The following is a 144,179-nucleotide window of genomic DNA, read 5'->3' on the forward strand; positions in this document are numbered from 1 at the left end:
TTGGAAGACCGGCCGCCATAGCCGCCGCTGCCGAACCACCGCCGGAGCCGCCGCCGCCAGGAAGATCTGCCTAAGGTAAGTCCCATCCCGGGGGGGACAGGGGGCCATTCTGCCACCGATTTTGGGGGGCCGAATGCGCTGGCATTCGGCTTTCCCAAGATCCATGGCGGAACTTTCGTACATCCCTAGCTGTGGCCGCAAATGGCGCCCAGTGTAGGGGTCGCCATTTGCGTCCCTGCCCTTTGCCGTGATTGGCTACATAAAGATTTACATAACCAATCACGGCAAAGGGCAGGGATGCAAATGGTGTCTGCTAGACCGGATGCCATTTGCAACTGCAGCCCGGTAGCGGCTGGCTGCGGAATGATGAGGACAAACCTGGACTGGCTGGCGCCAGGTAAGGTCCATCCCAACCGGGCTTCGCGGGGTGACGGGGGGAGCAGTCCATTCTGCCACGGACTCCGGGGGGGGCAGATTCTTTAGAATCCAGCCTCACTGGAGTCCGTGGCAGATTTCTCCGCCATCCCTAAGACTTCCAATTATCATGTTTTGTAAAAACATGGCGATTTTGGCAGAGGTGGAGAGACCAGTGAGCAGAGTAGGGGCTGGGCAGGCAGGTGTCCAGAGAACCTGAACAGACAGGGGTGGATTCTCACATCCCTAAGTAGCACCACCAGAATGATCTGTGTCTCTGAAATACAGCGTTTTTCTCCAGTTAGTCACTCCTCCCCCCTCCTCCACCACTGCCACTGACTGGAGACTGCTGGGTTATGTTCAGCCCTGACTTGGCAACTAGAGTTTCCATTCGCCAAAGCTCCTGCCCTCCCTCCCTCCTCCTCAACTCCCCATTGAACTTTCTGAAGTTGATATTTTTGGTACCAGGCTGTCTGGGCTGCTCAGAACAAATCACCGAGTCAGATGAGGCACTTCGTATACAAGCTGGTTTGTTTCATTGCCTCGTTGCTGTTCTGCTTTGCCTAGTATCAAGTGGAGGCACCTCTGAAGCAGCCCTCTTCGACTCGTTATTCAGGCTTCAGACCGAAGTGGTGCACAGCCCTAACAACAGTGCTTAAAAGGACAGAAAATAACAAACTAAGGGGAATTTGACACACTACACATTGTGTCTCAGTTTAACTAATATATAATGGGAACATATACCTAGAATGAATATATAGTGCGTACACACCCATGTGATTCAACTCAAGGACACAAAGTCTCTATTTAACAATGGACCAAATACTTCTGAAGAATACAGTGGGGTGTGGTACCAACCATACACAAAGTCTGTTAAAGGTGGTTAAACTGGGACACAATGTGTACAGTGTGTCACAACACCCCTTGGTTTGATATTTGTGTGCATAATTTGGTTCCTTTGTATAATATGCCACTTCTCAGGTCCATTGATTTGTTTGGTTTGTGTCCTAAACTGAGCGACCTCTTCCTCTGGCTTTTTTCAGTGATCAGTTGCCTAGACTTAGGAAGTGCAGTAGATCCTAGAACATTATTGCACACACTAGCATAATATTCACTCTTCATGGCCACCTGATTCCTGGGACCAGGAGAATTCTGGTCTGTGAGGTCAGTATCCAGCTTCAACTGCCTGCAGTCCCCCCCTAAAAGCAGGAGTCCAAGTGGTCTAGAAAAGGAAGCAGTGATGCCTGACCCATAGGACAGCACCAAAGAGTGCTACCCCTCCTCTTCTGGACTGAATCCAAAGGGTTGGGGTTTAGTTAATGTAGTGGATTTAAGTCATGTTCTTTAGGAACCTATATATGGATGACACCAACAAGGATCACAGTGTGATGAGGGTCACTGTGATTCACTCAGCAACTCCAGACCAGGTGTGAAAGGATTGTCTGTGTGAACAGCTGTGCTTGGCATTGCACTGGCTCCTTCCTTGTCAGAAGCCCACCTTGATCAGTTGCTCCTCCATACATTTACCTATGATGTTGTGCTGGAGACGGGCTTTCTAAGGAGCCCTACAGAACTCTTGCACTGGTATGACAGCTTTAAGATATACATTAGATAATTATGAGTAGGTACATATAGAATAGTTTAAGTGCTGTGCTCAGGTAGGTTATTCTTGCTAGGATAGTTGACTAATTTCAGTGTCACATGCCCACCTTTGAAAAATGTGCTCCAGAATTTGCAGATCACCATCACCATCATTTTAAAGAAACATGGACTTAGTTTTAAGGGTTGGTTACTGTTGCAATTAAGGCAGGACACCACGTCGGGCTTGCCTGGATGCAGGGAGGAGGGGGGCATTGCAGATGGCGAGGGAGAGGAGAGATGTGGGTGACCACCACTGGCAGTTTCTGGTGGTGCCACTGGGTGTGAGAGCAGCCTGAAAGGCACTTTTGGCTCTCCAGGCCCCTCCTCAATGCCACTTTGCAGTGTGGCTGGCTCCCTCCCACCCTTCCTGCATGCAGTGTGGGTTCCGCTGGCTGCCCTTTCGGGGGCAGAGTAGGAATTTTTGATTCACAGTCTGATTGGCTGGGGATGTGTGTCTTTTTGCCTACTTCACACTGTAGGTGGGGTGGGTGTGTCCTTCAGATGAATTTGGCTTTGTTTGACGTGTAGGTCTATTTGGTCACAGTTTTTCCAGGTCAGCTGCTAGGGATGGGGAATGCTGATGAGAACAGGGATGTGGAGTGTTCAAAGGCACTGTGTTGGTGACAGGTGATGCCTGAGGCCTCCCACTCTGGGTTTTGCGGACCATCGGGGGGATAAGGGTTACCTGTCAGGACAACTCACCTCACCCACCCAGTGTTTTGTGGCCCGGGAGGGGATGGCAGGGGAATGCCTACCTCCCCCAAAAGGGGTAGCCCTGGAGGGTGGCGAGCTGCGAAGCCACTCTGCAGGCTTTGAGCATTTTTGCCCATTACAGTGCCTACCTAGTGGCTGGCACAGATTAGTTCCCCGTCCAGGTCTTTCCCCTTTGGAGATCGATCAATAAAATGTGGCCACATTTAATACCAATCACTCGTGTCTGTCTCTTTATTTCCCCCTTTCCGACCACAGTTATATGCCAGGTTGCTGTCTCATAAAGCAGAATTAGATGTCATCATGACCTGCCAATGTTTTATAGCAGCTGGACAACTTATTCTGAAATGCATGTTTTGCATGTCATCCAAACTAGCCTTCTTAGGGACACAGTATTCTTGTCTCCTGAACTATTGTATAAAGCAGATTATATAATGTCCCCCTTCCACCATACCAGCACCTGTGAGCCTATGCACCATAATCTTAATTATACAAAATGCAATGTTGTAATATATGCAGAGATAGATATCGCTTTGTGTCTGCACTATATGTTTTTTTGTTTTACACAATTCCACAGGGGCAGCAGATTGATGCCATATGGGGAAAAATACACTTAGACTTTATTGTGGGCCACTTCTCGTGTTACGCTGGTGGTGTGGGTGCCACTGCAGTGGAGCTCCTTTCCACACTACTCAGGTGACGGGAAGGACCTGTGCTGCAGATCCTTTCCACATTAGCATCATTCCTCTTGAAGCCTCCTCTTATGTTACATTTGCAGCTTCCCCTTGAGCCACTTTTGGCCCAGTTGGTGTGGGCAGGAGATGCAGCATGGACTCCTCACATAGTCTGGGACAGGGGTGAGCATCCTATGGCCCTCCAGATGATTTGGCCCACAACTTCCATCATCCCTCACCACTGGCTATGCTGGCTAGGACTGGTGGGAGTTGTGGGCCAGGTAGCTTACCTAGGGCAAGGTCACCTGGTGCCCTCCAGATGTTTGGCAGGCCAACTCCCAATGGGCAGGGATTATGGGGCTTGTAGTAAAAAGCATCTGGAGGGCACCAGCTTGCTTACCTCTGGTCAAGTGCTTCTAATCTTACCCACCAGAAAGAGAAGGAGCAGAGCTGCAATACTCCAGACATAAGGTCAGAAGGGGCCATGGTTGTTTCCTCCTCCTTCCTCCAAGCCAGTATTTTCTGGTATCCAGTGAGATTAGTTTCAATGACTGGGCACTGCAGCCATACGTGGATAGCAGCATTACTCCATGAAGCCTCATGCAACACAGTCTCTTGTCCACCCCAGCTCTTTATAGTGATGGAAAGAACAGAAAAGACTTACTGTCAGGACACTACTGCCCTATCCTACAGCTTCGTATCACATGGATCCTGGGAGAAGGGAATGAGGAGAGACTCTTGATAGCTTTGGAGGAGAGGAACTGTAAACCTTGAAAACTTCCACATGTCTGCTATCACCTTAAATTATGGAACTCTACTATCGAAATTAATCTGCAAGGGGAGCTTCCAGTAGTAATGACTTTTTTGTTGCTGTGTCAAGTGGATCCTTCTTTCTCACTGCTGTGATGAGGTGGAGCCACACCAGCAGTCCACTCTGTCTACACCAGCCTTCCCCAGCCTGCTGCCCTCCAGATGTTTTGGTCTACACAACTCCAAGAACTTTTGATCATTAGCCATCCTGGCTGGGGCTGATGGGAGCTGAAGTCCAAAACATCTGGAGGGCACCTGGTTGGGGAAGGCTCTTCTAAATGTTTAGAGTAAGACTAGAAGAAATTTCAGGTGTTGGATATTTCAAAGTCTTCCCAGCTGAAGTGAGTGTAATGGCATCATCCATTTGAGGTGTAATCTCATATTTGGGCAAGTTGCCTAGAGAAATTTGGCATCTCCTTGGATGGAACACTTTCAAATTAGGCTTGGTAAGCATCCATCAAGGAAATTTATCCACAGAATCCTGCCTGTCTTATTTTCTGCCCTGTCTTCTGAATGATATCTATTAATCTGTCTGTGTTTCTTGTATGCTCTCTGAACTTTGATGCTTGCACATTTTAGTCCATTACCACTATATGTTTCACTGTTTTGTCAACATTAGTACCAAGTTTCCTTCATCATTCAAAATTCAACAATTTGAAGAATCCCCCCCCCCCCCCGCACTGGCAGCCTAGTGTTTTGTGTTGTATTCATGCCGTTATTTGCATTTATTTTACATTCCTTCTGTAAACATGCATTTGCTTGCTCTTGGAGCAACTTGTTCTTTGCACTCCTACTGTGCCCTCATCCTCTTATGCTTGCCCAATTTAATTTCAGCTAGATTTTGCTTCCATGTTTTCTCTATATCCTCCTGAGACATGTCGTTTTGTCATCTTCCTTCCCGACTCTTGGCGTTTTGTCCACAAGTTTTAATCAGTTTCATTTACACATTGCCATTTGCCTCCTCTTGTTCTGTCACCTTAATCTGCAAACGCCTGACATCTATTTGCTAACATGCATCTAGTATCTTGTTGTTTTGACAGCTGCTTTAGCTCAGTGATATTATAACGTCAACTCAACAAACCTCATTGCATTGCATTCTCAGTGAGAAGAGGCTGAGCAGCAATTAGCCTATCAGAGTCTGTTCTAGCATCTGCCCTGTTTTCTTTTGTAGGATTTCTACATGTTCACTGTAATAGGAATTTGTTTCTGTGTTTGTTACCTGACCTCCAGAAGTCTGAATGGTGATGAGAATCAAATTATTGGTTCTGGAAAAAAAAAAGATAATGCACACACTCTTAACTATTGCAATTCTCCAATGCGAATAACTCCACTACAGCAAGCACATAAGATCATAGAATAGTAGGGTTGGAAGGGGCCTACAAGGCCATCGAGTCCAGCCCCCAAGATCATTAATGGTTCAGACCCAAGGCCTATCTAAGTCCAGCATCCGGAGCCTCTGGGAAACCCACAAGCAGGACACGGGCACAATAACCCTTCCCTAATGATGTTCTCCAATAACTTGTATTCAGAGGCATATTGTCTCTCATAGTGGAGGTAGCATATAGGCATGATGAAAAGTTATAAGTTTGCTTCCAGACTTCCATTAGGAGAGGTTGTGGACTACCATCCTTTGACTTTGGCTTGTTGTTGTTGTTCAGTCGTTCAGTCGTGTCCGACTCTTCGTGACCCCATGGACCATAGCACGCCAGGCCTTCCTGTCCTGCGCTCTTTCCCGGAGTGTGCTCAAGTTCATATTCAGTTCCATGGGGTTTTCTTGGCAAGAATACTGGAGTGGGTTGCCATTTCCTTCTCCAGTGGACCACATTTTGTCAGAACTCTCTGCCATGACCTGTCCGTCTTGGGTGGCCCTGCACGGCATAGCTTATGGCTTCACTGAGTTACGCAAGCCCCTTCGCCACAACAAGGCAGTGTATATCTAATAAACGCTTGGCTCTTAGAGCCGTTGGAGAATGTAACATTATCTTATGATAATGTTAATTCTTCTCAGGTAGAACAGTGTGGTAGAGGATATTATAGCACACACAAATATACGATGTACTGTGCAATCAATATAAAAGCTAGTTTCCAGAGTTCCATAGAGCTCTTTTCTGTCACACTGCGGATGGTGTGATGGAGCTAAACACGTAGGCTTGCTCACTTTCCATGCGGCTTCCGTCGAGTTCTGTAGGACAGACTACCTGAGCCGCAGTTTGGAACATAGCTGAAAGGGTGCAAAATCTGACTTTCTCCCCAAAGGAGGGATTGGGCTCTCTAAAATAGGGGATAGGTTTAACTCTATACCTATAGTATGCCTGTGCGTACCCCTAAACTTCGTACTCTATAGGTGAGTTACTGTAATTTGCTCATGTGGAGAAGTAAAAAGCATGGCACTTGAAGAACGTGTTGCAGTGGAAACAAACACCCTTGAGAGTGGCCCAGCTTTGACTAACGGATGGGCCCCTTTGTGTGGAACAATGCGCAATATAAAGAACCTCCCTTCCCATATCTCTTCTGACATAATGATGGGAATCTCTCTAGCAATAAAATTAACATGAAATAAAATACACTAATCACTGCCCTAAAGAGTGTATAGGATAAAAGACATGAAGCAAAGGGGTGGAGGGTTGGGAGAAGGACCATCACTTTGATTCCTTATATTCAGCAATATAAGATATAACCTAATCTGGCCTGATGTCATCTGGAATTTACAAATTGTTCTGTAATTTTGGATTAATCATTAATGTTATAAAAAAAGTAGAGATTTTCTCCAGTCTGTAAAATTCTTAGGAAGACTTGATTATTTGAAGGGGAGGTTTTAATTTTATCCTATTAAAATGTTTTGTATTTAATACTTGGCTTTTAAAAATGGTTTTGAACGAACATTCCATCACAAATTCTAGCAAGCGAGGTAAGGAAGGAGAAACGCTGAAGGGTGCAGTTCTATACACACTTACCTGAATGTAAGTCCCACTGAACTCAAAGGGGCTTACTTCTAAGTAAACATGTATAGGATTGCTCTGTGAGTAGACAGTAGCAGTGGGAGGTTTGAATGAAGAAAATATCATGGGTATAATGTAAGTGATACATTTTCACAAGATTTTGTGAAAGATCTCACAATTCTCACAAGATCTCACAAGATCTCAAGATTGTGAAAGATTTCATAAGATGAAACAAAATTTTCAAAGGGAGTGTTTGTCCTGTGTAAATAAGGGGTAGATCAGAAAAAGACGATAGCCCTATTCAGACATTCAGCCTGCCTGAATACATGAAGGTACAATTAAGTGTGTAGGGGATGGGATGGGATGCGGGTGCAGCAGCCCTCCCCACAAGTCTACACATGCTGACTCCACCCCCTCTATTCCATCTCCCACGTGATTCTAAACCCTGATAATGCCTCAATTGCAAGGAGGCTTCTAAGAACTTTGTGCCCTTATGTGTACAGGCTGAATGCCTGAACAGAACTATTAATGAATGAAAATGTGTGAATCCTAATTTCTCAGACAATACCCTCTTGGGCATCTGGCACTTACTTCAAGTCTACTTTCTGACCGTAGCCAGAGTTACTATTTTGCCTGTGTAAATGAACAGATGTTCTTGAGAAAGGTTTTTTGTGTCCATAAATATATAAATTTAGTTAATTGTGTTCTTTGTTTACTGCAGTTGCACTGCAGGGAGTGCCTCATGTAGCTGTCTGAATAATTTCTCACTGGCTGTCGCATTCTAACACCCGTTCTATCTGCCTCTGAGGAATTCTGTTGTCATTTTAATATGAATCAGAATGAAAATGAAAAGCGTTCATCTCCAATTATTTGGTATCATTAAGGGTGCCATGTCATTTTTTCCCTCCAGTAAACCCTTCCAAATGAAACTTTATTCTAATTAATGGTACGTGATGTCTGTCTCCGACATTTTAGAGGAGAGCTATGTTGAAAGAAATGCTCTTTGTTCAAGGGTGTGTTTCTATCCTTCATGGGATGACAAAAGCCATTTGCCCAGAAATAGCTGGATGTTCAGAGAAACGGAAGTTTCTCACTGCCATTCCACAAAAGTCCCCCTAAGAAAAGGTGGCAACGTTATTATTACCTATGCAAAGTAGTTCTTGTATCAGTTGTCGGATGTAAGGATAAGACTTAGCTCTGTTAAGCAACTGTGAGGTGTGCCTTCATAATCAAGAGATGCTCAATTCCACCAAAGCAGTGACTTGTATATATTATCCAGGTTTGCTTATGCAGCTGTGGTAAGGTAATTCTTCATATTGTTTTAATATTTAGTTTAAATGATCACATGAAAAAGTGGGTATGAGAGACTGAAATAGCTGAGGGAAAAACTAGAACAAAGAAAATATATGAAGTAGTGGGCAAAAGGGAATCCATATTTGGCACAAAAATTAAAACACACACACACACACACACGCTCACTCTCACACACACACAGTATCCAGGGCTTTAGATGCATAGGTAAGACTGGGGTCTCCAATGTGGTGCCGTGCCATGGGCACTAAGGTGCCCAACTGCCCATGAACTCCTCTCTTGGAACACATCAGGCTCCCTGCTCCTCCTGATTTCTATTTTATTTCTTAAGATTTCTTTCTTGTTTTAAAAAACTGGGAGCTTAGCATACTGTGAAGTTAGGCGCTGCCCTCCAGTGCCATCTTTATTTGGGTTCAAAAGAGTGGTTTTGTGTTTTGGAGCTCAGCCCCCACCTCTGCCTTGAACTTAGGTTCAAGTTACTTTTTTGTTTTTAAGTCTCACCAGTTTGCCATCTGGGAAATAATAATAATAATAATAATATCCCAGTACTGGGACTCAAGGCAGCTTTGCAACATTAAAAACTTGTACGGTTAAAACATATAAATAGACATATACAAACATTAAAATATAATTAAATCATCAATAATATTATAATTGTATACAATTTTAGAATTTTAAAAAGCCAGCAACAATACAAAAACAGTATTATCAATCCATCATATTCACACATATGGCAGCCATTTTATGAATGTGCAACCCCTTCATGGCAGCCATTTTGTGAGAGCACCCACACCACTCTCTCAAAATTCCAAATGTGCCCACTGACCCAAAAAGGATGGGGATCCAGGGTAAGGGGAATTGTCATATATATACTTACATAAAGTGGTAAGTGAATAAGTACTATCAAAGATCTTTTAAAAAATATGAGCAAGTCTTGTTTGGAGTTTTGGAAAGATGGTGTGAGAGATAAAGAAAAATCACAGGTCATTTTTCTCCTACTGAAGGAATAAGGTTAGTGAAAGATCTCATAGTGATTCTTGCAACAAAGGAAGTATGCAGCTTTTGAGGGAAATGGTGCACTCTTAACCTTCCCCCTTGCTAAGAATATTGTGACATTGGATAGAAAAATTTCTCATAGAAGAGATAATGCATTCCACTGCAGGGATGAAATAACAGATGCTCTAAACCTCAACAAGTGCCGGAAAAGTGACCACATTCACAGCTGGGCAGACTGACCCTTGATGTTATTGCAGGCAATACACTTCTGGAAAGTCTGAAAGTTCTGAAATAGCATTTATTCATGGAAAAAACCCAGCTTCTGCATGCATTCACCATCACCATAAAATCTCTCATATTCTGTTTCGTGAGTTGAAGGCATTTTAAAAGGAGAGTTCCTAGTCAAACAGAGAATCAAATAATGTTGTTTTGCAGAGTAATGGAGGTGGTGATTGTAAGGATGCTTAAATGAACCCTCTCACCAACTAAACTCGACATGTGGAGGGGGCAGCAGGATCATGCCTACCAACCCACCCTCATTCTCCAAGCACCTCCCAGTCCCACCCTTGATATTTGTATGTTCAGCATGACTTCTGAAAGGGGAGTCTATGCGTATATAGGTATATTCACACAAGCTGTCTATAAAATCAGGACCCCTGCATGATTGGGTTCCTTACTGCACGGACACTGGACAGCCTATGCACATACAATTGTATGAGCATAGGTGCCCCCTTTTACACACCACACCAAATGTGTAACTATTGGGCTTGGGGACTGTGGGCAGTCCTGCTGCCCCCTCCACACATGTGGAGAGGTATGCATGCGAAGGAAGTGTGTTTGGACATCTGTTGTGGCTACGGTGGTCTTCCCCTGCTGTCATTGTCCATTCAAGAATGAAATGAAAGCAAAATTGGGAAATAGGGGAGTAATTAAATATGGAGCCAATGTTATGGGAGCAGCATGCATCTAAAAAGCCCATCACAATTTAAAAGTATTTCCAGCTCCCTAATAAGCTAATTATTGGTCCTTGTGCAATACTGGAGATGCCTCCTAGAAAGGGAAAAACTATTACACACCCCGTGTGTGCCAGCTTTGTTATTACTGCCCATTGCTGAAGAAATTTGTACCTTCTTGCCACTTATTTAAGATGCAATTTGAATTATTGCTTCAACATCTAGTAACAAGATGAAGCAGTTGTTTCCCCACACTGCAGTACAGTCTTCTGTCAGGCTCAGCTGTGCTGAATTTGTGGGCGTCTCTCCACTTCCTGCTTCTCAAATCAGCTATCCTAATCATCATCACTTATGTTGGTCAGACTGAGCTGTGAGGTTGATTATAGATGCATGTGTTGGATGATGCTGATCTGTTTATGCATGTATGAATACTTCTACGTTATGCAAACAGGAGACTTATTAATTCTCATGAATGTAAACAGGGATCATAAGTCTGAGCCCAGCTTCTAAAAGCTTTCTAGTGCTCATTGAGAGAGCCTCCTATCTTTGCCCCCTCCCAGAAGGAAATGAATTTATTTGACAAATGATTGCGATCAACGTGTAAGATGGGGGAAAAAAACTGCTTTTGAATAGCATAATAACAAACTGTACATGAGTGCTAACTGAATTTTACGCTTGCAGTATGTCACTTCTCAAGACACTGTGTATTTCACATTTCCAGCAGGGAGGTTTTTCAGATTTACTAGCATCAAAGAACAAGAAGCATTGAGAATGCTGTTCAGTATGCCAACTCCACCAGACTTGTGCTGCTGCGTCATAGCAGAATAGTGACAAACGCTCACTCTAAGCCATGTCAAAAGGAGGAAGCAACAGGATCCGTCGTTATCCATTTGTAAGTGGGTTGATTATTTCAGGAGTGTTCTAAAGATTCTCGAATAAAAGAACTCCAGAAGTGTAATTACTTGTGTTAATTAATCTGTTGTAGCAAAAAACATGACGACTCCTATGTGATAGAGACTGCATCTGATGACACGCACAATAGCTCATGAAAACATACATCACAGATAGTTGGCTGGTGTTTCAGGCATCACTGGGTTCTTCTGTTGTTTTGTGCAGCACCAGCCAGATCTAATTTAGCATCACTTTATTTTTATTTTTTTTGCCTCTGTTGACAAAATGAAGCCAAGACATAAGCTGGCATATTTTACTTTATTATATAAAAAGTAGGTATTCCTGAAAACATGAGACCACTATTTTTAGTATTTTATAAACAACAGCAGTGGAACAGTGGCAGCACATTTGAATTTCCTTTCAATGTACTTGAGAATGAAGGGCAGCAGAACTTACTCATGTATGTTGTTGCATGTAGTCATCTTGCATGTAATCTTGATGGTAGTGTGACTAGTGGACCTCCCCCCTTGCCCAATGATACTGAGGCAGACAGGATACAGTATAGCTTAATCCTTCTCTGCAAAAAGCCATCAGTATGATCAGAAACACTAGGTCTCATGTTTTTTAATCCCTGGCAGGCATCTCCAGATAGGGCTGAGAAAAGACCCCCTAAAGCCTGAAGAGAATTGCTGTTAGTCATGGTAGATAACTGAGCTTCTGAATTAGTCTAAGGCAGCTCAGCTCCTATGGCCTGTGCCAGCTCAAGCAGCACATCCAGCCCCCAGCCCCAGATTAGAGCTATGTGTAATGTACCTTTCTGTGTACCACTGCTGCTAAGCACTTCTGAGATGTAATTGATTGGGTAGTGTCTAACTGCACAGCCTTACTGAATAATCATGAATTCTTCTTCACAGCCACCAAGAATGCTAAAACGGCTCCCTCCAAAAGGCTGCCTACATTATGTAGGGTTTCACTACACCAGGCTTTTTATCTTGCAGTTTAGCGGGGCTTCTGCTTCTGGATTCTTTGCAGGATTGAGATCGGCTCCTTACACAAGCTGACATGGGCTGTCTTTCTCAGCAAGGTCTCAGCCTCTTTGCCACCTCCTCAGAATTTGCTGCCTCTCTCTGCTTGGTCTAGGAACTGGATGGAGTGGGGCGGGAGGGGGAGAGAGAGAGAGAGAGAGAATGCTGACAGTGGGGATGCTTTGTAGAATTTGCTATGCTTTTTCTTTTTCTCCTCATCCTGCTGTCTCCACTGAGGTAGCAGAGAGGGCACCCCAATTTATCCAGAGAGGACACCAAGAATATGTAACATCAACTCCATATTACATATTAATCCTGCCATTTTTCCAAAGAGCTCAGAGCAGCATACATGTCTCCTTCCTTCATGGAAAAAACCTGCAAGGTAGCTTAGACAAAGGAGACGGGGAGGGGAGACTAGCCCAGAGTATCTTCCCTACTTCCATAATGGAGTAGCTTATCATATGGAGCCACCCTATATTTACCTCATGGTGCTGTGGTTATAGTGGAACTGCACAATTTCGCAAGGCCATTAAAGCGGATTTACATTTAAATACTGCATTATTGCTAATCTTTTTAAAAAGCGGGATTAAGGTAAAAAACCGTGGGAGATGCCCTGGAGGTTGACGACATCATGTAAAGGACCTGAATGACCAATCACGAGCACGCAATAAAAGCCTTGTGTAGAAATGCTCGAAGTGTCCATGACTGTTTCTCAGGAAGTTAAAAAAATATCCTTCACAGGGGCCACCCTAGACTGGCTGCCAGAAACTGGCGTCCTAGGTGAACTATGCAATCGGTGCACTCACCCCCAAACCCCAAAGGCAGATCCAGGCTGAGGTTTTTGGTAAACTATGAAACATTTTGCCCCGATTTTCTGTTAAATGAAGAGGAAACACCCTACCCTCCATCTTCAGAAGCAGAAATATTATCATTTACAATAAAACATGCTCAATTTCCTTTTAACTAAGTGCCATATCAGCAGAGAAGGTCTGATAAAAACAAGAAAGGAGATGAGCACAGCTGTCTGCTCTACGAAGGAACAGAAGTCACATCCAGAATGCCCAAGGGAGGTCCCTGGAAGAAGGCTCCCAGTCGCATACTCGGGGCAGCACGGCAGACTAGGCGCTACCAGCCCCTAGGCTCAGCCCTTCAAGGGCAAAGGAAGTGGCTGCTCTCGGGGAAGCCTCCCACTCCCTGCCTCCAACTGGGAGCAGCAGCGGAGCAGGAGGATATCCCGCATCACCTGGGGGAGGAGCGGCTTCCCAAAGGCGGGCGGGTGGGCGACCCGACTTAGCCCCATCATCCCCAGTTGGTTCCTCGCTCACTTCCTCAGTCATATTCCCTCTGTATGCACACGGGAATTGAAACAATGGCATATTCATTACTGTATTTGCATTTTTTAACATTTGTACTTCCCCCCCTCAAATTTGGTGACCCCCTTAACTTGGCACCCTAGGCGACCATTTAGTTTGCCTATATCAGGGCTACCCCTGATCCTTAAGGATTAATCAAAGCCCCTTTCACTATTGTGGCTATTCTCTGCTATGATGAATGGGAGCTGTGATTTGTAACTTTTTTGGTGGATTCCATGAGCTGAACCAGCATTGACTGTTTCTCACCCACAAGAGTGAGAAAACATGAAATTTCCTTCCCAAGCCAGTTTGGGCTACCTACCATTACCACTGAGCCAGATATCATTATAGGTCGCCCAAGGTCAGAGTGCCAATTTCCTCACATATCTTGCTGGTCAGTAATACGTTAAAAAAAAATAAAAATTCTCTAGATTCACACAAATCAAATGGAATTGAAAGGAAAGTCAGATTTTGCCACAGGTTACACAGCCAACTCAATGCATCCACAACACGCTGCTGTACAATGTCACATTTGTCCTGTAACTTTTAGTTTTGGCATAGTCACCTAACAAAGAAGTGTACGTTTGCAAAACAATTGTTCTGGGAACCTCCTAGCAAGACAAATCTTAAAAACATTAAAATCCACTGAAAGAACAGAAGCAATCACTAGGGATCTCGTGATCATTATGGCACTGTTTAGAGGTAACATACTGGAAGAACAAGAGATGCCCTAAACAAACAGAGCAGCTGTGTTTCTTTCACTGGAGTGGAGAGTCAAAGGTGGTGGTTACAGCATATACTTGAAATGCCTCCCAAAGCAATGCTTTTCAGTTACAGAACTGATGTATGGATACCTTTAAAGATCCAGCCCGGGAATGATGGCCTAGGGAGCAATTTACAGTGAAAAATTAAACATCTGAAATCCAGATAACAAGTAGTGATGGATGAACTGCCTTCATCTCAAATCATAAATAGCTTGACAGTTGCGAGCAGCATCTGCAGATGCTCAAGCAAAAAGCATTTTTAGAGCTCTAAATTAGCTTTCACCCCCCTGAACAGTAACACACAAAAAATAAAAATAATAAAATCCCACTGCCACGATGGAAGAAAATTGCATTGCATATCTGGACAGAGATAGCCTTGCTACAGTTATCCATGCTCTGATAACTTCTCGTCTGGATTACTGCAATGCATTATACGTGGGGCTGCCTTTGAAAATGGTCCGGAAACTTCAGCTGGTCCAAAATAGGGCAGCAAGATTGTTAACAGGGACTGGCCTGCGAGCTCTTATTACGCCAGTACTTTTCCAGCTGCACTGGCTGCCAGTCCATTTCCGGGCCCGATTCAAAGTGCTGGTGTTAACATTCAAAGCCCTTAACGGCTTGGGGCCAGGTTACCTGAAGGATCGCCTCCTCCCATATGTGCCTGCCCGGACCTTAAGATCATCATCAGCGGCCCTTCTCCGTGAGCCCCTGCCAAAGGAAGTGAGGCGGGTGGCTACTAGGAGGAGGGCTTTTTCTGCTGTGGCACCCCGGCTCTGGAATGAGCTCCCTAGTGAGGTTCGCCTGGCTCCTACATTGTATTCCTTTTGGCGCCAGGTGAAGACCTTTTTATTTTCCGAGGCATTTTAGCATTTTAGCTTTCTAAATTTTTATCTTTGCTGTTTGAAATCTGTATTTTAAACTCCTGCACTGCTGCGAGGTTTTATTGTGGTTGTATTGTTATATTGTGGTTTTAATGTTCTGTATATTTTAAATTGTTTTATTGTGTGTTGCTTGGATTTAATTTTTGTGAACCGCCCAGAGAGCTTCGGCTATTGGGTGGTATAGAAATGAAATTAAATAAATAAATAAATAAATAAATAAATTTTTATGCTTTTTAAAACTATCTTCACCAGGGGTGGGGAACCTCAGGCCAGGGCACCAAATCCAGCCTCTGGGACCAATCTGGAACCCAGGGCCACTTCTCCTTTCCCTGGCCCTCAACCACTGATTGTTTTATGGTTTCCCAGCTTTTGTGCAGCTTTCCCCCCAATCTAAATGGCTGAAATGCCTCTCCTAGGGCTTAGTTACTGCCACTGGCAGTAAGAGCTTTAAACTGCGATGTGCTGGTATGTTTTGCATTCCTTTTTGTATTTTCGGTGCCCACTCCCTTTGCCCTACCTCTTACCTTTGGCCTGGTCTGTGACTGGAAGTTGGCCCTGAAGAGCTTCTCCAAAACTGAATTCCGCCCTCAGGCTGAAAAAGATCCCCCACCCATGATCTACACCAGTGCATGAGCAGAATGGATTTTTAAAATGCTTTTACAGGGACAAGAGTGCTTGTGTTTCACCAGGCAGGTAGATATGTATATTAAGCCTGTTATTTTTGGACTTTGATTCTATCACTGTTAAGAAGATATTTGCCTGTCTTTCATTCTTATCTAATCTTTCAACCTTGCTATCTTCTGTTATTCCTTCTATAGTGTCCCACAGGCCTTCTTCTGATTCTTTTTCTCCAATTTCCTTGCCAGATCTGTTGTCCTCTTCCTGATTTATTACTCTTTCCTGGGATCCAGTTCCCTCTTCTTTTTGAAATCTTCTGCCCCAATCAGTCCTTCCTCCTCTATTTAATATTGCACCATATGATAGTAAAGTGGGTGTTTCATGAATGGACTGGGTGGACATCCAAATGGAGTTCCTGCAAACTGGGGGAGAGGGGCTCAACCCCCATGCAAGCTGCACATTTATTTATTTATTTATTTTATTTTATTTTATTTTATTTTATTTAAGCAGATATATATCCCAGCCTTCTATTGCAGTCACAATGCTCAGGGCCGCCAACAACACATTTAAAAACAGCAACTAATTATGGATTTGTGAACAAATTATGTTTGTGAACAAACAAATAAAGGATCATAACCGCCTCCACAGAAATCTGAAACCACCTGGAGACTGAAGCTTGTGCTTTGAAATTTTTGTTTTGTTTTTCAGTCAGAAATCTGATCACAGATCTCCTGTCTGCCTGGCCCTGAGAATGCTCTCATTTGTATTTTCGATTATCTTCCTGCAGAAATATCGAAGAGAAGAGCCTCTTCTTAATATTCCTTCTTGATCTTCTCAATACTTCTTCTTGATCTTTCTTAGCCTTTAGTGTAGCTGACCATACAGATCTCCTTTCATCTCCTACTTCTCTTGGCTTCTTGTGTGTATGTTTTTAATCTTGGGTGTTTTATCTTTATCTTCTTGGGGCTGTTATGCAGCCCAATCAGATGTTTTTTTTCCATGCATTCAAAGACTGCATAGAAGGGCCATGCATGATAGATTCTCCCCAACACTGCTGTCCCTTGCTGGTCTCCCAGTCTCCTGAGCCAGATCTACACTTTGTGTCATGTCAATACGATCCCATCATGGTGATTCTATATCCCCCTTGTGCATTTATACCTTGCGCAGCACACGCAATGATATCTGTTGTGGTATTTTGGATAATACAGAATAAAAAGTGGGAAATAATGCTAAAAAAAGCAGAATATGGAAAATGTAGTATGCTCCAACAGTTATCAGTGCACTTCAATACCGATAAAAAGCACTTGTGTATATTTAGCCCAGTCTTCGAAGGGAAGATCTGAAGAGGTACACATGTACATGTGAACAGCATAAGCTCCTGATCCAGCATGGCTGTTCTTATGCTCTTATCGGAACCCCAACTGTGCAGGGCTCCCAATCACGTGAAGCAGCCTCTGCATGTTCGGTTGAGCATACGTAGGCTGTTCCTTTAGCTGTTAAAAGCACTGGAACCATGTTTGGGGGAAAAATTGGCAACCCTGCTCTGGATTATAGGGATCAGAAATGTTGAAATGTTATTCTCAGTCTCCAGAGGAAACCATCTAGCCATCCTCTTATAATTACTGGAACCAGAACAGGAGAGAATCTATTCATCCTAATAAATACACATATAAATAGGGCTAAAAAGTGAGGAATGCAGTTGAGAGTCCTCCTCTGACTGGGAGAAGCATCTGCAGTGTGTTTGCGGAAATATGAATAAACCCTTAGCATACATAACAATGGCGTAGAATCTTTCATTTTCTCTTTTGAGTTATTAGGTCTCCACGGATATGGAAAGCAGCAATAAATATACCCCAGCATTTGTATCTCTGCACAAATAAGGGAGATATGTAATGCAGGTCTTTCAGCATCTCTCCCATTTGGATTCATCAGTTTATGCAAATTGGACTCTATTGTTTTTTGTTACTCAGCCAATGCTGGCAACTATGACTCTTTCCTATGTTCCAAGAGCTGTTAAGATGACTTAAGAATATAAACCAAACCATTGTTAATGACTTCAATGAAATTAAAATAATCCATTTTAATTATTGCTAAAAATAATCCCCGTACCCAACAGACAAATATGAGCAGCTGAACAGAAGAAGGCTGGGGGGGGGGGCGTGGAGGGGGGCGGACAGAGAATGCCTGCTTTGCTGCAGTCTTCACAATAAAAGCAAATTGCAAGCTGAACCTTAAGATGAACAAGGACAGGATGGGGGTGGAGGGGAGGAAAGGAGCAGGACGGGTATAAAAATATAATATTGAATAATATTGAGTTAATTTTAAGCGAAAATCAATTAGGGCCAGATGGAATGTGCCCTTGAGAGCTAGCAGTACTGATGCTCTAGCAATTAGCCTTGATAATTGGTGGATAATCACATATTGAGAGGGCCACAACAACGGAGGAGCACTTCACATCCCTGTGAGGACTGATTCACATGACGATTTTGTTGCACAGGCTGACCAAATATAAATTAGGCCATATCTCCTGTACCTGGAATAGTCATGTAAAAGCAGGACTTTCAGAAGGTACAGCTTGTTGTGTCAGGGCAAGAGAAGTTACAATTGTCCAATTGTTCCCTCTTTCTCAAGCCTTTTCAAGGCATAGGAACCCTGCCTTCCATTGTGCCCACTCTCACTCTCTCTATTGATTTCTTGTCTTGCAGGTGTTGAAGCCACAGTGCATTATCTGGTTGTTAGTTTGATATCTTCTCGAGGGCCTGCCCAAAACATTTTGCTGCCTGAGGGAGAAAATCTCAGAAGTCCCTGCCATTAAAAATACAACAATCATAAATTAAATAACCAACAATTTGCTTCCCTTTCATGATGCCAAAAATCAGCTGCCTGAAGTGGCTGCTTTACTCTGCTTCCAATGGTAGGGCAGGCCCTGATCTGTTCTTTCTAGAATGTGTTGTGAGATATCAAGATTGCAGTGAGGATCCCCCGGTGGTCTTGACTCTGGAGAAGCATTTTGTTTTAAAGCTGTACCTTTGGGTACAGCATACAACAGAAAAACTGCTTCTTGTTTGCCTCTCTCTCCACATGAACATCACCAATGGTCAAGAAGAGCACTCAAGTCTCAGAGCATGGCCCTGCCAGGAAGTGAACATTCTGTAACCTTAGATTTATATTGCTAATAACACATAGATAAGTCCTTAAGACTAATGGAACATGACTGTGAATCATATTAAATGCAAGTCCCAAGACTTGATTGCATGGTGGCTAGTCTAGTTACAGTAAAATGGTCTCTCCATATTGTTTGTTTGTTTGTTTTCATTTTCTGAAACTGCTGTTGTGGCACCTCCCACAATTTACTTTGGGAGGATGGGTTGTAAGTTAACCTCATTCCATCTGATAAATCCAGCCATTTATAGGATCCTCTCTAACCCAGTGGCACTTTCCATGTCTTTGGTCATGGAGCCTGATGACGCATTTTCTATTCCGTGTCAGATGTCTGTTAGATAGATGGGAATGGATAGAAGAAACTTCCTTGCTCTTTCACTTTATGTAATCACTGAGGTGTATCCCAATTTATACTCTGTACCCAAGGGTAGACAATGACATTTACTGAGCCATTACCACCATTGGAGTGTGAAGCCACTCAAACGGGAGCCCCTGTGGAGCTTTAGGCTGCATTTAAGCAGCCTACCTGTGTGCAGGACTTCCACCTTAAGAGTTTAGAACATTCTAAGGGCCTAAAAATCTTGAATACTTACTTCAAGGTGTAGTTTCTGTAGTGACATTGGCTTTTCTTCATTCTTTGATGAATACAACTTGTTAAGATGTCGGCCAGATTTATAACACAGGCAAAATATTACGCTGCATTTCAGTCCTGAAAAATACTATTCATCCCTCTCTTTCCCTTGAAACTCAATCTCACACAAAATACACAAAAGAACCCCTTGGGCCCGTGAATGCATCTGTGAATGCTTGTTTACCCTCCAGCTCCAGGTATCTCACAGTAGTACACGACTACTTAGTGTCCAGATCACAGGAGTACCGTGTCCAGTTCTGGGCACCATATTTCAAGAAGGAGATTTACAAAGTGGAGCATATCCAGAGGAGGCTGACCAGGATAGTGAAGGATCTGGAAAGCAAGGCCTATGAGGAACAGTTGAAAGAGCTGGAGATGTTTCGTCTGGAGAAGATTAAGTGGAGACATGATAGCTGTCTTCAAATATCTGAAAGGATGTCATGCAGAATATAGAGCAGACTTGTTCTCTGTTGCTTCGGAGGGCAGGGCTAGAACCAATGGGTGGCAACTGCAGGGAAGCCAATTTCAGTCTAAATGTTAGGAGAAACGTCCTAACAGTAAAAGTTTGACAGTGGAACAGACCTCCTCAGGTGGCGGTGGGTTCTCCTTCACTGGAGGTATTTAAGTAGGGACTGTACAGCCATCTGTCAGAAATGCTGTAGTTGTATTGTGCATTGCAAATGCTGAATTGAGCAGGGAATTGGACTTGATGAACTCCATGGATCCTCCCAACTCTGATTTTAAAGCCAAGTTAAATAAGCAATGCACATGTTGGGGGTGTCTGTGCTTCTATAACCCATTATTGGCAACTGGTTCAGGGTTTTTTGTTTTTTTTAGGGCCATCTTGATTTAAAAAAAACCACACATCCTTAAACTCTGCGTAAACAAAATCATTTTCGGTTCTGCTTTCTTCATCTGATGTGATTTAACCTGTCAAATGGATAAGGTACACATCTTAGGCTTTGTAACAGCCATTATGCTCCTCACCTTGGTACTATGGCAAAAGGTAGAAAGCTGTCAGGAAGCAAAAATAGCCTGCCAAATGACCACTGTGTCAACAAATCGGTGCAGATCTGCTCAGTGACCTGAATTACCACCTGGTGATTTGGCACTTCTTATCTGAGTGCTTTTAAAGCACAAATACATAGGATGGTAGGAGATGCAGCCAGATAATCTGGAAAACACAGCCCTCTGTTTTTCTTTTGCGCCGTAGTCACTCCAGCTAGCAGGAAATTGTCTCTTACCAGCTAGTCTTATTGGCCTTGAATTGAAGCAGGAAATAAAATGAGCTCTTAACCTTATTTGTGGGTGGCTGGGTCCCCCCCCCCCCGACTTCCATATGTAATTTTGATGTAACATTCTCTTAGTCTCGTTGATTGAGTGTTGAGAACAAAAATCCAACGGATTTTCACCTGTCAGTCATTTTACAGATTTGTATGAGAGTTCAAACAAGTGTTGAGATGAAGGCGTGTGTGTGTGTGTGAAATTCTGACTTAATTGAACACAGAATTCTGACTTAATTGAAGAAGTCCCTATTTTTATTGAGTTAGACACGTGTCACCTTGAACAAGTGATTTAAGATCTACTCTTTAAGTATGTTTCATGCGCAATGGAAATAATCCTCCATTAGGTACAAAGACATGAGAATATACTTAGAAATAAATGAGTGAGTGTAACTCTGACTGTTTGTAATGGCTAGCTCCAGGCCCATGAATTAGTCAAAATTGGCCCTTTACTTCAGTCTGACTTATTATTTTAGTGCCTGCTAGCCATGACAACTTGAAGATGGTTAAATAAGGTAGACCTGCATGACTCACTCTTTCCCTTTTCCAGTTACAATGCGATGAGAGCCGCATGTGAAAGGCCAACGTGTACACCCATATATATAGACTTATATGGACCTATACCACTCTGTTCTGATGGTGAGGAGGAAAACTCCCCCTTGTAAGCTAAGCTTTAATAATCGTCATTATCATTCTTTGTGGATTGATTTCTTAAGGGTGCAATCCTATGCAGGTTTAGACAGAAAAAAGTCCTACAACTCCCACCTTTCCCCAGCCAGCATAGCTCCTGTTTTTTCATGCGCATCTTAGCATTTTTATTTTTCACTTTGAAAGTCATGAAAAAAGAGACATTTTAACTTTATCTGAGGATTATATGGGAGTATGGGACAGCTTTCAAGGTCTGGAGAGAGGTTTTCCTTTGGGACCATGCAGTAATAGTAATAGATGGTTTTATGACCTTTTAAACAGCCACTCTGTCTTCCAAAATTACCCTGTCTGTTGCTTTCTAGGCTTCTGTTGCTGTTCTCAGTGAAGAGGTGTGGCAGGATCATGCCCTGAAATTGTAAATGTGTCCTTTTAAAATACTTTCAGTTTGGATGTTTTAATTTTATTGCCATAAATGTTTTTGTGGAAATAAGCATTTTTAAATAATTCTTGTTTTTCAGGGCCAAATTATTGGAAGGATCCAGTGATGTAAATAGCTAGTGGTATTTATGCTGTGGTGGTGAAAACCAACACATGCACAACAGCAGTAGTGCTTGCTAGCACAACAGGTTTCTTGGGAAACCCACCATGTAGTACTATTGATGTTGCACAAGCATTGTTTTTTGCTATCACAACATAAATAGCCCTAGTGGCCAGACATTGTTGGACCCTTCCATGGTTGGAAACTTGTCAGTAGAGATGTTGGAAGTGTCCATGTAGGGTGTGGAGTCTGATGGACTCCCACCTGCTCAGCCCCCCGGGCTCAGCTCGCCAAGCCCCCACCCCCGCCTGCCATGCTGCACGAGCTGCTGGGACGTGCCAGTCCCACCCGCGAGCTCCCTCAGCCAAGTCGCAAATGGCAACTTGCTATTTGCCTCAAATTAAATCTTGTGCACAATGGCTGGCGCTTTCCGCCCAGCCATTGTGCATGAGATTTTTTTTTTTTTTTAAGCAGTTGCTGCGGGCGCACAGCTCGGTGTGTGTGTGATCCTTTCTCTCCCTCCAGTATCAGCTATGGCAAAGACATCGCCTTGAGGGAAGGAGGAAGATGAGGGGAAAGCCCCTCTTGCCACCCCCCTCTAATCAAGCTGCTGCCCCCAGGTATTTGGCCCAGGATGGGAGGGGGAGAAAGGATCAATCTTTCCTCCCCCCCTCATCCCAGCTACTGTGAAGGCAGCAGCTTGACGGGAGGAGGGAGATGAGAGGGAAGCCCCTTACACCATCCTCCCATCAAGCCGCTGCCCCCACATAGCTGACCCAGGATGGGAGGGGGAGACAGGAATGATCCTTTCTTCCCCTCCCATCCCAGCTACCCAGTACAAATATAGAACCCCTTTAATGCAAGATGGGGCTCTTTATTTATTTATTTATTTATTTATTTATTTATTTATTTATTTATTACATTTATATCCCGCCTTTTTTCCTCTTTAAAGAACTCAAGGCGGTGTACATAATCCTCCTCCTCTCCATTTTAGCCTCACAACAGCAACCCTGTGAGGTAGGTTGGGCTGAGAGTCTGTGACTGACCCAAAGTCACCCAGTGAGCTTCCATGGCTGAGTGGGGACTAGAACCCGGATCTCCCGACTCCTAGTCCAACACTCTAGCCACTACATCACACTGGCTCTATATTTTCATAGATTTATTGTTATGCACAATGGTGGACAGAAAGGGCCAGTTTGACAACATTAGAGGCCTCTAATGTGGTGGAAATGGCCCTTTCCAGACACCATTTTGCACAACTATAAATGTACAAAAAACCAGAGTCTCATCTTGCATAAAAGATGGCAGCTCGCATAGAGAAGCGGGCAGGTATGGTGCACTCCTGGACAGCTCAGCGGGCCCTCCAGGGGCCCGCGCAGCCTGGCTCATGCAGGCGGGTGGCAGCAGTGGCTGCTCGAGCACTGCTGAGCACTCTAATGAGTTCGTCCATCCCTTCTTGTCAGAGCAGCAGAACCATATGAATCAGTAATTCCTTGTCTGAATCAGAGTGAAAACCATTCTAACTTAACCCATGTGTGGAATAGAGGAGTTAACTGAATTGTGTCCTCAATGCCATCAGTGATATAGCTTCAGGACCTTTCTTTTTATGCTCCTTCATTTCATAAGAACATAAGAATAGTATGCTGGATCAAACCAAGGGTCCATCAAATACAGCATTCTGTTCACACAGTGACCAAACAGCTGTCAACTGGGAACCCACAAGCAGGACATGAGCGCAACAGCACCCTCCCACTCATGTTCCCCAGCAACTGGTGTACATATAGGCTTATTGCCTCTGAAACTGGAGGTAGCACATAGCCATCAGGACTAGTAGCCAGTGATAGCCTTCTCCTCCAATAATTTATCTAACCCCCTTTTAAAGCTGTCCAAATTGGTGGCCATCACTACATCCCGTGAAAGCGAATTCCGTAGTTTAACTCTGCTCTGTGTGAAGAAGTACTTCCTTTTATCTGTCCTGAATGTCCTACCAATCAGCTTCATGGGATGACCCCGGGTTCTTATGAGAGACGGATAAGAATATCATAGTAAACTATCTGTGATATACATTGGGTTATTATGAAATCAAGCAGGGACGCCAGAAGAGAGGATGCAGATGCCCCCCCCCCGATGAGCACACGCACCCCCCCCCCACTATTGTACTCAGGGCTGACTGAGAAAGTGCAGCCCGTTTTACAGGACCCAGCAACCAACTGTACCGTCTTTTTTGCTGTGCCTTGGGAGCAGAGCTTTGATGTGGAGGAAGAAATAGAGTTGAACTAAGAGCTGATGAGTGGAAGGAAAGAGAGGGGCTGCGGGGAGAGAATTGAGAGTGAAGAGGTCAAATCCTCAATAGTAAACTTCTAGTTCTTCTACCATTCTATAATATCCATGAACCCTTGAATTTAATTTTTAATTTAACACTTTGAGGGGCCCTGATATCAAAAGAAATTCTAATAGCTAATTTAAGTTGAAGGGGCAAGCAAGGTTCCGACTCTTTGGCTTATTGTTTCTAGAGTACTGCAGCCAAGTGATAAATGTTCATGTTCCTCAGCCCATCTGTTTTTGTTTGAACAATAAGCTCATGCTCATAGATGGTTACAGAAAAATCAGTTTTACCGTGATATGCATAGAGGGCTTTAATGTTCACAGATATCTCTGTGTGTCAACGATGCAGTGCATTAGCGACATAAAATACGAGTTCAATGATCCATAAACTGTGATTGGCAAAATCCATGAGATTCAGAATCTTTACGTGTCTAGATAAATGTACAGCTCTGCTTCCATGGCAAGCACTGTTTTGCTATTGCTGTCAGTGTGAGAAGACAGAGGGGGCTGTATGGAGATTCCCAAATGGTGGATTGAAGAACAACATGGGAAGATCACCAAGCCACCTGTAGCAGACAGTGTGCAGTACAAATGGCTTAGCAGGTATGATTTGTCAGTCAGGAGTTGGACCAAAATGGTAGCTACCCTTTGTAAAAAGGCTGGATATTATTAGACTTCTGCCATGTTCTCTGCAGCAGTTTCCCAGCATCTGTCCACTGAGAAGAACCACGTGATCTCATCCAAATTAGACATAACTAATCTAATTATCTAACTGTTGACATGTATCCAGCAATAATTTGCATCCTTGCAATGGACAGACCTGCCAGCTATATCCTACAATCAGCACATTCTGAGCTCCTGCCACATAAACTTGTGCTATGCCCTGATGTATCAAGGATTGATGGGCTCTGTTCCAGGCAGTAGTTTATTGATACTGTTATTTGCCTCTTGCTTAAGAAGATTATATTTGCTGTGCACTTAGCTTGGAGATGGTAAGATAAGATGAAGAGGTTTCAGTAGCAGTTTAACATCCTTGTAGGAAAGAAGAAGGAAAGTCTGGGATGTTTCCAACAACAAATAAAAGAGCTTGTTGTATTGTTGTGGCTCTCAGTGAAGGAAATGTAGTAGGGATGTCAGAGAATTCTGCCATAGATCTCAGTGAGGCCAAATGCCAGTGCATTTGGCCCTCTGAAATCCATTGCGGAACGAAGCCCCCGCCCCCCCACGAAAGGCGTGCGAAACGGAGCACTTACCTGGTGCCGTTTGCGCCGCTTTGCGAAAGGCGGCCGCGTGTGCGGCCGCCATTCACTTCCTCATTATACCTGTGATAGGCTGCGTAAATACTTATGTAGCCTATCATGGCTAATGCAGGGACGTCATTTGCTTCCCTGCAGAGGCCGTGATAGGCTATGTAAGTATTTACATAGCCTATCATGGCAAAAAAGAGAAGAAAAAAACAGCAGATGCAAATGGCGGTGGCTACGGTGGCCACCATTTGTGTTCCCTTTTTTTTTTTGCTGCGATAGGCTACGTAAATATTTATGTAGCCTATCATGGCAAAATGGCTGCTGCCATTTGCGTCCCTGCAGGCTGCCCAGCGACCGGATGTCCAGCTGCGGGCGGCCCCGGCCGGCGGCTCTGCGGAATCTCCGCAGAGCGGAGCCGGGCGGAGAGAATTCCGGGAGGAGGGACAGAGCGCCTCCCCCCACCGCAAATCTCACCCTTCGAAAAGGTAAGTGACTTTCGTACATCCCTACAAATGTTCATTTAACAATTTAAACGACACTTCATTACCAAATGCTGATGAATACAGCAATGAGGAGGCAATCATACCCTAAATGTTCATGATCTCTACCATCATCTTTAATCCAAAGAATATGGTAATACATGCAGACCGACTGACACACGCCCCCTGCCCCCCCCGGATGTGGACACATTGCACATTTCGTTGCAGGCCCCACTCTCTTCCCAACTGAATTTCATTTCAACATTGTATGATTTTGTTTAACACATGTGACATAGCTTACTGATCTATCATGCTCTCTGCCATGAGTTTCAAACCTTTTTAAGCTGGGACAAAAATTCCAATTTGGGAAGGTCTCAGGGTCAGGGGCCACATTCCAGCAGTGGGTAGGGCTTTGGGCACAGGGTGGGGCCAAGAAAAGAGAAAGCCAAGTGGGCAGGGTCAGAATGCTTACCAATTATGACATTGCCCTACCATACATACAAAACACAGTTCAGTTCTATGTTCATCCATTCAGGGGTAAGCCGCAGTGCAACAACTCTCATGCCTGCAGTATATGCACAGCTTAGTTCTTTGTAGGGATATACGAAACTCACTTACCTGTTCGCAGAATCTTTCGCAGTGGGGGGGAGGTGCTCCGCCCCTCCCCCCGGAATCCTCAACGGGCGGGGAGGCGATCCGGTCCTTCCCCCTGGGAATTATGTATACCACCTTGAGTTCCTTGGAGGAAAAAAGGTGGGATATAAATGTAATAAATAAATAAATCCTTGACGGCCGGCAGTTCCGGCGGCAGCTCCGCCATTGCCATCCTGGCTTGCAGCCATGGCCCGTGATAATCTACATAAGAATTTACGTAGCCTATCACGGCTGGCTTAACCCCCCCCCCAAAACCAGCGTATGCAAATGGCGGCTACGGCAGCCGCCATTTGCGTGCCCTATTTTTTGGCCGATTTATCTTATGTAAATATTTACGTAAGATAAAACGGCGAAAAAAAGGGGAATGCAAATAGCGCCTGCTACGCTTCTTTAGAATCTGCCCCCCCAGAGTCCATGGCGGAATGGACTACCCCCCCGCTACCCCCCGAAATCCACCCCGGAATGGACCTACCTGGCGGCAGTGGTGGCTCCGGCGGCAGCAGCAGCTCCAGGTTGTCTTCTGGCCGCTGCTGGGCTGCGGCCACAAATGCGTCTGCTATACCATTTGCATCCCTGTCTTTTGCCATGATAGGCTACATAGATACTTACGTAGCCTATTACAATAAAGAACAGGGGCGCAAATGGCGGCCGCTACGCCATTTGTGTCCCTGCCTTTTGCCGCGATAGGCTATGTAGATACTTACGTAGCCTATCACGGCTTAGCAGGGATGCAAATGGCGGCTGGCATAGCAGCCGCCATTTGCAGCCACAGCCCAGCAGTGGCCAGAAGTCCAGCTGTGGCTGGCTGGGGAGGATTCCGGGGGAGAGGCACGGATTGCCTCCCCCTCACCGTGGACTGCTAACTGGAATGGGGTAAGTGTTTCGCACACCCCTATTCTTTTTTAAATTGAAATTTTCTGTCTCTGTTTACTTTCAGCCCAAACACTTCCTTTTCCTAGGGGCTTCCCAAAAGAAGGCTGTCTTAGGTGTGCCTGAGCGATAAACTATTGGTTTAAAACAATGCTGTTTTAAAGAAAGAAAAAACCTTTTAAAATGACCATGCCAGTCCTGGAGCCGGTCCATTTACGGCTGCATTTAGGCTAATCTACCAGCTTTATGGCCGCAAATGGCGCTCACTACGCCATTTGTGTCCAGAGACTCACTTCCCCTACCCCAGCAATACGGCATGACAATGGCAGCCAGCTGTATCGCCAACGGAGTGGAGCTGGCAGCTGGCTCCGCAGGATTGCCATGGAGCGGAGCCGACCCGCACGGATTCCAGGGGGGAGGGACGGATCGCCTGCCCCCCTGTGGACCCCCCCACTGGAACCAGAGGTAAGGGATTCGTACATCCCTAGAAACAAGGCTTTGGGCTACACTACTTTATTAGTCAAGGACCAGCTTTACAAATGCAGATTGTAGGAAACTCTCAGACTGCAATGAAACACCTAATTCACACATCTACAAATATCAAGGAGATGAAATGGAAGTTAGAGAAGCTGCCAGCAGTCTGGGCATGAACATCTCAGCCAGACTTGCTTTGCAGGGATGCCCCTCCCTTAGGGTGGCTCCCTCCTACGTTGGCTTCCAGGAGTGGCCAACCTGGCAGACGGCATGAGCCCTGCCTCTAACTTTTCCTATTTCGCTCTGTGATGGACCCTAGCATCCCTCAAGTCACACCCTTCGCTCTCCTCCTCCCCCTCCTCTGAAACCTGGGTTCTCATGGTGGAGGAATGGGGGAGCCATACAGGCTTGGCCAGCTGTGTGTCAAGGGCTTGGGAAGAAAGTCTCGCCGTATGTGGGCTCACTAGAGAGGGTGCCTCCCCCTGTTCTGGCTGTTCCCATTCAGATTCTGATCTGAGCTGCCAGACATCTCTACATGCTCAGATTCATTCCTGACACCACGTATATAGTTCCACCTAAGAACATAAGGGCCCTGCTGGATCAGGCTGGACTCCATTTAGATCAGCATCTTGTTTCTAGCCAATGGCCAACCAAAAATGTCTCAGGAGCCCACAGCAATTCATGAAGGCAGTGGCCCTCCCATCACCACCTCTGAGCCTGGAGGTGGGCCACCATTTGGCCATCCATAGTCCAGTGGACAGACTGTTGAACTTGGACTGGGACAGGTTAGCACATTTCTAGACCACGTTTGAAAAAGGAAACAGCAAACCCCCTTGCTACTTCAATATTTCTACCCCCCCACACACACACACACACATAGCTAATAGTTGCCCACAGGCCCAGAAGAATAAGTTGAGTTCCAGGAGGAGTAATGTAAAAGGAACTCTTTTCTTTAAAGACATATTTTATAAAAGATGCAAAAGCTTAGTCCAAGAACTCACACAAAAAGTACTTAATACCCTTTGGAGTCCACCTGAACACTAGGTTGCAAACATATCTTAACAGCAACGGAGGTAAATTATGGACCGCCTTGAGTCCCAGCACTGGGAAAAAGGCGGGATATAAATAAATATAATTATTGTTATTATTGTTATTATCATCATCATTATCATCATCTAGCTGGAGAATGTATGTCGAAATTAAGAAAGAATTTAAAATAACAGCCATCCATGTATACCTCACTACTTACACAAACTGATTGAAAGGTGCCAGTCATTAAATACACCTCATATACTTCAAAATACTGAGTACATAAAACTGTACAAAACCCAAAGTTGTTGTTGTTGTTGTTGTTCAGTCGTGTCCGACTCTTCGTGACCCCATGGACCATAGCACGCCAGGCCTTCCTGTCCTGAGCACTCTCCCGGAGTGTGCTCAGGTTCATATTCATTTCATCGGTGATGCTATCTAGCCATCTCATCCTCTGCCGTCCCCTTCTCCTTTTGCCTTCAGTCTTTCCCAGCATCAGCGTCTTTTCCAGAGCGTTTTCTCTTCGCATTAGGTGGCCAAAATATTAGAGCTTCAGCTTCAGGGTCTGTCCTTCCAATGAGCACTCAGGGTTGATTTCCTTTAGGATTGACTGATTTGACCTCCTTGCAGTCCAGGGGACTCGTAAGAGTCTTCTCCAGCACCACAGTTCGAAAGCATCAATTCTTCGGCGCTCAGCCTTCTTTATAGTCCAGCTCTCACAGCCATACATTACTACTGGGAAAACCATAGCTTTGATTAGACGGACCTTTGTTGGCAAGGTGATGTCTCTGCTTCTTACTATGCTGTCTAGGTTTGCCATAGCTTTCCTCCCAAGGAGCAAGCGTCTTTTAATTTCATGGCTACAGTCACCGTCTGTGGTGATCTTGGAGCCCAAGAAAGTAAAATCTGTCACTGCTTCCATTTCTTCCCCTTCCATATGCCAGGAAGTGATGGGGCCAGATGCCATGATCTTCGTTTTTTTAATGTTGAGTTTCAAACCAGCTTTTGCACTCTCCTCTTTCACCCTCAACAAGAGGCTCTTGAGATCCTCTTCACTTTCTGCCATTAGGGTGGTATCGTCTGCATATCGGAGGTTGTTGATAATTCTCCCAGCAATCTTAATTCCGACCTCTGATTCATCCAACCCGGCGTTTCTCATGATGTACTCTGCATATAAGTTAAATAAGCAGGGTGACAATATGCAGCCTTGTCGTACTCTTTTCCCAATTTTGAACCACGCGGTTGTTCCATGTCCGGTTCTTACTGTTGCTTCTTGACCCTCGTACAGGTTTCTCAGGAGACAGGTAAGGTGGTCTGGTACTCCCATCACTTTAAGAATTTGCCACAGTTTGTTGTGATCCACACAATCAAAGGCTTTAGCGTAGTCAATGAAACAGAAATAGACATTTTTCTGGAATTCTCTTGCTTTCTCCATGATGCAGCGAATGTTGGCGATTTGATCTCTAGTTCCTCTGCCTCTTCGAAACCCAGCTTGTACTTCCGGTAGTTCTCGGTTCGCATACTGCTGAAGCCTAGCTTGTAGGATTTTGAGCATAACCTTGCTGGCATGTGAAATGAGCGCAATTGTGCGGTAGTTTGAACAGTCTTTGGCATTGCCCTTCTTTGGAATTGGAATGTAAACTGACCTTTTCCAGTCTTGCGGCCATTGCTGAGTGTTCCAAATTTGTTGGCATATTGAATGCAGCACTTTAACAGCATCATCTTTTAGGATTTTAAATAGCTCAGCTGGAATACTGTCATCTCCGCTAGCTTTGTTGTTACTAATGCTTCCTAAGGCCCACTTGACTTCACTCTCTAGGATGTCCGGCTCAAGTTCAGTGACCGCACTATCATGGCTATCAAGGACATTACTATCATGGCTATCAAGGACATTAAGATCTTTCCTGTATAGTTCTTCTGTGTATTCTTTCCACCTCTTCTTAATCTCATCTGCTTCTGTGAGGTCCCTGCCTTCTTTGTCCTTTATCATGCCCATCTTTGCACAAAACGTTCCCTTGAGATCTCCAATTTTCTTGAAGAGATCTCTAGTCTTTCCCATTCTGTTGTTTTCTTCGATTTCCTTGCATTGTTCATTTAAGAAGGCCTTCTTGTCTCTCCTTGCTATTCTCTGGAACTCTGCATTCAGTTGGGTATATCTTCCCCTTTCTCCCTTGCTTTTCGCTTCCCTTCTTTCCTCAGCTACTTGTAAAGCCTCATCAGACAGCCACTTGGCTTTCTTGCATTTCTTTTTCTTTGGGATGGATTGAGTTGCTGCCTCCTGAACAATGTTACGGACCTCCGTCCATAGTTCCTCAGGCACTCTGTCTATCAGGTCTAATCCCTGAAATCTATTCCTCACCTCCACTGTATATTCATCAGGGATATGATTTAGGTCATACCTGACTGGTTTAGTGGTTTTCCCTACGTTCTTCAATTTAAGCTGAAATTTTGCAAGAAGCAGCTCATGATCTGAGCCACAGTCAGCTCCAGGTCTTGTTTTGACTGACTGTATGGAGCTTCTCCATCTTTGGCTGCAAAGGACATAATCAATCTGATTTCGATATTAACCATCTGGTGATGTCCATGTGTAGAGTCGTCTCTTGTGCTGTTGGAAAAGAGTGTTTGCTATGATCAGCGTGTTCTCTTGGCAAAACTCTATTAGCTTTTGTCCTGCTTCATTTTGTACCCCAAGGCCATGCCTGCCTGTTATCCCGGTGATTTCTTGACTTCCTACTTTAGCATTCCAGTCCCCTATGATGAAGAGGACATTTTTTTTGGTGTTAGTTCTAGAAGGTGTTGGAGGTCTTCATAGAACCGATCAACCTCAGCTTCTTCGGCATCAGTGGTTGGGGCATAGACTTGAATTACTGTGATGTTGAATGGTTTGCCTTGGATTCGTACTGAGATCATTCTATCGTTTTTAAGATTGTACCCCAGTACTGCTTTTCCCACCCTTTTGTTGACTATGAGTGCTACTCCATTTCTTCTAAGGGATTCTTGCCCACAATAGTAGATATGATGGTCACCTGAATTAAATTCGCCCATGCCTGTCCATTTTAGTTCGCTGATTCCCAAGATGTCGATGTTCAATCTTGCCATCTCATGTTTGACCACCTCCAGCTTACCTTGATTCATTGATCTGACATTCCAGGTTCCTAAACAATATTGTTCTTTACAGCATCGGATTTTCTTTTCACCACCAGACACATCCACAGCTGAGTGTCCTTTCGGCTTTGGCCCAGCCGCTTCACTCTTTCTGGCGCTACTTGGAAATACCCTCTGCTCTTCCCCAGTAGTATATTGGACACCTTCCGACCTGAGGGGCTCATCTTCTGGCGTCATATCTTTTAGCCTTGTGATACGTTCCATGGGGTTTTCTTGGCAAGAATCCTGGAGTGGGTTGCCATTTCCTTCTCCAGTGGACCACATTTTGTCAGAACTCTCTGCCATGACCTGTCCGTCTTGGGTGGCCCTGCACGGCATAGCTTATGGCTTCACTGAGTTACGCAAGCCCCTTCGCCACAACAAGGCAGTGATCCATGAAGGGGAAACCCAAAGTAGGGCACAGCTTAACCTTACATCCTTTATTTGTGTTCAGGCAGTAAAATGGCACATCTTTCTAATACACAGAAGACAGATTCATCAGTTTCAGTGTATGTGAGGTGTTCCAATTTCTGAACAAATTTAAAGCTGAACTCTTTTCGGAGAGCATGTCCCTCCATTCTCGAACCAAATTCTTTAGGTCTCAGTGCAAGTCTAAGTTCAAATTGGTGCATGTTCACTTAAAAATGACAGATATAACTCAGAGAACCACAGAGACAGACTACTTTTGTCCACTGTAAAAGGGCATTTCTGCAAGGCCATGAAATATAATCGCAGATGCTGCTTGATTGAAAGGATGTGTGATCAACAAACTGACTCCTGTTCTGACTTGGTTACTTAATTACTTTTGACTTTCCTCTACCCTTTCTCCATTTTTCATTCTTATTGTACAATGGGCAACCTCTCTGTCATTGTCATGTTGGGCAGTCGTCAAAATAACAACACAGAATGTCATCTGCTTTAGGCGTAACAAATAGTTCAAGTAAAGAGTGGGATTTAATTTAAATAGTGATCCATGGTAGAAGCAGCACTGCAAATGTGGATAGTAAAGGGAATGGATTAACTGATGTCTAGATAGATACTGATGATTTTTCCAGGGGAGAAGGAATAATGCACTGCTGCCAAGGGAATTCCATGTTATACAGTGTGCACTTATTTTTGCACAACTTGAGTGAACTGCAATTTGCAATGTTAAGGGCACATGCCATTTATGTATCTGGCACGTGAGAGAAGAGAATAAGATATGGGCCATGGCCATGGTGTAATGTCCTAGTTGCTGTGGCTTTCTGCTGAGAACACTTGCTTTCCCTGAGTCCTTTGCCTGAGAACAGTTTGAGTGAATGTTATTTCCTGCCTTTTTAGTGAGACCATTAATCAGCAGGAATGAGCTTTCTGCTCAACTACAACTTTGACAGTTGGTTCACTATTATTTCCCATTCAGCAACTTCTCATTCATTCATTCATTCATTCACTGACAATTGGTACTCCACCCGAGTCCCCAGGCATCCCTTGAGACCTTCGCCATGCCTACAGAATGGTAGTTTGTTTGGCATACGCTGGAAGAGGTGCATGCACTGATGCTTTCTCTGTAGACCTACCCAGGCTTCTGGTTGGAGCCATCAGGGGATGAGAGGAAGAATTAGCGTGTGTGTTTGTGTGGCTGCGCTCCAGTAAATATTTTGATGCATCTGCTGCCAGCTCTGGTCTGAGGGAATCTACCTAGCATTTAAATTTTGACGGGGAGCTGTTTTGAATAATAAGAGTGCTGCCGGCTGTGAGTCAGTGCATGTGTGTTGACTGAAAGGCAGGCAGGCAGGCAGGCAGGCAGGCAGGCAGGCGGGGGGGGGGGGGGCTCTCAAAGCTTAACGCTTGCTGAACGTTGAGCTGCAGTGCTTTGCTTTTGCCTCCTCCTCTTCTTCCTAGTAGAAGATATTTCAAACAGATTGGGGGGGGGGATTGTTGTTCACGGGGGGAGAGGGGAAGGAAGGAATTCAATATAAATATATAGAGAGCCTCTCACCCAAGTAGCAGTTGCAATGGGTGCTGTAATGGGCACGTTCTCTTCTCTGCAAACCAAACAAAGGAGACCCTCGAGAGGTAAGGATAATTCCCCCCCCCCGCTCCGTTTTTTCTCATGTGTATATTTGCGAGTGCTGAATTTTACTCTGGTCATGTAGAAGCAAGAAAGGGCGGAAAAGCCCAGCATGTGCCACTTGGAACTAACACAGCTACCCTGCTTGTTAGAGGCAGAAAACGACAGGGCGTGTGTGCGCGCGTGTGTTAAGAGACCGCGGAAGAGGTGGTTGTGTGTGTTTTGCTTCGGGGGTGGTTGTGTGTGTTTTGGCGTCGGGGGTGGTTGTGTGTGTTTTGGAGGGGCAAGATGCTTCCGAAATGTTGTAAATCCTTCGCACAGACATGTGTAAGGAGGCAGGGAGGCAGCCTGCTGGGCGGTCGGTGTACCCACTTGCGGAAGAGACCTGTTCACTCGCAGTCCCATGCCGCGTTCTCCATTCGCTGGGGAGCAGCATCAGCATCCGCCAAAACAACATCTTACGGCTGCCTTTGGGGACTGCTTTAAACAATAATAATAAATTAGAGACGTGTGTTAATTCCCGCAATGTGTAGGAACCGCTGCCCGTGTGCATGTCAAACGATCGGCATTCGGGGCGGGAGAGAATAAGGATAATAAAAGAGGCAGGGATATATTCTTTCCCCAAGGAGCGGAAGGGAGAGAGCCTGCAAGAGGAAAGAAAGCGAGCGGCGTTTTCGAGGATCTCCCCCACCCCCTTAGATCGGCAAGTCTTGCATCGAGCATGCTAATGTTCCAGGAAGACTCCAACGCCGAGAATTGGCTGGCTGGCTGGCTGGCGGTCTCGTGTGTGTGTGTGTGTGTGTGTGTGTGTAATTTGCTCTCTTTTTCGAGCGGGGTTAACTCAGCATGGCAGAGCGCTGGGAAGCTCAAAGTTGGACGCAGGCTAGGGGGGTGGAGCCGAAAGAAAGCCGCTTGTACGAGGTGGGGTGGGGGATGCTGGGCTTGATCGTTCTTCTTCTTCTTCTTTTTCCCCCCAAACTTCAGGGACTCGTTGATTCAGGCTTCTCTTCGTTTCTGGAACGAGCCCCAGAAACCGCATTTACACCCCTCTGGAAAGCATTTACAGTGGAAGTGCTGCGTGCGTTGGATCACAGCTTGTGAATGTGATCTTGTCTAAGAGTTCTCGGCAGCTTTTTAAAGCAGGCTTTTCCCTCTTGTTTTCGGGAGGTGTGGGGGGCGGGCGCGGGGGCGGGCGCGGGGATCAACTCAATCTGCCTTCAAAGGACAATAGTGGGCTGGTGGGGAGAAGCAGGCCATAGATGCAAATCAATGGGCGGATGTATGGTGGGGGGGGGGTAAGGATCACAGGTGCAACGGGTTTGAGCATGATATGGATGTGGTCTAAAGGTCTCGTTTCAAAACTCCTTTCATGGATTGTGGCTGCAATCTTGCACACAGAGAGGCTACCTTAAATCATTGAAGTCAATGGGATTTAAGGGGCTGAGCTGTATGCAGGATTGCCGACTGTACTTTGTTTTTTCCTCATGGTTATTTGAGGGCTATTGCATGGAATATCCACACACACACACACACACACACACACCCAAAGCACATTTTAAGCCTATGGAGACAGCAGGAGCAATCCAATCCATAGGTGAGGACTTTGGGAGACCTACTGAAATTGTTGTGCTTGGTATATGTGGACAGTAAACAGTGCCAACGTTTGCCCCCAAAGTTAAATCTTGCTAGCCATCTATATTCTACGCACAGGATGCAGTTCTGACTGGTTCTGAAATAGTCCTGAAGATATTCACCTTGGCTTCAAATTCAAGACTCTCTGGCTATGATTTACAGCAACGTTTTCTTTCTTGGTTGCAACTGATTATTCTCCGTTCCTCTGTTATCGATCAGGTGGTTCTTCTTTAGGGAATGATGACTTGAACTTCTTTGTGATTAGATTTCCTCATGTCATGCATTAAAAACAAAAATATTGCTCATGTAATTGAGTGGAACTGAGATCTTCTGTGGATATCTGTTGGTGGTGATTTTTCAGGGGCAGGTGTCAGAATCAGTCTTCCAAGCGTGGTTTTTCCATAGTGTTGATGGGGTTGGTCACTTCCTTCTACTGATCAGAACACATTTAATTCTGGAGAGCAGGCTGTAAGCACTTCTGATATTATTTCCTTAGTTTTTTACAGCAAGGATCAGATAGATTTTTTTAAAGTCCTGAACTGAATGTATGGCTCTTTTGGTGGTCGGGGTGGGGTATGGAGTGTGATGGAGAAACCTCTCCTGAAGGTCAGCAGGAGGGCTGAACATTTTTAAGACGCTTTTTAATGAAGTGGACAGGGTTCCCTTTCTCTTTCCTTCTTAGGGCACAATCCTATGCATGTTTAGACAAGAAAAAAGTCCTACAACTCCCAGAGTTTCCCTGCCAGCCATGTTCTGTCTAAACATGCATAGGATTGCACCCTTAAAAAACTAAGCCAAACCATCACTGCACACTTGACAGTTGTACTGCCATTCCTATGCAAATAGGGGCCAGAATGCCCTATGGGAATATTGCTACATCATCACTTAAAGTAGTTACAGTTGGGGCATGGCCCTTGTTTGCATAGGAACCTCTTCCTATGCAAGTTCCTTGCTGAGCAATTGCTTACAGGGACAGCTTTTTAAATGAAAGAGGGACGGGACGGGGCGATACTTGCCACCTTGTAGAAACGTAAAACAAAACGAAAAATCTCCTCAGTCAAAATTGGCATAGGTTTTGTGAGGGACCCCCAAAACTCACAGAAATGTACCCCCCCCTCCATATGAGCCAAAGTTCTCATGAAGGTGAGGGGACTGACTCTCCTATGAATAAAGGGATAATTTATCCTTTGAAAAAGGCCAATTAGTAAAATGTATAACTAAACAAATGGAGCCAATTTTCATACATTGGATAAAAGAGTGGTGTCACCTGTCTTTAAACTGCTGCCACACCCACTGCTGCCCCACACAATGCGACGCTTCCCATATACTATTCTGCAGACTGGAGCTAAGCTGAAATTTCTCAGGAAACATTTTTCTGAGAAAGTGTCTGCGATTGTTCTTCTTTTGACTCCCCTAGGAAAAAGAGCATCTCTTTTGCAGAATTTCCCCCGATATTCACCACCATTTTTTTTGTGGTGGCTGCCACGTCGTCCCTCCCCTGACACACACACTTCCCTGGAGGGTTGAGAGGATGCAAAGTTGTGGCCAGGCTGCTAACATAATTGCTGGGGTGGGGGGTGGGGATAGGAAAAGAAATAACCTGTGCTACTGCCACTGCTAATGGTGCACCCCACCCTGAGAATGTGTTGGAGAATTTCTCCACCCCTTGCAGAAATTCACTGAAACAGTCCTCCCAGTTTCTCTGTCCACAAACTGGGTGTAGAATTTGCAAGCCTCAGTTACAAACAACTGATATCATCCAGTGACTTGACCAATGATAATTATTACATTCATCTGAGTGGTTTCTGCTGATTCAGATCATACCCACTGGTCTTTGATAAAGGTATCCTAGCTTAGATTTGAGGCCAAATAACCCAATATGTTTACTCATGGGTTTACTTGTGGTGCAACCTTTTTTTATATTTGTGGAAAAAGTCCTACACTAAGGCTTGGATCCAAAGAATGGCATGCCCAGGGGAGCTTTGGACTTGAGTTTCTTGAACAGCAAGCCAATCCAGGCTGCATGGCAAAGCTCTTTTGAGATTGTGTGGAGGGTCTTTTCAAAGGAAAAGAATACAAGTCCACTGAGTGTACAGGAGTCCAAGACGTTGTTTGGATCATGGCTTAAATCCTTGTCAATTCAGCCATTGGTTGTTTTCTCTAATAAAAATAAGAACTTCTGTTCTTCCTCCATAATTCTGAGAAATGCAGTCACACTTCTTTCTTCTGCCTGTCATTGTTGTTGCCTTTTCTTTAGACTTTGCAAATATTTTCCTGCTTTAATTAGCTCTTTAGCTCGCTTTCTGACTTGGTGGAGTTTTTGTTCAGTCGTTAAGTCGTGTCCGACTCTTTGTGACCCCATGGACCATAGCACGCCAGGCCTTCCTGTCCTGCGCTTTCTCCCGGAGTGTGCTCAAGTCCATATTCATTGCATCGGTGATGCTATCTAGCCATCTCATCCTCTGCTGTCCCCTTCTCCTTTTGCCTTCAATCTTTCCCAGCATCAGGGTCTTTTCCAATGACTTTTCTCTTCGCATTTAGTGGCCAAAATATTAGAGCTTCAGCTTCAGTATCTGTCCTTCCAATGAGCAGCCAGGGTTGATTTCCTTTAAGATGGACTGATTTGACCTCCTTGCAGTCCAGGGGACTCGTAAGAGTCTTCTCCAGCACCACAGTTCGAAAGCATCAATTCTTCGGCGCTCAGCCTTCCTTATAGTCCAGCTCTCACAGCCATATGTTACTACTGGGAAAACCATAGCTTTGATTATATGAACCTTGGTCGGCAAGGTGATGTCTCTGCTTCTTACTATGCTGTCTAGGTTTGCCATAGCTTTCCTCCCAAGGAGCAAGCGTCTTTTAATTTCATGGCTACAGTCACTATCTGCGGTGATCTTGGAGCAAGTCCTTAATATCTGTTTATAGTTTTAGAATACCACCCTCCTTGCATCTGGCCTTGATGGTTGGGCTATCCTAGTCAGTAACATGTCCAGGTAGGAGGGCCTGATCTTGTAAACCGGTTCTTGGTGAATTCATTTGCTTAGATCTGGAATGATGTCAGAGGCAGTAGTGTTAACTAGAGCTGTTCACAAATCTCCTCTAGAAATTCTTCACCCTCTTTGTGGACAAAGAAACTCAGGGGACTGATTCACCAAATTTCACAGCAGTAACTGTGTTGGCAGTTTTCCCCCCATTTTGCATCCCCCACAATGCCCCATAGCTAGCATTGTTCCAGGGCATTGTGGAGAGTGGGGAGGGAAGGCAGCTGCCACCACCCCAAAAAATGGTATAGAAAATTTGAAGAAAATTCTTCCAAGTGGCCTTTTATTTCTATGGGGGTGTGATTGTGGATACATCTTGTCTCTAATGCAGATACTTATAATACTGCTACTTCCCTGAAAGCTCTGTAGCAGGTGTCCAGCACCAGGGAAGAGGTGAAGCTAGTGCTGTGCCAAAATATGTCCTCCAATTTCCTGAAAGTTTTCTTCTTGCCTGAAAGAAGCTTGCATTCTGCTGCCTCATTCTCAGGGTGTTTTGTAATTTATTTTTAAATTATTTGGGTGGTGCTAGGGATGTCAGAGAATTTCTCCACGAATCTCTGGGAGGCTGAAAGCCAACACCTTCGGCCCCCCGAAATTGGTGGGGAAATTCTCCGCCCCCCCCTGGGATGGGACTTACCTCGTGCGAATGTCCCTCTCAGCGGCGGCCGGTTTTCCAACCGGCTGCCGCCGCCGCCATTTCCCAGTAAAGTAAAAAAAACCAACAAAAAAGTGATAGGCTACGTAACGATTTACGTAGCCTATCATGGCTAGATTTTCAAAGTCAGCTGTGATAGGCTATGTAAATCTTTACGTAGCCTATCACAGCTGACTTTGGGGAGAAAAAAAAAGCACGTACGCAAATGGCGGCGCCCATGGGCACCACCATTTGCGTTCCTTATTTGGGCATGGGTAATCTACATAAAGATTTACGTAGACTATGGCGTAGGGGTGGACGAAAGTCACTTACCTGTCGTCGAAGCTTGTTCGCGGTGGGGGGGAGGCGCTTCGCTGCTCCCCCTGCGAAGTTCAGGCCAGGGGGAGGAGGCTTCCCGCCTCGCCCGGCCAAAATTCAGGCCGGGGAGGAGGCTTCCCACCTTGCCCGGCCGCGAACTCCAAAGTTTGTTTTTTTTTTTAAAAAAATGCCCCCATGATAGGCTACGTGACGATTAACGTAGCCTGTCACGGCTAGATCTGCAAAGTCAGCCGTGATAGGCTACGTTAATCGTCACATAGCCTATCATGAGTGACTTTAAAAACAAAAACAAAAAGCGCGTACGCTAATGGCGGCCCCCATAGGGAGCCGCCATTCGCGTTCCTTATTTGGTTGCTGTAGTCTATGTAAATCTTTACGCAGACTACGGCGAAAATAAGGGCAACCCAAATAGTGTTGCCCTTATTTTCGCCGTAGTCTACTTAAATCTTTACGTAGACTACAGCGACCAAATAAGGAACGGGAATGGTGGCTCCCTATGGGGGCCGCCATTATCCGTACGCGCTTTTTTTTTTTTTAAAGTCACCCGTGATAGGCTACGTGACGATTTACGTAGCCTATCACGGCTGACTTTGCAAATCTAGCCGTGATAGGCTACGTTAATCGTCACGTAGCCTATCACGGGGGCGTTTTTGTTTTTTTTTCTTTCATTGGAATGGCGGCGGCGGCAGCCGGTCGAAAGACTGGCTGCTGCTCCCGCCCCGCACCAACACCCGCTGAACCGCCGGCCGGACCCGCCTCCGGGAGGGCATTCGGCAAAGGTAAGTCCCGTCCCGGGGGGGGTGCGGGGGGCGGGGGGGTGCGGAGAATTTCTCCCCGAAACTTGTTCGGGGGGCCGAACACGTTGGCGCTCGGCCCCCCGAAGTTTCGGGGAGAAATTCTCCGCCATCCCTACTATGGCGAAAATAAGGGCAACGCTATTTGCGTTGCTCTTATTTTCGCCATAGTCTATGTAAATCTTTCCATAGACTACCTGTACCCAAATAAGGAACACAAATGGCGGCGCCCATGGGCGCCGCGCCTCCGCCATTTGTGTACGCGCTTTTTTTTTTTCCAAAGTCAGCCGTGATAGGCTACGTAAAGATTTACGTAGCCTATCATGGCTGACTTTGAAAATCTAGCCATGATAGGCTACGTAAATCGTTACGTAGCCTATCACGTTTTTTCTTTCTTTTTTTTTACAATTTACTTTTTTATCACTGTGAGTGGCCAAGGGTGCTGCTGTATGTGTTCTTTCTTTCTTTCTTTCTTTCTTTCTTTCTTTCTTTCTTTCTTTCTTTCTTTTACACATCCCTCTGTTGCTGTGCAGCCTCCCAGGCTGCCTGTGCTTCTGATCTGAAGTTATCTCATGATGTCTTCTCCTGGGCTTTAATTGAATTTCAGTAAGCCAAGAAGGCTACAGGCTGTTAGAGAGATGATTGTACAGTGAAAGACAGAATCACAGAATCATAGAATAGTAGGGTTGGAAAGGGCCTACAAGGCCATCGAGTCCAACCCCCTGCTCAATGCAGGAATCACTTAAGGATGTACGAAAGTCACTTACCTTTTTGCGGATTCTGTTCGTGGTGGAGGGGGAGGTGCTCCGTCCCTACCCCCAGAATTCTCGATGGGGGGGGAGGTGATCCGGTCCTCCCCCCCAGGATCCTCGACAGCTGGCTCTGCTCCACGGTGGCTCCACGGAGCAGCCGGCCAGGGCCGTCTGCAGCCGGATTTCTGGCCGCAGACTGGCTGGTGCGGACGCAAATGGCGGCCGCTGTAGTGGCCGCCATTTGCATCCAGCCAGGCAGCCGTGATAGGCTACATAAGTCTTTACGTAGCCTATCACGGCTGGGCAAAAAAAAAACCCAAACCCAGCGATCAAATGGCGGCGGCTACGGCGGCCGCCATTTGCGTTCCCTATTTTTCACCGTTTTAGTCTACATAAATATTTACGTAGGCTATTACAGCGAAAAAAAGGGGAATGCAAATAGTGTAGTGGGCGCTATTTGCGTTCCTTTTTTCCCGCCGTTTTAGCCTACGTAAATATTTACGTAAGCTATTACAGCGGAAAAAAGGAACGCAAATAGCGCCCACTACACTATTTGCATTCCCCTTTTTTTTCGCCGTAATAGCCTACGTAAATATTTATGTAAGCTAAAATGGTGAAAAATAGGGAATGCAAATGGCGGCCGCCATAGCCACCGCCATTTGCATATGCTTTTTTTTTTTTTTGCCCAGCCATGATAGGCTATATAAATACTTACATAGCCTATCACTGCTGCCTGGCTGGACGCAAATTGTGGCCGCTACGGCAGCCGCCATTTGCATCTGCAGCAGCCCGTCCATGGCCAGAACTCTGGCTGCGGACGGGCCTGGCCGGCTGCAGAGCGGAGCCGGCCGGGCAGGATTCTGGGGGGGAGGACTGGATTGCCTCCCCCCCATCGAGGATTCCAGGGGGAGGGACGGAGCACCCCCCCCACCGCGAACACAATTCGCAAAAAGGTAAGTGACTTTTGTACATCCCTAGTGCTGCTTTTCTAGCTATTGGGAAAATGCTTTTGAGCATCAAGCACCATACAATGCCCTTTTGAAGTGTGTGGAGGTAACGGCTGCTGCTTGCAACCCCTGGTGTAGCATTTTAAAGGTTCTGGGGGTGGCCCTGTTACCCAGAGCTGTGACAAGCTTGTGCAAGAAAGGAGGTGTAGGAGAATGTTAGGAGGAACATAGGGCACAGCAAGATGGCCCTGTTCTGTTTGCATTCCATAGGATGCTGCTGCAGCTGTCGCAGAGCAAAAACCTTCTTGCACTGCAACAGCTATAGCAGGGGACAGCACAGCATGAGAGCAAAGAAGAGATGGGGAGAACCCACCTCCAATGGGATGAATTCTAGACACTGGATTTCAGATGTTCATCTCCCTACATCCAGTTTGGATTCTGACCCCAGACTGTCCAGAATCTGGCATGATCTGAAATGGATGTGTAATTATTCCCATAACTGCTGTGGCATTCTTGGGAGCCTGCCTTCACCCTACTTCATGCAATGAACCAGGGCAAATTGGACAGCAGGATAGGACCCTGGAAACACCATAGTGGGACTGAGACCTTGGACACCGTGGTAGGTGCTGTAGCATCTAGGGACACTAGGTCTGAAGTTCTCATGTTGTAGCATTGTAAGAAATCCGCTGGACCTGCTTATGGCATCCAGGGACTGTTGGAACTTTGGTAAATACCTTTCCTGTGACCTTTCCCCTGGCCATTAAAGTATTGAGAGTCTTGGTCTCTGCTGGGAACAAAGATTCCCAAGACTCAACCCCTCACCCTGGAAAGTTGTGTGAAATGCAGGGGGTGAGTATGGTGCCACTGCACAATACAGGAGTATGGTGCCACTGCATCGACTGAGGTCTCTAGGCCCTGACACATGGCAGTCATGTCATTGCTGTGTGCCTGAGCCTAGGGGCATCATCCACTCTGGAACAAATCAAGGAGTTTTCATTGATTCTGTTGGCTGTTGATTCTGTTGGCTGTTGCATGGGGTACAGGGGATGGGGGAATATATCTGTTTAGTTCATATTAATTTTAGGATGGATCTGGGCATGTCCCAATCACTAACTGGAAGTGATCTAGGTAGATCCTGAAGATGCTGAATTTCGTCCCATTTTTAGTGTGATTTATAAAGGTTAGAATTATCAGTGCCCCACCTGTTCTTAAGTGCTAATCCCCTGGTTCACAAATCTGTTTTTATTTTCTTGGCAATGCTCAGCATAAGCCACATTCTGGACAGTACTGAGTGAGTTGAACAATCTGTGATTATGGATGCTGCTGCTACCCAACTGAAAAATGTAGAGAGAATCTTTCACTGCTTGAGTAGGCACATTTTTGTAACATGAAGTTTATCTGGGTGTTAAATCATTTACAAAGACAACCAAATGTAAATGCTACAAATGATAACCCTTCCCCCTAATGCAAACAGTAAATCCCTTACTTTTATTCATATAACCCTTTACAAACTCACAATTAACAACTTGCAGTTGCAACAAATAGATTGTCTTAACTTGTCCAGTGTGATCCACTTTCATTTATGGCAATCAGTAAAACTGTAAAGGGTATCCAGTTTTCCAAGATTTGCCTTTTTTTTGTGAAATCCACATGCAGTGCATACTAAATCAATTTATGAATCACTGCAATGTCCCAACATTTCTTCCCCCATTGATCAATAGTAGGTGCTTAACTGTCCCTTCAGGAGTGAGCCACACACAATTTTACCATTAGCAACATATTAATTGACTCTTATATTAATAAACTGCATTATTTTGTCTTCCATTTAACAAGATCAGTCAGGGATTAGGCAGAATATCACATCCTGTTGGTGTTCCGTGACATTTCCAAAAACACTGAATATATACACACAAACACCACTATATATACGTAACTAGCTACTCTCATATCCTTTCCAGCATAACCCATTGCCTCTTTCGCAGAAGGATTTGATTTGTACCAGTGTGACATACCACCTTCTCATAATCTTGCAGGTAATCTCCTTCAGAGAAGCACCTGGAGAAACAGAAGCATTTGTCTGCCATATTTCTTTCCAATCCTTGTCCATCTCACCTGGATCTTTTCCCCAGTCATGCACAGAAGTCTTTTCTTGCATTTTCTCTGACTATTAGCATTTCTAAAACTCAGAAAGTAAACCATTAGAGTTAAAATTCTCTAATCTTGTAAATAAGGTGGGCTTTTTTTTCAATTTCTGCAAAGATATGGGGGGATATTTTTTTATTTGGTTGGTTGTTTTTGTTTTTTCTGATTGTCAGATCCATGCCATTGCTAATTAAGCTTAGATACCAAGGATTTTAAAGTATACCTCACACAATGTGCACAGTATGCAGGAACATCATGTATTGTGCACTTATGTGCATTTAGCCCTTATGGATCACAACATACACACCACAATGCTATGGCAGCATAATCTCTTGCCTTAATTGTAGTGGATAACCGCAAATAAGTTTGCGACTAAAATGTAGTCTTCAGAAGGGATACCTTTTTTCCCTTTTTTTCTGGCCAGCTGGTTATATTAGCATCAGCCATGTTTGAGTAGTTTACACCTCAATCCTAAACCTGTTCTCTGATGTGAATCTGATGAATTAATGGGCAAGAACTATTAATATGAGAGAAATTGATTCAATTCCAGGTCTGTATGCTTAGAATTGGTTTCTTAAAGTTATTAAACTTGCAAGTCAACCTGGATTGCATTACTGAGCAGAAGGATGATGAAACTGCCGACTATGCATAGTGAATACATTTATAATGTGCTATTTGTCACATGAACACAGAATATGACCATTATAACATTGGGACAAACGTACAGAAATCTCTAGGAACCAGGGCATACCATAAGTCCTCCTGATATGTTCCCATACCTGTACATCCTGGTATGTTGATGATGCTCTTCTTGAGACCTGGGCAGGGTTACTTCAATTTGTAGGATAGCCACTGTAGCACTTTTCATGCTTTCCTTTCACATATATATTGAGTGCATGGAGGGGGGAGTAGCATCATGCCCACTTGCCCTAGTCTGATATCTGACCTGTACACCTTCAGTGGAAGGTGTGAAAGGAGCCTTTATAGCAATGTATACATAGGATCTTCCATGCAATTTGGAACCCTATGCAAACTTGAGCAGAACTGAAATGTCCTAACCCCATTTGCAGGTAGTAAAATTTGGTGGCCAAATTGGTGGTTTCTGATGTGGGGCTGAAATGTTCCAAACTGTTTTGGTGGCGAGGGGATGCTTACTATGATGGCATTAATAGTTTTCTTTCTTTCTTTCTTTCTTTCTTTCTTTCTTTCTTTCTTTCTTTCACTGTTTAAAGCATTGCAGCTTTTCCCTTCTTACTTCCTACTGTATGAAACCACTGCCTGTACTACCATGTCTGCCTCTGCAAAAGCCTCCAGAATGACACTCTTGTGCTCTGCTTTACAGAGAGGAAGTTGCTCTACCCTCAATGGTGGACAATGACATTCTGGGAAGGGTGAAGCAGACCCTACTGTGGTCATCCCCACATGAAAAAAAAGTACTTCAGAGAAATGGGTGCAGCACTGCTCCATTTGCCCCACTGCTGGCATAGGCGCTGCTTTAAAAAAAATATACAATGTGCAGAAGCCTCATTTTTCTACAGTGAACTGATCAAGAAAATATAAACATTATCATTTTTAAAGGCTTTGATGAGAACTTCATGTTAAGTGGTGGGTTGAAAGAATAGATCAAATGGATCAATACAATTATGTCTCCATAAATGTCATTACAAGCTGCCTAATGTAATGAATCGTCTGACTAACCAGGCTATCCCATGTATATATCAATTTCTGTATGTTGCTACAGTCAAAGTCAGTAGAAGGGTGAATGTTGCTGTAGACACAGAAGATCAAATGTCTACAAATGTTAGCACTCACCTGTGGCAAATAGGCACTACAGAAATTTGATGTATGGAATTATGAGCCCAGGTCTAGTGGAAATGACTGGAAGTTAATACTTCTATTAACTTCTTTGACCACAACTCCCTTTGAGGTTCTCTAAATAGTCTATACTGCCTAGCAGGACCTCTACCTCTTGTATTTGGAACAGCAGCCCTTTGTCCTCTACACGTAACTTAATAGATCGATGCTGGGAGATTGCCCTTACTGTTTTGAGGTCAAGACCAGCCCATGGCACCCAACTTACATCTGCCACCACCTCTCAATTTACCCTAATTGGTGAGGGCAAATCCAAGCCTTACAGGTTACTTTTCAGTTTGGAAGGGGGTAACTACCCGCTACAACTCTCTAGTTACCTCTAAACAAGTTCAATCTGTTTCCCCCTTACCTCCCCTAGCCCTAGCCTAGGGCAAAGCTTGTAGCATGAAGGTGAGGTCTGGCATGCAGGGGGAAGATCTCTGATTACTCAAAGGTATGCAGTCAAATGCTGGGTTCTAAATTAAGAAAACGTATTGAGAATTAGGGATAGAGATATCAGGGATGAAGGGAAAAACAGATAAGTAGCATAAAAAAGAAACTATGCAGTTTACTCTCTAGTAACCCAAGCAAGACAACCTTAAAGAGAAATCTCAACCTTATTTGAGAGGAGCAAGGATCACCCATGATGTTCAGTATATGTCAGTTTTTCACAGGCAATAATCTGTTAGGAGGAGTGGCTGAATAAAGCAGTCTGAGTCCATAAAGTGAAGGGCTTGGCAAACTTTACCAAGTCACAAACAGATAATCCCCTAATTAAGCAGCCAGAAGCATAAAACAGCAGAGCAAATCTGGCCAGATTTCTAACACAATGAAACCACCGCTACTGCAGAATTAGGGATGTACGAAAGTCACTTACCTTTTCGAAGGGTGACATTTGCGGTGCAGGGGAGGCACTCCATCCCTCCCCCCAAAATCCTGTTTGCCGGCTCCGATCCGCGGAGATTCTGCGGAGCCGCCAGCCGGGGCCACCCGCAGCCAGACATCCGGCCGCTGGGCAGCCTGCAGGGACGCAAATGGCGGCTGCCGTAGCTGCCGCGGTTTGCGTCCCTGTATTTTGCCATGATAGGCTTCGTAAATATTTATGTAGCCTATCATGGCAAGCAAAAAACAAAACAAAACAGTGGACGCAAATGGCGGCGGCTCCGGCAGCCGCCATTTGCGTTCCCTTTTTTTCGCCATTTTAGCCTACATAAATATTTACGTAGGCTAAAACAACGAAAAAAAGGGAACGCAAATGGCGGCCGCCATAACCGCCACCATTTGCTCCCGCTGTTTGGGTTTTTTTGCTTGCCGTGATAGGCTACATAAATACTTACGTAGCCTATCACGGCCTCCGCAGGGACGCAAATGGCGTCCCTGTGTTAGCCGTGATAGGCTACGTAATTAATTACGTAGCCTATCATGGCTATGATGAAGCGAATGGCGGCCGCAGACGTGGCCGCCATTTGCAAGTCAGCGCAGACGGCAGCAGGTAAGTGCTCCGTTTCGCACACCTTTTGTGGGGGGGGGCTTCGTTCCGCCACGGATTTTTGGGGGCCGAATGCACTGGCGTTTGGCCTCACCGAGATCTGTGGTGGAATTCTCTGAGATCCCTATACAGAATGTACTGAACATGCTAGTCTTTTTTTTAAAACAAAATATCCTAAGCTAAAAGGAAACTTATATGGCTCCACCTGTGCTGGGAAACATTCCTCCCACCTTTTGTGACCACTACTTGTGGTCAGGGCACTTTGAGGATGTCTACACTAGCCTAAAATCCTGCATTTAAAATAGGGCTTTCTGCTTCCATTTTAAATGCAGGATCATGATGGACTCCCTTTGCACATGCTTCTCCCCCTTTCTCCCTCCTTTTCCCCCTTATCTGAGTCTTCCATAAGTTTCATTATACAGCTGCTACATGGCGCTGTAGTCTAGCTCCTCTTCTTGTGGCTTTTCCTTTTTCACAAAGGAACTGTAGCAGAACTCAAGCATGGTAATTTGATAGCTCATTATTTCCGAGCTTTTAAAAAAATGGAATAAAGGTTATTTAGTGCTGCAGATGCCCTGGAGGTTAACAACGTCGTCTAAAGGGCCTGCAAACTTCCGTCAGTAACCAATCTCAATAGCAGGATAAAAGCTCCATGTGAAGAAGCCCTCTGATTTATCCAGAATGGTAAATTAGCTGTGCATCCTAGGTGATCATTGCTGTTGTACCTACTAACTGCTTTAAAAACTCCAACAAAAAAATTAACCCTTAGCTTCCACCTTTTGTGGGGTGTATGATTCCCTGCCATCACAATACCAAGATAATGAGTTCAGTTTAGTATTATAGTTTATAACCTGAGGTCATCACACATAAATTCAATGTTTAACACTGTGGTATCAGGGGAGGGGATTGATGGGGGAGGTGGAACTTCCATCTGGATATGGCCATATGGCTTGTGCACTTTGAGGGGCAGAGCTTTTACACTTGGGATATGGCATGTCCAAAATCTCTGAATTGTAAAGCCATGCATAGTTGCCATAGTTGAGTTTACATGCAGTTACGTATGAAACTGCTAAATGGATACTTGTCATTGAACTGGTAAACATAAAGAAGGAATTCGTATATTGCTGGAAAGAAAATCTTTGCATGCCCAGTAGGAAAATAAGTGTGTTAGGGTGGGGGTTGGGGGAGAGAGAATCAGTATTCTTAGCAGTGTCATTGGTTCAAGGTGAAGTCAAGTAGAAGCAATTTTCCTTTCAACAGATTTACTGTTTTCAGAGGATAGTATAAGAGCATTGAAGGAGCTGTTTCTCAACAAGGGGTTAAATAATTTCAAGCCCTCTATGTGAAATGACTGGAAAAATTATATATGAGCAGTTCTACTATCATTTCTAATCACCTTCAACATAGATCAATGCATGCACATGGCTTACTCTGGCCCTCCAAGCTAAAATGCTGGCAAACACAGGACATTTTTTCTGAACAGAACAGGATTCAGGAGATGCCTAAAGCGATTATATTTTGCACTGCTTCATTTGCATCTTTTCTTTAGCCAAAGCTACCTCTTCAAACCTTATTGTGTCCTGCTGCTGCTGATGGATGGAATAAATCTGCAGTTCAAAAGTTCAGATATGGTGGGAAAAAATGATCTCCTGCTTTCTTTTCTAGGCTTGCTTTATTATTTTAGCTTTTCTTCCAGTCACAGTCAACAACAGAAAAGGCCAGGTTTTCATGTCTGGGTACTTTCTGTCTTGTTATATAACTGGCTCAATCCCCAGCCAGAGAATTTGAGATAGAAATCTGCATACCCAAGAGAGCTAACACCTTCCCACTCACACACCTGAGCAACAATTCGTATCGTTGAATATATGAATAGGAAAATGCAGGGCCCAGCCGTGCTCTTGTTGCAGAATAGGAGCCTTGTACTGCTGCTTGGGGCTTACACCCAAGGGCGGGGGTGGGGGCATTCAAAGTGGAGGAAAAGGAAGGACGATACCTTTTCCTCTTTTTCTTTTCCCACCCTCTTGAAGCCTTCCATAGTTGTGCTGTGTAGGAGGCTCTGAACCTTATTGTATATGTTAGGGCAAAGAGATTTTTCTAGAGAAGGGAAGCAAGGTGCCATTTTTCCATTCATCCCTTCTCCCCTCAGGGAGAAAAGGTTTTAACTTCTTGATGCGTGCGCGCGCGCACACACACACACACACACACACACTGAACCCTAATGCCTGTCTCCAGGAATCCTTTTGGACTAAGAATGGGATATAAATACTCCAAATTAATGAATGAATAAAAACAGTTACAGGCTCAAGCTGGCCAAGCCCTCCCTCCACACTGCCATTTTCTTTTGGTCTGCAAATCACACTGCAAGATCAGAAATGCGTGGACTTTGACTGCAGATTGCATCCAACTCCAGTTTGGTCTAGAAGGTGTGAACCAGGTAAAATCCTGATCAAAAATGAACTGAAATGGATTTCTCACACATGTCTAAGAATATCTCTGTCTCCTTTGGAAACAATTTTCTTTTTCTTATAGGGGCAACATTTAGCCGCACCATTATTAAAATATGAGAGGATCAGCAGAGGCCAAAGAAAATTGCTTCAGCGGCTGGCTGTTGGCCTATTGTTCCACTGTTCTTTGTCCCATCTCTTCTAAGAGAAGACTTTAAATTCGAATAGGGAACCTCCCACTACCTATGGGATAATAAATAACTCACAGCCATATGTAGGTAAAAAATGCAGGTTTAAATCTGGTGAGGCTGCTATAGTTCACATTCTGTTCAGTCCCCAGGGGAAGACTGACGCCACCCTAGAACAGATCTCTGGCCACGGGCCACAGCCCTTCCTTTGAGTGTGCTTTCTTTTTGTTTAGAAGCACAATTTGACCTCATGGGTAGGCAATCTTCCACCCATGGATTAAAATTGAATGAAAAGTAATTTCTGGTGGAGTGTTCTAGAGGAAGGATAATCTTGTGATAAAAGCACTGAAGGACAAGATTAATGAAGGGTGGGGGAAAACGAGGTTTACTAGAAGACCTTTGCATAGGCTGACCATATTTCCTTGAGACAAACGGGATAGTGGGATGACAAAAATGGGATGGGGTTATGTAATATTCCGTATTCATGAAAAAGTAAGACGATAACAAAATTTTTATTACATGAACATATTGAGCTAACAATTATTAGTAAAAAAATCTGTATGGCATACCACACTGAACACTCTAATGCAGGACTGCAGTGGCCAGACTGCAAAAATCATAAACATACACCAAAAAGAAAAAAAAAGAAAAAAGGAATCAACACCCGACTGCTATCACAAGGCGGTATATGATAATATCCCACCGGACAGTTCCTCTGTAATAAAAAAATAGCTGACAGCCTGTTGAACCGAAATATGAGTCTGAAAAGTCCGAATCAAACTGAATGTAGGGCAGAAAGAATCTCTATGGGCGGAATGATGGTAGAAATAACAGTAAGACTCACCTCCTGGCTCCCACATGCTGAATGGGGCTTAGTGACCGCCTCTTGAATTCCCTGCCACTGCAGACAAGCCAGGAGGCAGCGTCTGATCGTCAGTAGCTCAAGACGCCTGGCCCTGACTGGATAAAGAAAATGGAGCTTCCTCTTTCGTCACACTAGTAGTTTCACTGCACGCCTTGATTAGCATAGAGCCTTACAATAAACACATTCAGTTTTTTACAAAAAATTAAAAACGGGACAAAACTGACATATTAAAACGACGGGACGGTCGGGAAATATGAAAAAAATGGCACTGTCCCATTTAAAATGGTACATAAGGTCAGCCTACCTTTGCATGGACATGAAATTCAAACTCAAAGCCTCCTGTGTTTACCTAAGGGTATTTATGATAGGAATGGTGTTGTGTGACTGAGAGCTCAATCCCATGCATGCTTTGACAGAAGGAAGTCCTACAACTCCCAGCATGCCCCAGCCAGCATGGCTGGTAGGGAATGCTGGGAGTTGTAGGACTTTCTTCTGTCTAAACATGCATGGAACTGAGCTCTCGGTCCCTCTGTTACTTCACTTCAAAGCTGCTCCCATATCACAATTCGGGGACACAGTCACAGCGCTAATTTGTACCAGGGCGTTGAAGTTGTAATAAAGGCATTGCTTTATTACAACTTCAACACCCTGGTTTCTTCTGTCAAACTGTCAGACCCTTTCTGTTCTGTGGATTGCAACCAGACCCTACATATTTGGGGAAGGGCTTACAGACTAGAAGGCATAGTATAGGTTCCAGACAGACTTGAGCCTTCAAACCTCTCATTTTGGAAACTTGGCACAACTGCTCTTCACTCCGGCTTTAGGGAAATTGCCATCAGCATGCATACTGAAAGGTGTCTCAGTGGCATGAGCAGTGGCACGTGAACAGGTGGCGATGGGTCTGGGCCAAGAGCCATGTGGCTGAACCCCTTGAAAAGCTGACTGTGAAACATATTAAATGGCTACTGCTAACAAAGGGAAGACCGCAGTGCCATTCAGTGTAAATCATATTAAGCCAAAATCGTAATAATAATAGGAAAACCTTCCCTCCCATCTGAGTTGGCTGGAACAAAACATTTGCCAGATGGGTATGTATGCTTTTTGACAGAACCTCACGCTTGATTTGTATTTTGTAGTCTGTATAAATATTATATGAAAAATCTGCGAGTTTTTATGCGTGTCACTTGCACTGCATGGTGGTGGTGTCTTTTTGCTTTGCTTTGCTCACATTTTTTTTCTTTAAACATTAAACACACAGAGACAAAACTGAGGAATCCAAACATAAGAGGGCTGAGGAATGTGAGATAGTAAAAGAAATGTATCAGAAAGAATCTGATATCTCAGCGAGTGAGCTGAGAACACCTCATGTTGCTGCAACTGTGGATCTGATTAATCCTACAGATGGGAAGCATGGGAGATCCACATAAGAGCAGAATGCACATATAATAAATACTCTATTAAATAGAAACTATTTTAGCTTTAAAGAATTCTTTCATCGCTGGGCATCTGCTGACACACCAGCAAGGGCCTACTGCACGTCTCTTCTGCTCCCTGGCCCTGCTGCTATTCCTCCTGGCTGTTGTTGCCAGTTCATTTGTCCTCTCCCACAAGTGTGCAGTGAGTGGAGGAAGGGAGAAGAGCAACAGCCTCAGCATGGCTTGCCCACTGGCAGGAAATGCTAGGTCAGTGTGTGACTCCTCACCACCACCTTTTCCGGTGTGCTGAGCCACTGTTCTCCAGGTGGCAGCTTCTGGGTGGAAGTCCTTCAGGCCCTGGACTGATTCCACCCACCCAGGCTGGCCATTGGATCCTCCTGGAAAGGAAGAACTATGAGGGCTTCCTCTTTCACTTGAGCCTTGCTTGAGCAACAAGGAGCCGATCTACACTTACGGGTTTTTTAGCTTCCAATGAGGTTTCACCGCCTGTCTTTCACACTACACAGTACCCGCCTCGAATTGGAACCTGAATTTCCCGCTTCCATGCTACCCCTGGTGTGCGGGGGGGGGGGAGGTGGAGTGGTAAATTCTCACAGGGCTTCGAGCCACAACAGGATGCTCGCACAATCCCCACACACACACAGGGATAGAGGAAGAGAGGGATGGTGGGCAGGGAATCAGCAGAAACAGGCTGATTCCTCTGTAAATAGAAACTATTTTAGCTTTAAAGAATTCTTTCATCACTGGGCATCTGCTGACACACCAGCAAGGGCCTACTGCGCGTCTCTTCTGCTCCCTGGCCCTGCTGCTATTCCTCCTGAAACAGGCTCCTCCAATGAGAGCCGCCGTCTTTAGAGGAGGAAAACAGCACAGCGCTTCACACACACACACACACACACACACACACACCTCCCCTCCTTGCCTGCTGAGATCTAGGGTTCATTGGGTGAAGAGGTAAAAGCCTCTCCAATCCCCCAGTAATCACCACCAAGATTGCTCTTTCTCTGCCACTACTAGCTGTAAAGAAACAGTGATTGTAGACGCTAGGGCTGCAAGGAAAAAAAGGAGCCCTACCAGTTTTGGGGGCCACACAGGGAGTGGCCAAGGGCTGCAAGTTGTGCACTCCTGTCCTAGGTGTAGTCCTGAGCCTTGAATTCTGGATTCAGCAGTGGCCAGGAACACCTTTGCACAGCACTAACTGCTCCTGTTCCTGGAGATGTCAGGACTGACTGACAACTGGAGATGTCAGGATGTTAGGTGCATCTCATTTGGACTACTGAATATACTCTACATGGGGCTGTCTCTGATGAGTGCAACCCTTTCAAAAAGCTGCAGCCAGACTGCAGAGCAGACTGGGCCAGTTTTCGGGAAAATGTAAACCCTATATTTACAGCAGCTTCACTGGCTACTGATCCATTTCCAGGTTCAATTCAAATACCTGTAAAGTCCTAATCGACTTGAGACCAGCCTTCTCAGATACAAACCTGGCCAGACTTTTAAGACCTTTGGGAGATATTGTTCTCTCTCTGTCCCAGCAATATGAGAGGGATGTGGGGGAGAGCCTTCTTGGGGGCTGTTCCTGGGCTCTGAGATTTCCTTCCAAGGGGGGCGCATGTAGCCCCCGCTCTGATGACCTTCTGCTCACAGCTAAATACCTTTTTGTTTTAGACAGTTCTTTGGCCTGTCTGGCTGGTGTGTGTTTTTTTGCTGCTGTGTGTGTCTTTGTTTGTGTTGGTTTTAATTTGCTGCTGTTTCTTGACTTGTTTTTATCTGCTCTGGTTTTATGTGGTGATATATTTTATTTTGGATGTTTACTTTGTGACCGTTTCATTGTTGTTAGGCACCTTAGGCAGATTTCATGGAAAGGTGGGATAGACATTTAATAAAATAAATCATTCAGTAAAATAGAAGGTGGTCTTGTAAAGATGGTCACAAAGTTTTGGCTAAAAGGAGTAGAACAGATTAAAAATAGCACAAGTGACAATAATTCCCTATGCCCAAAATTACACTTGTTGATGGTAGCTAGAAAAATGTGTCTTTCTTTTCTTTTTCTTTTCTTTTTGCTAGAAAGATGTACCTTAATTTATTTTTTCCTGGGTGCCTCTGTTTCAGGGCAGACAGCAGCACAAACAAGCCAGGGATAAATCATGCTCAGACATCCAATAAGCCGTTGTTTAAACAAGACAGACTTCATACGCCAACAACAAACCATGGGCTCTATTTGTGGTTTGTAGGTGGCTAACAAACCATGGTTTGTTTGCAGGGATGGGTTCAGACACAAAGCCAGATTTCAACAAACCACACTATGGCGTAGTGTTATGTGTGAATCAGGCCAATGAATTGGAAACAATGTATTAAATAATAAAATGAATGCTTCTGAGATGTGCACTTTGGGGGCATGGACAATCTTGAACACAAAGTGCTCAGCACAAAGTGATCTCAGTGTATATTTTAAAGGAAAGGTTTCTTGAGCACATAGCTTCAGAGAAAGTCATATGTTTTTATGCATGTCAGGTTTGTGAAAGTGAAAAACACCAATAGTGAATAAGCCACAAGTTAATGGTTTAATATATTTTAGTTACACTAATCTGATGTGTATTTGAATGGCATAAGCAGAATATTTCTCAGGGGCCTTGGTGTCTTAATGCAGATTACAGCAGCAGCTCATATTTTATTTATTATTTATTTATTGACGGGTTTTTTTACTCTGCTTTTCAGCCAAAAAAGGCTCCCAGCGCAGCTTACAAAGATTAATAATGAGACATCCCTGCCCTCACACTTACAATTTAAAAGACATGACACAAAAGGAAAAGGGATTGGGACGAGGATGGAAAAAAAGCAAAAACTCAGGCACCAGTTCTTAGTTTCAAAGTTCTTATAGGTGTTCTTTCTTCTTAGGGCCACTGCTACCACCAACAGATAACTTCAAGTGGAGAGAAATAGGCTGGCTGTAGGTGGTCTAGACTAGCCAATCCCATTTGCCAGCTGAGCTAGAACTTCCAAGACAATCGGGGCCAGCTTGTAGGTGGCCTCGAAATTCCGAACAGGGCAAGTTCAGTTTCCAGTCTCCCCAGTTCTAAGGTTTGGCTGCATCACACAGAGTAGCTTGATAAGCAGAAGCAGAACTTAGGCTCGTGCCCTTAAATTTGACTTTTTCATTCTACATGGAGTCCATAACATTGTCTATGCACCACTTGAACTGCCTGTCGATAAGCTGTGCCTTACGTATCAAAAGGTCATGCTTAATATCCTGGTAGAGGTTGAACATAAGCTGTCATGGCAGACTTTTTGGATGGCAGTTAGGGGTGGAGGGGAAATTCTGCAAAACCATGCTGCACATAGTACAGTGTTCGTTAAATCAGTTACGGTGCAATCCTTTGCATGAATGTTAGGTGGAAAAATGCTGGGAATGGGACTTCCCTCCCCATCTAAACATGCATAGAACTGTACCGTAAGTTGTGCCATAGATTTTTACCTTACCTAACTAATTTCATCCTTAAATGGTCATCATTTTTGGACTGTTAGAGATGTACAGATTTCAGTTGAACTTTAATGATTTTTTGACCAGAAAATTCTTGTAAGCATTTCTTGTTATTGATGTTGGTGAGGGTTGCCAATAATGTGCCGATAACGTGCGCTTTATCAGCTCACAGTGCAAACCTTTATTGTGGGATGAGCACGGAGTACCCCTACCTCTCAATACTTGTCACCTGTTCACAGTTACTTATGTGATTTTTGAGTTGATGTCCTGCTTTTATGCTTGCGTGGCTGTCATTCATCAGCCAAGGCCCGCCATTGCCACATGCTCAGTACTTGATTACTTTTTTTAGCACCCTCTTTGGTCTCACGGAAACTGTCATCCTTGTCTGCTTTAATTTGCACTGTTTGATTTATAGACAAATCATCCCTTCCCTTCCCTGGATAATTGACAGAAGAATAGGCTGGTTCCTTCCGCAGGGAAGCTGCATATACCCCAAGGCCAGGCCAGGGCTCTGTGTCATGTCAGTGGGTCACCATTTACACCAGTGAATGCAGGATGTTGGGAAAATGAGTGAGGGGTCTGTGTATGAGCCAAGAGTTACTTTGTAAAAAAGAAGATGAACTCCCAAACAACTCGGGGTGGTGGCAAAGTTCTCCTTAGCCAGGTTCAGAAATGAACGTTGGGGGTTCTTAAGAGCCCACCTCAAATGAGAGGTGAGCTTTCCAAGCCTCAAAGCTCTTTTCTGGCTTGGACTAAAATCTTAGATTTTGGACCTTAGACAAGTTCTGGCTCTTCCACCTGCCCACCATTCCCTGCCAGCCTTGGCTGCCCTTCACGTAACCCTTTCAGCCAGCACTACTGAAAACATTCTCCCTTTCCTTCTTTTCCCTTCCCACAGCAGTGAAGGTGGTGAGAGGAGTGGTGGCAGCCCATTAGGAGAGGACTGGAAAGAGATTTTTCCTTTCTGTCCTTCCTTCTCCATTACCCTGTTGTGTGGATGAACAGAGCACTGAGACACAAAAGTCAAGCAGACCGTGAGAGATGCTGATATGGAAAAAAATGGATAGATAAAGGAAGTGGCAGCTGTTAATGTTAAAAAGAAAATGTACAAGTATTAAGATAATATTATCCAATGGATATATTTTTCCCAGATAAGCAAGGTGGGAGTTTACTCTGTTAGCATATGCTTAACCAAGACGTTGGATTAAACTGACCAATTATGGATTCCTCCTCTGCAAGTCAACCTATGGAAAAATACAATGTGATTTCGTAAATCAACTGTATTTCTTTCTCTCTCTCTCTCTCTCTCTCAAAGAAAATTGTGGGATGGGATAGTTTTCTACCTCAAATGAAATAAATCAGAAATAAGAACAAGACTGGCAAATGGAAACTTTTAAGTTTCCATTGAATTATCTATTGAATTCTATTGAAGTTTTCATTGCCTATTGAATTATCCACAGCACAGCTTCAATTATGTTTAATTCAGCAAACCATAATCATGTCAGACTACTGAGTTACCTGGTTACAGCCTCATACCAACAGATGTAGGTACAATAAAGAAGTGATTAATCAATAGTGTTGTGAGTGAGAGAGAATAAGTGTAAATGTGGAATATATGGTCTATATGGTATGGAAACAGAAGCCACTACAAGTGTTTTGAAAATTATATATACATGCATACATACATACATATGAATGGCACTTGGTATGGAATTGTTCTGTTTTTTAAAATAGAAAAGTTCTAAGTGGATGCAAAACAATGAAAGCTATGTATGTATGTATGTATGTATGTATGTATTTAAAATATTTCTTGGCTGGCTTTTGGGGCAGAAGCCCTCAAAGAAAATTAATAATTAAGATAGAATTGATCAAATCTTCCACATACTGATGAAGAAACAACTAGGGCTTATCAGAGAGGGCCTTGCTCTTTCTCAGCCCCATTCTCAGGACTGTGGCGGCACATTTTCCACATTCTCTGGTGGGCTGGGGAAATTCTGAAGAAAATCTTTCAGGGTTGGGGGACATATTTTTAGCAGGGAGAAGCAATTAGGAGTTTCCCCTTTTTCTTTCCCAAAACAATAGAATGTGTTGAAAAAAATAACAAAGAGACTGCTCGGATCACCCCTAGGAATAATAATAAGCTACATCCAGAGACTCTTTGGTTAAATATGATAGAATCTGAAATATTTTGGGGGAGAGGAATCTTTGTTTAATATTCGTACAATTAGTATTTCTTAAAGTGGGGCCTGGTGAGTTCAGGACCCAGACTAACCAGATTCAAGGATATCACTATGACTCATGTCCACTTGTGTGTAGGGATGGATGAACTCACCCACTGCTGCCTCGCCGTCAGATCCCCACTGGCCACCAACCCCTGCTTGCACCAGAGCACAAGCTACCCAGAGGTCTGCAGGCACCTGTTGAGGCAGTGCCCACTTCCCCAATGAGCTGCCATTGTGTGCACAATGGTGGCTCATTGCACTTCTCTCTTGGTTCCCATCCTGCTCCCGCCACTGCCGAGCAACCATGCCTCTCTCTGCTGGGCACTGGCAGAGGAAGACGTGGTTGCTCAGTGGGAGGCGGCAGGATGGGGAGCCTTAAAGGGGGTATAAATGCCTCTGATGTTGCTGACATGGACCCTTTAAGCCCCCCCTTAGTGTATATGGGATAGTTACAGCAAAGAACGATTTGAGTGGAAAATAGCTCTCGGTGAGGAAACAAACACCTGCACGCTCACCCAGCTCGGCACACACTAAGCTGGGCAAACACTGGGGTCTGCAGACTAGCATGCAGGGGCAGAGGGGGTGGTGATTTCTCACTGGGCTTTGAGCCCCAGTCGTGCGTCCGCACCATCCCTACTTGTGTGAAAGAATGAGAAAGTTTATTTATGGGAAACAGATGCTTAGAAAGCAAAGCAAGCTTACGCACACCATTAACTCTCAGTGCAGTCGCTTTGTTTCCCAGGGGAGTGATGGGTGCCTTCTCCTGGGGCTGGTTATCTGAGCAGGTAGTGTGCCTTCCCCCTCTCAGACGAGAACAGATAGCAGGCCAATCTGCTCAGGGTTTTATAGGGCTGGTCTCATCATTTAGTTCAAACTGTCAGAAAGCACACACTCACCCCTCCCTTCACCCTGAAGGAGAGGTGGGGGGGGGCTTTCTCTCTTGGCAGCAAAATAAGTTTCTCACAGCATAACAAGAAGCATCCCTTATCAGTGAGAAGGTACACAGTGTGAAGAGCGACCGACTACTGTACATTGTTTTAGCTTCTGTTCGTAGCAAAAAGCGTCACTGTATGTGAATACAGCTATGAGAACCAACTCAAAAATTATGAAAATTGCCAACGGCTCTAGCAAATTAGTGTACTTGTGCTATTAAACACTGCATTAAATACTGCATATTACTCTGGGTAAATTCACACCTGACTGACTGCCATTTTTCTGAAACCAAATCCAATACATAGTATCGCTTAAAGATGGAAATATTGTTTCTTTTTATTCAGTTCTTTTTGAAAAAACTCAGCAGGCCAAATGTTAAAGTGGTCTGTGGAAACACAGGGTTGAATGTAATGTTCGTCTGAGTTAAAGTAGACCCATTGAAATGAATGGGACTTAAATTAGTCATGACTCACTTAAGTTCTATTCATTTCAATGGGTCTGCTGTAAGACAAACGTTGGATTCGACCCACTGTTTGTTAACTTTATGAAAATTAGGGTTGGCAGAGAATTTCTCCACGAATCTTCGGGAGGCTGAGTGCCGACACATTCGGCCCCCCAAAAGTGTTGGGAAAATTCTCCGCTGCCCCCTGCCCCCCCCCCCCGGGATGGGACTTACCTTCAGCGAATGTCCCTCTCGGCGGCGGGTCCCAACAGCGTTTCGGCGGTGTTTCGTCGGGGGCAGGGGCGGCGGCCGGTCTCCCGACCGGCTGCCGCCACCGCCATTACAAAAAAAAAAAAAGTAAAGTAAAAAAAAAAACACCACACCCGTCATAGGCTACGTAACGATTTACGTAGCCTATCACGGCTAGATTTCCAAAGTCAGCTGTGATAGGCTATGTAAATCATCACGTAGCCTATCACGGGTGCTTTGAAAAAAAAAAAAAAGCACATACGCAAATGGTGGCGCCCCATGGGCACCGCCATTTGCATTCCTTATTTTGGTGCGTCTAGTCTACGTAAAGATTTACGTAGACTACAGCGAAAATAAGGGCATGCTATTTGTGTTGCCCTTATTTTCGCCGTAGTCTACGTAAATCTTTACGTAGACTAGATGTGCCAAAATAAGGAACGCAAATGGCGGTGCCCATGGGGCGCCACCATTTGCGTATGTGCTTTTTTTTTTTTTTTTCAAAGCACCCGTGATAGGCTACGTGATGATTTACATAGCCTATCACAGCTGACTTTGGAAATCTAGCCATGATAGGCTACGTAAATCGTTACGTAGCCTATATCACAGGTGTGTATGTGTGTTGTTGTTTTTTACTTTTTTTTTTGCGGCTGGGTAGACGGGGCGCTCCTACCCGGCCTGAATTTCGCCGGCGAGGGATGGGGCGCCTCCCCCCCCAGCCTGAATTTCGGCCGGGCGAGGCGCCTCCCCCCCACCGCAAAGCAAGCTGCGGGACGAGGTAAGTCCCTTTCGTCCATCCCTAAATTGAAAATAGTAATAATAAATAGTAATGATTAAATAGTTGAAAATTGGGCAGGCTTATGAATGGTGCACAGAAAGTCAGGGTTATTAGAATATCTGAAACAGAACATGTTGCCATATGGTGCTTAGTGGGAAAGTGGCCGAACAGAGAAGGCCCAGTCTGATTCTAGTTCAGTAACAGAAAGTGATGAAGCAGCAGTTTAAGACTATCAGAAGATGGGAGCTGCCTGAAAGAGTTCTGGGCCAAATACCAAACCATCGCATTGCCTGGGTTCTCAGCTCCTCGGCTTCCCCAACCTGTTTCGACTGTTCCATTAACGCAAAGCCAGCACTGTTGCTGGCAGCCAGCTGCGCAAGGGGGGCTGCTGCTGACTGGGAAAGACTACCGCGGTGGTCCAGTTTCTCCTTTTGCTGCCACTGTTGAGGAGAATTACAATGGCAGAGAGTGTGCATGATGGGAAACCAGAATCAAATTAGGTGCATAACGGGAAGCCAGGATCATATTACCTAGAGAAATTAAAGAAGAATAAGGATTTCAATTGCTAAAAGTCATGACAACTATGCCAGTTGCTAGGGAACAACAGCAGCAGCAGCAGGAGGAGGAGGGTACTATTGCTCTCGTGTCCTGCTTGTAGGCTTCCCATGTGGTTGCCCACTGTGGGAAACAGGGTGCCATACTAGATAAGCCTTTGGTCTGATCCAGCAGGGCTGCACTTTATGTCCTCTGGTTAACATCTACCTGATTTCCATCTTTTCCATCAGAGCATTATTTACAGCCACAGTGTAAAAAGTATTATCAAGAGGATCAAAGTGCCTCCACACAGTTCTCCAAATGTTTAGCTTTTTCATGCCTGTTCACAGACTATGCTAGAGCACCAGCAGACCTATTTTCCCACCTTATTAAGGGTTTCTTCCCCATTCACTGGTATGCCAGCCAATCAGGGATGATGTTGTGAGTGTATTGTCATTGCAATTATACTAGCCAATCAGGGTTGGCATTGTGGTGTCATCATTAAAGGAAACTAAGCCAATTCCTGTTGCTTCCTGTATTGTATTACCATGGCCATACCCCAGAGGGGAGTACAGCCATGTCTTGAAAGAAGTCGGGGGTCAGGAGAAGAACACAACCACCAGCACCAGGTAAGAATGGTGTTGCCCTGCTTGTGGCTTGACCTCTTATGTTCTTACCCTGCTCCTTGATCTACCTGCCTGCCGCTAGGAAGGCAATGGGTGGACACTTTTGTCCTTCAGCTCTTCCCCATCACTGAGAGATGTAGCTCTTCACAGCCTTTTAAAAGGGCTATGCAATTTGGAGGCTCTTTTGATTCAGCTTAATGTGGAGCTCAAAAAACTGACATAAGTCTTTATAATTACAGGTACGGCCCATTGTATAGAACTAGTGGGGTGGAATCTGTTATAAGATAGAGATGGAAGTTTTTTCTTCTTGGGGATTTCTTAAATCCACTGCTCTATATCATTTCAACTACTCTCTTTCTCCCGGCTTCTCTTTGGAAAAGTAGCATTTCAGCCATCTTCACAGCAGGGTTGATCAGTGCCTGTTGGTCTCCTCATTCAGAACTCAGTACAGGGTTTCAGAAAGGAAGAGCACTGAGGGCAATGCCACATCCCAGCCACTTGCCCTTTCCTATGGCAGTTCTTATTAGGGATGTCACCATGTCAGAGAAATCTGCAACAGCATCAAATGAGTTCAGATTTCTTTGAATCTGACCTGTGGATTCTGCAGCAGACTGGCTTTTCCCAAGTTGCATGGATTCTGCTGACTTGCAGATAGGGATGGACGAAAGTCACTTACCTGTCCTCGAAGCTTTTCACGGTGGGGGGGAGGCGCTTTGCTGCTCCCCCCGCGAAGTTCAGGCCGGGGGGGGAGGCTTCCCGCCTCGCACGGCCGAAATTCAGGCCGGGGAGGAGGCGCCTCGCCTCGCCCGGCCGCGAACTAAAAAGTTTTTTTTAAAAAAAAAAAACGCCCCCGTGATAGGCTACGTGACGATTAACGTAGCCTATCATGGCTAGATCTGCAAAGTCAGCTGTGATAGGCTACATTAATCGTCACGTAGCCTATCATGGGTGACTTTAAAAAAAAAAGAAAAAAAGCGCGTACGCAAATGGCGGCCCCCATAGGGAGCCGCCATTCGCGTTCCTTATTTGGTCGCTGTAGTCTACGTAAATTACGTAGACTAAGGTGAAAATAATAATCCTTCCAAATAAGAAAATAATAATAATACGGTGAAAATAATATCCTTCCAAATAAGGAACGCGAATGGCGGCTCCCTATGGGGGCCGCCATTATCCGTACGTGCTTTTTTTTTTTTTAAAGTCACCCGTGATAGGCTATGTGACGATTTACGTAGCCTATCACAGCTGACTTTGCAAATCTAGCCGTGATAGGCTACGTTAATCGTCACGTAGCCTATCACGGGGGTGTTTTTTTTTTCTTTTATTGGAATGGCGGCAGCGGCAGCCGGTCGAAAGACCGGCTGCCACTCCCACCCCGGATGAACACCCGCCGAACCGCCGGCCGGACCCGCCGCCGGGAGGGACATTCGGCAAAGGTAAGTCCCGTCCCGGGGGGGAGTGCGGGGTGCGGGGGGGTGCAGAGAATTTCTCCCCGAAACTTGTTTGGGGGGCCGAACACGTTGGCACTCGCCCCCCCGAAGTTTCGGGGAGAAATTCTCTGCCAACCCTACTTGCAGACTGTTTTTTTTTAACTTTCCAGAATTTTATCCAAGTTTGGTCATAGAAAAATACATAAAATAACATTTAAAAAACCACTGGCTGAAAATGCACATTTTCCCCATAGGCTAAAGTGAGAAAATTCACATTTTGGAGGGGAGGATTTGTGCATTTGGGGGGATTCACACATTTTGGAATATTTTGGGTTTGCACATTTTCATAAGTGCTAATTTGCACAAATTCAAGAAATTGGAAAAAATCCAATTCCATCGATGAGTGGACAATGGAACAAAAGGCACCTGACAAAAATACAGACAGAACACATTTTACAAAATCCATACATGCATAGTTCTTATCCATCCAACAGGTACCTCACCTGTGCCTTTTACTGCCTTGTCATCTTTTCTGAGAACTGGCTGCTTTTACCCTTTCCATGTAGCCAAGGCTAAGGCTGTCTTGCTGCAGCTCCTCTCCCTCCCTCCCTCCTACACTACCTCAGGGAAACCTGCCCATTATTTCTCAAAAGTGGCAACTCTTTGGATAATTAAAAGCCCACATATTTCTTTGTGACACTAAAATAAGCCCAAGGTGATATTTTTCTCCCCATGTAGGTTGCAGGACTGGGAAGGAGTCATGCTGCTGCCTAAGGAACTTAACATGATGGGAGGATGGGAAGAGAGGGGGGTGTCGCTGGGGGACTGAAGCAGCTGTTTAAAGAAGTTAATCTTTTCCCCTGTTAACCATGCCCAGGGCTTGATTTCACAAAGGTTAGGGCCAGCCAGTGAGGTAGTTTAGTGTAACTGACTAATCCACTTGAGGCATATCAAATCATTAATGATTAGTCAGTAGCAGAGGCCTTGGGTCCAGCTCCAAGTACTTTTTGATCAGTGGAGGATGGTGGCTCCAATTTCAGTGGGGCTATGAATTCATTCTGGGTTAAAGGATCAATCCAACGTCCTAAACCTGATCCCCAAAATAGGTTCAGTACCTTGGATAGCTCCTGTAGAGGTCTGGCTGGTTCTGACTGAAACCCAGAATGGATTTATAGCCCGAACAAAATTGGAGCCACCACCCTCCATTGTTTTTGATGGACCACTGACCAAGAGGCTTGACCCTCAGAAAGGGTTCCTCCTGCCCTACTAGGCTGTCCTGCTACAAGCTCCCAGAATCATCACTGGATGGCTGAATCACCAGCTCCCTCCCTCTTCCTTATTTCTTTTCTTATACCATTTCATTTCTTTTGCTTTCTACTTTTGCTGCAGCTAGAATGAATTGGCCTCTTGATATTCGTAAAATGAAATTGGGTATTTTCTATGCTTCAGTGAATAACCTGTATTTGAGTTCATGTAAACTTTGTGCTGAATTCATTACTTCTCATATTTGCTGAGGAAGGTGTGTTCCTCAGAAGTTTGCTTCTTTGTTATTGTTGTTGTTGTTTCTTTGGTTGTTTTTTGTGTTTTTCTTTCTCTGTAGGATTATGCAAAAATGTCTTTATTCTTATGCTCGATTTCCTGAATATGTTTGCCTTCACAAGTTCAGGGCACTCATCTGAAAAAGTAGATACATTGGTTGTGCATCCCATGAATACTATTGATTGATTGATTGATTGATTGATTGATTGATATTTTAAAGCTGCCTGTATTTAATTATCCACAAGTATAGCTTCCAAATCCTGTGAAGTACTAATTCTTCTCTACTCAGCACCGGTTAGGCCTCATCTGGAGTGCTGTGTCCAGTTCTGGGCACCACACTTGAAGAAGGATGCAGACGGGAAAAGGTTCAGAGGAGGGCAACGAAGATGATTAGGGGACTGGAAACAAAGCCCTATGAGCAGAGAACTGGGCATGTTTAGCCTTGAGAAAAGAAGGCTGAGGGGAGATATGATAGCACTCTTCAAGTACTTGAAAGGTTGTCACAGAGAAGAAGGCCAGGATCTCTTCTTGGTCATCCCAGAGTGCAGGACACGGAATAATGGGCTCAAGTTACAGGCCAGATTCTGGCTGAACATCAAGAAAAACTTCCTGACTGTAAGAGCAATATGACAATGGAACCAATTACCTAGGGAGGTAGTGGGCTCTTCCGCACTGGAGGCATTCAAGATGAAGCTGGACAGCCACTTGTCAGGGATGTTTTGACTTGGATTCCTGCATTGAGCAGGGGTTGGACTCGATGGTCTTATAGGCCCCTTCCAACCCTACTATTCTCTGAATCTGTTGTTATTCAGAATTCCCTCTAATTGTGCATCATGTTCCCCATTCAAAATCCTGAACATCATTCTAAATGGTATAATGCAGATCTGAATTATTGTTGCACACCGTATGGCTCATATGCAATGGAGCCTCTAAACAGGGATTTCACGCTTCATAAAGCAAGCCCCAAAATGAGTGGCTTCTGGATCAGGACACGTTGGTGGAGCTCTGTTGTGCAAGCTCCACTGATCTGCTCTGTTCTGGAAATCAGTGTTTTCCAGAACAGAGTTTTCCGGTTCCTATCCAAAGTGCTAAATCTGTGTTGTGCAGGCAGCAAGTCCCACTAGCACTTGGGTAGTCTGGGATACTGCCCAAGTGTTTACTATTATCATTTATTGGATTATGTGCACATTGTTACTGAGTTACTGTTTTCAGTGGGGCGGGGCGTGCAATTATACAATTTAACTTGCTGCCTGTTTGGAACAGATTCACAACAGCAAACATGCATGTGTGTTTGTTATTTCCTTCAGAAGCAGCAAATGCTGGACATATGTGGAATCCTTCAGTTAGTTATACTGTTCTTCCATTCAACTGCAAAATCATTTCCTTGCCCCACGCACATGACATGTGTCTCTCCAGCTTCCACAATTTTGAGCAGAGCTATGAGAAATGAGCTGCATGAATAATTAAAAGAGCAAATAAACTGGCGAGTGAAGAATGAGCAAATGCACCCTTTCAAATATTATTTAACTCCAAACATTTGAAGACAGCATATTTGATGACTTAGTGTTTGCTTTGAATATTTGATTTAGAACATTTGTTTTCAATGGTTTTCATTACCATTTTTACACAGATATCTGTGTCTTCCATTCATCCCCCTGTTCAGAAGGGCCTACTCCTTCCTTCTTTGACCTCCTTTTTACAGTGCTATCTTTTGTTCTGACTGCTTAAAGCTGATTAGGTATATCAGAGCTCATCCTGACCCAAATTTTCATTTTAATAGTTTAGCTGCCTGTCAAGGACCATGCCAGGGCTGGCTGGTTCGTTACTTAGTTAGCTAGTTGTATTGGTCTCCAGGTTGCAGCCTCCCACAGCAGGTAACAAAAGATGAAAGTGTTATGGATGAGAAGGGGCTAAAGATGTAGGTACAGCCAGGGCCAGGTAACGTAAAGGTAATCAGGCAGAAAAATAGGTGAGGCAAGGGTTCAGGCCAGGGCAGGCTTACGAAGGGTAAGCTCAAAGTAAAGGGAATAGAAGAATAAGCAAGCAGGCTCCTGTTAAGTTCTTAAGATGAGGCAAAGCCAAGAAGCTCTAAATGTTTACCACCTTGACCCAAACTTCTTCATTTTAACACTTCCCTTTACAGGAGCTAAAGCCAAAGAGAGCAGAGAAGCTCAAATGGTCTCAGCTGAACTTTTGTAGCATGACAGAACACAGCCAAGGGACTGTTCCTGACACTGCCTCAGACCTTGGTTTAGCTATTTTGCTCCACAACTCAACAGCAATCCATCTAAAGTGGAATGGTCACTGCTCAGTGGCAGATCCCCTATTGTGCATGTGGAAGGTCCCCAGTTCAATCCCTGGCATCTCCAGGTAGGGCTGGAAAAACTCCTGCTGAAACGCAGGACAGCTACTGCCAAGCAGGGTCGATGATACTAGGCTAGACGGGCCAGTGGTCTGACCCGGTATAAGGCAGCTTCCTGTTAGTTTGCAGTAACTATTAGGTCATTCCTTCCATTTCTATAACTGCAGTAGAACACGTGAAGCAATTTCCAAATACAATATGATTCTCAAATACTTAACCTGGTCTCTACCTTTCATTGTCCCTGGCAACATTCTGCACATTGTGATATTGGGCTGTATCCAATGATGCCACTATGCTAGCGCAAAGCTTCTACCTCTTGCAGAAACCCTGTTTTCCTCTTTCTCTAGTGTCAGATCCAATATTCTGATTTCCTGCGCTGAAGCCATTGTGCAAGCTGTTGTGCAACTAGGGATGCTGGAGATATCCACAACGGAACCAAACGAGTTTGGATTTTCATGAATCCAACCCACAGATTCTGCAGTGGACTGGCTTTTCCCCTGTTGGGCGGATTCCATGGAGTCACAGACAATTTTTCTAACTTCGCTGAATTTCATGCAAATTTTGTTGTGGAAAATACGCAAAATAAAAAAACCCCAGCCAAATTGCGCATTTCCCCCATAGGCTAAAGCATGAAATGTGCATTTCAGGGGGATGCACATTTCACACATGTGAATTTGCGCAAATTTGGAAACAAAAAAATATTCTGATCCCATTGATGGGTGGACTACGGAATTAAAGTCGCCTGACAATCCACGAAACACAGACAGAACGGATTGTACATAATCCATACGTCCCTATATGCAACTCATTGTGGCCTCTTTATGCTAGATATTGCTTCCCTAGTTGTACTAGTTGTTCTGCTAGCAGTTGTGTGACCTCCAGCATTTTCCTGCTGGTGGGATGCTGGATGTCATATTGTGCTTGGTTGCATTCTCTCCAATGTATCTCCAATTTTTGGCTGTGCCTAACACCTGAAACTGCCCTTCTATCAACATCTCTCTTTTGATTGCTTCTCACCTGTAGGAAACTTTTCTCTCTGAAAGCCAGGAATCCAATAGTAGAGTTATTTGGTCCCCCTTTTTAAGCTCATTTTTTTTCTGCAAAGCTTGTATGATCTTCATCAAAGAACACAGTTGGTTTTTTAAAAGAAAAGAAGATGAGATGGCAGCTGCACACTTTGAATTTTGAGCATGTCTTTGTGATTCAAGTGCACAGAATTACCTATGCATAGAATCATCATGTCTGGATTTGTCCTTGAGAAGCATCCAAGGCTTTTTTTTTTTCTTTTTTGGAGCACACAAGTGGGAACAGGACTTATATTCTAATACTTTACAAAGGAATTAACTTTTTCCTATTTCCCATATGTGTAGTACAACTGATTCCTCCCAATCATGTCTACATAACCTTACTGTGCAGAACAAAAAGTCTTCCTCTGTTCTGAAAAGCTGAACTCCAGATATACACTACATATGGTTGCATATTTATTTTTATTTGCTTATGTATATTTGTAGCCCACCCGACCATTTTGGTGCTTCAGCAGAGAGCATGTATATAAAATAGATTGCAAATATATTTAAAAAATACCTTCATCTGGTTGCTTATGTGCCACGTCAAACATGGTTTCCCAAAGCTAAACCAAGTCCTATAAGGAATGGCTGAAAGAGCTTGATATGTTTAGCCTGGAGAAGAGATTAAGGGGAGACAGGATATAATAATTCTCTTCAAATATCTGAAAGGGTTGTCATGTAGAGGATGGAGTAGACTTGTATTTTCTGTTGCTCCAGAGGACAAGACTAGGGCCAATGGATGGGGTTGGCAAACCTTCCTAATGGCAAGAGCTGATTGACAGTAAAAACAGATTGCCTAGGGAAGTGGTGGGTTCTCCTTGGTTGAAGGTATTTAAGCAGAGGCTGGACAGCCATCTGTCAGGGCTGCTATAGTTGCAAGGTTCCTGCACTGAACAGAGGGTGGGACTGAATGCCCTCCAAGTTCCCTTCTGACTGTTGCTCCACTATTCCATGGAGTTTTCAGATAATAACCTCAAACTACAGTTAGTCCACCACACACTTATTCTGTGTTATAGCTATCTGGGGAACACAGACCTAGCTTCAAGGTAAGGAAGCTCATTTGAACTTACTGTTATCTGAACTATTTATAAGGTTAATTGTCTGGTCAACAGCTAAAGAAAAAGCCACATAAAGATCAAGTCTATTTCAGGTGAGGGAATGTTGCATGTTGTTTTCAAATGTTACAATTGCATTTTTGAGAGCGGGGGCATGTTTTCCTATCTTTAAGGGTGTAATCCTATGCATGTTTAGACAGAAAGAAGTACTACAACTCCCAGCATTCTCCAGATGCAGATTGTGCCCTACACTAACCAGAAATTGAAAGCTTACCAAAATGTCCAAACCAGGGATCCTGGAAAGAGGCAGTGTAATTGTGTTAATATGCAGCATCTAATATACTGTATCTGAGTGATCCTTACCGCTTCATATACAAAGACAATGCCAAAGAGTGCAGTTCTATGCATGCTTAGACAGGAAAAAAAGGCCTACAACTCCCAGCAAGTCCCAGCCAGCAATGCTTGCTGGGGCATGCTGGGAGTTGTGGGCCATTTTTTTCTGTCTAAATATGCATAGTATTGTGCCCTACATGGAATAAATAATCTAGGCAGACAGTAGACATCATTAGGATGTGCTCCATCAGTTCAGTTGTGGCAGTGTTCTGTTCAGATTGCTGAAGCTGGCAATACTAGTGCAAACTTGTATTGCTAAAAACATAGCTACCACATATTTATCTCCTTTGGGAAATAGATGATTTACATAGATAACTGTGTAAATAAAATGTGTTTTTTGTTTCTTTGTTTTTTGCTCCTTAACATGAGGGTGGGCAATTTGTGGCCCTCCAGATTATGTTGGACTGCAAATCCCATCATCTCTCACCATTGGCTATGCTGGCTGGGGCTGATGGGAGTTTCAGTATAACAATATGTGAAGGGTCACAAGTTGCCCACCCCCTGCTTTAGAGGAGGTAGGCAGGATACACACAACATGATTAGATCACAGTAATAATCAGGGAGTTTGAGGAACTGTTTGCTCCAAAAGATCCCTTCAAGAGATATATCCTGTCGTGGCAACAAAGAGTCCATGGATGAGACAGAAGGTACAAATCTGGCAAGCAGAGCATAGGGATGGGCGAAAGTCCCTTACCTGTCCTTGAAGCTTGCTTCGCGGTGGGGGGGAGGTGCTTCGGTTCTCCCCCTGAAGTTCAGGCGAGGGGGGGGAGGCGCCCCACCTCGCCTGGCCAAAATTCAGGCCGGCGGGGAGGCGCCCCATCCCTCACTGGCAAAATTCAGGCCAGGTAGAAGCGCCCTGTCTACCCGGCCGCGAAAAAAAAGTAAAACACACACACCCGTGATAGGCTACGTAACGATTTACGTAGCCTATCACGGCTAGATTTCCAAAGTCAGCCGTGATAGGCTATGTAAATCGTCACGTAGCCTATCACGGCTGACTTTGGAAATCTAGCCATGATAGGCTACGTAAATCGTTACGTAGCCTATCACGGGTGTTTGGGGTTTTTTTACCGCACTTTTTTTTTTTTGCAATGGCGGCGGTGGCGGCCGGTCTGGAGACCGGCCGCCGCCCCCGCCCCCACCGAACCGCTGCCGAACCGCTGGTGGGACCTGCCGCCGAGAGGGACATTCGGCCACGGTAAGTCCCATCCGGGGGGGGCGGGGGCCGGCGGAGAATTTCCCCAACACTTTCAGGGGGCCGAATGCCTCGACGCTTGGCCTCCCGAAGATTTGGGGAGAAATTCTCCGCCATCCCTAGCAGAGCAGAAGCAGATGACAGATGGGGAAAAGGAGAAGAGTTTCATCCAGATGCTTAAAGCAGGGGTGACAAACCTTTTTCAGATCATGGGCCAAATTCCATTTGGAGAAGCTCTTACAGGCCACATTCCACTAGAGGGAGAAGCCAAAGGCAAAAGTGGGCAGGGCTGAGAAAAAAAACAATTCCATAAATATGAATTTATAGTACGATGCATGTCTACTTACAAGTAAGCAGAACAGAGCCCAGAAGAAAGCAGAACTGCATCACCATGCTTCCCCCATTACCGCTCCCTCTACCCCACAGGGAAGAGCTGATCAAAGAGCTTTTCCCTTCTAAACAATGAGAAAGGGACCCTTTTTCAGTTCTAAGCAGGGAAAAGCAATTATCCCTAATCAGCTGCCGATTGGAGATTACAGCTTTTTCTTTCAGAGGCAGAGTGGGCAGGGCCAGGGGAAGAAGCTGCTGGGCTAGATGGGAAACCTTGCTGGCCTTATCAGGCCCAGGTTCCAAAGGTTCCCCATGCCTAGCCTAAAAACAAGGCTGGTTGGTAGCAGATCCTTCAGGACCCTGGACAGAGCCCAAAGCACGGACCACTTATTTTGAGGAGAATTTTCAACTCCCTTTTATGCTCCCTGGGGCTGACTTCCTTCTCAAGCTCCCCACCTTCCTACTGAGGACTACAAGTCTTAAAGGAGCAGCTCTTTGGCCTGGAGCCTAGCACTCTGTCACCACTCCGTGACCTTATGTTGGGCAAGCTGACCACATTGGTGCGCTAGTGTCATCATGGCCCTTGGAGGAGAGTGTGCTGACCCTCCTTTGGGCAGGTTCAGAGGCTGCAGACTCTGGTCCAGTCTCAGCAGACTTGGGTATCTCAGCCCTAGGGGCTCTTTGGTCCAGGTGCCTGGGTTTGGGGCATCCCTGGGGTGTTTGTTTTGCTCATGGTACTTGTCCCCATGCCTCCTCTCAGCACCACTGGCCTCTCAGCCACTGTATCTGTGTCACCACAGGGCTCAAAAGCCACAACAGGTTAGTAGTGTTTATGTTTCTGGAGTGTGCTGAAGGTTGCCAATTGCCATACCATGTAATTTCTGTGGAAATACAAGAAGCTGTTGCATTACATCAGTCCCTCAAAGCATATGTAGTAAATGCAGCCTGCTAACAAATTGCACATAAAGTGAAAGCTGAAGTTAATTTTGAGGGTCAAAACATAGCACAACTGTAAGAATTTGAACAAGATTAATAACAATGACTCAAGAGGTTTTTTTGCTGATTGCAAAACAAAAAAACAAAACAATGCTCCAACAACAACACATTTTACGCACATTGAAGGCAGATTTAAAAAAAAAAAATCAAGAAGGTTGACAAAACTTGACTGAACTATTTTCTACCCCAAATGGCTGCCAAAATGGGAGAAAAACTTTCAGGGGATGGGGGAGGCAGAGAGAGAAATCAGCAAAGCATTTCAGACAATCGTGTCTCTTACCTTGCCTTAATAAATAAATAAATAAATAAATAAATAGTGGATTCCTTCCCTGAGTGTTCTTTCTCTCTTGTGCAGAGGGACAGAGAGAGAGAGAGAGAGAGAGAGAGAGAGAGAGAGAGAGAGTCGACACTGCTTTAAAACCAACAAGATAAGTGTGCCCCCTAAAATGTTTCATCAATTTCGGATTTCCCCTCCAAAAATAGCTGAAATGAATCTTGCTTTTTTTGCTACCGAAACAGGGAGGAGCATATTAGTTTAGCCCATCAGATGTATACAACTAGAAAAGAAAGAAAGAAAGAATCATTTCCTACTATGCAGATGTGATCATGTGAGCAATAGTTTTACCACACCTTGATTTTTTTAGGATAGAGAAATAAAATAGACTTATAGGCTACACATAATGAACTCCCAGCCATCAGGTGGCTACCCCTAGTTAAAATGCCAGTCTGGGGAGATGGTTCTCTAATTACCAGTGTCAAGATCTAAGTCCTTTGCTTTGTACAGCTGAAGGAAATTCGGGGTGGTGATACTTAAACTTGTCAGTTCAATGGGGAGGGACAATATGGGAACAAAAGTGATCAATAGTGATACATTTAGTTGTGTTGGTGCACCTGGGGTTCCAAATGAATTTCCAAAGCTGCTGCTAGAATCCTAGATCTTGAGTCTCCAAAAGCATGCATTTGCTGTTACTGTTTTACCGGCTGGCTAGCTAGTCTAGAGTGCTATTAAAGGTACACAGAATATGTACCTTTAACAGTACCTTTAATAGGCCCGTCATCAGATCAGGGAACATCATGTCTGTTATAGGTCAAACGTATGAGAATTTATTTCCGTTCATCTTTGATCAGGATTTACCCAGTTAGCACCTTCTGGACTGAGCATGGACTCAGATGCAATCTGCAGTCAAAGTCCATACAAAACAATTCTGAACTTGCAATGTGATTGCCACCCCCCACCCCCCACCCCTATGTGTTTGACAGTATGTATACATTTGAAAAATACGCCTGGCAAATTTTTTTTAAAAAAATCAATGCTTTGTTTTGTAAATTGGGGGGGGGCATTCCTCTCTGTCAAGATTATATCTGAAAAGAATGCAAATTCCAATTAAAGAAGTTGGCTTTGGCTTTCTGGATCTTGCCTATATCTTCAGGCTTAACTATTGACTCATACTAAATGTGGGTCTTTTCTGTCTGCATTGGATCTTCCACCTTGGTCAGTTTTGGAATCTTCTTATCTGGTTCTTCTCACTAAATGGATGATATTAGGTTCTAGACTGTAGCTAGGGGTGGACGAAAGTCACTTACCTGTCGTCGAAGCTTGTTCGCGGTGGGGGGGAGGCGCTTCGCTGCTCCCCCCGCAAAGTTCAGGCCGGGGGGGAGGCTTCCCGCCTCACCCGGCCGAAATTCAGGCCGGGGGGGAGGTTTCCCGCCTCGCCCGGCCGAAATTCAGGCCGGGGAGGAGGCTTCCCGCCTCGCCCGGCCGCGAACTCCAAAGTTTTTTTTTTAAAAAAAGCCCCCGTGATAGGCTATGTGACGATTAACGTAGCCTATCACGGCTAGATTTGCAAAGTCAGCTGTGATAGGCTACATTAATCGTCACGTAGCCTATCACGGGTGACTTAAAAAAAAAAGCGTAAAAAAAGAAGTAAAAAAAAAATATTTACGTAGACTACGGCGAAAATAACGGCAGCGCAAATAGCGTTGCCCTTATTTTTGCCGTAGTCTATGTAAATCTTTACGTAGACTACAGCGACCAAATAAGGAACGGGAATGGCGGCTCCCTATGGGGGCCGCCATTATCCGTACGCGCTTTTTTTTTTAAAGGCACCCGTGATAGGCTACGTGACGATTTATGTAGCCTATCACGGCTGACTTTGCAGATCTAGCCGTGATAGGCTACGTTAATCGTCACGTAGCCTATCACGGGGGCATTTTTTTTTCTTTTATTGCAATGGCAGCGGCAGCAGCTGGTCGAAAGACCGGCTGCTGCTCCCGCCCCGCACGAACACCCGCCGAACCGCCGGCCGGACCCGCCGCCGGGAGGGACATTCGGCAAAGGTAAGTCCCATCCCGGGGGGGGGGGTGCGGGGTGCGGGGGTGTGTGGAGAATTTCTCCCCGAAACTTGTTTGGGGGGCCGAACACGTTGGCGCTCGGCCCCCCGAAGTTTCGGGGAGAAATTCTCCGCCATCCCTAGACTGTACAAAAGCACATAGGGCTCCTTCCACAGTTTCTACAGTTAGAAATGTGTGGCATATCATGTCACATCAAATATACTTTGGTCCATTTTCTCATGCTAAATTGACTTTATGGGGCAATCCAGATCTAAAAGTTAGTCAGAAAATGTTTTTGTGGTGGATATGGACACATTAGTTGATCTAAGTGAAAATCACCTCATGGGTGCCAATAATGAATTTTTGTCATTTTCTGTCTTGCGTGGTAATATGACTTGCCAGTGATGGTTGAATGGCAATATTTGCAACTGCAGCATTTGTTAGTATCTCAAGTTTGACCCAGCAGCATGAGAGAGACTCCATCATTATTAGAAGCATTTGTTGAGGCTGGTCAGGCAAAGTGACCCACGATCTATTTATTTATTTATTTATTAAATTTATTAATCGCCCATCTGACTGGTCACCCAGCCACTCTGGGCGATGTACAACCCACCATAAAACAATTTAAAACAATAAAATTTTACCATTTTTTTTAAAATACCCTAACCCACCCCAAATGCCTGCCTGAACAACCACGTTTTTAATGCACGACGGAAGCTCAATAAAGAGGGGGCATGACGGAGTTCCCTAGGGAGGGAATTCCACAGAGTGGGGGCCACCACAGAGAAGGCCCTCTCCCTCGTCCCCACCAGTCTAGCTGTCCTGGCTGATGGGACAGAGAGAAGGCCATCCGAGGCTGATCTTGTTAAGCGGCCTGTCTGGTGTTGCTGGAGGCGCTCCTTAAGATAGGCTGGGCCGGAACCATATAGGGTTTTAAAGGTCAAAACCAACACCTTGAATTTGGCCCAGAAAACAACTGGTAACCAGTGCAACTCCTTCAGCACTGGAGTGATGTGATCTCGCCGGCGGCTGCCTTTAATCAGGCGAGCCGCCGCGTTCTGTACCAGCTGCAGTTTCCGAACCGTCTTCAAGGGTAACCCCACGTAGAGCGCATTACAGTAGTCTAAACGAGAGGAGACCAGGGCATGTACTACCGATGGGAGCAGATGGTCGGGAAGGAAGGAGCGCAGCCGCCGTATCAGATGGAGTTGATACAGCGCTGTCCGGCTCACAGCTGACACCTGAGCCTCCATGGACAGCTGGGAGTCCAAAATGACCCCCAGGCTGCGCACCTGGTCTTTCAAGGGTAGCTGTACCCCATTCAACACCAGGTCAACATCCCCCAGCCTCCTCTTGTCTCCCACCAAAAGTACCTCGGTCTTGTCAGGGTTGAGCTTCAGCTTATTCCTCCCCATCCAGCCACTCACTGTCTCCAGACATTTGGACAGGGATTCTACGGCCAACCTTGGTGAAGATTTGAATGAGAGGTAGAGCTGCGTGTCATCCGCATATTGATGACACTGCACCCCAAACCTCCTGATGATAGCCCCCAGTGGCTTCACATAGATGTTAAATAGCATCGGGGAGAGGATGGAACCCTGTGGCACCCCACAAGTAAGTGGCCACGGGTCCGAAACCTCCTCTCCCAGTGCTACCCTCTGGTACCTGCCGGAGAGGAAGGACCGGAACCACCGCAATACAGTGTCTCCAATGCCCAACCCCTCCAGGCGGTCCAGGAGGATACCGTGGTCAACGGTATCAAAAGCCGCTGAGAGGTCGAGGAGAACAAGGAAGGAGCATTCACCCCTATCCAGAGCCCTCCTCATATCATCCACCAAGGCGACCAAGGCCGTTTCTGTCCCATGCCCAGGCCTGAAGCCCGACTGAAATGGGTCTAGATAATCAGTTTCTTCCAAGTGTGCCTTCAACTGCACCGCCAGCACCCGCTCAATCACCTTGCCCCAAAATGGCAGATTTGAGACTGGGCGAAAGTTGTTCAGAACTTGAGGATCCAAGGAGGGCTTCTTTAAGAGCGGTCTTATCACTGCCTCCTTGAGGGCTGATGGCATCACTCCCTCCTCAAGGGAGGTGTTCACCACTGCCTTGATCCCCTCACCCAGTCTCTCTCTGCAGCTCATAATGAGCCAAGATGGGCAAGGATCAAGTAAGCAGGTGGTCGGCCTTACAGATGAAAGCACCTTGTCCACTTCATCAGGAGGAAGAAGCTGGAACCGATCCCACAAAACCCGTTTGCCACAGGCCGCCTCTTGCTCACTACCTGTATCCACAGTGTGCAGAGTAACACACCTAATCTGATCAGTTTTATCTGCAAAGTGCCTTGCCAAAGCCTCACAGGAGGCCTTAGAATGCTCCAGTGGTTCCGGAGCCACAGGACCGACCAGGCTCCGGACCACTTGGAACAGCCTCCTGGGGCAGCACTCTGCAGACGCGATGGAGGCAGCATAATATTCCTTTTTTGCTGCCTTCACCGCCACGTGATAGGCTGAAGATATAGCTCTAGCCCGTGTCTGATCGTCTTTGGAGCGAGACTTCCGCCACCGGCGCTCTAGCTGTCTCACCTCCTGTTTCAGAGCTCGTAACCGCGGATTGAACCATGGTGCAGTCCGAGCCCTGTTCAGGGGGAGAGGGCGTTTCGGAGCCACCCAATCTAATCACCTTAATGATCTAATCACCTTAATGCCCAGTGATTGCGGCATTCCAGCCACCCACCAGGGTCTCGACCGAGTGGCCGTTGGCATGCCCCAGAGAATCCCCAAGCGCATTCAGGAATCCATTTGGATCCATAAGAAGCCTGGGGCGGACCATTTTCATGGGTCCTCCACCCCTGCGGAGGGGTTGTGGAACCGAGAAGTCCAACATCACCAGATAGTGATCTGACCATGGACAAGGGGGTGGTGGATATACCCCCGACTTCCAGATCACTCCCCGCTTCTCCAGAAACAAACACAAGGTCTAGTGCATGACCGGCTACATGGGTGGGCCCACTTAGAATATGGTGCAGCTCCCAGGAGGCCATGGTCTCCATGAAGTCCCGAGGTGCTCCTGTGAGGATGGCCTCCGAATGTACGTTGAAGTCCCCCAACACCAGTAAGTTAGGGGACTGCACACGCACATCAGAGACCACCTCAAGCACCTCGGCCAGGGAGTCAGTCGTGCAGCGGGGTGGACGGTACACGAGCAGAATCCCCAGACTGCCCTTCGGGCCCAACCTCCAGTACATGCACTCAACAACCTTGGTCTCCCGGAGAGGGGGTCTGGTGAAGACCAAGGACTCTCGGTAGATAACAGCCACTCCCCCTCCCCGATCCCCAGCCCTCGGCTGCTGTGCATACGAAAATCCAGCTGGACACATGGCTGCAAGGGTTGGAGCAGCAGCCTCGGCCAGCCAGGTCTCCGTAATACATGCCAGGTCTGCACCCTCATCCAGGATCATGTCATGAATGAGGGAGGTTTTCTGGGTAACAGACCTGGCATTGCAGAGCAGCAAACAAAGGCCAGAAGATGGGGTCACGCCTCCCCCAGCCATCCTTTGGCTCTGGACAGGCCCGGAGCAGGGGACAGATACTACACATCTCTCCCTTGTTCCCCTTACCTGGCATGGCCTGCCCCTAGCGCTCCGCCAGCGCCTGCCGCCCCTGCAGATCTATGTCTATAAATATTTGTTATTGGTGAATAAATATGATATACAGGGTTTGAAGCAGGAATAGAATAGGGAATTGATTATAGGGATGTTGCAGAATTCCGCCACGGACTCCAGTGAGGCTGGATTCTTTAGAAGTGACAGAACGGCCTCCCCCTCCCAGCCAACCCCCGAAATCCCCACGGAGCAGACCTAGCCGTGATAGGCTACGTAAATCTTTACGTAGTCTATCATGTTTTGTTTTGTTTTACACTTTTTTCTTTCGTGGCCAGGGAGACGGGGCACTCCCCCCCGGCCAGAATTTCAGCCAGGGAGGCGGGGCGCCTCCCCACCCACCAAGAATTTCAGGGGGAGAACCGGAGCGCCTCCCCCCCTCGAAAACAGCTGCAGGACCAGGTAAGGGACTTTTGTCCATCCCTACCATAGCGGCCACCATTTGTGTGCCTGGATTAGGCCATGATAGGCTACATAAATATTTATGTAGCCTATCACAGCAAAGAGCAGGGGCACAAATGGCGGCCGCTATGCCATTTGTGCCTCTGCTCTTTGCCATAATAGGCTACATAAGTATTTACTTACTAAATACTTACGTAGCCTATCATGGCCTAATGCAAGGACGGCCGCCATTTGCAGCTGCAGCAGCCCAGCAGCGGCTGGAAGTCGGGCTGTGGCTGGCCATGGCTGGCGGCTCCACAGCCTTGCCAAAGAGCGGAGCCAGCTGGGGAGGATTCTGGGGGGAGGGACAGATCACCTCCTCCCCACCGCGGATGCCCCGGACCGGAACGAGGTAAGGGATTTGTTCTAGGGACGTTCAAAACACTTTATTCCGCGCCGGGGCATCCGCGGTGGCGGGGAGGCGCACCGTTCCCCCTCCTGGAATCCTCCACGGCTGGCTCGGCTCCACGGTGGCTCTCCGGAGCCGCCGGGCTGCTGCGGCCACAAATGGTGGCTGTCCTAGAGGCCGCCATTTGCATCCTTGCAGGCAGCCATGATAGGCTATGTAAGTATTTATGTAGCCTATCACAGCAAAGAGGAGGGACGCAAATGGCATCTGGTATGCCATTTGCGCCCCTGCTCTTTGCCGTGATAGGCTATGTAAGCATTTACATAGCCTATCATGGTAAAGGCAGCCACGCAAATGGCGGCTGCTACGTAGCCTATCATTGCAAAGAGCAGTGATACTCAATACTTACGTAGCCTATCATGGCAAAGAGCAGGGACGCAAATGGCGTAGCGGCCGCCATCTGCGTCCCTGCTCTTTGCCGTGACAGGCTATGTGAATACTTACATAGCCTATCACGGCTGCTTGCAAGGACTCAAATGGTGGCCGCTATGACAGCCGCCATTTGCTGCTGCAGCAGTCCAGCAGCGGCCAGCCGGGAGACCAGCTGGAGCCGCAGCTGCCGCCAGAGTTACCGCCGCAGCCGCCACTGGAGTCGCTGCCGGAGCCACTGCTGCCACCGCATCCACCCCAGGTAAGCTCCGTCCCGGGGGGATTCCGCAAGGTGGCAGGGGGCAGGAGGCCGTTCCGCCATGGAATCCGGCCTCACTGGATTCCGTGGCAGAATTCTCTGACATCCCTAATTCATTACGGATGTATGAAAGTCACTTACCTTTTCGAAGGGTGACATTTGCGGTGGTGGGGAGGCACTCCATCCCTCCCTCCGAAATTCTCTCTGGCTGGCTCCACTACGCAGCGATTCCGCGGAGCCACTGGCCGGGGCCACCCGCAGCTGGACATCCGGCTGCTGGGCAGCCTGCAGAGACGCAAATGGCGGCTGCCATAGCCGCCACCATTTGCGTCCCTGTATTTTGCCGTGATAGGCTACGTAAACATTTATGTAGCCTATTATGGCAAAAAAACCCACAAAACACAGCGAACGCAAATGGCGGCAGCTACAGCGGCCATCATTTGCGTTCCCTTTTTGGGGGGGCCGTGATAGGCTACATAAGTATTTACGTAGCCTATTACGGCAAAAGGGATGGGCTCAAATCACGGCCACTACGCCATTTGCACCCTTCCCTTTTGCCGTAATAGCCTATGTAAATATTTATGTAGGCTATCACGGCCAAAAAAAAGGGGGAATGCAAATGGTGGCCGCTGTAGGCGCCGACATTTGCGTTCCTTTTTTTTGCCGTGATAGGCTGCGTAAATACTTATGCAGCCTATCACGGCTTCCGCAGGGACGCAAATGGCGTCCCTGCGTTAGCCATGATAGGCTATGTATTTACGTTACCCTATCACAGCTGTAGTGATGAAGCGAATGGCGGCTGTGGATGCGGCCACCATTCACAATGCAGCTCGAACGGCAGCAGGTAGGTGTCCCATTTCACAGGCCTTTCGCGGGGTGGGGGGGCTTTGTTCCGCCACAGATTTTGGGGGGCCGAATGCACTGGCATTCGGCCTCACCAAGATCCATGGTGGAATTCTCTGACATCCCTCTAATTTGTACATCCCTAAGATTATCCCATTCTGTCTAATCAGTGGATTGCTACTTTCGCATCTATACCTATTGTGTCTATTGATCTTGGGCTGTGTCTTATTCAGCAAAAATGTTTGTTTCATATCTACTGGACACTGCAACATCTCTTTAATAAGGGATTTCTAATTTGACTAACTGTGGTGGTGTAATCCAGCGAATGCTTCTTTTAAACATACGTTTTGACAATGTCCAGTAATTGCTTCTTTGGGGGAGGAGGTTATTATATATATACATCTTGTATTGGAACAGTCTTTAATATTTGCTGACTGACATACTCTTTTAAATTATTTACTTGCTTCATGGAAATTAAGAAATGGTAATTGTAAATGGATTCTCTGTGCCCTTTTTGACAGATAAAAGATTGATATTACAACACTGGGATGATAAACACTCACTTCCTATCATACAATGGACTGAGGACTTTATAATGCTTTCAACATTATAATATGTTATAACAGTTATATTATATTATATTATATTATATAATGTTATAATATGTTATCAACATTTAAACGGATGGCATATTTCATATGTATTCATTGTTGCGGATATATACAAATTTATGCATGTATATTAAAAAACTGTCAAAAAATGAGAAGAATTTTGGTGAAAAAAATGCGTGAAAAAATGCATACTTTTGAAAAATTCACACAAATACACTTTAATCAATGGGAGAAGGATGCATACATTTCAAAGATGCACACAATCGATGTGTACATTTAGAACAATACAAACAAAAATTCATAGGGATTTTCATGTGAAAAGTGAAAAACAAAGCTCACTATCTGATATGGACTTGAAGCTCGAGTCAGAATGAGCTTCGAGATGGAATTTGGAGAATTTTGTCAAGCTCAAATTTCGCTGCTTCTCACATTCCTACAAATGAGTAACATCTTGAACAGGCACCTCTTATTTCATGAATTCCATCAGTACATTTGTCTCATTTTCAACTGGGATGGCAACAGTTCTTTAAAGTCTACTGTTATTAAGATTGGCTGAGATAGAGAAAGCAACCTAGAAACATATTAATTTTTAGCTCCTCTCAAGGACTGATTAAAGCTCCCTGTATCAACCATGACAGTTATAAAGTTGGCAGTTATTTAAACCATGGTGGGTAGTTTGGCTGACTTCATTCTGAGAGCTGTAGGCATTTTCAAATTTTATTTCTGCTATTCTTTATCATACACTGGCACTTCATGCTTCCTACTGCCCCACTATATCTCCATGCGACAAAAGGTGACAGAGACATGATTATTGTCCTCATTTCCTTGAAAAACTGTAATTTTAATGTGTCATGTTAAAAATACACAGAGAAAAAGATAAATATAACAATGATAGAATCTGATCTGGAGGGCAAATTGACAGAAGTAGAAAGTAAATGGAAGCCAGTGTTTATGGGCCATTGGCTATAAAATATTGCTCTGTGCTGCAGATGACCACAAGGGAATTGGAGGGTTTATTGTCAGCATAATGATAGTCATGTTGATTCCATGAAACAAAGAAAGAAATTCTCATGTTACTTTGACGCATTGCTAGAGTGGATTAGATACTGCAGCTGTGATAAAAGCGTGTCAGAGTCAAGTCTTCACTATTTATTTGCAATTCAGTTTATACTCCCATTTTGACTGCCAGAGGCTCATACTAAGGTTTTTTATCTTCTTTGGAAACATGGATGCGCCTGATCTTGTCTGATCTCGGAAGCTAAGCAGGGTCAGCCCTGGTTAGTACTTGGATGGGAGACCACCTGGGAATCAGGCTTCCTGCATTGAGCAGGGGGTTGGACTCCATGGTCTTGTAGGCCCCTTCCAACCCTATGATTCTATGATTCTGTGCCTCGATGGTTAGCCCCAAGGCCTACTGGAATGTTCTGTCAGCTGGATTCCCCCAGAGCTAGGGACGGGGGAGAATTTCTCCCCGAAACTTTGGGAGTCCGAGTGCCAACGCATTCGGTCCTCCGAAGGTTGTTCGGGGAGAAATTCTCCGCCCCCCTGCCCACTGCCCCCCCCCCGGGATGGGACTTACCTTTCATGAATGTCCCTCCCAGCGGCGAGTCCCGGAGGCAGTTTGGCAGGTCTTTGTCAGGGGCGGGGGCGGCGGCCGGTCTTTCGACCGGCTGCCGCCACCGCCATTACAAGAAAAGTAAAAAAAAAAAAAAAATGCCCCTGTGATAGGCTACGTGACGAGTAAAGATTACGTAGACTACGGCGAAAATAAGGGCAATGCTATTTGCGTTGCCCTTATTTTCGCCGTAGTCTACGTAAAGATTTACGTAGACTACAGTGACCAAATAAGGAATGCGAATGGCGGCTCCCTATGGAGGTCGCCATTTGCGTACAGGCTTTTTTTTTTTTTTTAAGTCACCCGTGATAGGCTACGTGATGATTTACGTAGCCTATCACGGCTGACTTTGCAGATCTAGCCGTGATAGGCTACGTTAATCGTCACGTAGCCTATCACGGGGGCGTTTTTTTTTAACTTTGTATTTCACGGCCGGGCGAGGCGAGGCGCCTCCTCCCCGGCCTGAATTTCAGCTGGGCGAGGCGGGAAGCCTCCCACCCAGCCTGAATTTCGGCCAGGCGAGGCGGGAAGCGTCCCCCCTGGCCTGAACTTCGGGGGGAGAGCAGCGAAGCGCCTCCCCCCCACCACGAAAAGCTGCGACACCAGGTAAGTGACTTTCATGCACCCCTACTAATGCCTATCTAGATAGGATTGCTTCCTTAAGCAGACTTGTGCTGTGTTCTCAGCAGCAGTGGTCCCAAATGTCCTTTATAGCATATGTTTCTAGACCTAGCAATGTACAGCTAAGAGTGTATGAAACTGAAGATACAAGAGGGCAACTATTGAATAAAACACCATTCTTAGAAACTCTTAGGCTAATTCTAATGTATTTATTCACAGTCAGATAGGAGCATTGTGCTTATCTTATATAAGAGCATTGAAAATTAAACTACGTAAGGCCTACTGTTAGACCATTAAATGCAGTTATTTGATCTGGAAAAAAATACCATATTCTTTCCCAAGCATCATATTAACAAGTTATTCAGCAAAATCAATGTAGCTAAATCTTGTTAAGTGGCAGAGAACACAGGCCAAGCCTTACGATTCAGTTTTCTAAATCTTTTATAATTACACCTGAGATTTAGTCTTAGGAATTTTGATGTTGTATGCTGCGGTTCAGGATGTGACAAAGCTGATGGAAGGTAGATGAAAAGACCAGTCTCTTTTTAAGAACATCACAGCAGGTGCTCACTTTTTCAGAATTTACATCCTTAGGGATAAATAGTACTTTCAAGGGGAAACTTTTGGTGGGAAAATGGTATGGGGTGGGTTAACATCCCCCTGCATGCCAGAAACCGGATCCAAGAGTCCCCATGGCACAGCTGTTTTTTTCTATAGAAAGAGTTGTGGACAGTTCCAAGCACATTAGTTAAAATGATGATGATGTAACAGTTAGTTTGGCCCTGATAAATAAGTGTATTTTGGTGTACCTGCAACTTTTCTGAGGCTGCAGTCCTTTGTACACTTGGGAGTAAGCTCCATTGAACTCAGTGGGATTTATGTCTGAGTAAATGTGCACAGGTTGGCTGAATCTCATTTTTCTCTATGCAAATCTGTATCCTTTATTGTCCTCTTTTTGGGTGATGCATTTCCTCTTTTTTGGCAACGTGTAAGTGGCAAGATGGCAGGAGCTGGGTCTGACATTGCTTGCAAACTCTTCTGTTCTATGAACCAGCACTATGTAAGGGTGGAGCCCGGGCCCCTTGAGATTTCTGAGGACTCCAATTCTGAATCAGAGCTGGAACAGCTAGATCAGAGAATGGGGGAGGAACTTCCCCCAGAGCCCCCAGACATTGGGAGAGAATCTTTCCAGGGCTTTGACAAACAGACAGCCCAGGCCAAGTCGCCGCTCCCACCCACCCCCACCATGGGAACCCAAGTTTCTGAGGAGGAGGAAGAGAGGTGCAACTTTAGAGACACCAGAGTGCATCACAAGTAGAAGCAGGCAGAGTCAGGGAGGAGGCTAAGATGCTCTGCCAGGATAGCCACTCTTAGAAACCAATGTAGAAAGGAGCCTCCCTAAGGGAGGGGCATCATTGTTAGGCAGGTTTGACCATTGGTGTCCATGGGCAAACTGTCAGCAATTTCAGTCCCTGTGGATTGTCTTCCCTAATAGAGATCTTAGAACAGTTGTTTTGAACCTGGGGCAGTTTGAGCGCTTCCTTGAATTTGCGTTGTGGAAAGGCTTGCCTTTAGCATGATAAAACTGTCAGAGCTTGAACTATGAGTCTCTGTTTCGTTGATTGTGAAGGGGAAGGACAATCAAACACAACACACTATTGGCAAATACTGAAGAATATTAGAATAAATCTTCATGTGAATATGAGATGCGAGTCCCACGTCGGTCCCTGGAGGGCTCTGCAAGTGGTCTGGGAGTGTTCCGCAGTTGCCTGGTGCTCCATGCAAGCTGACATTTTTATGGAAGATGGGGGCTCTAGAGTTTCATTTATCTAATGTTGCACACAACGGTGGCTGTAAAGGGCCATTTCTGCAACATTAGATATATGAAATGGCCCCTTACAGACCTTATATGAAAATCCAGGGCCTCCATTTTCCATTAAAAATGGTGGCTTGCATGGAGGACAAGTGGCTGCTGGGCGTGAACTGACAGGTCTGGTAAGTCCCAGCCACTTGCGCGGCTCAACAGGTATTAGCTTGCCGACCTGGTTTTTTTTTGGGGGGGAGGGAATCCAACGGACTCTTGGACCCAGTCAGGCATCCACAATATCCCTAGTAGTTCTACTCTTTTTGGTAATAATCATAGGGTCAGGTTGTTCTTTCCAACCAGCTCTCAGTCTCAGAGTAGAAGAGACCTTGCTGCGTTTCTTTGTTTCTATAAACAGAGGCCCCCATTCCTTGCCTAAGTGGCAACAGCAACAGGATGGGAAGGCTTCCCGTCCTGCTGCCGGGAGCAACTGTGCCTCTCTTTGCCGGTGCTTGGCAGAGAGAGATGCAGTTGCTCCGGGCAGTGGTGGCAGGAGAGGCTCTCTCCTGTTGCTGCCACCGGCAAGAACTCCTGAGTCCCACTCTGCCAGTGTTCGGCAGAGAGGGGCACAGTTGCTCTGAGTGACTGGAGAGGGAACTGCCGCTTCCCTCTCCCATCACCATGCCACTGCTGCCAAGAGCAACTGCACCCCTCTCTGCTGGTGCTCAGCAGAGAGAGCCACAGTTGCTCTGGGAGGTGGTAGAGATGGCAAGATGGGAAGCAAGAAGGAAGCTGCACTTCCCATCCTGCCTCCAAGAGCAGCTGTGCCCCTCTCTGCTGGTGCTCAGCAGAGAGGGATGCATCTGTTTGCAGCGGCAGCAATGATGGCACTCGCTGGGCCCCTGCTAGGGGTGTACAAAACCCCACTTACCTGGCTCCGCTGGGGTCCGCAGGTGGGGGGAGGTGATCCATTCCTCCCTCCGGAATCCCCGACTGGGGTGGGGAGGCAATCCGTTCCTCCCTCCTGGAATCCTGCCGGGGCCTCCAGCCGCTGCCGGGCTACTACAGACGCAAATGGCGTCTTGCATAGAGGACGCCATTTGGGTCCCTATGCCGGCCTGTGACATAGCGGCCGCCATTTGCATTCCTACACTGGCCCATGATAGGCTACGTATATATTTACATAGCCTATCACAGCTAAAGCAGGGATGCAAATGGCGTCCCCTACGCCATTTGTGTCCCTGCTTTAGCCATGATAGGCTACGTAAATATTTACATAGCCTATCATGGGCCAGTGTAGGGATGCAAATGGCAGCCTCTATGACAGCCACCATTTGTGGCTGCAGCAGCCCAGCAGCAGCTGGAGCCGCTGCCGTCGCTGCCACCGCCACTTCATCCGCTGCAGGAGCCACCGCGAGGTAGGCTCCATTTTGCGGGGCTTTTGTGGGGTGGTGGGGCGGGTTGCTCCGTTCTGCCATGGATTCTGGGAGGCTGAATTCACTGGAATTTGGCCTCCCTGGAATCCGTGGTGGAATTCTCTAACATCCCTAGCCCCTGCAAACCACCAACTGGCTTGTGTCCCAGCGTGAGCCGGGTCTAGCAGTGGGCAGGGTTCCGATGAGCGGGTTGTGGGGCGGACTCACGTGAGTTCGCACAACCCTATTGTGAAGTGATGGGAAGCTCTGTTGAGTTCCTTCTCTGGGAAAGAAGGGGGGAAAGAAGGGAGGAGGGGGATTGCTCTTCTGAGAAGAAAGGATAGAAGGAATCCTCTGTCCTTCTCTCCCTCTCTCTGTGTTCTATGAATTTGGGTTGCTGTTTTTATTGTTTTTCTCTCAGGATGTAGTAATCAGAATGAAAACAAAACATGTCTTTCTACTAAGATTAGTCAAGGATGTTGGGAAATGTATTTGGGGGCAACCCCCCACCCCAGATCCAAACCTTAAGTAATTCAGTTTCCATCTTGCCCTGGGATTGTTGAATTCTGATCTCACTCTCACTCTCTCTCTCTCTCTCTCTCTCTCTCTCTCTATATATATATATATATATATATAAAACACACAAGAAGAACTTGCATTCTTAGTTCATGAGTCAGGGACTATTTTCACTGCAGGAAGGAAAGGAAAGATTGTGTCATGTACTTTTTAATTTTAATTGCACACATTTCCTATTGTTTCATTATAATGATTATTCTTTTCTTTTTTTTAATTCCAAGACTTTCTATTTTCTCTAGCTTTAGGAGAAATTATAATTACACTCAAATACCCAGGGCTATCAAATAACCTGATTAGCATGAACAGTGGTTTGTAGCAGTTTCCCACTGGGTTTACCAGCAGCAGCATGGGAAATTGGGGTTTACAAGCAGCAGCATGGGAAATAGGCAGACATGAAAACTTTAGGCTGCAACCCTAGTTACACTTACTAGGGAGTAAACCCCATTGAATGTAAATGGGACTGACTTCTGAGTAAACCTACTTAGAAATGAACCTTCAATTAGTTGGATATGTGGGGTTTTAAAGAATTCTTGCAAGTGTGTTCTTGTTCAGTCGTTCAGTCGTGTCCGACTCTTCGTGACCCCATGGACCATAGCACGCCAGGCCTTCCTGTCCTGCGCTCTCTTCCGGAGTGTGCTCAAGTTCATATTCATTGCATCGGTGATGCTATCTAGCCATCTCATCCTCTGCCGTCCCCTTCTCCTTTTGCCTTCTTTCCCAGCATCAGGGTCTTTTCCAGGGAGTTTTCTCTTCTGTGTGTGTTTTCTCTGTGTGTGTGTTTTACATTTACTTTGTAATGGCGGCGGCGGCAGCTGGTCGGAACTGGCCGCTGCCCCCTCCCCCGCCGAAACGCCGCCGAAACGCCGCCGAGACCCGCCGCCAAGAGGGACATTCGAGGGAGGTAAGTCCCATCCCGGGGGGGGGGCGGGGGCGGAGAATTTCACCGCCAATTTCAGGGGGCTGAATGCATTGGCATTCGGCCTCCCCAAGATTCATGGAGAAATTCTCCGCCATCCCTAGGCTACGCTACGTAAAGATTTACGTAGCCTATCACGGCTAGATTTTTAAAAAATACCATGATAGGCTACGTGAATGTTTACGTAGCCTATCACGGCTGATTTAAAAGAAGAAGAAAAAACGCCTTCCCCCCGGCCAGAATTTCAAGGGGAGGGACGGGGTGCCTCCCCCCTACCGTGAATCAATTTCGTTAAGAGATAAGTGATTTTCGTACATCCCTACTGAGTTCCATGTAAATCTCTACAGGGCAATTACAGAGTTTGCCCAGGCAACAGTAGGAAGAAGTGATATGAATCAGCAAGGGATGGGAGAACCAGGGATGTTTGAGCTTGCCAAAATTCTCCAAACTTCACTTCGAAGTTCAGTTTGGCACATTCCTGTTTTTGTTTGTGACATGTTTTGCAGCTTGTTTGAAGGGACAAGTGCACATTTTTGTGTACATTTTCAACAGTGCACACTTTCTCCTCACTGACTGTGTAAAAGTGTAAAATGCATTTTAAACATTGCACATTTGAATGTGCACATTTTTCAACAAGAAACATACATTTTTTAAATGTGATTGGAAGTTCGAGAATGTGAAAACATTTTCTGAAAAAATGCACTAGCATTTGTATTTGGGGTTGCCAATGGGGCAAGTCTGGATGATTTGCCCCTGTGATTTGCCCCTGAAATGAAATTCTCATACATCACTGGAATCAGCCTACTGGTAGGGATGGGGGAGAATTTCTCCCCGAAACTTCGAGGGGCCGAGTGCCAACGCATTCGGTCCTCTGAAGGTTCAGGGGGAAATTCTCCACCACCACCCCGCCCCCCCCGGGATGGGACTTACCTTTCACGAATGTCGCTCCCGGTGGCGGGTCCCGGCGGCGGTTCGGCGGGTCTTCGTCAGGGGCAGGGGCGGCAGCCAGTCTTGCGACCGGCTGCCACCGCCGCCATTACAAGAAAAGTAAAAAAAAACAACACGCCCCTGTGATAGGCTACATAATGATTAACGTAGCCTATCACAGCTAGATTTGCAAAGTCAGCCGTGATAGGCTACGTTAATCGTCACGTAATAACAAATTTGTTGTTCAGTCGTTCAGTCGTGTCCGACTCTTCGTGACCCCATGGACCATATCACGCCAGGCCTTCCTGTCCTGTGCTCTCTCCCGGAGTGTGCTCAAGTTCATATTCATTGCATCGGTGATGCTATCTAGCCATCTCATCCTCTGCCGTCCCCTTCTCCTTTTGCCTTCTTTCCCAGCATCAGGGTCTTTTCCAGGGAGTTTTCTCTTCGCATTAGGTGGCTTTAGCTTCAGTATCTATCCTTCCAATGAGCACTCAGGGTTGATTTCCTTTAGTATGGACTGATTTGACCTCCTTGCAGTCCAGGGGACTCGTAAGAGTCTTGCAAGTGTACCAACTTCTAAAATAGATGGAAGTATTCCTACCTAGTATTCCAAGTACCACCAGAAAAAAATGCTAGGAGACAGTAATAATAATGGTAGTAGTTCATTATAAATTAGATCCAAAGGAACCAATTGAAAACTTGTGAGATGGATTTCAAGTCATGATAGCCATTGTATCTTGGGGAACGTTTGCACTAGGTCAGTGGCAGGCAACTTGTGGCCCTTTAGGTGTTTTGGTCTACAACTCCCATAATCCACCACCATTGAGTATTATTCGCCCTGCTAAGCTTTATATTGCCACATCCACCATTGTTGTTGATGCTGTGAGGCTAAAATTAGGGATGGCGGAGAATTCCGCCATGGATTTCAGTGAGGCCAAATGCACTGGCATTCGGCCCCCCAAAACCCGTGGCGGAACGGCCTCCCACCCCCCGCCCCCCGTGGAATCCCCCCCAGGACGAAGCTTACCTGGGGCGGATGTTCCGGCGGCAGCAGCTCGAGCGGCGGCTCTGGCAGCGGCGGCAGCAGCAGCTGGTCTCTTGGCCGGCTGCTGCGGACTCAAATGGCGGCCACCATGCCATTTGTGTAGCTGCCTTTGCTGTGATAGGCTACGTAAGTAAATACTTACGTAGCCTATCACGGCAAGCAGAAAAAAAAACAGCGTACGCAAATGGCGGTGGCTACGGCGGCCGCCATTTGCATTCCCTTTTTTTCGTCGTTTTAGCCTACGTAAATATTTACGTAAGCTATTACGGCGAAAAAAAGGGGAACGCAAATTGCGTAGTGGGCACGATTTGCGTTCCTTTTTTTCCTGCCATAATAGCTTACGTAAATATTTATGTAGGCTAAAATGGCGGGGGGGGGGGGGAAGGAACGCAAATGGCGCCCACTACACTATTTGCATTCCCCTGTTTTTCGCCGTAATAGCTTACATAAATATTTACATAGGCTAAAACTGCGAAAAAAAGGGAACGCAAATGTCGGCTGCCGTAGCCACCACCATTTGCATATGCGTTTTTTTTCCCGGAAGGCTGCCCAGTGGCCAGATGTCCAGCTGCGGCTGTGGGCAGCCCCAGCTGGTGGTGCTGCGGAATCTCTGCAGCGTGGAGCCAGCCAGATTAGGATTTCAGGAGGAGGTGCGGAGCCTCCCCCCCACTGCTAATCACCCTGTCGAAAAAGTAAGTGACTTTCGTACATCCCTAGCTAAAATGGAGAGGAGAACCAACTCTGTGCATGTCTACTCAGAAGTAAGTCTTATTGAGTTCAATGCGACTTACTCCTGCACATGTCAGCACCCCACTTGCCCCCAGCTCAGCTTTGTATTTCCACATCCAGCTCATTAGCAAACCTCCTGCTAGTTATCTCAGAAGACCCTTGGGTGAATGGGTTTTTTTTCCCAGGGAACAGCTGGATTGAGGGAGATTCTTCCCCCCCACACACACATAATGGAAGAATATAGTTCTTCATATTCCCTGGTATGTTTATTCCTCATTTTGTCCATTCCCTGAGCATGTGCAGAGTGTGCTTTTTATTCAAACAAAGAGAAGGTTGCTGATCTTTCCCTTCATGCTGCATTTGTACAAGTGAAGTGTGACTGCTTCAGAAAGAACTTTCCATTATACTGTCTCTTTTTTATGAGTTTCATAACAGAAATGCGGTGTAGTGGTTAGAGGCCAGCCCAAAGTCACCCAGTGAGATAACCTTCTTTATCCACTTTTTAAGGAATTCTGCTCCTTGGGCCTCATCAAGCTCAGGGTGTAGGCACTGAAACCTATCCATAAGACATGGGGCCCAAGCCCCAATGATAACAGATGTATGGATGCTTATTATCACTCAGGGAAAGACACATTTCAGGTACTCAGAACTTCCATACATCCAGGCAGCTGTTCTTTAACAACTAACCCTAGGATAGGGATGTCAGAGAATTCCGCCATGGACTCCCCTGGAATCCATGGCAGAATGGTCTCCCCCCCCCCCGCCACCCCGTGGAATCCGCCCGGAATGGAGCTTACCTGGTGGCGGATGCGGCCGCGGATGCAGTGGCAGCGGATGCGGCTGGTGTCTTGGCCGCTGCTGGGTTGCTGCAGCCGCAAATGGCAGCCAGCGTAGCGGCCGCCCTTTGTGTGGCTTCCTTTTGCCGTTATAGGCTACATAAGTATTTATGTAGCCTATCACGGCTAAAGGCAGCCACACAAATGGCGTAGCTGCCTTTTTCCATGATAGGCTACGTAAATACTTACATAGCCTATCATGGCTTGGCAGCCACGCAAATTCCGGCTTTGGCTGGCCCTGGCCGGTGGCTCCGCAGAGTTGCCGTGGAGCTGGCCGGGGAGGATTCCGGGGGGAGGGACGGAGTGCCTCCCCCCACCGCCAATGCCCTGGAATGGACGGGCGAGTGGGATTCATATATCCCTACCCTAGCACAACGGTGTTAAAAAATGGCAACTCTTGGATGGTGAGAGTTAGCCCTGCTCTCTGTCTTTGTTTGAGGACAAGTGTTGAAGAGTAGAAAGCCCCAATTTGAGAGGTGACTAAATGGATTGGAGCCAAGCCATCATTCCACATACATCTCTACTTGGAGAAGACCAGTCTTCCCTTCCTCATTCACATAGTGGTTTGAAAGTGTTAAATTAGGTAACTGCACATTAAAATATGAAGTGAATGAATTTCTCCTCCTTCCCTATTCTCAAGTATCTTTAAGATTGACAGGTTTACTTCTTGGAAGGTAAGAGCACTCTAGCTGCTGAGTTACCACAGGGGTTGCATCTGCTGCTCACTTCTATGAGACACAGCAGACCTGACATGGGGGAAGAAGGAATCTTTCCTTATTCTAATTCTGTTCTCTTTTACTTATTGTGTTGACCTATTCTCTGATTAAGAGAAACCAGTATTTCTATACTATTATATGCTGATGATGCTATCTTCTGTTGCATTCCCACTTGGGGATGTGTAGACTTTTGAGAACCTGCAGTAGGGAACTTTACGAGTTAACTATTCCAAAAATTAAAATTCTGGTGTTTGGGAAGAAAGGGAAGAAATGCCACTGGAAACTGGATAATCAGTTGCTGGAGCAGGTTGCCTTATATAAAAATGTGGGTGTGCCATTTAACAAATTCAGATCCTGGTCCAGTCATTTGAAAGGCACTGCGCTAGGGATGGCAGAGAATTCCGCCACGGATCATGGTGAGTACGGATCAGTAAAAAAAAAAAAAAAACACCAAAAAAAGTGATAGGCTATGTAAAGATTTATGTAGCGTATCATGGCTAGATTTCTAAAAAATACCGTGATAGGCTACGTAAATGTTTACATAGCCTATCACGGCTGAGTAAAAAACAAAACAAAACACCGCATGTACACAAATGGTGGCGCCCATGGGCGCTGCCATTTGCGTATGCGCGGTTGTGGTTGTTGTTTTTTTACTCAGCCGTAATAGGCTACATAAACATTTACGTAGCCTATCACGGCTGACTGCAGGGACGCAAACGGCGGCAGTTACGGCCGCCGCCATTTGCGGTCCAGCCGGCCAGGATTCGGGGCTGGAGGGACGGAGCGCCTCCCCCCCATCAGAATTTCGGGGGGAGGGACGGAGTGCCTCCCCCCCACCACGAATCAAATTTCGTTCAAGGTAAGTGACTTTCGTACATCCCTAATACGTAGGCTAAAACGGGGAATCAAAAAGGGACACAAATAGCGCCCGCCACGCTATTTGCATTCCCCTTGATTTTCGCCGTCATGGTCTATGTAAATATTTACGTAGATTAAGAGGGCAAAAAGAAGGAACGCAAATGGCGGTGGCCGTAGCCGCCGCCATTTGCGTACACGTTTTTTTGTGTTTTTTTTACCTAGACCCCTCTGTGGCTGGAAATCCGGCTGCGGATGGGCCTGGCCGGGCCTGGCCTGGCCGCGGAGGATTCCGGCAGGGAGGAATGGAGCGCCTCCCCCCCGGCAAGGATTCCAGGGGGAGAGACGGAACGCCCCCCCCCACCATCAACATAATCTGCGAACAGGTAATTGACTTTCGTACATCCCTACTTCTTTTTAGGGATGTACGAAAGTTCCGCCACGGATCTCGGGGAGGCCGAATGCCAGCGCATTCGGCCCCCCAAAATTGGTGGTGGAATGACCTGCCCCCCCCGGGACGAGACTTACCTTGGGTGGATCTTCCTAGTAGCAGCGGCTCCAACAGCGGCTGCGGCGGCGGTTCGGCGGCAGTTTGGCGGTGGCGGCGGCCAGTCTTCCAACCAGCTGCCGCTGCCACCATTTCCAGGTAAAAACAAAAACAAAAAAATGTGATAGGCTACGTAAAGATTTACGTAGCCTATCACGGCTGACTTAAAAAAAAAAAAAAACAACGCACATACATAAATGACGGTGGCCATGGCTGCCACCATTTGAGTTCCTTATTTTGGCACGTCTTAGTCTATGTAAACATTTACGTAGACTAAGACAGCGAAAATAAGGGGAACGCAAATAGCATAGACGCTACGCTATTTGCGTTCCCCTTATTTTCGCCATCTTAGTCTACGTAAATGTTTACGTAGACTAAGATGTGCCAAAATAAAGAACGCAAATGGTGACGGCCATCGCCGCCGCCATTTGCGTACGCGCGTTGTTGCTGTTTTTTAAAATCAGCCGTGATAGGCTACGTAAACATTTACGTAGCCTATCACGGGTGACTGCAGGGATGCAAATGACGGCGGCTACGGCCACCACCATTTGCGTCCGTGCTAGCCAGCAGCCGGATGTCCGGCTGCTGGCGGAGCCAGCCAGCTGCTCCGCAAAATTGCTGCAGAGCTAGGGATGGCGGAGAATTTCTCCCCGAAACTTCGGGGGGCCGAGCACCAACGTGTTTGGCCCCCTGAACAAGTTTCGGGGAGAAATTCTCCGCCCCCCCGCCCCCTCCCCCGGGACGGGACTTACCTTTGCCGAATGTCCCTCCCGGCGGCGGGTCCGGCCGGCGGTTCGGCGGGTGTTCGTCCGGGGCGGGAGCGGCAGCCGGTCTTTCGACTGGCTGCCGCCGCCGCCATTGCAATAAAAGAAAAAAAAACGCCCCCGTGATAGGCTACGTGACGATTAACGTAGCCTATCACAGCTGACTTTGCAGATCTAGCCGTGATAGGCTACGTTAATCGTCACGTAGCCTATCACGGGGACGTTTAAAAAAAAAAAAAAAAAAACTTTGGAGTTCGCGGCTGGGCAAGGCGAGGCGCCTCCTCCCCAGCCTGAATTTCAGCTGGGCGAGGCGGGAAGCCTCCCCCCCGGCCTGAACTTCGCAGGGGGAGCAGCGAAGCGCCTCCCCTCCACCGCGAACAAGCTTCGAGGACAGGTAAGTGACTTTCGTCCACCCCTATGCAGAGCACAGCCGGCCGGCCAGGATTCCGGGGGGGAGGAACGGAGCGCCTCCCCCCCCCGGCCAGGATTCCGGGGGGAGGGACGGAACGCCTCCCCCACACCATCAACATAATCTGCAGAAAGGTAAGTCACTTTCATACATCCCTATTTCTTTTATTATATAAAACCACATTACTGTCCCAGCTCCTGTATGGATCCCCTGTGTGGATTCTTTCAGATATTGCAGGCCTGGAATCAGAACAGCATACGTTTCTGACTAGACTCCTGGGTGTGCTTAGATCCACCCCCAAGGCAATTGTCTGAAGGGAAATGGCCTGTCGTTCAGTGAGAACTTTAGCCCAGGAGGCAGGTTCTTATTTCTGGTTTAGATAATTTTTCAACAGGGTTCTTCTCTGGCATTTGTAGACATGGAGGCAGAATCATGGGCTACCAAAATACATGAAATCATATCTAAACTGGATTTTCCACTGGGCTATTTGATTACAGTGGGCTATGATGCTGCCTGTCTGGAAATCTCAAGAGATCTGATCGATGCTGACTTCTAGACTACCACTGGACTAGTGACTAAGGGCACAAGTAACAGAGGGACTGAGTGAGAGCTCAATCCTATGCATGTTTAGACAGAAAAAAGTCCTACAACTCACAGCATTCCCCAGCTAGCCAGGCTTGCTGGGGCATGCTGGGAGTTGTAGGACGTCTTTTCTGTCTAAACATGCATGGCATTGCACCTTAGGTGTTGTTCCCATGTGATGTATAAAGATTGTACAGCACTTACTAGGGAGTTGTTCCCATGTTTATCTTTTATCTGCCTATATGGCTTTAGATGGCTCTTAACTAAATGTATACTAAACACCCTGCAGTTAATGGAGGTTAATGGAGGACAGTATAGTGCCAACCTCAGGTGAATAGGCATTGTCTGGCTGGATGCCGGAAGGTAGAAGATCTGGTTCACTTTCTTCCGGAATGCCCATTGTATCTACATTTGAGGACTTGGCACCTTAATCCCTTTGCTGCTAGTATTAAAGGTAACTCCTGTTTAAAGAAAATCGTATTTTTAATGGCTCTAGGCAGACTATTTTGTGATGTATCACACTGTTAAATTTGTTAAGTTGGCTCCAGGGAAGATGTATTTTTTAACTCAACAACAATATAATGTAGGTTATTAAGTTATTTCACTTAATAATTTTTAGTATACAAATCATGTCTTGATGGTTTGTTAAATTATTAGTTATTTTCCTATTATTATATGTGGGGCTGTGTGCCGCTTCAGTCCGAATCCTGAAGATTGAATTGGTCCTGTTCTGGAATGGGTTGGGGTTGGCCTGAAGTGGCCCAAAGTGGGTTGGGATCAATCTGAACTGCTTTGGGAATGGGATCAATCTGGATGGCTGCCCAACCAGCTGCGCAAGCCCCCTTCTCCTCACCCGGACCTGTGGGGAGCACCACAGCTGTCTCCACCTTGGAGGGAGTTGCCTCTTCTTCTTCTGGTAATTAAATGTTTCTCAGATTGCAGCTGTAAAGGGGCCATCTATGCAATATTACAGGCCATTTATGCCTGTAATATTGTGTTGATGGCCCCTTTACTGAAGCAATCTATGCAACATTTAATTACCGGAACAAAAGTCACCATTTAAAAAAATTAAAGACAGCGACAGCTGTGGGCTCTCCCCATGGGTCCAGGTAAGGAGGGTGCAGGGATGGGGTTCGTGGGGCGAGGCGCATGGGGCTAGGCAAGGGGTGGGTGTGGGCCTGGGTGGCGCTTTGGCTGTCCGGATCTCCCTTCAGATCCAGAGGCTGAAGCAGGTTGGCCCGGCTCCTTATCGGCCTGAGGCAGGTTGGGGCTAATTTAGAAGCTCTGAATCGGCCTCCCAAGTGGGGAGGGGGCTCTGCACAGCTTTAATTAGTTCTACCTTGATTCTCTTGTATGTTGACACTCGGTATCAACATACGGAGAGCCAGTGTGGTGTAGTGGCTAGAGTGCTGGACTAGGAGTTGGGAGATCCGGGTTCTAGTCCCCACTCGGCCATGGAAGCTCACTGGGTGACTTTGGGCCAGTCACAGACTCTCAGCCCAACCCACCTCACAGGGTTGTTGTTGTGAGGATAAAATGGAGAGGAGGAGGAGTATGTACACCGCCTTGAGTTCCTTGGAGGAAAAAAGGCAGGATATAAATGTAATAAATAAATAAATAAATAAATAAAATATTTTTCTTGTTCTGTGTTTTCAGTCATACATATATATGCATGCCTGATTGGCGATCGAGCAATAAACTGAATTGTGTTGACCTAAATATATGGTTGGTATCATACTGGTGGGTGACTGGTGCACCGAGGTCACCCAGTCAGGTTGTCTGGGTGGGAACTCAGGCAAGTGACATCAACCTTTCTCAGTGTATGAACCCAGCCCTTGGGTGGTCCAAGGTAGCATGTAAGGCATTGATGCATGCATTATCAACACCATTGAAAGAGCACATAAATCCCACTGATAGGGATGCTCTTGGGCAGACATTTCTTTTCCTGGATTGCAGACATGATGTATAGTGCTAGTCGTCGCAAAGTTTATGATTGCTGAGATAGCACTAAAATTTGCACTGCTGCTTAAAATGATATATATTTAATTAGCAATCACCATGTAAAATTATTCTAAAAGCATAGAACGAGATGAAGCAAGTGCTGCTAATTCAAGGAATCCCTAATATAAATGTTCAGCCCTGGTTCATTAATGTTGGCAATGACAGCTAAATTAGCTAACTTGTCCTGGCTCAACATTATAATACTGAACTGTGGACCCAGAAGCTATATCACTATAAGGGAAAGGTAGCCAGATTTTCAGGAAGGGTTAAATCCAGCGTTGCTCTAGTGGATGTAGGGATGTACGAAACTCACTTACCTTTTTGCGGAATTTTTCGCGGTGGGGGGGAGGCGCTCCGTCCTTCCCCCCAGAATCCGGAATCCTACCCAGCCAGCACCGCTCCGCGGCCAGGCCACAGAGCAGCTGGCCAGGGCCGTCTGCAGCCGGATTTCTGGCTGCGGACGGGCTGCTGCAGACGCAAATGGCAGCTGCCATAGTGGCCGCCATTTGCATCCAGCGAGGCTGCCGTGATAGGCTATGTAAGTATTTACGTAGCCTATCACGGCAAGCCAATCCCAAAAAAACAAAAATGGCGTTGGCAAATGGCGGCGGCTATGGCGGCCGCCATTTGCGTTCCCTATTTTTTGCTGTTTTAGTCTACATAAATATTTACGTAGGCTATTACAGCAAAAAAGAAGGGGAACGCAAATAGCGTAGTGGGCGCTATTTGCGTTCCTTTTTTTTCCACCATAATAGCTTACATAAATATTTACGTAGGCTAAAACGGCAGGAAAAAAAGGAATGCAAATAGTGCCCACTATGCTATTTGCATTCCCCTTTTTTTCGCCGTAATAGCCTACATAAATATTTACATAGACTAAAACGGCGAAAAATAGGGAACGCAAATGGCGGCTGCCGTAGCCACTGCCACTTGCGTACGCTATTTTTTTGGGGGGGTTGGATTGGCTCGCTGTGATAGGCTACGTAAATACTTATGTAGCCTATCATGGCAAAGACCAGGATGGCAATGGCAGCTGCAGCAGCCGGTCGAAAGACCAGCCGCCGCCAGACCCACCGCCGGAGCCGCTGCCGGAACATCCGCCCCAGGTAAGCCTCGTCCTGGGGGGAATCCACAGGGGGGGGCGGGGGCAGGCTGTTCTGCCACAGATTTCGGGGGGGGCGAATGCCAGTGCATTCGGCCTCACTGAAATCCGTGGCGGAATTCTCTGCCATCCCTAAGTGGATGTCTGTTAGCATGACAGGACTTTCTCCCTCCATCCTCCCCCATGGAGTCCCCTGTGCAGCCCTAAAATCTGCAGCACTCCAGAGGAGATTTTGAGGGTGTGTGTGTAGAAAATCACCCCTTCCTGGTTTTGCTGATAAAACTGCATCCATCAATGGAACAACAGCATTGGATCCAACCCTAAATATGAATTTAAAATACATAAATATTGGGACTAGGGCCAACAGTTGGGTTTGAGAGTAAATATTATAACTGGATTCAAAATAGAAGGGCATTTTGTACAAGATAAAATAATTCCAAGGCAGAGTAGTCAAATGGAGACAAAAATTGTGCAAATGTCATGGCAGAGCAGTAACACGGAGGGGAAAATTGGTTTCCAACCAGCTCCAGGCACTCTTGGATGAGACCAATTATCTAGATCCATTTCTGTCAGGTTTCAGGCCAGGTTTTGGTATGGAAACAGCCTTGGTCACCCTGCATGATCACCTATGCTGGGAGAGAGACAGGGAGTGTGACCTTGTGTATTCTCCTTGCATTCATACCTGGCAGTAAACCCCACTGTTCCACAGTGGGACTTACTTCTGAATAAGCATATATACTATAGGATTGTGCCATTAGTAAGGTAAAGGTAAAGGTGTCTCCAACCAGTCGTGTCCAACTCTAGGGTGTGGTGCTCATCTCCATTTCAAAGCCTAAGAGCCAGCGCTGTCCGAAGACACTTCCGTGGTCATGTGGCCAGCATGACTGAACACCGAGGTGCACGGAACGCTGTTACTTTTCCCGCCAAAGTGGTGCCTATTTATCTACTTGCAATTTCTTGCTTTCGAACTGCTAGGTTGGCAGAAGCTGGGACTGAAGACGGGAGCTCACTCCGTCATGCAGCACTCGGGTCTCGAACTGCTGTCCTGCTGACCTTCCAGTCTGCAGTTCAGCGTCTTAACCACTAAGCCACCGCACTAAACACTAAACACTAAGCCACCGTTAGTACCCTGCAGCATTCACTGAAAATGAATGCGGTTGGTATATTGTCAGTTGCGTGATTTATAAAAAGGCTACAAGGGAGTGACAGATATATGACTAATGATGATGCCAGCAGAGTAGAATTGGATGTCAAAAGCAGACAGACTTTGTTAGAATTTTCTAGTTAAGGCTGCTAGGTGTGTGTCTCAGATTGGGGGGGGGGCAGGACAAGGAGGGAGTTGGGTGTGTCAGCAGCACTGGCAGCCTGTAGCTTCTGAGTGCAAAGGAACCCCCTTTGTGCACGTAGTCATGAGCGTACAAATGTAAGCTTTACTTCTGTGTTTGTAATGTGTGCTTATTCTTCCAAATTCTTGTTAAAATTAACTGTTCTCCAGTCATCCTTCAAGCAATCAAGACACGTGACCTTGTACATTACAGGATAACTGAGGTGAGCAGAGCTATCTATTTCAGCTGAGGGATCCCCATATCAATTTGCAAGATTTCAACTTTCCAAATAAAATTCCAGTTCATTAGTGCACCAGAGTCTTGACTAGTAAGGCATCTAAATCTCAGCCCTTTAAATCCCCTGAGATCAGTGGAATTCATTCATTCATTCATTCATTCATTCATTCATAACTAAGTAAATATACATGGGCTGGATCTTATATAATTTAACTGCGCTAGACTCCAGGGTTGGAGTTTCCACTCAAATTTAGTTTTATTAATTTAATAGTGAAATGGATATTTACTTTCCTGTAGCCAACTTCTGACTTGTTTTGTTTTGAATCAGAAATGTGAAAGGTCTGATTTAAGGTGACAGATGTAATCTGAGGAGGACAATTCAATGAACTGTTGCCCCAGTTAATTGTTAGGGGGCAACCCAAATCTGTTTGTGCATTGTTCCCTGAGACCACAGTTTCAGAATCTGAAAACCTAAAGTACCTGCCCTTGCTTTTGCTACTGAAAAAACTATTGTGGATTTGGCTAAACAGGCATACTTTAAAATGAGTATCTCTTTTTTTTGTTCTGAAGGGAGTATAGCCATGTACTTGACCAGCAACTAGCTCCTTCATTCTGCCAGGAGAGGAAACATTTGGATGTAGATTATCACATGTTGACATGAGTGTCATCTATTTTGTTGCATGTGGACTTGCAAACTGCATGTAAATTGTCATATGTCCATGGTTTTCTGGAACATGTGTACTACAGGGGAAGCAGCTCAAAGTAGGCAACTTTAAAATAAAATAAATAAATCTTGGATTCATATCTCAGCCCCCGCAAATAAATCTCTTCTTTGTTTGTTTATTACATTTCTATACTGCCCAATAGCTGTTTTCAGCTAGCAGTACTGAGGCTTTTTGACACGGTCAGAAGGCTCAGCTGGTAAGAGAATTTCATTTCACACGTTCCACCTTCTCAAGAAGTATTGTATGAAAATGAAATATCACTCACTCCAGGAAGAAGCAAAGACAGGTGGCCTGTGTTGAGAAATGGCAATTAGAGTTGCAAGGAAGGTGCTTGGAGTTTGAAGGTGACAGCCTACCATTTTTAAAAATCAGTTTTTGCTGTTCTGTTGAAGGTGGACAAGTTTTCTAAGGTTTGCTTTTTGTGCCTTAAACTTCTGTATTGCACTTTCTAGATAGATAGATAGATAGATAGATAGATAGATAGATAGATGTGAAATCATATGCTTCTGGAATGAATTTCTTTTAGATTTAAATTTGGAATTTCACTTGGGAAGAAAAAATGAATTTTTAAAATTTTAAACTCCCCCCCCCCAATTCTGATTAGCTTTATTATTAATTAATTTATTTATTACATTTCTATACTGCCCCATAGCCAAAGCTTTCTGGGCAGTTTACAGAAGTTAAAACATTAAAATGTAATATACAAAGTTTAAAAGCCATTTACATACAAGCACATGGACAATGTATACAAACAACATATAACTAAAAACAACTTTGAACAGTCAGTCATAACTAAAGTTTCATCCAGGACCAATTAAAACTCATCATGTGCTGCCAAATGCCTGAGAAAACAGATAAGTCTTAACCTGGCGCCAAAAAGATAATGATTTTGGCACCAGGCAGACCTCATTGGGGAGCTTGTTCCACAGATGGGGGCCACCGCTGAGAAGGCCCTTTCCCTCGTTGCCACCTTCCAAGCATCCCTTGGAGGAGACATCCAGAGGAGGACCTTAGATGCTGAACATAGAGTACGGGTCAGTTCATCTATAGGTCTGTTTGGAGCATGCAGCCTGCTTGGAGTATGCAAGTACATGTTTTATGGATTATTTCAAATAACTTTGGGTTAAGAATTGCTTAGTAAATAATGAAATTCTACAAAAATGTAATAAATATTTATGAAAAAGAATTTACAAAGGGACTACAGCTATAAGGTTACAACAGAAAGATATTCCAGCAGTCTTCAGACTTTCCACCCTCCCCAACAGGTATCTTTAGAGCTAATATCCAGTGGGCTGTAGCTGTAGATCAGTGGCAGAGCAAACATTAGGGATGTACAAAACACTTACCTGGTTTCATCCAGGGACATCCGCAGGGGGGGGAGGTGCTCCATCCCTCCCCCCAAAATCCTTGATGTGGGGGGAGGCAATCTGTTCTTCCCCCCCAGAACCCTGCCTGGCCGGTTCCGCTCAGTGGTCATGCCGCAGAGCCGCCGGCCGGGCCAACCTGCAGCAGGGCCTCCAGCCGCTGCCAGGCTGATGCAGATGCAAATGGCGTCCTGAGTAGGGAACGCCATTTGTGTCCCTATGGTAGCCCGTGATAGGCTACGTAAACATTTATGTAGCCTATCACAGCTAAAGCAGGGATGCAAATGGCGTCCCCTATGCCATTTGTGTTCCCGTTTTATCTATGATAGGCTACGTAAATATTTACATATCCTATCATGGGCTACCATAGGGATGCAAATGGCATCCCCTACTCAGGACGCCATTTGTGTCCACAGCAGCCTGGCAGCAGCCGGAGCCACCACTGCCACCACCGAAGCCGCAGCCGGAGCCGCTGCCAGGTAGGCTCCGTTTCGCTGGGCTTTCGTGGGGTGGGGGGTGGGTTGCTCTGTTCCGCCACAGATTCCAGGGGGCCGAATTCACTGGAATTCAGCCCCCCTGGGATCCATGGCAGAATTCTCTAACATCCCTAGCAAATATACTTTGCATGTAGAATGTTCCAGGTTTTGTTCTTGGTTTTGTTCCTGGCATCTCCCCATAGTGCTGGGAAAGACATCTCAACATTTTTGTGGGGTGGGGTGGAAAAGTGGGATATAATTAATTAACTAATTAATTAATTAAAAAGACCCCTGTCTGAAAACATAGCCACTTCCAGTCAGCGTAGACAGGTCTAAGCTAGATGTACCAGTGGTCTGACTCAGCAAAGGCAGCTCCATATGAGAGTAAGTATAAGACCCACTTTTCCTCCAAGGTACTACTATAAATGTGGGGTGGGACTGCAGAAGCTGTTGCTATAACCTCCATGCACTAGGCAGTGTTCAACACTGTCCACACACCAGCGGGAGCCACTGCTCGTGCAATGGGAAGCTACCACTTCATAAAGCAAGTAGAAACAACGCAAGATGCTCAGAATGAAGCAGGTCAGTAGAGCTCACAGAAGGCAGCTCCACTGACCCGTCCCGTCCTAGAAACAAGCATTTTGGCTTCCAGGGTTGCTTTAGGAAGCACTAGCTTCCCCTTGCACTAGCGGTGGGTCCTGCTGGTGCAACATAGCTAGCAGACGTGCAGCAACAGTATTGGATACTGCCCATTTTGTTTAATGTATCCATAGAGCCTAAGTGGATATGAGTGTATCCACTTTCCCCACCCCTTCTCTTATTCCAAGGATTCCCTACACAGCCCTTTTTGCCTCCCTCTAAGTGTCTATACATATGAGGACACAATACTGGAGCTGTTTTCTGAATGCACAACTTCCTGCCTTGAAGCCTCATGTTACATCTTAGATTGCAAAAACAATTTTGAGTAGCTCAGGCAGAAACTTCAACTGCTTTGGAAGAAAATGGGTACAGAATCAAGGGACTATGAATCCTGAGGAACAAGTTATGCATAATTTAAAAAGCATTTTAATATGCCCTGTGGCAAAATAAATAATATAACCGAGTCAAACAACCTTATTTACTGCTTCTGGAGAACGTTGACATATGAGAGCTAATAGGGGGCATTCAGTGGACATCACCTCCTACTCAAATCTTGGGAAATTAAGACTCTTGGCATTGGTTGTGTAAATGGCAAGTGCTTTAAAAGGTCCACCTTCAACTAAGGATTCAATTCAATCCTAATGTATAGGTTGGATCTGAAGCCTGCTGAAGTTTGTGGAGGACAAGTATAACTGTCCATAATCACAAAGTAACTTGAGAATGAGTCTCTGTAGTTCCTCCTTTTCTAAGGAACCTTTGGCTTGCTTCACAACCCACTCACCAATCTATTGATTTCATTTTTCCTTCATGCCACTGCTGGGAACCACCTGGCAATGCTACTCTTCCAACCTTTCTTCATTCTGCCATTTAAGAATCAGATTAATGATCAGAAGTGATATAATAAATTGCTTGTTGCAACCCTGAATAGCTTGCTTATATTTGTTTATTTATTGTTTCTCTGCACAGTGCCAGAATAGGATATCCTGGAATCTTATTATGATAGTATGTAGAAGGCCACATGTTTGCTTGAATAGTCCAGAACAATTAACAGCTTCAAAAATGACTCTTCATATCTTTCTGTCTTGGCTTTTCTGCTTCCCCTGGCTCATTTCCTGATTTATTACCTTCACTCCATGAACATCAACTGGGAAGGTATGAAGAATGCAGTGCATGCAGGTTACTTTGATAAGAACAGGAAAGACTCCATAAGCCCTTGTACAGTAGAATTTACATCATGTCTTTGGCTGTAATCTGGACAGTTGGTACTCCTCATCTAAGAGGTCCTCCACACCAAATTGCATAGTGACTGGATAAATCATCTTGACTTTTATCTGACATAGAATTGTCATGGTTTCAATACAGCATGAGATTTATCTTAACTACAGAGCTGCTCCGGACTCTTAAAATGACATTTCACCCCTAAAAGCAATCAATGACTTGCAGCTGGATGAGGCAAAATTCCTTTAGCTTTACAGTCAGACAGAATGCCATTGAATGAAAAGGGATGGAACATAAAAGACGCAGCCTATTTTCACCTGTGAACAGATAACTAGAGTTGTGGCCAATAGAGCTAGCATGGGCTGTGCATCTGTGCCTTACGAATGTTCGCACTGCGCGGCTTCATGATTTCTGCCTGAGTGTCACAAATACTAAATAGTTTTTTGCATGAATTTTTCAACTGCACCGGCATGATGGCCACTTAAAACTAGCTTCATGGGGGCATTGATCAAATGGAGAGCAGGTTACTTCCTTGTTGTCTCTCACCACACAGTGAACCAAGTATTTTCAAAGTCCCACAACCATGCAGAAATTAAGAGAAGCAGATCAGGATGTGGAATGAGCCATTAAGAGATGGCCAATTTTTAATCTATCACAGCTATCATGCGGTAAGTGGTCAGAGATGTGATTGCACCATTACGATGTTGGTATAGAAAAAAATAGGGGAAAGCTGATTGAGAGTGAGGGCAATGTTTCCTGGACTGGTCAAAAGGATGATCTAAACAATCAGGTAGGGGTGAACGAAAGTCACTTACCTTTTCTCGCAGCTTTTTCGCGGTGGGGGGGAGCGCTTCGCTGCTCCCCCCGTGAAGTTCAGGCCGGGGGGGGAGGCTTCCCGCCTCGCCCGGCCGAAATTCAGGCCGGGGGGGGAGGCTTCCTGCCTCGCCTGGCCGAAATTCAGGCCGGGGAGGAGGCTTCCAGCCTCGCCCGGCCGCAAAAACGAAAGTAAAAAAAAAAAAAGTCCCCTGATAGGCTACGTGACGATTCACGTAGCCTATCACGGCTAGATCTGGAAAGTCAGCCGTGATAGGCTACGTGAATCGTCACGTAGCCTATCAGGGGATGTTTTTTTTTTTTTCTTTCATTGCAATGGCGGGGGCGGCAGCTGGTTGAAAGACCGGCTGCCGCTCCCGCCCCGCTCTAACACCGGACGAACCGCCAGCCGGACCCGCCGCCGGGAGGGACATTCAGGGAAGGTAAGTCCCGTCCTGGGGGGGGGGCGGGGGGCGGGGGGGCGGAGGATTTCTCCCCGAAACTTGTTCGGGGGGCCGAACACGTTGGCGCTCGGCCCCCCGAAGTTTCGGGGAGAAATTCTCCGCCATCCCTACAATCAGGAAGATGAGAGAAAACATCAGCTTGTTCAGGGCAGTGCTTCCTGACTAGGTGTTTTGTCCCTTTCTCAGTAGTCCCTGAAAAATTGTTGCTGGAGGTGGGGACACCTTTACTGTCCTATTCTTTCAACAGAAGTCTGATGAAATCTACAATAAAAAGGCAGTAGATCTCAGAAATCAGTTGGATCCTCCAGGCTCAGCTGTCTTGGCTGTTGATACTTCCTGGAACCAGCCAGAAAGAGACTGTGGGAATTTGCTACCCTCTGGTAGCTGATCAAACTCTTGTCTTGGCAGCCAAGATGTCTCTGAGATAGAAACACTATGCAAGTTATCCCACCTGCATGTCCAGTGAACACATGAGGTGAGAGTGGGATCACATCTACTAGTCACTGTGATGTGCACACTGGCCATGCCACCAATGGCTACACATTTGGGGGAGTGTGAAAGGAGACCTATGCATATCAAGAGCTCCTACTCACATGGAGGAGCCTTGCAAGTGCACATTGGTATGTGCATAGGTACAGATGTACAATTTTTGTTAAATCTGTTCCATCTGTGTTTCGTGAATTGTCAGGCATCTTTTGTTCTGTCGTCCACTCATTGATAGAATTGGAATGTTTTTTAGGGATGTATGAGAATTTCTTTCCTGTTTGTCAATGCTCAAGATTGTAAATGCACAAGTGTGCATTAGGCAAATTTGCACTTGCACAAATCCCCCCCCCCCGCCCAAGTTAAAAAATGGTCTGCAAGTCCATGGAATCTGCGCAGCTCAGAAGAAGACGGTCTACTGTGGAATCTGCAGGTTTGTTTATTTATTTATTTACAACATTTACATATCACCCCACAACTAAACAGATTCCAGAATGGTGAACAACAAGAGATAAAATGAACATAAAAAATATGAAGCATGATAGTAAACTTATTCTTTAAAAAATAGTGCCAATAAAAATGAGGCTGGTCAACCAAGGAAGGCTTCCTGGAAAAGAGCTGTTTTCAGTAGGGGTGCACGAAAGTCCCTTACCTGTCCTCAAAGCTTTTCGTGGTGGGCGGGAGGCGCTTCGCTGCTCCCCCCGCGAAGTTCAGGCCGGGGGGGGAGGCTTCCCGCTTCGCCCGGCCGAAATTCAGGCCGGGGGGGAGGCTTCCTGCCTCGCCCGGCCGAAATTCAGGCCGGGGAGGAGGTGTTTCGCCTCGCCCAGCCGCGAACTGAACAGTTAAAAAAAAAACAACCTGCCCCCGTGATAGGCTACGTGATGATTAACGTAGCCTATCATGGCTAGATCTGCGAAGTCAGCCATGATAGGCTACGTTAATCGTCACGTAGCCTATCACGGGGGCATTTTTTTTTTCTTTTATTGGAATGGCGGCGGCGGCAGCCGGTCAAAAGACCGGCTGCCGCTCCCACCCTGGATGAAGACCCGCCGAACTGCCGGCCGGACCCGCCGCCGGGAGGGACATTCGCCAAAGGTAAGTCCCGTCCCGGGGGGGCGGGGGGGGCGGAGAATTTCTCCCCGAAACTTGTTCGGGGGGCCGAACATGTTGGCGCTCGGCCCCCCGAAGTTTCGGGGAGAAATTCTCCGCCAACCCTAGTTTTCAGGAGGCACCGAAAACAACTCAGTGTTACTGCCTACCTGACTTTCAGAGGCAGGAAGTTCTATAGGAAGGGAGCCACCACACTGAAGGCTCTTCTCCAGGTGGACTCCAGTCAGGCCATAGGTCCATGTGGAACCACCAGGAGCATGCCCTCTGATGACCTCACTGATCAGGCAGGTTGGTAAGGGAGAAGGCACTCTCTCAGGATAGTAATAAAAATCCGAACTCATTTGAATTGCACAGATTCATTCCTCTCTGACATCCCTGTGCATTGGTCCACATTCACAGTAGTGGCTATAGGGTGCATATGGACAGCAGGCCCATTGGCATCAGGATGCAGTTAACGGGAACAATCCACTCCCCCTTCACCTTTGCAGGGTGGAATGAGCTGGTGGAGGTGAAAGCTCAAGCACAGATGTTTTGGTGATGGTGCTGCCCAGGAGATAGGTAGGTCTTCACCACTAAAACAGTGATATTTTATTTTAGTATTTGTTCTGGAGCAGTTGATATTTCACAGCATTTGATGATTGACATGTTACAATATTTGTTAGTTTTCAGTATTTGATAGCTGATATGCAGTGGTATTTTGATAGCTTATCAGATTCCATGAGATGGAAATTCAAAATCTAGATCTGAAGTTCAGTTGGGGAATTGGGGGAAATACCTGCTGGCTTGTTACGTGATAGTTTGCCTTGATATTCCCTTGCTCGATCGGAAGCAACTGGCAAAAAGAACATTGGCCAGTGTCCAACGGTGAATGGCAGCGTGCAGCCAGCCCTGCCAGTTCTGTTGCACAGTTGGCCCCCACTGCTTGCGCAACAGCAATTTAGCGCTTCTGGGGAGCAACCCAAAATGAGTGGAAATGCTTGTTTCTGGAAGGGGGCAGGTTGCCAGAGCTCACATAAGGAAGCTCTGCTGACCTGCCCCCTTCCAGAAATGAGTCCACTTGGTTCAGGGATTGCACATGGAAGCATTAATTTTCTCCTGTGCAAGTGGTGGGGGTTGCTTGTGCAACGGAATTGGCGGGGGCCAGCCACATGCAGATCAGAAGTGGCAGTGGGCTCTACGTCCAGAGGGGCAGGACTGGATACTGCCCGTTGTGTGTGAGCTCTGCCTCCATTTGCCATTCATGAGCAGAGTACACCTTTTTTGGATGGTAGTTTTCTCTTTCTTGTTAGCATGCTGGGGTGAGGAGGTGAGAGGAGGAAACACACAAGTAAAAAGTTTATGCTTTTAGATTATGTCAACAAGGAAAACTAGGTTCTGAGTCTATTTTTCTTCACTCTTGTCAGTAAATTATTATAAAAATGATGAAGGGTCCCTAAATATGTTCTTGATACATGCAAATCTTTCATGATGACAATAAGGTCCTTGTCCTTTTCTTTTTTAGTGCTGGGCCGAAGTATTTGGCCTGAAGTTTTTTGGTGATTGGGGGGGGGGGTGAGTGTGTGTGGGAGGGTGGGGGGGTTGGAGAATGTCATAGGAGAAAAAATATATTTTTCTGGCAGGCTGGTGAAAATGTAACAAATATCAAAGACAGGGGTGGGCTTACCAGTACAGGGGTGGTGGGTGGCAGCAGTGTCTCCTTTTTGGAAAAAAAAAAATCTTTTACAGAAGTTGTCCAACTGGGTTGCCATCTTCTCCCATAATGCAAGATTTGAACAACGTTGTGTCATGACATAGCATTGCTCCAGCTATATTTTCATTGTGTGTGTGTGTGTGTGCCTTCCCTATAAAGAAGGTTTGTGTCATACATAGGTTTCTGCTCGAAGGCAGCATTGGATGAAGACGTGTGTGTTTGTGTGTGTGTGTGTGTGTGTGTGTGTACAGAGAGATGATAGCCCAGACAGGGCTAAAATCAAGCACAGACAGGGCTTAAAGCTTCAACAAGCCAGGACCTCAAGAGTCTTAAAGCCCTCTAAAGGACCCCTAAAAACCCAAGACAATTTTTTAAAGTTGTTATCCAGTGCCAAAAAGAATTCAGAGTAGGCACTAGGTGGGCCTCTCCGTGAAGAGCATTCCACATCTGGATGGTATCACTCTGTCGGGGTTCCCCTTATGATCTGGATCCCTCTGAGCAACTCCTTCAGTGCCTTCCCTATAAAGAAGGTTTGTGTCATACATAGGTTTCTGCTCAAAGGCAGCATTGGATGAAGACTTCTGGTGTGGAAATGGAAGTTACATGCATCAATCATTCCTTATTTTGGAACGGGCTGCCTATTCACTACTGGGCCAGGTTTAAGGTATTAGTACTAGTGTACAAAGCTCAAAACAACTGAGAGAGCACCTTTTTTAACAACCTGCCCAGTCACTGAGGTGGAGGGCTTGCTGCTGGTGGTTCCACATGGACCTATGGCCCAGTTGGAGTGCGCCAGGAACAGAGCCTTCAGCATGGTGGTCCCCTTCCTGTGGAATTCCCTGCCTTTGGAGGTCAGGCAGGCAGCAACGTCATGTTGCTTTCGGTGCCTCCTGAAGACGTTATTTCAAGAGGCCTTCCCTGAGTGACCAGCTATGGTTTATTATAAGGATGGACGAAAGTCCCTTACCTGGTCCCGCAGCTGTTTTCAGTGGGGGGGGAGGCGCTCCGTTTCTCCCCCCGAAATTCTTGGTGGGGGGGAGGCGCCCCGCCCCCCCAGCCAAAATTCTGGCCGGGGGGGAGCACCCCGTCTCCCTGGCCGCGAAATAAAAAAGTAAATTGTAAAAAAAAAAAAATGTTGATAGGCGATTTACGTAGCCTATCATGGCTAGATTTTCAAAGTCAGCCGTGATAGGCTACGTAAATCTTTACGTACCTATCACGGCTGACTTTGAAAAAAAAAAAAAGCGCGTATGCAAATGGCGGCACCCATGGGCGCCGCCATTTGTGTTCCTTATTTGGGCACAGGTAGTCTACGTAAAGATTTATGTAGACTATGGCGAAAATAAGGGCAATGCTATTTGCGCCACCATTTGCATACGCACTTCCCCCCCCCCAAGTCAGCTGTGATAGGTTACGTAAAGATTTACGTAGCCTATCACGGCTGACTTTGAAAATCTAGCTGTGATAGGCTACGTAAATTGTTACGTAGCCTATCATGTTTTTTGTTTTTTGTTTTACTTTACTGGGAAATGGCTGCGGCGGCAGCTGGTCAGAAGACTGGCCGATGCCCCTGCCCCCGCCGCTGCCGAAACGCTGCCGGGACCCGCCGCCGAGAGGGACATTCACACGAGGTAAGTCCCATCCGGGGGGGGGCAGGGGGTGTCGGAGAATTTCCCCACCAATTTCGGGGGGCCGAATGCGTTGGCATTCGGCCTCCTGGAGATTCGTGGAGAAATTCTCCGACATCCCTAGTTTATTAAGTTCAGAATTTGTTTCTTTTAAAATGTTTTAATTGTTTCAATCATGGGGTGTTATTCTTTTATCTTGTTGTTCACCTCTCCGAAATCTTTGATGTGGAGCGGTATATAAATATTGTAAATAAATAAAGCCAATAAATATTTCCTGGTCCCAACAAATGATGGGATGTGCTTCAGCAGAATTGCTCAAGTTCTGATTCTTGCAAACACGGGGTGGGTTATATTTAGAAGCCATGTGCTTTGACACCTCTAGAGCAAGAGGTTCCAAGACACTAATGTTGAGCACAGAAAGGCCTATGGCAGCCTTGGCAGCCACTTGGCAGCTATCGCTGATCGGCCTTGCTTTGCCTCTGCCTTGTTCTTGCCTCACTTTATCACAGGGGTGGGGAACCTCTTTCAGCCCCAGGGTCAAATTCAGTTGCAGAGAAACTCTTGGGGCCTCACATTCCAGTGGTGAGTGGGGCTGAAGGCAAAGACGTGGGGCGAAGAGTACCAGCATATTTTAGCTGAAAGCTCCTGCTGCCAGTGAATAAGCCTTAGGAGAGGCATTTCAACCTTTTACAATGGAGGGAAAATGAACACCTGAGAAACCACAACATGACTGGCAGTTGGGGTAAAGGGGGTGGGGCCAGGGGAAAGGGGGGACCATCTGTGGAACCCCAGAAGGCCAGTTTGGGGGCCCAAGTGAGCAGGATTTGGCCCCCAGGCCTTAGGTTTCTTACCCCTGTTTCTCCCAGTCTTTGTTCTCAAGAGTCAAGACTCCACCCCAAATAAACCTGGTGGAAACCAGGTGAATCAAAAGACTATTCTTGTGACTTGAACCAGACTCAATAAATGAGCATCATTTAGGCTTTCAGTGACACTTTTTCATCTGTTACATTTATATCCTGCCTTTCGTTCAAGGAGCCCAAGGAGGCATGCATGATCCTCTTTCATAGAATCATAGAATCATAGAATAGTAGGGTTGGAAGGGGCCTACAAGGCCATCGAGTCCAACCCCTGCTCAGTGCAGGAATCCAAGTCAGAGCATCCCTGACAGATGGCTGTCCAGTCTCGTCTTGAAGGCCTCCAGTGTGGGGGAGCCCACCACCTCCCTAGGTAATTGGTTCCATTGTCGTATTGCTCTAACAGTCAGGACGTTTTTTCTGATGTTCAGCCAAAATCTGGCTTCCTGTAACTTTAGCCCATTATTCCGTGTCCTGCATTCTGGGATGATCAAGAAGAGATCCTGGCCTTCCTCTCTGTGACAGCCTTTCAAGTACTTGAGGAGTGCTATCATATCTCCCCTCAGTCTTCTCTTCTCAAGGCTAAACAGGCCCAGTTATTTCAGTCTCTCTTCATAGGGCTTTGTTTCCAGTCCCCTGATCATCCTCATTGCCCTCCTCTGAATGCTGTCCAGTTTGTCTGCATCCTTCTTAAAGTGTGGCGCCCAGAACTGGACAGAGTACTCCAGAGGAGGCCTAACCAGTGCTGAGTAGAGGAGAACTAGTATATCATGTGATTTGGAAGCTATACTTCTATGAATGCACCCCAAAATAGCATTTGCCTTTTTTGCAGCCACATCACATTGTTGGCTCATATTCAGCTTATGATCTACAACTATTCCAAGATCCTTCTCGCTTGTAGTACGGTTGAGCCAAGTATCGCCAATCTTGTAACTGTGCATTTGCTTTCTTTTTCCTGGGTGCAGAACTTGGCATTTATCCCTATTAAATGTCATTCTGTTGTTTTCTGCAGTGCTCCAGCCTATCAAGATCACTTTGAATTCTCTTTCTGTCTTCCAAGGTATTAGCTATCCTGCCCAATTTTGTGTCGTCTGCAAATTTGATCAGCATTCCCTGCACCTCCTCCTCCAAGTCATTAATAAAAATGTTGAAGAGCACTGGGCCCAGGACTAAGCCCTGTGATACACCGCTTGTTACCTCTCCCCAGGTTGGGATGATCCCATTGATAAGCACTCTTTGAGTCCGATCCTGTAGCCAACGTGGATCCACCTGAGAGTTGTTTCATCTAGCCCACTTTGAGCTAGTTTGCTCATCAGGATATCATGGGGCACTTTGTCAAAAGCTCTGCCGAAGTCGAGGTATATTATGTCCACAGCATTCCAACAGTCCACAAGGGAGGTGACCTGATCAAAAAGTGAGATCAGATTCATCTGGCAGGATTTATTCTTTACAAATCCATTTTGGCTTCGAGCAATCACTCCATTGTTTTCAAGGTGCTTACAGATGGATTGCTTTATAATCTGTTCCAGAATTTTCCCAGGCATTGATGTCAGACTGACTGGTCTGTAGTTTCCTCCTTTTTGCCTTTTTTGAAGATAGGGACAACATTAGTCCTCCTCCAATCATCTGGTACTTCACCCGTCCTCCATGATTTCTCAAAGAGAATAGACAGTGGTTCTGAGAGTTCTTCTGCCAGTCCCTTTATTACTCTAGGATGCAGTTCATCTAGCCCTAGAGATTTGAACTCATTCAAAGTAAGTAGGTGTTCCTTGACCATATACCTATGACTTGAACTGCAATCCTGCCCCTTCAGCCTGTACTTCACCTTTGCCAGGAGGCCGATAGACTCGCTTTCGGGAGAAAACTGAGCCAAAGTAGAAATTGAGTGCTTCTGTCTTTTCCTTGTCATCTGTTATCAGGGAACATGGGTGGCAGGGTGCTGTTGTGCTCCTGCCTTGCTTGTGGTTCCTGGTCGACAGCTTGTTGGCCACTGTGTGAATAGAATGCTGGCTGGACTAGATGGACCCTTGGTCTGATCCAGCAGGGCTCTTCTTATGTTCTTATGTTAACATTGCTCCTCTGTGCATGCTTAGTTTTAGCACGACCACTCTTATATTGGAAACCAAACAGTTCTCAAAACATGCTGCTGTGCTGAGGCCTAGTGGATTTTTTCCTACTGTTCTCAAGCCTTTAAAGATACCCTTGAGAGAACTGTGAACTGGTTCTCATCAAGATCCCTTCATGGTTTGACAAAGGAAGAACAATCATTTGAAGTTTTCAAAGCCAAACGCAAAAATGGATGCCTCATCAATTTAAGAATAAGATTAAGAGCAGCCTGATGTCCAATTTTCCTTGAGGTGGCTGAATATCTCTATTTCAGTGCCCAATAATCACTTTGTTAAAATTCTTTTATGATTGTCGAATACCAAGTTCAGTTGCCTGCCACTCTGCACTGCAGTCTCTCTGGAGGGCTGACATGCCTTTTCAAATAGTACGATTGTGTTCTGCTCTGTAATGAATCTTCCTTCATGCAGTGTATTGAGATGAACGTAGGGTACCATCATTCCTTCAATAGAAATGGATAGCATGCTTGCTTCTATTAAAATGGAATGTTATTTCAAAATACTATCTGATATGAAAGAGTCACCAGGTGCTGGTAATTAGACTATTAGTGAATTTTACACAATAGAATGCTTTTTTGGCTCCAGTGCTCTGAAACCACTTTCAGCTATGATTTGAAGTTTTCTATTGTGTAGTATCTTCTAAAGATCTGATGCAATAAATGTACCTATATTATAATTATACTCATTCCTTCAATGAGGCCTATGTTGAAATTTTGCATGCATCCTCCTTCTTGCTGTGAAGATATTAATCAGTCTTGGAATCCAGTTTCCTTCCCAAGGAAGTATGTAATAAAGTCTGATCATTTTTCTTCCTGCACCTATTATGGAGTAGCAAAACGTGTTTCTTCACACTATTAGCTGGCAGAGTTTTCATGATGACCCAAGTTGAAACTTATAAGACAATCAATTTCCAGGATAAAAAATAGTGTTAAAAAACCCCTCCTAGGACTGAAATAAAATAAAATCCCTAATAGTTTGAGTTAAACAGATTTTAACTCAAACTTAAAAAGTTGGGAGTTGGACTCAATGGCTTTGTAGGCCCCTTCCAACCCTACTATTCTATGATTCTATGACTATTCTATGATTAGGAGTTAATCTCTTGTATGTACTGTGGCTGTGTCAAATCTAATTATATTACATATTCTAGTGAAAGAATATCTGCTAATATCCCAAAGGTCCCAAAGTGTGGTGTGGAGAGTCGGTGTGGTGTGGTGTGGTGGATAGAGTGTTGAACTGGGACTCAGGAGATCCAGGTTTTAGTCCCCACTTGGCCATGATGCTCACTGGGTGACCTTGGGCCAGTCAGTCACTCTCAGCCTAACCAACCTGATAATCCATGAAAAACAGGAAGGACTTTACAAAATCCATACATCCCTGGTGGAAAAGCAGTATATAAATATCATTAAATAAATAAATATTCTGTATTGTTCTCTCAAGTGTTGCATCCCAGATGGTTGCATCCATCCAAAATGCAAGGAAGCAGAAGAGTGGTAAGATTCTTCTCATCATGTGGTAGAGCAGGGCAGTCAATCAGCTTGCCAAAGGGTCACAAACAACAGTAGCAAAAGGTGGTCTGCATTCACCATGTACAGTGTGCATTCAGGGATTTACACATACTCAGTATATAAATGTCTCTCTTAGAATGAGTAAAATGCTCTTTCCTTCATCTCAAGAGTCATCATGGCGATCACTCATGACCGAGTAAGACTGCCTTCCAAAGATAGGGTCTGTATAGATAACTCTTTAAAAAGATTAGACAGATTCATAGAAGATAGGTCAATCAACACATTAATCTCTAGCAGTGGGTCTGCAGGTGGCTGTAAAGGCCGATTCTGGATCCACACAGCCTCCCACAGCGAGGACATAGGTTTCCAGGTGGAAGGCGATCACGGTGAGGGTTTGCTTGACGTGCCTTCCGCTGAGCTCGTTTGTTTCTCCCTTTCGCCCCGTACTCGTGCTTCTTCAAAGTCCATAGCGCCTTTACTATAGGCTGACCTCCAGTTGGAACGCTCATGGGTTAGAGCTTCCCAGTTCTCAATCCTTATGTTACATTTATTTAGATTAGGTTTAAGAACATCTTTAAATCTCTTTTGCTGTCCACCAATATTCCGTTTTCCATTCATAAGTTGGGAATAGAGTAACTGCTTTGCAAGACGATAATCAGACATTCAAACAACATGGCCGATCCAGTGGAGTTGATGTTGGAGAATCATTGCTTCAACACTGTTGGTCTTTGCTTCTTCCAGTAAGCTCACATTAGTCCGTCTGTCTTCCCAAGTAATTTGCAGAATTTTTCGGAGGCAGTGTTGGTGAAATTTTTCGAGAAGTTGGGAGTGGCGTTTATAGATGGTCCATGTTTCACAGGCATACAGTAAGGTTGGTAGTACAATGGCTTGGTAAACAAGCATTTTGGTCTTGCTGCAAATGTCCTGATCCTCGAATACTCTACGCTTCATTCGGGAGAATGCTACAGTTGCAGAGCTCAGGCGATGCTGAATTTCAGCGTCGATATCGGCTTTTGTGGAGAGATGGCTGCCAAGATAAGAAAAGTGATCGACATTTTCCAGCATCACACCGTTAAGCTGGATTGATGGTGCTTAGGGATGTCAGAGAATTCCGCAATGGTTATCGGTGAGGCCGAATGCCCCCCGAAATACATCGCGGAACGAAGCCCCCACCCCCCCAACATACGAAAGGTGCACGGGACGAAGTCCCCACTGCACCCAACCCACAAAAGGCGCGTGAAACGGAGCACTTACCTGCTCCTGTCCATGTTGCTTTGCGAATGGCGGCTGTCCTGCAGCTGCCATTCGCTTCCTCTTCTCTTCATAGCCTTGATAGGCTACGTAAATACTTACGTAGCCTATCACGGCTAATGCAGGGATGCCATTTGCATCCCTGCGGACGCCGTGATAGGCTACATAAGTATTTACGTAGCCTATCACGGCAGGGGGGAAAACCCAGCGTACGCAAATGGCGGCAGCTACAGCCATTTGTGTACGCTGGATTTTTTCACCCCTGCCGTGATAGGCTACGTAAATATTTATGTAGCCTATCACAGCAGGGGGGAAACCCATTTTACGCAAATGGCAGTAGCCGCCGCCATTTGCATACGCTGGGTTTTTTCCCCCCTGCCGTGATAGGCTATGTAAATATTTGCATAGCCTATCACAGCTAAATACAGGGACACAAATGGCGGTGGCTACGACAGCCACCATTTGCATCCCTGCAGGGCTGCCCAGTGGCCGGATGTCCATCTGCGGGCGGCCGGAGCCGGCCAGCAGCTCCGCGGCTTGGCCACGGAGCAGAGCCAGCCAGGCAGGATTCTGGGGGGAAGGACCAGATCGCCTTCCCCCCTGTCGAGGATTCCAGGGGGAGGGATGGAGCACCTCCCCCCCACCACGGAAACAGAATGGAATGGAAGGTAAGTGTTCCGTCCATCCCTAATTGGTGCTACAGAGGGATTGGTTTGTGCTTGCTGGTAAAGCACTTTGGTTTTTTTGATGTTAAGCAAGAGGCTGAGCTTTTCATATGCTTCTGCGAAGATGTTTAGGATAGTTTGGAGATTTTCCTCTGAATGTGTGCAGATTACGTTATCATCAGTATATTGATGTTCTATGACAGAGGATGTAATTACCTTAGTTTTTGCTTTCAGCCTACTGAGATTAAAAAGTTTTCTATCTGTTCAACCTGATTTCTACACCAGTGGGAAGTTTCCCTTCAACAAGGTGTAGAATCATAGTGATGAAGGTAGCGAATAAGGTTGGGGCAATGATGCATCCCTGTTTAATGCCTGATCCCACTTTGAATGGATCACTTTGAGAGCCATTGTTATCCAAGATTGTTGCCGTCTGTCGTCATGGAGGAGCCACAAGATGTTCACAAATTTATTAGGTCATCCAGTTTTCAGAAGGATGGCCCAGAGAGCAGTACAATTTAGTGTCGAAGGCCTTAGTCAGATCAATAAACACGACGTACAGAGGTTGGTTTTGCTCCCTACATTTTTCTTGGAGCTGTCGTGTGGTGAAGATCATATCCACTGTCCCCCTGGAAGGGCAGAAGCCATTTTGGGATTCAGGGAGATGTCTTCTGAGATAGGTAGAAGGCAGTTTGCAAGGATCCTTGCCAGGATTTTGCCTGCCGTAGCTAGAAGGGAGGTGCCTCGGTAGTTTCCACAATCTGATCTATCACCCTTTTTAAAGAGAGTCATAATTATGGCATCCCTGAAGTCTGCTGGGATCTCCTCCCTCATCCAGATTTTTTCAATGAGCTTGTGAAGCTGTTGTGTAGCTTCAGGCCCACCTTCTTTAAAGACTTCAACAGGGATCCCATCAGGTCCACTAGCTTTATTATTTTTCATTTGGTTAATGGCTTTACTGACTTCCTCCAAACTAGGGGATACTGCAAGCTCATCTCTGGTTTGTTTTTGTGGGATTTGCAAGCAAACCTCATCAGCCACAATAGAGTTACGGTCAAGGAGGTTGTAGTAATGCTCTTTCCAATGCAGTGCAATAGACCTTTGTCCTTTAGACGTTCGGCACCATCTATTGAGCTGGGTTGTATGGGGTTTGTACCATGGGTTGTTCGTCTGTAGATGGCCTTTGTGGCATTAAAAGAGTATGCACACTGTCAAAGCACAAAAACATAGGATGGGATTATGAAATCATGTTTATTTTTTAGCCGTTTTAAAGCAAATTATGAAGAAAGAAACAGTATGTTTCAGTAGTATCTCATTCTCTTCTAGAATTAAGGGTTTTCTCTTCAAAATGGATTGTCCATTAGTTAGTCCCTAATAAACCCCACTTTAATCAAATTATTCTATAGTGCAGTCTAATCCTGTGTGCCTCTCATTGTGAGACTTTATGTATGTGTAAAATCCCCCAACTCCTACACTGCCACAATAAAAGAGATTAATGGCATTAATGACAAAGTAGACTTTTTCTTTCTGTCTGTCTTTGATCAGATTTTTGTAAACAACCAATAGACTCCCTGGTTTACACTGTCTCCTTCGGTCATTTAGAAACAGCAATCAGATTCAGAAGACAGTTATACCTGCAGATTTTGATGTGGTATCAGTTCAGATGATGCAGATCTCTTTGGAGGTCACTGTTTAGGAGGATATCAGGACTCGTTGGTCTCTTCAAAAGCTCCAGTTTGCCAAAGCACAGTCTACCCACATCACAGGGGTGAACAGTCCTAGAAGTAGGGATGTATGAAAGTCACTTACCTTTTCGCGGATTCTGTTCATGGGGGGGGAGGCATTCTGTCCCTCCCCCCAGAATCCTCAACGGGGGGGAAGCGATCCGGTCCTCCCCCCCGGAATCCTCGATGGCCGGCTGTGCTCCACGGCGGCTCCGCAGAGCAGCTGGCCAGGCCCAGGCCAGGGCTGTCCGCAGCTGGATTTCCGGCCACGGAGGGCTCTGGGTAAAAAACACACAAAAAAAACGCATATGCAAATGGCGGCGGCTATGGCCATCGCCATTTGCATTCCTTATTTTTCGCCATCTTAGTCTACGTCAATATTTACATAGACTAAGACAAGGAAAAAGAAAGGGGAACGCAAATAGCGTAGTGGGCGCTATTTGCATTCCCCTTTCTTCATCTTAGTCTACATAAATATTGACGTAGACTAAGATGGCGAAAAATAAGAATCGCAAATGGTGGTGGCCATAGCCACCGCCATTTGCGTACGCATTGTTGTTGTTTTAAAACCCAGACGTGATAGGCTATGTAAGTCTTTACGTAGCCTATCACGTCTCTGTGGCTGGGGGGAAAGGACACAGACTGCAAATGGTGGCGGCGGCAGCCGGTTGGTGATGGATTTCGGGGGGGGCGAATGTACTGGCATTCAGCCTCACCGAGATCTGTCACGGAATTCTCTGACATCCCTACCTAGAAGTAACATAAGATAAGTAACAACACATTTGACTGTGTGTGCCAACGCAAGGAGACAAGATTATAGCAACATCCCCTTTTTCTTCCTAAACTTTATTTTACCCAAGCCAAACCACTGAGGATTTTAAAATAGCTTTCCTACAAGAGAACACCCTGCTTTCTCTCTTGGTTGTCCCTCAGTGTGCGGGAGCTTTGCAACTTCACCAGAAACACTGGCAAAAATGAAACCTGAAAGCCACAAAATAAAGAAAAACCTGCTGAAAATATGTACTTCAGGATGTGCCTTTCCCATATTCCCATATATGCTATAAAGATGTTAAGAGACCTTGGAATCATATTCTCTCTCTCTCTCTCTCTCTCTCTCTCTCTCTCTCTCTCAATCTCTCTCTAGTATGCCTAGGCCAAATTCTTGTGGCTGGTTCCTAGGGTTTTTTTCCCCCCTGGGAAATCAATTACACCATTTTTGCATTGGATTTAACATTCATAGGCCGTATTTGTGTGCTGCATCGATGCACAGGTATGCAAGGACAGTGGTGGTTGCACCAGGGGCGGCCTGGGAGGATGGAGCATGTGCCTGCACTCAGAGACGGTCTGATTCAGCACATTGTCTTCTAACCTACCAAGCTCAAAGGACCTGCCCAACCCTCTGTGGCCTCCAAAGTAAGCATTGCAACCACAGAGTGATTTTCTTCCCCATCTCTGGCTTAAAAAACATGTCACAATTATCAACTAATTATCAAAGACAACATCACAACTAAAGCCAGCTGAGAATGTCACGTTATTTCAGAAAGAAATAGGAACACTTCAAGATTTCATTGCTGAATTGAAAGAGAAAGTAGTAAACCTCAAGACAATACATACAGGCTGAAATAATACATTCTCAAACAAACAGCCTAAATTACAATCAATGTCATCATTTGTCTTGCTGAAGTGAGACAAAAGACTATGTTTTTATTGACTTGCTTCATTTCTAAATATTAAATGAAACATAGTATCTTTTGTTCTATGAAGGTATCTGAAGAAAATCCTTACTCTGTTGTTGCTGGGCCTTCCACTGATGAGTTCAGCCCCAAACAGGCAATGTTCACACACGCACACACTATACCAGATTATGTACATATGCATAGGTAGATAATAAAAAGTGATATATAGGTTATACATGCATAACTGGAATGCAGAAAGTAGATTCCCATCTCATACATTTCAAACTTAGACATATCTACTCAGAAGAAAGCATGAGTTTAATTGGACTTTTCCCCAGGTAAGTGACTATAGGACTGCAGCTTTAATTTATTAAACACTGGTTGCCTTTCTTAATATGCATTTGTTGTTGTTGAGTTGGAAAACATGAAATCCTAGTTTCCTAAATATTATGGATTATCTGAAAGGTAAATGTTTGTTTAAAAATCTCTAAGAGTTATACAGTAACCTTGTGCAACACACAGTTATTTTCTTCCCACTCTCAACCCAGTGTTTTCTGAAGTTAATCAAATTTGAAAACAGCAAGTAGACACAAGCTGCTATTTCCTAAGCTGTAATCAGCATGGAAGAAATAATTGTCATCTGAAAAGTTTTTAAACAGCTTCCTTACACAATGGGGTCAGATTTAGCATTACTCATTTTAACATGACGTTTAAAATAAATAACAACTAGGAGGTTGTCATAATAGTGCATTGTATGGATTTTGTGTTTGGAAGATTAAAAGAATTTGCAAAAGGTGTATGTTACCACATTAGCAATATGCACAAAGTAGGGGTGTACGAAACCCTGCTTACCTGGCTCCGCTGGGTTCCTCAGGTGGGGGGAGGCGATCCGTTCCTCCCCCTGGAATCCTCGACAGGGGGGGAGGCGATCTGTCCCTCCCCCCCGGAATCCTGCCCAGCCGGCTCCCCTCCGCAGCCAGGCCACGGAGCCGCCAGCCGGGCCAACCCGCAGTGGGGCCTCCAGCCGCTGCCGGGCTGGTGCAGACACAAATGGCATCCTGAGTAGGGGACGCCATTTGCGTCCCTATGGTAGCCCGTGATAGGCTACATAAATATTTACGTAGCCTATCATGGCTAAAACGGGAACACAAATGGCGTAGGGGATGCCATTTGCATTCCTGATTTAGCCATGATAGGCTATGTAAATATTTACAGCCGAAATCATCAAGAGCCGGTTGGATTCTGCAGTGTTTCATTCCAGTAAGCAGTGGCAGGCTGCAGCAGGGGTCTTTTTGCAATTCCAGAAATGTTTTGTGCATTTCCCCCTGACCCCAGGTCCTGCCATTTGTACAAATGGTAATTTGTGCATTGGGGGGGGGCTCTTGAAATTTGTGTAAAAGGGATCTTTCTTTTACACAAATGAATCCAGTATCAAGTGTTTTTTTAATGTTGAGTTTCAAACCAGCTTTTGCACTCTCCACTTTCACCCTCAACAAGAGGCTCTTGAGATCCTCTTCGCTTTCTGCCATTAGGGTGGTATCGTCTGCGTCTCTGAGGTTGTTGATAATTCTCCCGGCAATCTTAATTCCGACCTGTGATTCATCCAACCCTGTGTTTCTCATGATGTACTCTGCATATCAGTTAAATAAGCAGGGCGACAATATGCAGCCTTGTCGTATTCCTTTCCCAATTTTGAGCCAATCGGTTGTTCCATGTCCGGTTCTTACTGTTGCTTCTTGACCCTCATACAGGTTTCTCAGGAGACAGGTAAGGTGGTCTGGTACTCCCATCTCTTTAAGAATTTGCCAGAGTTTGTTGTGATCCACACAATCAAAGGCTTTAGCATAGTCAATGAAGCAGAAATAGACGTTTTTCTGGAATTCTCTTGCTTTCTCCACAATCCAGCGAATGTTGGTGATTTGATCTCTAGTTCCTTTGCCTCTTGCCCTCTTCAAAACCCAGGTTGTACTTCCGGTAGTTCTCAGTTCACATGCTGCTGAAGCCTAGCTTGTAGGATTTTGAGCGTAAACTTGCTGGCATGTGAAATGAGTGCAATTGTACGGTAGTTTGAACACTCTTTGGCATTGCTCTTCTTTGGAATTGGAATGTAAATTGACCTTTTCCAGTCTTGTGGCCACTGTTGAATGTTCCAAATTTGTTGGCATATTGAATGCAGCACTTTAACGGTAAACAAATTCAATTGGAGGAATGAATCAATGTCATAGACGGTGGCGAAATAGTTCATACACTGTCCCAGATAATCTGCTTCAAGACAGAGTAGGGTTTCAGTATGTGTGTTGTCTGAAAAATCACATTGCCTTCTTGAATGTAGGACTGATGACTGGATTCCATAGTAGTGAATATAAAGAGTGTATATGTGGCTGTAGCTACACTTAAGTATAAAAACTAAACAAACAAACCATACTTGAGTATAATATACCATTATTCCAATAAGAATAATTAATAATAACACACACATTTTTCAGCCCTTCCCATGAAATTCTGATTGCCTCAACACTCTGCAAACAACCCCTCTGAGCATGTTGTGAAACCTGGTTCCCAGCTACACTCCAGTAGAGTTCTGTCCTTTTGTCTCTTCGGTTTATTATTTATTACATCTATTCCCTTCTGTACCTCCAAGGAACTCAGACTGTCTTACATGTGTTTCCCAGGTAGACTCCCAGGCAGAGAGTGTACAATTCCAGACCTGCTTAGTTTCAGTAGCAGTAGGAGCTATACAAATATCACTTGTGCCTTCAGATCCATTTTCTGAAGTGAGTCTCTGTGCGTACACCGTTCACCTTGTGTGGCTCTACATATGAGTAGAATGAGGTCTGCAGTGAAGGGTACAGGGCTGCAAGTGTGCAAATTTGATTGTGGTGCTGAGAGAAGGTGTGTGTGAATTATTTATGTTCTCTGTTGCCTGCCTGTCACTAAGCATATTTCACTGTCTCATCTTTATTTTCTTTGTCACTACAGGTTACATTTTATCATTGAGAATCAGCATCTTGCTAGTTTTCATTGAATTGAACACTGGCATAGGAATTAATTTAACAGTAAATTCTGTTAGTAAGAAAGGGAGGTGAGAGAGTCACTAAAGCAAGATTCCTTAATAATTAGCATGATATGGGTAGAAAGAATCATTGGCAGTCTGAGGGAATTTCAAGAAGGCAGGCATGGACTGTTGCACAGAAGTCTCCATTCCCACAGATATTAACTCTTTTCAGATGATAAACATGAATAAGTTCCATGCACAGGTTTGGATGAATGTATAGAGGTTGGGAGTGATCCCAACGAACTCCATGCAGTAGATACAGCTGAAGAATGTATTGCACATGACACGATGAAAAAAAATCAGCCTTGTTTGCTTAAGCAACTGATAAAAAAACATCATGGCCTTAAAATTTCTTTTTACATGCCCACAGTCTGTGACCCAGAGAGAAGCTCCACTGGTATGCAAATGCTGTGTGCATATAGCCAGTACATGTGTTAACACTTTAAACATAAATCAATTCTGTGTAGCATCCTGAGTAGGTAAGTGGTTTATATGTGCATGACATATCAATTAAAGATGGATTTGTACAGGCACTTTGGTGACTTGGTTTATTATTTTTAATCATTTTATTTGTAAATAGCATTATGCTTCATTTTTTATATAAAATGTATGTTATACATACATCAATATACATCTAATATTGAACATAATATGAACTGAATACAACCCGTAAGATAGATACAGATATAGATATAGATATAGATATAGATATAAATAATAATACACATACCATAAAATTAAATAAATCTATATAACTGTCATATAAAATATTACAATATGGAAAAACTCTTATCAGTATAGAAATTGTACTTTAACATAATTAAATAAAATCAAAGCAGCTAATATTAAATTTTCCAGTGTTTAGTTTGCCATACTTCAGTCTTATAAACTCTATTAGTTTTGTCAGTTCTGCAATTTTCCAAACTTTCATTAACCATTCTGCAAATGAAGGGATGTAGATGCTTTCCCACTTTTGAGTTACCAGAATTTTTGCAGTGATTGTCATTGTTCAGTCGTTAAGTCGTGTCTGACTCTTCATGACTCCATGGACCATAACATGCCAGGCCTTCCTGTCCTGCGCTCTCTCCCGGAGTGTGCTCAAGTTCATATTCATTGCATCGGTGATGCTATCTAGCCATCTCATCCTCTGCCGTCCCCTTCTCCTTTTGCCTTCAATCTTTCCCAGCATCAGGGTCTTTTCCAGGGAGTTTTCTCTTTGCATTAGGTGGCCAAAATATTGGAGCTTCAGCTTCAGTATCTGTCCTTCCAATGAGCAGTCAGGGCTGATTTCCTTTATGATTGACTGATTTGACCTCCTTGCAGTCCAGGGGACTCGTAAGAGTCTCCTCCAGCACCACAGTTCGAAAGCTTCAATTCTTCAGCGCTCAGCCTTCCTTATAGTCCAGCTCTCACAGCCATATGTTACTACTGGGAAAACCATAGCTTTGATTAGACGGACCTTTGTCGGCAAGGTGATGTCTCTCCTTCTTACTATGCTGTCTAGGTTTGCCTTAGCTTTCCTCCCAAGGAGCAAGCGTCTTTTAATTTCATGGCTACAGTCACCATCTGTGGTGATCTTGGAGCCCAAGAAAGTAAAATCTGTCACTACTTCCATTTCTTCCCCTTCTATATGCCAGGAAGTGATGGGGCCAGATGCCATGATCTTCGTTTTTTTAATGTTGAGTTTCAAACCAGCTTTTGCACTCTCCACTTTCACCCTCAACAAGAGGCTCTTTAGATCCTCTTCGCTTTCTGCCATTAGGGTGGTATTGTCTGCGTATCTGAGGTTGTTGATCTGGCAATCTTATTTCCGACCTGTGATTCATCCAACCCGGCGTTTCTGATGATGTACTCTGCATATAAGTTAAATAAGCAGGGAGACAATATGCAGCCTTTTTGTACTCCTTTCCCAATTTTGAGCCAATTGGTTGTTCCATGTCCGGTTCTTACTGTTGCTTCTTGACCCTCATACAGGTTTCTTAGGAGACAGGTAAGGTGGTCTGGTACTCCCATCTCTTTAAGAATTTGCCACAGTTTGTTGTGATCCACACAATCAAAGGCTTTAGCGTAGTCAATGAAGCAGAAATAGACGTTTCTCTGGAATTCTCTTGCTTTCTCCATGATCCAGCGAATGTTGGCAATTTGATCTCTAGTTCCTCTGCCTCTTCGAAACCCCGCTTGTACTTCTGTTCTCAGTTCACATACTGCTGAAGCCTGGATCCATCAGGAAAAAATCTCATCATGTGGTGGTCTGCACTTGCCATTGTTAATAACATCTAAAAACCTCACCACTTCTTTCTTTCTTTCTTTCTTTCTTTCTTTCTTTCTTTCTCTCTCTCTCTCTCTCTCTCTTTCTTTCTTTCTTTCTTTCTTTCTTTCTTTCTTTCTCCACATTGCTGCTTCTTCCCCAAACTTAAAACTTTCATTGAAGATAAAGGATGACATAAGGGATATATTAGGTGATAAGAGTATTTTTAAGATTATCCCAAGTTGCCATTACAGCTTCAATACAAAAAGTTTGGAAGGAGTAAAACACCTGTATCAGTCAACCTTCTCCTGTACTATGGGAGGATTGGTAATGGAACTTTACTAGAATACTGTGCTATAATAAATGAAAACATATCCTTTTCTACATTGATCCATTGAACTATAACCTTTAAACAGGTAGCATTATGTTACTTTTTAAAATTAGGAAAGTTTAGACCATCTTCTTTATATGATTTTACCAACCTTACTGCAGCTACTCTTGACATTTTACTTCCTCACATAAAATCTCTTAACATATTTTGCCATTTTTGCAGAATTGGCCTGGAAATGTTAATTAAGACATTCTCAAAAATAAACAAAATTCTAGGAATAATATTCATGTTTATTGTAGCTACATGCCCTGGCTAAGAAATACCTAATATAGGCCATTTTAAACATCTGATTTCATCAAAGCCACATTGCTGAGATCAAAAAGGTCATGTAAATTTACAGTCTTAGTTTAGATCTGTGGCAAAGGTTTCTACATGGAGGTGGAGATAGTGGATTAGGGTGCAAACCTATGCATGTCTAGATAGTAAAAAGTCCCACAACTCCTAGCATTGCTGAGAGTTGTAGGCTTTTTTCTGTTTAAACATGCATAGGATCGCGTCCTTAGTTGTCGAAACATTGCACAGTGCACCAAGAAACTGACATTATTTCAGCACACACACACACACACACACACACATATAATTTGAAAGGATTTTGGAAGGTTTGCAAGCACTAATTTCCAAGAATAGGCCCGCTAAAGAAGTGGACTATGATGTGTGATGACATTAGTAATAGATGAGTGAACATACTGACAAGCTCCTGGTTCCCATAGTGCCCACATGTGTACTTTGTGCACAGGTACACCATAGATATGCCAGATAGGAAAACAGACAGTTCTGGGGCTTCCACTGGATGCATTTCAACCCCACTTAGCTTTGGGCACTGGTGCCATCAACAATGAAGAACTGCCAAGATAACTCAGATATGGTGGTGGTCAAGATGCTCCCCACTTAATATCACAGAACTACAGAATGGAAGGGGCCAGGAAGTCAAAAAAACTTCATCCTGCCACAAAGCAAGATTCTAGACAAATCATCAAATAAATCTTAGTTCAAGAGGGTAAATTCATACTCTTGGCTAGGAGGAACTATGGAAAGAGAGAGTGCATCAAACTGAAGGGCAATATAAACTTTATATCAAAACATAGGGTTCAATCCTATTCAGATAGGCATCTGCCTCTGAACTCGGAGACAACTGCCTATCCAATGCAGGGCAGGAGAACCACGGAGGGGATCGTTCCCTCCATGCTTCAGCTGCCCTGCATATTCTGCTAGACAGCCGATTTCGGCTGTCTAGCCGCAGGGGGGCCAAGAGGGGGAGGAGGTTGCTGCACAACACATTGGATGTGTCTTACAGACACTTCCGCTATCCCTGCCCCAGAACGCCCCCAGACATGCCCGTTTTCAGCCTCTCTGCGCTCCTCTTGCGATCATGGAGGATGGGGCTGTTCTGCACTGCCTGCGAGGAAGTGCGGAAGTGGGGGGAGGTTGGTTCCCAGAAAACAACATAACCTATGGACATCTAGCCACTGACTAGTGGCCATGGGATTGCTCCCTTCATGTAGTTTTAAAAAACTGCGATGTTAATTATGACTAACTTGTGCCAATGATTTTCAGTGGATCACACATATGTACATCAGATATTTTGTACCACACATTAGATCACTGACTATGGCTGATAGCAATAAAGAATTAAATACAGCAAGCTTTGAGTGTAGTTTTGCAATGCCATGTATTGCTGAGCCAGCAATTAACAGTGACAAGTATTCTGTCTTTTTTGTCTCCTTTGCCTTATCTAGGCAAGAGACAGTAAAATACAGCAATTTGTTTTGTGTCTGTGCAGTGTGGATGAATGATAAGCCTAGCACAGGCCCAGCAATGGATGGATGGATGGATGGATGGATGGATGAATGATGCCATCTTAAATTTCCTCTCACGTTATTACAGCCACTTTACTAGCAATTAATACAGCAGCAGAGAGCTTCGGCTATTGGGCGGTATAGAAATGAAATAAAAAAGTAAAATAGCTGTTGTAAATATTATATAAGAATGGGACAAGGAATGGACCCTAAATTGGTGAAATGTATTTATACTTTGAAAATGGTACCTGAAGAATATTAGTGTCCATGATTCTGGGTGTCCATGAGATTTTTTCTTCATTTTCTTCGTTTAGTATTTTATCCTCAGTCACACTTGACAGATAGCTCTGAAACAGTCATATCATTTGCATTTGAAACACTCCCCACACCATATTTCATTTTAACTTATGACAATATTCTGTCATGCCATTCCACATGACGTTTGCTCTATTGTGGAATAAAGGATCATAATCAGATTATGCTGGAGGTTCCAACTGTGCTTAGATGTGATACTGTGAAGAAATGAATTTGCTATGAAGACACTTGGCAAGTATTTAGGTTTAGGTGCAAGTATCATGAAGCTCCAACATTAACACATCTTCTTTCACAGACAGTTCAACAAATATAGCCTTATTTATTAGAAGCAAGAAATTATTCAAATAGTATCTTCATAAGCTTTTCTCAGACATTAGAATTCCCAACAACTACATATTCATATCATTTGAATGTATTCAGTTTCCCATGCTTGTATAATTAATTGTGTTTGTGTCAGCTGAGATTCTGCAAAGCAACATTATGTCTAAAGGATAGCAAAGCTAAAATTAAAGAAATGTTAGGGCTGTATTTTCCAATATACAGACATCTGCCCTAGAACTCAGTCCATCTCAACTATTAAGGTCAAACTGTTAGACTGTCAAACATGTTCACCGCTTATATGGTCTGGACATCAACGTGGGTGCTTTAATTTATAATTTTCATGCTTTTTGATTAATGAGAGAATTTGTGAAGCACCTTAACACCTTTTAATTGAAGGGTTTTTGATCCTAGATGCTTAAAATGGTTTCCTCTTCCTCTTCACAAAACTATATGACCATTAGCCCTTTAAATGACTCGGGTACTAGAAGCTTAAAATGGTTTCCTCTTCACAAAACTATATGACCATTAGCCCTTTAAATGACTCAGGTAATAGAAATGCCTGCAAGAAGATCAAACCAGTCCATATTCCAGGAAATAAAGCCAGACTGCTCACTTGAGGGGATGATATTAAAGGCAAAACTGAAGTACTTTGGCCACATAATGAGAAGACACAGGATACCCTGGAGAAGATGCTGATGCTACGGAAAGTGGAAGGCAAAAGGAAGAGGGGCCGACCAAGGGCAAGGTGGATGGATGATATTTTGGAGGTGACGGACTCGGCCTTGGGGGAGCTGGGGGATGGCGACGGCCGACAGGAAGCTCTGGCGTGGGCTGGTCCATGGGGTCACGAAGAGTCGGAAGCAACTGAACGAATAAACAACAACAAATAGAAATGCTACTGGGTTTTCCCTCGATTCCCAAGTAAACTGGGAAAGGTGTTTCAATACCCTGCTATGGTAGTACAGCTCAATGGCCTTACTAATCATGATGAGTAGCCTGACCCTGTTAGGTAGCTTCAGCTGCTGCAGCACAAACAGAGGTTTGTGCTACGATAGATAATGTAGCATTGTTTAGTGAGCAGGTGTAGCACAGCTTTGGATTTCTGGCTCCACTGAAAAACCTGAAAATGGACATTAAAAGAGCAGATTTGCTTCTCCGTGAGCCCCTGCCAAAGGAAGTGAGGCGGTGGCTACTAGGAGGAGGGCTTTTTCTGCTGTGGCACCCCGGCTCTGGAATGAGCTCCCTAGTGAGGTTCGCCCGGCGCCTACATTGTACTCCTTTCGGCGCCAGGTGAAGACCTTTTTATTTTCCCAGGCATTTTAGCTTTCTAAATTTTTATCTTTGCTGTTTTAAATCTGTATTTTAAACTCCTGTACTGCTGCTAGGTTTTATTGTGGTTGTATTGTTATATTGTGGTTTTAATGTTCTATATATTTTAAATTGTTTTATTGTGTGTTGTTTGGTTTTAGTTTTTGTGAACCGCCCAGAGAGCTTCGGCTATTGGGCGGTATAGAAATAAAGAAAGAAAGAAAGAAAGAAAGAAAGAAAGAAAGATTTGGGGAGGAGTGTTGCTTCCATTGTGCAACTGATAATGGTTCTCTTGACTGTGTACAACAGTCTGCCCTGGAAAATATGAAGTAGAAAAGAGGGTACTGAAGTGTGCGCAGAGTGCTTTCTCTCTCATAACTAAACAACCAGAACGAACTATAATATTTTACAGGATTAGTGAGCAGAAGGATGTTTTGCTCCAGTATTCCGGTTTCCAGGCAGGCAGGCTTCAGTTCTAGCACCTGCTGCTTTAGAAATTAAATGGGTGTGGTGGCAGCGGCGGCCTGCTCCAATCTCAGGAAAAAAACAACAACAGCCCTGTGTGTGGTACGGCTGCGCAGAGACGCAAGAGATATGAGGAAGCACTTGCACAGCAATGTTAGTCACTGCTGCTGCTGAAGTGCTTTTGCAAAGAAACAAGGCACTCTTTTGACTGGGTCTAAAACTCCGAATCAAACTCCTTCACAGCGGATGCTGCAGTTTTGCCAGGGCTCCACCAATGTTTCCCCACAGCAAAGGAGTAAAGAAGGAATGGCAGATTGCTCGTTCATAAACCCTCACATACTTGTGATGGGGAACCCTGATTTGTTGGGGGTTCTGAGCACACTCACAACCACACGTTTAGGGGACGCACACCTTCCATTCACACTTTGTATGTTTACTGCAAGAAACAATGCTGTGTTAACCCTAGGGTAGCCACTTCAAATACGATTACCGCATTAAACATGACGCGGCTTTAGTTTCAGCCACTTGTAGGATTTGATCATTTGATTTCTTTCTGTCTTGGTAAAAACAGCAAGGAGTCTGCAACAGGTAATGTGTGCACACTACTCTCTCTGGTATTGGGACAATAATGAGACTGTGTCAGAGCAGGTATCCCTTCCAGCCTACTCTTGCTTAAGAGGTAATTATCACTCTAATGACCCCCTCTGCAATTGTTTCTATAAACCCCAGAGTTGCTTATTGTACATCCCTCCAAATGCAAGTACATACCATTTATATCAACTTCTAGATCCTGTCACTTGGAGAGGGTCCCCCTTTCTGTCTGCTGCACTGTTGTTGAGGCGTCAGTATTCTGCACATACACTTGAAAAAGAAGAAATACAATAATTCTCACCAGCACGCAGTTTTGAGCGACTGCTGCGGTACTATGAATTTAATTTGGGGGGCATGTTCTGTGCAGCAATATTAATAGCAGATATTACTTCTGTGACAGCAAATTAGATAGGGAAGGAGCTTCCTGTGCTTACTGCCTGCCACAGAATTAGCTTTAGCTTTAATATTAATTTGATTGAAGAGAGACACTTATAATCTGTGGAATGAGCTCCCTAGTGAGGTTCGCCTGGCACCTACGTTGTATTCTTTCCAGCGCCAGGTGACCTTTTTATTTTCCCAGGCATTTTAGCATTTTAGCTCTTTTAGACTTTTAGCTTTGCTGTTTTAAATCTGTATTTTAAATCCCTGCACTGCTGCTAGGTTTTATTCTGGTTTTATTCTGGTTGTATTGTTTACTGTGGTTTTAATGTTTTATATATTTTGTATTGTTTTATTGTGTGCCCTTTGGTTTTAATTTTTGTGAACTGCCCAGAGAATTTTGGCTATAGGACGGTATAGAAATGGAATGAATGAATGAATGAATGAATAAATAAATAAATATTTGTGCTGAGCTCAGTATATAGAACATTCTCTGAAGGAGGAAAATGGTGAAGAAATGACAGTAAAGCAACCAACAGTACCATGAATTTCAAACAGGCAGGTATCAAGCTAAGTTTCCTACCATCTTAAGAAAGCAGAAGTTAGCATTTGAGATTAAAGGGCTGAGGTACAGATGAGGTAGAGTTCTGACCTTTCTGTTGAGGTGGAAGCATTTCCGGAGTAATGCATGTGCAGGGGGAAAGGAGGAGGAGTGTCTGTTGCTTTCAGGAGATTATGGGCCTGTTCCAGAACTACATGTAAGGGAGTAGAGGGCAGCCCAGGATGTTCCCAGACTTCCCCCCATGCCAGTGCATTTTAGGGCAACAATGTCTCCACTCCCTCAGCGCAGTCTGCCTTGAAGTAGACCAGGAGAGGCCTAGCATGGCTTGGGGGGTGTCTCCTAGGCTGTGATAGCCCTCTTGCCTTGAATCACGTAAGGAGAAGTCAAGCATAGACCTCTGGTCTCGGATGGTCACTTGATTTTTTAACACGCTAAATCCCAGATTCATGTGTGTATTTCCATCATACCCCAAAGGGCTCAAAGACCTGTGTCGTTAGTCATGGCAAAAAAGCATAGCACAAGATGGCTTTTCCTTTGAGGTTTCATTAGGAAATCCCAGCAGTATCGGATTCTCCCCTCCTCTGTTCTCTTGTAAGAAATGTTTAGTTACAGCTTAGCAGGCACTCTATTCACATCACTTTTACGGCGGGATTGAAATGGGTAGCGGGCCGTCTCTTCACAAGACTTGGTGGTGTGGGATGGCATTGATTAGCTGCCTGTGCTGTGTGCATGCAGGTGGATAACAGTCTGCTTAGACTGACGAGAATCAGCGCAGAGGGCACTGCGAGTCTTCTTGCTGTGATGCTCTTCTTCAATGCAGATATTTTTAACTGAGGGCAAAAGAAAAAAGCTTATTGTTGCAGTTTCAATGCGAGCTCTTTTTGCAGATGCAGAAGATGCGTGCTCTAAATAATTGATTGTGATAACGAAGACCCAAAGACCAGTGCTACTTAATTGTGGACGGGAGAGAGAGTTCCTTAAGATGCATTGTTTATACAGAGATCCGATGCCCTCATGGATGACTAATTTCTCTCCTTGACTGCCAATGATGCACAGAGTGCCAGTTCCTGCTGGGGATTATGGGGCTTGTATTTTATTCTTTTGTGTCAAAGCGAGTGCTCTGTCACTCCCTTGTTCCCTCTTCCCAAAGGCCAGGCTTTTTTTTTTCTTGTAGAAGGCAAGGTAGGTCCTGTCCCTTATGGGTTTGGTTTTTTTTTTTTTTTAGTGTTCCTGTCATATGCCTCAAAAGCTCCTCAAGGCCTTTTGGAACATTTGGCAGGAATGTTCGAAAAGCCCAGCTGATTTTCAGAGAGAGATGGATGTGACTCTCTAGCTGAAACCAGAAATCCCCTGAGAAATGTTGCTAGCTGCTCTGTCTCATTTGAAAATTCTCAAATTTTCTTCTGAGCAGGAACTGTCAAATCCACATCAGAATTTTACTTTGGATGAAATGCATTAGTAATTTATGAACATCCCCCCTGCCCCGCACTGAGAAATTTTGCTAATCATATCTTCTTGATTCCTTCAAAACTTGATGGATTTTTCTCTGAAATCTCAATATTGTAATATTGTACCTGGTAAATGTAGTAAAAGGTCAATAAGATTCCTTATATTTTTAATGGTAGTGTTAAAGGCCTCTTGGTTATCTCTGATTTCATCAACAAAGATAATGTAGAATATTTGTCTACAGATTTCAGAAGCTTGTCATATTACCACTTTCTCAAAAAGCAAATTAAGGGTGCAATCTTATGCATGTTTAGACAGAAAAAAGTCCTACAACTCCTAGTCAGCTGGCTGGGGAATGCTGGCAGTTGTAGGACTTTTTTTCTGTCTAAACATGCAAGGATTGCACCCTTACTCGATTTTAAGTCATACGAGCTTCAGAAATAAAAATAAAAATATGTTACATTCCAAGATGTATCCCAAGGTATCGTCTCTATTTCAGCGCTGGATATTCTTCCCACCCACAATCCTCTTTGTCACAACTACTAAAAGATGACAGGTTCTGTTCACTCATATCAGGGGTGTCAAACCTTTTTCAGCTCCAGGACAATTACCATTTCAGAGAAGCTTTTGGAGGCCTTCCAGTGGTGGCCACAGGCAAAAAGGGAGGAACCATAAATAGCAGTGTATTTTAGCTTAAAGTTCTTACTTCCAGTAACTAAGCTTTAGGAGCAGCATTTCAACCTTTCAGACTAGGAAAATAACCATTAAAAACTGGGAAATCACCAAATGATTGGCAGTTGGAGGAAAGGGATTTGGGCCAGGGGAATGGGGTGTGACCTTTTGGGATACCCTGGAGTGGTGGATTGGGACCCCAAACAGTCCAGATTTGGCCTGCAGATCTGAGGTTCAACACCCCTGACTTATATAAAACAAATCTATCTAAAAGTTACATTAAAAAGTGGAGTTGGTGTATCTATTCTGTATTATCTATGCCCCTGGTTTTCCTAAACTGAAAACATGGTTTACCACTTTGGCAATGAGGGTAGAGCTACTGAAGGGTACAATGTGAGCATAAGTGGATTGGTGTTCTTGTGAACTGTAGGTAATATTGTCCATAGAATCTTCCTATTCCTAGGCCACCTTCTTCCATTCTACATTGTCACACTTTACAACAATGATACTTTTTCAACTACCAAATGTTCTTTGTTGTATCTAAGTAAGGCTAGCTAAAGCTTTACCTGTAAAGCTTTAACCTAGCCTCGTGCGAAGTCTGAGGGTTGCACTAGCAGAATGTTGTTCTAGTGGAAGTCTGCAAGCACAACAGGACTTTCTCCCCCTTTCTTACCCCCTCCAGCCATCTAAAAACCTGCTCTGGAAGGGATCCCAACCCTCCAGAGCAGATTTTGAGGGTGTATTGGGGCTGGAGGGGAGGTGAAACCACACCCCTCCTGGTTCTGCTTATTTATTTAATTTATTTACATATTACAGTTATCCACATGCCACCTTTCAGGAAACAAATCTTGTGAAGATGACTTACAACTAGCAGAAAAAAATAAAATCACAATAAACAATATTAACGCAGTTTTCAGAAAATAATCAGAACAGGACAGTTGGTGGAAAATGGCCCTGGGGGCAGGGAGAGTCCAGCTGGGCCAGGCTCTGAGGGCTTCTTCAAACCGTGTCTCTCCCCTGGAACTGCTGTCATTGGATTCAATGATAGCATTGAATCCAATGCTGAGGATGCAGAATTCCTTTAAAAAAAATCCATCTATCCAAACTCTGGGAATCCAGTCTTCCTTTTTCAGCTACCTCTCTTCAGAGTTTTGAGCCAATGGCATTAGAAACAAATCTGGGGGAAAATGAGTCCATGCTGAGGAGAACAGATTTATTGGGATGGTGGGATTATTTCACTGTTGGTCTTATTTATGCCTTCCTCAAATGTCATTGCTCACTGTTTAGAGAACGGATTACTGGGCTATATGAATATAATCTGCCCTTCAAAATTCCTAAGTATAAGTCCTATGTCCTTCAAAAACATACCCCCAAACTCATGTGAACCATGCTATCCTAATGCTACATTTTAAAATAGGCCCTTATAAACAGTTAATCTGACCAATCTATTTTGGACACCATTAATTCATTTTAACATGTTTTTATTTTATAATTTTAATGATCAAAACATTTTAACTCACTGTATGTATCATTCCATCTCCCCATTGCCCCACCTAAAGGAATATAGCTGTGCCCCCTTTTTTTTCTTTGTATGTATGTGCTAAATGGGACTTTTCTTCTTCTTCTTTGATGGTATTCCACTGCTATTTTTATAGGGTTCGGGCTAACCTGGATATTTAATGGTGTTATTAATAGCAAATGGGTGCTATTGCGAGTTGAATGTAGTAACAATATAAATTATCTAGTCCATATGGAATGGTACATACAGTATCATACACTAAAAATAGGAAGGGTAGGGGTAACAATGTAAATTAGCTGGGTAGCATTGAACACTATGTACAGTACGATATGTTAAAGATATAAAGAAACAGCAGCACAACTGGGAGAAAATGGATTCCAAATGTCCACAGAAAGGTTCAGTCTAAATTGTAACCCTGGAAAAGCGAAATGGGTTTCACTTTTTCTTCTTTCTTTGCTTGGGTATTTTGCACATTCCTGGGGTGGGGGCACAAATCCATTAGGGAATTTACTTGAGTATCAGCTAGCAGGGATCAAAAGTATTTCTTGGGGTGGGGGGAACCTGGCATAGAGGTTGTCTCTTCTGATACTTGGGATGGAGAAAAGTAAATGCCAGTTGGGAAAAGAGGTAATTGATTTTCAGAATTAAGTTCAAAGAGGTTGCATGGGAAGAGATTTAGACACTGCAGAGATTTGTTACCTGGGTTGGCAGCCATGTCGGTCCATCATGGTTTCGCTGGGGATGAACGGCAGGGCTTTTCCTGTAAGGGGTAAGAGGCAAAGACTGAGAAAATGAAATGTGGCTACAGGGTGGTGTATCCAAAATCAGATGGCAGGCCTAGGGAAGGATTGGAATAAAAGTGAAGTTGAAAAAGTTTTTAATTAACCAGGAACACTATCTCGATTCTTATGACAGGTACCTGTGGCTGTGCTGTATAGCTGACCTCATGCTGAAGAACTGTGTAGAATGCTTGGTTCAGAAGCTATTTGCTCCACAGTAAAGACAGCACTTGACTTGATTAGGAGCACTGCAAAAATCAAGTTGGAGTCTTCATGGAAAACCACTCACTGTCCCCAGAGTCGCTCACCCCGTTTTAGCCGACCAATTTGAAAGATGCTCCCAGAGGGGTTAGTACGAGTCACACTGCAGGCGGAATAAAATTCATAGCAGATTTTGGCAGAGAGATGCACTGTGCACGTGGGTGGCTTGTGCTGAAGAGCTTATTACCAGTATGGTTGCGTCTCTTATTATAGTGCCATCACTGTACTTGGTGTACACAAGTGATTGTAGCAGCAGCCACAAGCTCAAGAAAAGGAAAATATAATTACCATCTTTTAAAAAAAGAGAAAAAATCATCATGATTTTTCTCACCTGCCATCATACCAGCCTAGTCAAGGAATGTAGGCATCATCCTGATTCTTGATGATGGGATGCTCAACATGGAAGATATGTCTGGATGTCATTCTGTATTTGCAACTGTTTGCAAATAAGGAACATCTGCTTCCTTATGCATATTTGGAGACTGTGTGTGTACATATGTGTGTGTGCATTTGTGTGATATGTTTCATTGTGGTCTCACATTACAGCTAGGCAGGAGCAAATATTAACCATGCATAACAGAGATTTAATTAGGGATATTAGAGAATTCCACCATGGATCTCGGAGAGGCCGATTGCCAGCGCATTGCCAGCCGAAATCAGTGGCGGAACGGCCTGCCACCCCCCGTCCCCCCGGGATGAGACTTACCCCCAGGACGAGACGGCGGTGGCTCCGGCGGCGGTTCGGCGGCTGCGGCGGCCGGTCTTCCGACCGGCTGCCGCCGCCGCCATTTCCAGTTTTTTAAAAAAAGATGTGATAGGCTACGTAAAGATTTACTTAGCCTATCACAGCTAGGTTTTTAAAAAAACCCGTGATAGTCTACGTAAATGTTTACGTAGCCTATCACGTCTGACTTTAAAAAAAAAACAAACCCGCGCGTACGCAAATGGCGGTGGCCACGGCCACCGCCATTTGCGTTCCTTATTTTGGCATGTCTTAGTCTACGTCAAGATTTACGTAGACTAAGACGGCGAAATAAGGGGAACGCAAATAGCGTAGCGTCCGCTACGCTATTTGCGTTCCCCTTATTTTCGCCGTCTTAGTCTATGTAAATCTTGACATAGACTAAGACGCCTCAAAATAAGGAACGCAAATGGCGGCCATGGCTGCCGCCATTTGCGTATGCACATTGTTGGTTTTTTTTAAGTCAGACGTGATAGGCTACGTAAACATTTACGTAGCCTATCATGGCTGACTGCAGGGACTCAAACGGCGGTGGCTACGGCCTCCGCCATTTGCGTCCCTGCTAGCCAGCGGCCGGATGTCCGGCTGCTGTCAGAGCTGGCCGGCAGCTCCGCAGAATCCCTGCAGAGCGGAGCCGGCCAGCCAGGATTACCCCCCCGGCGAGGATTCCCGGAGGAGGGACGGAACGCCTCCCCCCCACCATCAACATAATTCGCAAACAGGTAAGTGACTTTCGTACATCCCTAGATTTAATGCAAAAGAGAGAGTGATGTCCCTCACTGACATTTCAGCCCTGTATAGCACACACATTCATACACAAAGCATCTGAGAAGGCAGCACATAGCTAAAGGTTTGAGCTTGCCTTCAGGGAAGTTGGGGAAAGAGTGGAGTGTTAAATCTGAACTGCATTGGCAGAACAATTTCTGACTCAGTTTACCATGGAAGCAGACTGGGGCAGCCTCCTCATGAGAGAACAGGACATTTGCCTATAGCTCTGGCCTTGCCTTGTGGTGTCTCTCAGGCACATAGTGTGTGTCCAGTTGTCTAGCAACCAAAATGAGCCTCTTCTCCATCTCAGGATGAGAGAATTCTCAAGTTCTATAGCAACCTTCCTCAGCCTGGCACCCTCCCATGGACATAGTGGTTGGGGATGATAAATGTTGTGGTCCAAGACATCTGGAGGATGCTAAGTTGGGGAAGGCTGGTCAACAGTGTGAGTGTGTGTGTGTGTGTGTGTGTGTGTGTGTAGAGCAGAGGTAGGCTACCTGTTGTCCTCCAGATATTTTAGACTACAACTCTCATCATCCCTGACCATTGGCCCTGCTAGCTGGGGCATATGGAAGTTGTAATACAAACATCTGAAAGGCACCAGGTTGCCTACCCTTGGTGTAGATAATCTGGTCCTTCATTCTGCCTCAGGGGTGATTTGTCTGGTATACACAGAGGATCCATACTAATAACCATTTATGAAGTGGTAAGTTAGTATGGGGTGCACATGTACACTTGCTAGATCTGTTATCTGCCTTATCTTGACAAGTAGTGAGGGAGATCTTACAATACTTTTGTACCTGATCAGAAATCCAGGGAAGCAGAGCAATGGTAAGATTCTCCTCACCATTTGGCAGGACAACACAGACAACTTGTTTATTAAATAGTTATCTGCTCTCACCAGGGATGTATGTATTTTGTTGAATCCATTCCATCTGTTTTGTTTTCTTGGATTGTCATGCTCAGGCATCTTTTATTCCACCATCTGCTCATTGACAGAATCTGATTGTTTCCCCCGTCAGAAAAGTCCAAAAAAAAGTCAACCACAACATACGTAACTTTCGCTGGCACATAACATTTTGTATATATTTCTTGGCTCAGCGTACAAAGAATAAGCAGAGAGCACAAAAAAGAGTGATATACAGCTGAAGAGAGATCAGAGATGTATAAAATGTGGTGTTGTTGCTGAAGTTTTTTTTTTAAATGGCATCTCTATTAGCATATTTTCCCATAACTTGCATACTGTTGCATGACTACATTTGCATACAATTCCAGAAACTTTATTTTTTTAGAAAGGGAATCTGTGTGACTCAGAAGATGCTGTTCTGCTGTGGAATCTGTGAGTCAGATTCACAGAATTCTGAAGTCATTTGAATCCATTTTGGATTTCTCTGATATCCCTAGCACTCACCATGGTAAGTAGTAGCCATGTTAAATGGTCATTTGCATTCAGTGAGAATTTGTAATGGAAGAGTGGGAACTTCATAGAAATGGGCTGATTTTCACAAACTAATCATCCCTAGCAGCCTCACAGCTTTCTGAAGCCTAGACTTTGTATGGTGCATATTAAGCATTTGGCCCTTAGATCATTAGGTGAATTTATAGATCTGGAGCATTTTATCAGTGCTGGCTGATCCTGTACTGATCCTTGCCAGAGAGAGAGAGAGGCTGTAATGAGTTAACACATTGCCAAATAACGAATGGCCTAAGATGCTTGACATTTAAAGTTACTTTGCAATTATGTGCAACAAGAAATGCACAATGTGTAGGCATAGAAATTACTTTGGTTAATGGTGTGCCACTCTAAACAGCAAACTTTGGAGGCTAAGGAAGACCACCCAGCCTGAAGAGCATCTTTCCATTTAGCAGGTGAACTGAAGTAGGTTACATAACTACAGTACCATTTAATACTATACTTTGAGACATCTTTTTTTTCCTGTTAAGTGGTGGTGAATACCACTCTGAATTTCAACCTGAGAGGTACTGCTTTTTATGGACTCTTCTCTTCATCTTTGCCTTCCCTTACATGACCATAACAGAATCTATGTCCAGGCCTCTATACCTGATGCTTCCAACCAAATATAGGAAAGTAGGGAATACAGGAATCAGTAGGGACAGGGGCAAATTTCATTCAGTTCACACTTCGGTATGAACTTACCAAATTTGTACTGCTCAAATCAGTATGTGATCTGGAATGCAGTTTTCTTTCCATATTCACACTCCTTTGGATTTTGCAGTGAATATTAGTTCTGAATAACTAATGTGTACAAAAATGTTTATATTAGGAGAAAGTGTGCACAAAAAGTGTACATTAGTGAAAAATACAAAGAACACTATATAAGGAGAACTTGCTTGTGAGAAATGCATGTATCAGGAGAAATTGGTATGAAAATTGGCATAAATTTCCATGTGGAAAAACATTGTTACCATCATCATCATAATCATCATCTGGCAAACTCATGTGGAATGGGACAGAACAAAATGAAGGTTTGAAAAGTGAGAAACTGAGAGAAACTGAATTTGACAGATTCGTCCGTTGCTAGGAAGCACTCATGTGCTCATGTACATTGAAAAATGATTGCAGATAGACAGATAGATAGATAGATAGATAGATAGATAGATAGATAGATAGATGATAGATAGATACATAGATAGATAGATAGATAGATAGATAGATAGATAGATAGATAGATAGCAGGCAGGCAGGCAGGCAGGCAGGCAGGCAGGCAGGCAGGCAGACGGATGCTACCACTTTTTAAAGTGTTATGAGATTGCTGGTGGCAATCTATCCTACAAATTTTGCGTTTTCTACACAAATAATTCCCACTTGTGACAAAATATTCTGGCTGCTAAATTTACCTTTGTCTGTAAAGAACAATATTGTTTAGGAACCTGGAATGTCAGATCAATGAATCAAGGTAAGCTGGAGGTGGTCAAACATGAGATGGCAAGATTGAACATCAACATCTTGGGAATCAGCGAACTAAAATGGACAGGCATGGGCGAATTTAATTCAGGTGACCATCATATCTACTACTGTGGGCAAGAAACCCTCAGAAGAAATGGAGTAGCACTCATAGTCAACAAAAGGGTGGGAAAAGCAGTACTGGGGTACAATCTTAAAAATGATAGAATGATCTCAGTACGAATCCAAGGCAAACCATTCAAGATCACAGTAATTCAAGTCTATGCCCCAACCACTGAGGCCGAAGAAGCTGAGGTTGATTGGTTCTATGAAGACCTACAACACCTTCTAGAACTAAAACCAAAAAAAGATGTCCTCTTCATCATAGGGGATTGGAATGCTAAAGTAGGAAGTCAAGAAATCACCGGGATAACAGGCAGGCATGGCCTTGGTGTACAAAATGAAGCAGGACAAAAGCGAATGGAGTTTTGCCAAGAGAACACGCTGATCATAGCAAACACCCTTTTCCAACAGCACAAGAGGCGACTCTACACATGGACGTCACCAGATGGTCAATATCGAAATCAGATTGATTATGTCCTTTGCAGCCAAAGATGGAGAAGCTCCATACAGTCAGTCAAAACAAGACCTGGAGCTGACTGTGGCTCAGATCATGAGCTGCTTCTTGCAAAATTTCGGCTTAAATTGAAGAACGTAGGGAAAACCACTAAACCATTCAGTTATGACCTAAATCATATCCCTTATGAATATACAGTGGAGGTGAGGAATAGATTTCAGGAATTAGACCTGATAGACAGAGTGCCTGAGGAACTATGGACAGAGGTCCTTAACATTGTTCAGGAGGCAGCAACTCAATCCATCCCAAAGAAAAAGAAATGCAAGAAAGCCAAGTGGCTGTCTGATGAGGCTTTACAAGTAGCTGAGGAAAGAAGGGAAGCGAAAAGCAAGGGAGAAAGGGGAAGATATATCCAACTGAATGCAGAGTTCCAGAGAATAGCAAGGAGAGACAAGAAGGCCTTCTTAAATGAACAATCCAAAGAAATCGAGGAAAACAACAGAATGGGAAAGACTAGAGATCTCTTCAAGAAAATCGGAGATCTCAAGGGAACGTTTTGTGCAAAGATGGGCATGATCAAAGACAAAGAAGGCAGGGACCTAACAGAAGCAGATGAGATTAAGAAGAGGTGGAAAGAATACACAGAAGAACTATGCAGGAAAGATCTGAATGTCCCTCATAGCCATGATAGTGTGGTCACTGAACTTGAGCCGGACATCCTAGAAAGTGAAGTCAAGTGGGCCTTAGGAAGCATTAGTAACAACAAAGCTAGCGGAGATGACAGTCTTCCAGCTGAGCTATTTAAAATCCTAAAAGATGATGCTGTTAAAGTGCTGCATTCAATATGCCAACAAATTTGGAACACTCAACAATGGCCGCAAGACTGGAAAAGGTCAGTTTACATCCCAATTCCAAAGAAGGGCAATGCCAAAGAGTGTTCAAACTACCGCACAATTGTGCTCATTTCACATGCCAGCAAAGTGATGCTCAAAATCCTACAAGCTAGGCTTCAGCAGTATGCGAACCGAGAACTACCGGAAGTACAAGCTGGGTTTTGAAGAGGCAGAGGAACTAGAGATCAAATCGCCAACGTTCGCTGGATCATGGAGAAAGCAAGAGAATTCCAGAAAAACGTCTATTTCTGCTTCATTGACTACGCGAAAACCTTTGATTGTGTGGATCACAACAAACTGTAGCAAATTCTGAAAGTGATGGGAGTACCACACCACCTTACCTGTCTCCTGAGAAACCTGTACGAGGGTCAAGAAGCAACAGTAAGAACCAGACATGGAACAACCGAGTGGTTCAAAATTGGGAAAGGAGTACAAAAAGGCTGCATATTGTCACCCTGCTTATTTAACTTATATGCAGAGTACATCATGAGAAATTCCGGGTTGGATGAATCAGAGGTCGGAATTAAGATTGCTGGGAAAATTATCAACAACCTCCGATATGCAGACGATACCACCCTAATGGCAGAAAGCGAAGCGGATCTAAAGAGCCTCTTGTTGAGGGTGAAAGAGGAGAGTGCAAAAGCTGGTTTGAAACTCAACATTAAAAAAACGAAGATCATGGCATCTGGCCCCATCACTTCCTGGCATATAGAAGGGGAAGAAATGGAAGCAGTGACAGATTTTACTTTCTTGGGCTCCAAGATCACCGCAGACGGTGACTGTAGCCATGAAATTAAAAGACGCTTGCTCCTTGGGAGGAAAGCTATTTCACACCTAGACAGCATAGTAAGAAGCAGAGACATCACCTTGCCGACAAAGGTCCATCTAATCAAAGCTATGGTTTTCCCAGTACTAATGTATGGCTGTGAGAGCTGGACTATAAGGAAGGCTGAGCGCCGAAGAATTGATGCTTTTGAACTGTGGTGCTGGAGAAGACTCTTACGAGTCCCCTGGACTGCAAGGAGGTCAAATCAGTCCATCCTAAAGGAAATCAACCCTGACTGCTCATTGGAAGGACAGATACTGAAGCTGAAGCTCCAATATTTTGGCCACCTAATGCGAAGAGAAAACTCCCTGGAAAAGACCCT

The 144,179-nt window shown here is 45.1% G+C and overlaps 1 long non-coding RNA gene across 1 annotated transcript; it reads right to left on the bottom strand.

Moving 5' to 3' along the window:
• Positions 1–11,640: 11,640 nt before the first annotated feature.
• LOC146354327 (uncharacterized) lies at positions 11,641–106,049 on the bottom strand. Its single transcript, XR_014787419.1, has 3 exons — positions 105,872–106,049; positions 26,912–27,031; positions 11,641–12,483 (listed from the first exon to the last, which is right to left on the bottom strand). It is a non-coding gene; the product is annotated as an uncharacterized LOC146354327 (long non-coding RNA).
• Positions 106,050–144,179: the final 38,130 nt, after the last annotated feature.

This window comes from Heloderma suspectum, chromosome 2 (genome assembly GCF_057233095.1).
Source record: "Heloderma suspectum isolate Gila_16-S chromosome 2, 16-S_ref, whole genome shotgun sequence".
NCBI lineage: Eukaryota > Metazoa > Chordata > Lepidosauria > Squamata > Helodermatidae > Heloderma > Heloderma suspectum.